The sequence below is a fragment of the Lissotriton vulgaris genome, chromosome 10, assembly GCF_964263255.1.
Source record: "Lissotriton vulgaris chromosome 10, aLisVul1.2, whole genome shotgun sequence".
NCBI lineage: Eukaryota > Metazoa > Chordata > Amphibia > Caudata > Salamandridae > Lissotriton > Lissotriton vulgaris.
This window is the reverse complement of record NC_141698.1, coordinates 317463311-317607489: the sequence shown is the minus strand read 5'-3', so window position 1 is coordinate 317607489 and position 144179 is coordinate 317463311. Positions and strand designations below refer to the sequence as shown.

General features: G+C 46.1%; 1 protein-coding gene across 1 annotated transcript; it reads left to right on the top strand.

The window, feature by feature from the left end:
• The first annotated feature begins 38944 nt into the window (after positions 1–38944).
• Positions 38945–138175, top strand: IBA57 (iron-sulfur cluster assembly factor IBA57). The gene is made up of 3 exons (XM_086941079.1): positions 38945–39269; positions 119469–119815; positions 137490–138175. The coding sequence occupies exons 1-3, from the start codon at positions 39016–39018 to the stop codon at positions 137906–137908; spliced, it is 1020 nt and encodes a 339-aa protein (XP_086797205.1). The 5' UTR covers positions 38945–39015; the 3' UTR covers positions 137909–138175.
• The last annotated feature ends 6004 nt before the right edge of the window (positions 138176–144179 follow it).

The following is a 144179-nucleotide window of genomic DNA, read 5'->3' as shown; positions in this document are numbered from 1 at the left end:
TCGGCCCACTTACACAGGATTAAATGATCATTACATACCAAAGGGATGGCCCATAAGGTAGCTTCCCCTGCCAAATATGAGCAATCTAATGCACCTCAAGATTGAGCAGTCTGGAATGCATTAGAACGAAATGTGAAATGAAGCATAATTTGAGTCAGGAACACCTGAACCTTATTTGGGTTACCTGAGAACTGTTCTGGGGCAGCCAGGGGGATTGGAGGAGTACTGTTGCCAAAATCTGAGCAGTGGCCCGGCCTGACTTGGTGTGCCTGTTAACCAGGGTTGAGCACTGTAGATATTCCAGAGGCCAAAGGGAACATCGAAGGGATTACGGTGTAACCTTTTCTACCTTTTCATTTAAAGAAAAGGCAGCGAACTCTTGTTGTACCTGTGCTAACGTTACAATCACTTCATCTAGAAATGCCATTTTGGAGACATCACACTGACCAGGAGGTCATGAATTCATGGGCACGTTCTATCATGGTTCTTGAATCCTCAGGGTCAGTGCAATACTCAAAAGGTCCACCTCCAGGCAGCACCAAGTCTGTACTCTATTATAGCGCTGATCATTAGTGTGGTCAGGTGAGGAAAGGTCATTGGTAAGGGAAGAGTGGGGAAGGAAACCTGTGAAGAAAATAATACAGTTTGAAGAGATTTTAGCTCTTTAGAAACTAAGTGGTCCATTAGGATAGCGGACAGATCGCCACCACCATGTAGCCGGTGGCGATCCGTCCGCCATCCTTGCCCGTCTGCCACCTTTCTTCCCCCCGCCATATTACAATGGCGGGGGGGACCGTGGCGGAGGGGAAGACCGTCCGCCGCTTTTCTGCCGCGATCGCCTTGCGACCGCGGCGGAAAAGGCCTAATATGGTGGCGGCATATTAGGATGGCCTGAGAGGAATGCCTTTCCGTGGTGGAAATGCCGCCACGTAAAGGCATACGGTTCCTGCTTTGGGGGCCCGTTGTGGGCCCCCAGGGTGAAGGGGGGGGTGGGGGTGCACATGGGGGGTACCCCCCTGCCTTTCAGTTCGGGCTGGACTGTTCCCATGAGGCACAGGGTCAGACTGATTTGCATATGGCCATGTCTGAATTGGGGTGGCTGAGTGAGCTAAAGAATGGTGATGGATTAAACCCAGATCAGTTGACTGGGGTGAGTGTTTGATTTGCTCAAGCGCTCCGTCCATCATCCCCTTTTGTATCGCTTTGTTCCCCCTGCGTTTCACAGCACAACATGGCAGTCACCGCGCGGTGCCTGTCATGTTGTGCTGTGAAACGCACAACAAGCATTTTTCACATTGGGGCGGCCGGTGCTTTAAGCGCCGTCCGCCGCAATGTTGAAAATGCGGGATGCACCCGCCACTGTGGAGGGTGCATCCTAATTGGGGGCACGGTTCCTCCGCCCTTGTGGCGGACGGTACCGGCCCCCGACAGGATGACGGACGGACTTTGTCCGTCCGCCATCCTAATGGACCCCTAAGTCACTCTTTCTATCCTTACCGGGCGGATATTCACCAGTAAAAAGAAGGCTCGCTGGCTCTCTTCTGAACTCCAACCACACCTGCAGTTAGGAGCATGTTGGACCACATCACAAAAGTTGTTTCAAGGATTGCCACAGTTCACAGGAGAATAAGTTAATTGTGGCCTTTGATCAGTTCAAATTCACAACAAGGTAGGGACCTAGACTTCCCATACACTAAAATGAAAATGTGTTTGGTTTTATTTTTTGTCTTTATTCAGACTCTTTGCAGAAAATAATCATCCAATGACCTTTTTAAAGTTATTGGAAACTTGCTCTGGGGTCCTTCTTTTAGAACATGTTTACTCAATGTTCCTTCTCATTTAACAAACCTTAAATGAAATCTTGAACACTTATTTTCTTTACAGAAGCTAATTAGTGTCAAATTGCAACCTTTGTTTTATCAGTTCACTGTCAGCAGTTCAAAGTCTTTCTGGAGCTTCACTCCACCATACAGCACTGAAAGAATTGCTTTTGTTTTGAAAAAAAAATGTGCCTTAATCCTTAGAATTTGTAAGAGAAAAGTAGTTTGGAGCACTCCAACCTGAAGACTAGCCCAGTCTCTGAATTGCACTGAAAACCTTCCTTTGAAGACAGGAGCTAGATTGGAGCTTGCCACCTCTCTGGATGACTATGGATAATGTGCAAGGAACCTAGGGCTGGGCAGCCTTTTATAGCATGCTTCCATCCAAGATGGCTTTGTCATAGAACTCCTAGGATATATAGCCCTAAGACATGCAGTCGCTTTTAGTCACATGTGCAGAAACATGTTTAAAGCATGTGTGGGGTGTGGTGAGCCACCCGGCCGCTACCCTACAATGTTTGCATGCACCTCCCTGGGCCAGGCTCGAACTAGGGAGTATTTAATGAAGGGTGACGTCAGCGCACGTGGCTGACGGCATGGACCGAGTATCTGTGTGGCTGTTCTCTGGAGTGCTTCGCTAAGGTGTATGTGCTACTGCCGTGCTGTATCGCGGCCTAACGCTGCAGGTGCATCTAGTGCCATCTACCTACCCCTAGCCAGTATCGGGGGTACCACATTTGGCAACGAGGTGAGATCTAACTCCGCGAGTAACCACGTGGCTGGAGCGTGGACGGAGCTCTGAAGTGTGAAGTGTGGCAACCATGTCAGATTTACCAAAAAGAACAGCGGCGGAAGGAGCGCCCGGAGGACAGCTGAGCCGTGCAGCCGGGTAGACCCTCCCAGAGTTCAGCTAGCTGGCAGACCCCGCAACGGCAGCCCCGCGCTGGAAGAAATGGCTGGGGCAGCTGGAGAATTACTTTGTCGCCACCAGGGAGACGGATGTGACGGTGAAGAGGTCGCTGATGCTACTAATGGGTGGAGATGAACTGTACGAGCTGATCCAGGACCTGCTGGACACCGGAGGTAGGAGGGACTACAATAAGGTGCTGCAGGCCCTAAACCGATACTTTGACCCCCCAAGTGAACCCTGACTTTGAACATTTCAAATTGCGTCAGGCCAAACAGCAGGGGGAAGAGCCGATTGACATGTATTATGTCCGATTAAGAAAGTTGGTCAGCACTTGCAGTGGGGTCGATCGAGCTTTCGAGACCCGAGCCCAGCTGATAGAGGGGTCAAGTCACCGGAACTGCGCAAGCAAATTCTCCGCCAACCAGGGATCACGCTGGAGGAAATCCTCATCCTGGGAAGGTCATATGAGCTAGCAGACGCACAAGTGCGTGAAATGGAAATGGGGCTCGCAAAGAAATCCGCCGGGGCTCAGGTGGTGTTTACCACCGTGATCAAGGAAGAATGGGTCGAGGCACTGAAGACGTTACATGGCCGAGGGGCAGCAGGAGGGGCCAAGCCAGAAGAAAGGTGCCGGAGGCGCGAGTGCCGAAACTGCGGCATGGGGACGCATGCCCCGAGAGTGTTCCCCACGCAGGGGAGGCAGTGCATAAAGTGCAACAAGTACGGGCATTTTGCGAAAGTATGCCAAAGTGGGAAAACACAGAGCAGTAGCAGGCCTCCGGAATCAAGGTCAACGAAGTCCGCCAAGAAAGTGCTGGAAGATGAAGAAGAGGACAGCAGGTGGCATCAGTCGTCGACAGCGGAAGACGAAGACGATAATGTCTTTGTGATATCCCACTTGCGAGGGGTAGACATCACCAAGAGACCACCTCCTACATGCCAGGTGTGGATAGGAGACACGTGTGTATGGGCACTAATTGACACTGGGGCTTCGGTCAACATACTGGACGCAGAGCAATTCAAGAGGCTCAAGCCAAGACCACGACTAATGCCGACGACAGCCCGCATATTAACTTATGGAGGAGATACTCCGATCCCGCTGCAAGGAGTGGTTGACACAGAGGTGAAGTACAAGGACAGAAGCACAGCCATCCGGTTCTACGTCACCTGTGACCGATGGGGTCGTTGATAAGCTGCCACACTGCCGAAGATCTCGGATTAGTGACGTTCGCCAAGCACATACATCAGTCATGGGTGGACTAAATATTGGAAGAATTCCCAGAACTGTTCAAAGGAATAGGATGTCTACACATAGGTACAACTACACGTCGACGAGTCAGTCCAGCCCATTGCACTTCGTCATAGGAGGGTGCCATTCCACCTCAGACCGCTGGTGGAAGCCGAGCTGGATCTTCTAGAAGAGGAGGGAGTCATCGAGAAGATATTGGTCCCTACCCCGTGGGTGTCTCCATTGGTGATAGCCCCCAAGCCATAGCAGCCAGGGGCCATCCGGCTGTGTGTGGACATGCGGCTGCCGTATAAGGCAATCCGCTGTGAGAGACACATCACGCCAACAATTGACGAAATTGTGACTGATCTGAACGAGGCGCAGTGGTTCTCAAAGGTAGATTTGAAATCGGGATACCATCAGCTGGTGTTAGCGGAAGAGAGCAGGTACATCACGACATTTTCCACCCATGTGGGACTGCGCCGATTCAAGAGGCTGAGTTTCGGGATGTCCTCGGTGGCGGAGGTGTTCCGGGAGGCTGTGAGGGAAACACTATCGGGCCTATTAGGAGTCATCAACGTGAGTGACGACATCCTGATTTTTTCAAAATCGCTGGAAGAACTCCACTGTAGCGTATTTTCGACCAGAAGCAGCCACGGAGCTGATAGTGGACGCTAGTCCTGTGGGACTAGGAGCTGTGCTCTTGCAGAGGTTGGACCAGGAGGAGTGGGTACCCATCGATTATGCTAGCCGATCCCTCATGGCTGTGGAGACCAGATATGCAGAGATTGAGAGGAAGGCGCAAGCTATTCGGTGGGCACGTCAACACTTTCATATCTACCTGTGCGGACACCGTTTCACTGTCTTAACTGACCACAAGCCGCTAGTGCCCCTCTTCGCGGGAACAGCTCGATGTGGACTACTGCAAATTGAAAGCTGGGCCGTCCAGGCCCAGGAGTATCAGTTTGAGGTTGTATACCATCCGGGAGCGAGCAACCCTGCTAACTATCTGTCAAGACATCCACTGGCTCCCAAGGGGTCACAAGGGCCTGAAGTAGATGAGGGTGCTGAGATATACGTGAAGCAACTGCTGGACAATGTTTGCCCCTAAGCGTTGCAGTTGGAAGATATCCGGAAAGCGTCAGAGGAAGATGAGTGCCTACAGGAGGTGAGCCGTACTCTGTAAGACAACCAGTGGAAGTGGTTCCTGAGCGGGAATGAGCGAAGAACAGCTGAGGAGAAGGAGTACTGGACATTGAACAAGGCCCTCCGGATTGGAGTGGCCCAAGGAGTCCACCTGGAGACATGTCTACATCAATTCCTGAGGGCGTACAGATAAACACCTCACTGCACAAAGACGTGTGCTCCCCATGATCGTCTACTAAAAAGAGCAGTGCGGGAAGGAATACCCAACAGTGATATATGGACTCCAGCGGTAATCGATGTGGAAAGATGCCAGACCCGCCACAAGAACAACAATGACCGGGCTAGCAAAAAAAGAGGCGCTCGACCCCCCCGACATCCAGGTTGGGGATTATGTTGTTGGGAAGGACCGATATCTGGGGTCGAAATTCCGCACGCCTTTTGAACTCGAGCCCTGGAAAGTGGTGCGGGTCCAAGGAACTCTAGTAGTGGCGGAGAAAGGACACCAACGAATAGCGCGTAACATCTCCTGGTTCAAGAAGGTACCCCGGCCGAGCATGACTGCCACGGAACTTGAAGGAGACCTGTGGGGGGAAGAAGAAGCCCAAGAGCCGGCGGATGGTTGCCAGACCATGAATGCCACCCCGAGCAGACCAGAGGAGAGGGATCAACGCCGGGAGACAGAACCTTGTAGCGGTAGTTCTCAGAAGGGGGCTGAAGATGGAGGAGGTTGGAGCCAACACCATCAGTATGACTTCTGTGACAAACCAGTGCCGAACACCAATCTGAGGGACTTTGTGTGGTAAGGTTCTGCAATCAAAGTGCTGTGTTCGAGCCACAGGTGTCACCAGTCGTCCTGGACTGCCTGGATTGGGGGGGATTATTGAACACTCAGTTATATCTGTTCACGTTCCAAATGATACGTTAGATGGGATGTGGTGACCCACCCGGCCACTACCCTACAAGGTTTGCATGCACCTCCCTGGGCCGGGTTCGGACCAGGGAGTATTTAATAAAGGGTGATGTCAGCGCACGTGGCTGATGGCACAGACCGAGTATCTGTGTGGCTGTTCTCTGGAGTGCCTCATTACTATGTGCTATTACCGCGCTATATCACGGCCTAACCCTGCAGGTGCATCTAGTGCCATCTACCTACCCCTAGCCAGTATCTGGGGGTACCACACGGGGGAACAAGGTAAGGTAAGCTCATTCAGTTGTCTATGTTTAGGGCATGGAGCACTTGTTCTTGTATCTCAGACATCCCATTACAAACTGACCTTGTAAACACCATGAGAATTAGAAAGCGCCACTGTGGCAACATCTGACAACAGTTTCTGAGACATTGCAGAGAGGGCTTGAGCTGTGTAATGTTGGTTATGCTTGCTATATTTAGTGCAATTGTAAGAGAAAACTGAGATTTAAGTTGGTGAGCTCATTAAATGTTGTGATCTCGAGATCCAGTAATTTTTATTGGATTTGTCTGCTAAGGTTGAGGGGCCAGATGTAGGTAAGTAACATTTACCGAATCTTAATTACCGAAAATTACCGAATTTTACCGATTCGGTAATTAAGATTCGGTAAATGTGAGGGGTTGGTATGTAGGGAATCCAGATGTTCCCTTTTACCGAATCGGTAAAATTCGGTATTTACCTATTCGGTAAATACCGAATCGGTAAAGCCTATTGATTCCTATGGGCTTCAAAGCCCATAGAAATCAATAGGCTTTACCGATTCGGTATTTACCGAATCGGTAAATACCGAATTTCACAAGGGTGGAGGGGGTGTCACTTTGACACCCCCTGGCACCCCCTAAACAGGATTGGGTGCCATGTGGCAGGCATACAAGCCCTAGGGGCAGGTCTGCCTGTCATATGGCACAGGTGTGCATGCACACATGTGCATGCACACCAGAATCGGTATTTTACCATCAAATAGTATTTGATGGTAAAATACCGATTCTGTAATGCTTGTGGGACTCAGAAGAGTCCCACCTACATATCAATTTTACCGAATCGGAAAAAATACCGATTCGGTATTTTACAGAATCGGTAAATTTACCGATCGGTAAATTTACCGATTCTGTAAAATACAGGGCCCTACATCTCAAATTGCATTTACCGGTCGGTAACGGCCGAATTCGGCCGTTACCGACCGGTAAATGCCTACCTACATCTGGCCCGAGGTGTATTGTGAAGCGCTATCAGTCACATCTATGTAGGTACATAATATCAACTATGTGTGACTGTCCAAACTGGATCGGTATTTGTTTGTTCTTTAGCGTAAAGGAGTAAATATACTAGTTCAAAGTAAGCTCCCGAAGGTCGAGAGTATGCTGTTGTATAATTGTGAGTGCCCTAAAAGTACATTCTGTGCCTTCAAACTGTGATTTTCTTTTCATTTAGGTGAAGCAGACAATAGTTGTTTATATAAGTTCATTGTTTTTCATTTATTGAAATTTTCGCTATACGCTGTATTTTGATGTCTTATGGTGTTGCGCTGGGATTGGTCCATGAGTGTTGAGAGGCGTGCTGTGGTTGGTGACCTTTGCAGTGGTCTCACTGGGATTAGTGGAAAGGTCGTAGAGGCCCCAATGCGATTGATCTGTTGCTGCAGAGGATTGCATGACGATTAGGTCATTCTTGTGTTTGCTAACGATTGAGAAAACATGAGGAATCTCTTATTGACAACCCCAGAGTCTTAACGCAACAAATAGAAAGTGAGTGCTCACATGACAAGAAGATGGCAGGAAAAAAAGAGTGATACATGTGTAAATGGCTTAAATTATGGCAACAGTAAACTGAGAGAGACGTGGATCTGCAGTTCCTGTTACACACCCCTTCAGATATAGGGAGGCTTGAGAATCTGAGAACGTGAAGGTATGAGATGAAACCTCAACCCAGACCCACACAATTTCAGGCTCTAAATATTTGGGAACAGTTGTGAACATAAAACCCCGAGAGAAATAAGTTTCAGACACAAAACAAAAGGTGCACTTGGCTGGGTGCAGATTGTGATGAGTTACAAAGCATCTAGTGTGAGGATATGAATGATGCATTTGGTACTTACCATGCATAGGTGAGAGTAACCTCAGAAAAAGAAGAATTCCCATACTAAGAAAAGACTAGAGAATTATACTGGGTCTGAGAGTGATGAGGATTTCTTAATTTGTTGAGGTCAAGACCACTCCCTTACACTTAAGTTACGCCTACAGGGTAACTTCACCATAGCTCCATGGAAGGAGTAGAAATGACAGGTCCCCTACAGAGGCAAGTGCAACTCTGATATACATGGATAATAGCACTCCTCATTCCTCAGTAGTTAAAAGTGCCCTTCCCCCCCCAATCAGTATCCCAAAACATTTTCTGGGTTTTGTCAACTTCTAGCCTTGCCCAAATACACAAGTTCCAACACCCCAGAGGTTCAAGTGATTTTGAATACTCCACAGGCCCCAGTGAATACAGGTGTTGCCTCCACACTATGAATCCCTAAAGAGAGAAAGTCAACTAATGTGCCTACCGCAAGAAGGTTTTACAAAAAAGGGGTGACCCTGTGTCCCTCAGAACCTGGGTGTGTGTGATTAACAAAGAAAGTGGTTCTGTTGGGTGGCAACAAGAATTGCTTTAAAGGAAGGCTGAACCAGCTCAAGACACAAAGCAAACGAACCTCTCTGAAGGCAAAGTTTTTATATTGAAAAACAAGGATAAATGATACACAGGAATTACTTCATTCCATTTTAGTAATGATAAATACTTAAAAATTGTGAATAGTGACTATGGTGAACAAGGTGACTAGTGCATTGCATATAGTGACACTTATATACAAATTTGTACAATAAAACCACGTTTGGGGAAGGGGAGGGGGGGTGGGTTTGATGTGGGAGCTTTGGGTAAAAAAGCCCAAGGGTGTTTTCTTTCGTTAAGACGGCCAGAATTCAAAGTTAAATGTTCCAAGGAAACCAGATGGTTAATGTCCAAGTTCCTGGAGGTATCTTGGCCAAGTAAGAGCGTCGACGTTTCGACCCTGGTAGCGCCCCAGTTGGTGGTCGCGGCGGGTCTTTATCAAGACAAGGGGGCTGAAAGGAAGGGAAAAGGTATCAGAGAGGTTCTGGTATTAAGCGTCAAAGTTGACAGGGGCAGCTCATGGTTACTTACATGGGGGTCTGTACGAATGGAAGGTGACTCCAGAGGGAAGCCCGTCGGTCAACCTAAATGGAAGGGAACTGTTTAGGCCATGCAAACTGTTATCACCTCATTAACTATACAGCAAATTGTATTCCGGAGTGACTAGGTGATTTACACAGAATTGGATAACTTTATGTGACCATAATTTGTTATATTGTGGCAGTTGTTTTCACCTGGAATCACACCTCTTGCCACCTACAAAGCAATGTAATGTACCAATTAATGGTGTCTAATGTACCAACCTATGTTGTCTCGTGATCTTGATAACTTTATGTGACCGTAATTTGTTATATTGTGGCAGTTGTTTTCACCTGGAATCACACCTCTTGCCACGTACAAAGCAATGTAATGTACCAATTAATGGTGTCTCGTGAGCTTGATAACTGCGTGTGATTTCAATCTTTTATACTGCGGCAATTGTTTTTACCCGGAACCGCACCTCATGTCACCTCATTGCTCTTGAGTCACCTGGCCACATGTAAACGCCCACGAGTATATGAGCACTACGTCTCATTCTCCTACGCCCCCTCTCTGATTGGGCGAGGATTGGCACGTCACAACTCCTCAGTATTGCTTGGTAACCGGCGCTCCATGCGTCCACGAGGAGACGAGTTCTACGTCTCCCCATCCCACGCCTCCATTCTGATTGGGCATGTCGGGCTTCGTCATAAACTCCGACCTGCGTTGCCTGGTTACAATCTTATTTAACGTCTCAGGCGCCTGCCTTTCAGTTCGAGCAAATCCCGAACAGCTCGTTTGGTGTTTTTGAGCTACGTCCCGATCGCCCACATTTATTCCTGCATTCACTGTACCGAGGGTAAGCGATCCTACCGGCAGGGCCCAACTGGTCTCACACCGCCCGAGTTAACTGCACTGTAAGACCTTTGAACCCCTTAGAATAATACCGAGTTAACCTTTAGTTTAATTGTAATTAAAATCACTGAGGCACATGTTTTTTTTTAGACCTCCGCGTGAATCACCTAGGCACCTTTAATATTGCCTCCCTCTTGATGCCAGTCCCCTAGTTTAACAAGGTCGATTAAATCTGCCGACGGTAAAACCAGGTTTCTTCAAACTTACCAGGTTCCAACTATACTGTTTACACCCAGGCACATCCAATTCTGTGTAAATCACCTAGTCACTCCGGAATACAATTTGTTGTATAGTTAATGTGGTGATAACAGTTCGACATGGCTTAAACAGTTCCCTTCCATTTAGGTTGACCGACGGGCTTCCCTCTGGAGTCACCTTCCATTCGTACAGACCCCCATGTAAGTAACCATGAGCTGCCCCTGTCAACTTTGACGCTTAATACCAGAACCTCTCTGATACCTTTTCCCTTCCTTTCAGCCCCCTTGTCTTGATAAAGACCCGCCGCGACCACCAACTGGGGCGCTACCAGGGTCGAAACGTCGACGCTCTTACTTGGCCAAGATACCTCCAGGAACTTGGACATTAACCATCTGGTTTCCTTGGAACATTTAACTTTGAATACTGGACGTCTTAACGAAAGAAAACACCCTTGGGCTTTTTACCCAAAGCCCCCACATTAAACCCACCCCCCCCCTCCCCTTCCCCAAACGTGGTTTTATTGTACAAGTTTGTATATAAGTGTCACTATATGCAATGCACTAGTCACCTTGTTCACCATAGTCACTATTCACAATTTTTAAGTATTTATCATTACTAAAATGGAATGAAGTAATTCCTGTGTATCATTTATCCTTGTTTTTCAATATAAAAACTTTGCCTTCAGAGAGGTTCGTTTGCTTTGTGTCTTGAGCTGGTTCAGCCTTCCTTTAAAGCAATTCTTGTTGCCACCCAACAGAACCACTTTCTTTGTTAATTACCGCAAGAAGGTGCCACTGCAGCTTGTCTCTAAAACTTTACCATAGCCTAACTGAATTGGTCCCAAAGGATAATTTCGCGCATTTGAAGGCTGAGCCTGAGGAGATTATGAAAGGAAACTTGGGCATAGATTTTCTGAAACACTTTAGTGAGAGTTACATAGTATATATGAGCAAGGAAACTGCTAAGGTTGCATAAGAAGCAAATGCTAAGATAAAGACATTGGCTGGCGCGTGCAGATTTGATCTGGGCAAAGAAAGAAATTATGAAAGAATTTCAGAATGGAAGTGAGTGATAAGAACCGTAAACCAATGAAGTGGTGTGGATTAAAAACGCACGGCACGGAGTTGGTGGATTGTATCAGAGAATGGGGAGAGTTGGAAAAATGCAGGGAATAATGGCTGAATAAGGAAAGGTTGCGGCAAGAAAGAAAACAGTAGTGTCAGAGGACAAAGTGGATGAGAACACTGGTAGGGCAGAAGCAAAAAGTACCCTTTAGGAGACGTACAGGGAAGAGCATACATGTTTTTTCATTTCACAAACAGACTTCCAAAGCTGAGGGAGAAGTGGGACAAACAGTATGCCCAAGTTGATAACATTGTGACTACCTCAAACATTTTTGTGGAAGGATTTTGGCATATTATTTCAAGTGGTGTTTCCAAGGGTCTTATCGAATGAGTGTAAGAGAGCCATAGACTGGTCTACGCAAGAGTCTTCGAGGGTGGGGAATACCAATGCCCCTTCTCCGTAGGTTAAGGCTAAATATAACGCAGTGATTGCACATTTGAAAAGAAGGACGAGAATTGGGCCAAAATTTTGAGGATGATATGTGACCAGATGCCTGTAAGGGTTGCTAAAGAACTATCAGGATGGTCTTAAAGGGTTTTATTACTTCTTTATTTAGTCATGCATAGTATCTTATTGTCCAATGCGCCTAGTCTTTCGTTCTGGTGTTCCAATGTCGTATTTTTCTTTTTCAAGTTCTTCTGAGTTCTTCTTCCACCAGCACCCTCAACAGAAATAAAGAAGCAGGTAAGTGTCTGCCCTTGTTTTTATATTTTTTGAAGTAGAGGATTCCTGTACTATTATGGGGGGTAGGGTGTGTCTATGCTACCCTTTCTTTTTTTTTACTCAACAAAAGAAGTTTAACTCAACAAAAAGAAAATAATAGAGGAAAGCCTCAAACAACTACTAGATTAGCTTTAGCAACCCTTTCTTCTCTTACTCAACTGAGTCAGGGGTTTGTCAGTTCAGCCCCCCCCACCCCTTTCTGGCTTTTACTCTGCTCTCTCCTCTTTTTCCTTTTCTTTTCCCCTTCTTTAGGGTTTAGTTAGCTCCTTTATTGGGGTGTCCTTTTTCTTTCTTTCTTTTCTATTCTGTGTTCTCTCCGCTCCCCCCTTTTTTATTTTCCACACTCCTCTTTATTTTTATTTTTTTTGAAAAACTTTATTGGCAAGTAGATATAGAAGTTAATTTCGTCGTCATCATTTTAGCATTTGTTACATAGTGTCGCATCACGTCTGCATAGATGGTTAACTCACAAGACATACTGGTGTTCAAGACAAAGTTTCATAACGTAGAATGAGGGAAGGATTGCATATAAGTCCTTACAGAGTTGCATAGCTCAATATTCCATACTGAGCTCCAGTTTGTATTTCGCCCACCTACCAAAACTGCAGTTAGTTCTCAGTGATTCCTACGTATGGAAGGAAAATGACTTCTATAAAAAAGAAAAAACTTAACTAATGTCATCACCACCGTACAGAGTTGTGCCCTTTCAGAGACAGGACTCCTCTATATTTTTAATTAGCCCTAATGTTTGTTTCTTTGAAAGAAACGTACACATACCTGGCGGAGACACACCCCTCCTGGGACATGGCGGGGAGCTTCTGTTGGCTGGAGGCGAGGAGACTCCTTCTCGTTTGGGTCTTACTGTATCCTTGCGGACAACACAGGCTCACTCTGCTCCGCTCCTTCCCGCGTTGCTCCTTGCGGACATTCTTGGCTGCCATTTTCCCCAATGTTCCGTTCTTCTTCCCCATCTTTTCTTTCTCCTTCCTCTCGGCGCGTCTTTCTTCTCCCTTTTGATCTGGGTCAGACGCGATGATGTGACTCATCCCCTGTGCTTGACTTCCGGGCCAGGCAAGTAGGAACAGACGTCTGCTGCTGCGCTGCCGTCGCCAGGTCAGTGACAGATCTCCATCCCTGGATTTTCCTGAACGGGAAAAAGGGGGAAACGTGATAGAAAGTCTGGCCTTATAAGGTCTTCTGCTGATTTATGGAACACTTCCAATTGAAAAGGTTGTAGTAAGAGAAACCACCTGGGAACTCTGGGCTTTATTCCCTTTGTTTTGACTTACCCAAGTGAGTGGTGCGTGGTCTGTACGTATTACAAAAGGTTTACCCTCAAAGTAATATCGTTTTTAGGTCTCGCCTGTCGATGCGCATGCGCATCGAGCTTGCGAGACTATGGGGGCTTAACCACTCTTTAACTGACTTGCAAGGAATCGTGGCGATTGCTTGCAGTGCCCGTGACTTTTAAGCTCAATGCGCATGCGCATTGAGCTTAAAAGCGCGTGCACATCAGTTCCCTCAGCCGCACTCCAGGCCCCCGCTCCGCCCCCTCCCCTGCCTGCCGTGTCGCATTTCTCTTCCCCCCTCCCCTTATCTGCCTTCCCTCCGTCTGTTCCCTCTCCCCGCTCCGCCCCCTCCCCTGCCCGCCGTGTCGCATTTCTCCTCCCCCCTCCCCTTCTCTCTCTTCCCTCCGTCTTGTTCCGTCTGTTCCCTCTCCCCGCTCCGCCCCCTCCCCTGCCCGCCGTGTCGCATTTCTCCTCCCCCCTCCCCTTCTCTCTTTTCCCTCCGTCTTGTTTGCTTTGCGTCCGAGTCGGCGTGCGCAGGGGCTATCCGTGTAATGCTTGTTCTTTCTGTTGCCGGCTTCGTCCCATGATGTAATTTCACATATCGATAAGACGTCTTCGCTCATTCCTCCACCCACCTCGTGCTGTTTGAGTGATGAAGAATATTCCAGTCACTGGCTGTTTTACTGGTTTTTTTTCCCCCGTCTTGTTTGTCTCCTTTCCCACCCCCACCTCCTACTCTTACCTCCCAAACCTTTACGGTGGAAATAAAGTGGGCTTGTTCATCAGCGTATTTTTCATGTTTTATGTTTCGTTTCAGGAAGCCTGTCCTTCTGCCACTTTGAAAATGTGTACATCCTTAGTGATACGTTTTCTGGAAACGGTTGTTGATCATGCCCCAGCGAACGGTAACTTGCGCAACTCGCCTTTCAGTTCCCCCAGCAGCATTTGTGACTAGTAATAGCGGAAGAAAGCGACCGTGTTTTATCCAAGGAATGTTGAGTATTCCTGCCACACACTTGTGCTGTTTTAGAACTGTAAAAGAAGCGAGGAAAATATTAAACAGATGACGTTTCATGGTTTCGTGTTTTTGTATTGTTATAACTAGAAAAGCGACTTGGGATACATTTAGATAAAGAAACGATTCACTATTTTGTTTTCTTTATACACGGTTTTGTGGTGTTTTGTTTAGTCTTTTTATGTAGTCCTCTTTAGTGGGATTCAAGCAACTGTGCGATTGGGCAGAGTTTTTAGTGGCATAGTTAGATCAGAATCTTGCTAAAATGGCAAAAGTGTTTCCAAATCTTGATTGTTTTGTTGGGGGGTTTTTGTGTTGCGAAGGACGGGATTGCAAAATCTTCAGAATACTTTACCTGGATTTTGACCGCGCCCTCATCAGTTGTCCGCACTTCATTCTCCATGAAATAACATGCCTCGGTTTAATGACTGAAATCCGTGCGTGCCTTATCCAGAGTGTGAGCTACAAAAACATGACATCCACCGCATCCACCACCACCACCACACCCACGAGCACTACATCCACCACCACATCCACTACTCACCCTCACTCACCCTCAACCCCTCACCCTCACCCTCACTCACCCTCACTCACCCTCACCCTCACTCACCCTCACCCTCACTCACCCTCAACCCCTCACCCTCACCCTCACTCACCCTCACCCTCACTCACCCTCACTCACCCTCAACCCCTCACCCTCACTCACCCTCACCCTCACTCACCCTCACCCTCACTCACCCTCACTCACCCTCAACCCCTCACCCTCACTCACCCTCAACCCCTCACCCTCACTCTCCCTCAACCCCTCACCCTCAACCCCTCACTCACCCTCACTCTCACTCATCCTCACTCACCCTCAACCCCTCACCCTCCCTCACCCTCAACCCCTCACCCTCACTCACCCTCAACCCCTCACCCTCACTCACCCTCAACCCCTCACCCTCACTCACTCACCCTCAACCCCTCACCCTCACTCACCCTCACCCTCACTCACCCTCACTCACCCTCAACACCTCACCCTCACTCACCCTCACTCGCCCTCACCCTCACCCTCACCCTCACTCACCCTCACCCTCACTCACCCTCACCCACCCTCACTCACCCTCACCCTCACTCACCCTCACTCACCCTCACCCTCACCCTCACTCACCCTCAACCCCTCACCCTCACTCACCCTCACCCTCACTCACCCTCACTCACCCTCACCCTCACTCACCCTCAACCCCTCACCCTCAACCCCTCACTCACCCTCACTCTCACTCATCCTCACTCACCCTCAACCCCTCACCCTCACACACCCTCAACCCCTCACCCTAACTCACCCTCACCCTCACTCACCCTCAACCCCTCACCCTCAACCTCAACCCCTCACCCTCACTCACCCTCACCCTCACTCACCCTCACTCACCCTCACTCTCACTCACCCTCAACCCCTCACCCTCACTCACCCTCAACACCTCACCCTCACTCACCCTCAACCCCTCACCCTCACCATCACTCACCCTCACTCACCCTCACTCACCCTCACTCGCCCTCACTCGCCCTCACTCACCCTCACCCTCACTCACCCTCAACCCCTCACCCTCACTCACCCTCAACACCTCACCCTCACTCACCCTCAACCCCTCACCCTCAATCCCTCACTCACCCTCACTCACCCTCACTCTCACTCACCCTCACTCACCCTCAACCCCTCAGCCTCACCCTCACCCTCACTCACCCTCAACACCTCACCCTCACTCACCCTCAACCCCTCAGCCTCACTCACCCTCACCCTCACTCACCCTCAACCCCTCACCCTCACTCACCCTCAAACCCTCACCCTCCCTCACCCTCAAACCTTACCCTCGACCCCTCCCCCTCAACCCCTCACCCTCACTCAGCCTCACTCACCCTCACTCACCCTCAACACCTCACCCTCACTCACCCTCAACACCTCACCCTCACTCACCCTCACCCTCACCCTCAACTATTGGCATTGTAAATAACAAAGCTATTAATTCGCTATTTTCAAAACAAGCACATACATAAAAAATGTGTCCTTTACAATACCAATAGCTCAAACTTTCCTAATGCAAGACCTATTGCATTGCTGTGCTTCCCTCCCCTGCTGCACTCTCCTGCTCTCTAGAGATGTGGCCTAACGACAAGAGCTGACATCTAAGTCACATAAATACAAAACGTGTTGCATTCCAAATGCTATAGGTGTCACATTCGCAAAAGTTATAACTATTGGCATTGTAAATGACAAAGCCATCAATTTAGCAATTTTAAAAACCAACAAATAAATAACATATGTCATTTACAATACCAATAACTCCAACTTTTCTAATGCGAGACCTATTGCATTTCCAATGCTTGTTCTATTGTGGAGTAGTTAACCTCATGGGGGAATAGCTTTCGGCTAATATATAAAATCGGTTTCTCTACCCCTTCATCATCCTTTTGTGCGAGCACAGCCCCTATACTTAAATTTTTTTTAAATTTGTTTATTGATTTTACCAAAACAAAGGCATATACATAACTTTCGCCATTATCAGTCAACACATTTTTCCATATAAATTGACAGCGAGTGGCAAACTAAAACCAACAACGCAAAGAAACATCCTGGTTTCTATACACATATTCGATTTGCATGCATCATAAAAGGCAATAAATACATAGTGCAGTCATTTCGTGTTCATGGGTACATACAGGGCGTTACACATTATTGTACGGTATCGCTTTTAAACAAAGAGCCAGAGTCGTCCGATGGCAGCTCAGACTTGAAGCATCTTAACTTTTCTCCTGTCTAGGGTAATTATAGACTTATATAACAGACTTGTGTACATCAGTGAGGAAGCATCGACCAACATAGATCAGGCAAGGGATCATGCATATACCTTAAGTGTTGTCCGTATGAGCCTCCTCAGCAGGGGAGCTCGCTCTATCACGTGACCACTACAAGAATGGTTCCCATATATCTTTTGGTCGTGAGGTCGGCAGCATTAGTTCCCAATAGATTCCCAATTGAGTATGACCATAAGTTACATCTGTCAGCCATGCATTAACTTTGGGTACCCTTCCCCTACCCCACCTAAGGGCTATTTGTCTCCTGGCGTATAACAACAAAAGAGCATGTAATTTATATGTTTTGGGCTCAGTGTCTTGTACCAGTCCTAGGAGGCCCGATACCGGGGAAGGGGCATCAGTTCGTCCTACTATCTGATTTACTGCCTCGTAAATGTCTCTCCAGAAATCGGCCAGTCTGGGGCAGTCCCAGGCCATGTGTAGGAATGTTGCTGGTTCAAAACCACATCTCCAGCACCTCTCATCGTCCCTTAGGCGTATTTTATGAAAATTAACAGGGGTTCTGTAGTACTGGTGTAAAAATGTAAAATGAATGAGGCGCAGTTTATAGTTAGGGAATAATTCCAGCAATTGCTTGCAACAAAAATCCCATTGCTCTTCCGACATGGGGGGGTCAAGCTCCCTGTTCCATAGCTGCAGGGACTCGGGTTGTACAATCGGGGCCTGATTCTGCATATTGGTGTACAGGCGCGTTACCAGTTTCCGCGGGGAGGATCGTGTCAAAATGTTGTCCAGAGCTTGCAGCGTTGGGGGAGCCTCAGGAAACCCCTCCCTTCGCGTATGACATGCTGTTTTCAATTTATGATAGGCAAACCTCTCTATGAACGGCACCTCCCTGTCGTCCACTTCTACGGGTGGGGGCCTGAAAGTACCATCGGGGTAAAAAAAGAAAAACGTTGTATCAGACACGCGAAGATACTCGTGGTGGATTTTGGATACGTATTTGGACAACTGATAACTTTGAATTTACGTGGCTATAAAGGAATTAGGACACTTTGGATGCAATAACTGGAAGTATTAGGAGAGCGGACAAGAAATTGTGGATTTTGGATACGTATTTGGACAATTGATAACTTTGTATTTACGTGGCCATAAAGGAATTAGCAAAAAACACAGTTGCTGGACAGAATGCAGAACAATGTCTTACATTCACCCCAGTACAAAGATCTGGGCCTAAATCCATCGTTTTTTTGCACTCCACACCACCCTAGGTCAGACACTGGCTATATGCAAATCAGCCTTGACCCTGTGCCTCATGGGAACAGTCCAGCCCGAACTACCAAGCCATGTCTTTTCTAGACCGGAATCAAGCATCCAAGGACCGGTTTCTGGCTATCAGCCTTCTTCAGCCTGGATAGCTTGACTACAGTGATGTGGAGGTGCTGGGACTCACGTCTGAGCAGTTCGGGCTGGACTTTTCCCATGAGGCACAGGGTCAGACTGATTTGCATATAGCCATGTCTGAACTGGGGTGGCAGAGTGGGCTAAAGAACGGTGATGGATTAAACCCAGATCTTTTGACTGGGTGTGAGTATTTGATTGATTCAGATGCTCCGTCCATCACCACCCCTTTTTGTACCGATAAAGGAATTAGGACATTTTGGATGCAATAAATGGAAGTATTAGGAGAGCGGACAAGAAAGAGGGGATTTGAACCTTATGACTGTAACATTGTGGAAATGATGCACTATTAATAACACAATCGATATTTGGAAAAGACAGGACTGGAACTTACTCTGAACTAATGATTTGGATACAACCATACAAGGAAGCTTAATTGGAACATGAGGATGGTGCTGAAATAGCCCTGAGGAAGTCAATCTGTGATCAAACAATCGTGACGAAACACGTGTTGGCTGCCTAACTGTGAAGAATCGTGCTGATTATTGGACTGATTTGTACATCAAGGAAATAAATATTTGGAAGATAATCCTGTATTTGATGATTTTGGACTTGAACTTGAACTTGGAGTGTGCGCTAATCAAGACTTGGAACTTTTGTGACTTTGTAATATTTGCTGAACAATTTGAGTGCTCGGGAGGGTATTTTCAGTTTTTGAGGTTTTACCTTTGTAGAACTGTTTGTGGATGTAGGTAACCACTTCCTCTTCCCAGAGCACCACTGTACTTATAACTCTACAGACCCTATATTTTCTGAGCGCCCTTTTTTCTGTGGTTACCCATCGTAATTTCTACCATCGGGGTAAAGGTCAGCAAATGTAAGTAACTGTGTACCTCCAATTTCCTCCACTCCTCCCCCGTCTTCCAAACAAGGCAGCAGTGGGTTATTCCGCTAAGGCATGGATGGTGCGTATAGAAGTCAATCAATCAATCAATCAAAACACTTGTATAGCGCACTACTCACCCGGGAGGGTCTCAAGGCGCTTGGGGGAGGGGGGCCGCTACTGCTCGAATAGCCAGGTCTTGAGTTGTCTCCTGAAGGCGAGGAGGTCCTGGGTCAGCCGATGGTGGGTGGGGAGGGAGTTCCATGTCTTGGCCTCCAGGTAGGAGAAGGATCTGCCTCCGGCGGTGGCTCTTCGGATGCGTGGTACGGCGGCGAGGGCGAGGCTAGAGGACCGTAGCTGGCAGGTGGGCGTGTGGAAGGTCAGGCGGTCGTTGAGGTACTTGGGGCCCAGGTTGTGGAGAGACTTGTGTGCGTGGGTGAGGAGTCTGAACGTGGTCCTCTTGTTGACGGGGAGCCAGTGCAGCTTCCTCAGGTGGCTGGGGATGTGGCTGAGTCGAGGGATGTCCAGGATGAGTAGGGCGGAGGCGTTCTGGATTCGTTGTAGTCTTTTCTGTAGCTTGTCTGTGGTTCCCGCGTAGAGGGTGTTTCCGTAGTCCAGCCGGCTGGTGACGAGGGCCTGGGTGACCGTCTTCCTGGTTTCGATCGGGATCCATCGGAAGATCTTGCAGAGCATGCGGAGGGTGTGAAAGCATGAAGAGGAGACGGCGTTGACTTTTCTGGTCATCGAGAGGGAGGAGTCCAGGATGAAGCCCAGGTTGCGTGCGTGTTCTGCCGGCTTGGGGGCGGTGCCCAGGGCTGGGGGCCACCAGGAGTCGTCCCAGGCGGAGTGTGATGGTCCAAGGATGAGGACTTCCGTCTTGTCTGAGTTCAGTTTCAAGCGGCTGTTCTTCATCCACTCGGCGCCGTTTTTCATCCCTTCGTGGAGGCTGGTTCTGGCGGTGTCGGGGTCTCTGGTGAGGGAGAGGATCAGCTGGGTGTCGTCGGCGTAGGAGATGATGTTGAGTTTGTGTTGGCGTGCGATGGCTGCGAGAGGTCTCATGTAGACGTTGAAGAGGGTGGGGCTGAGTGATGATCCTTGCGGGACGCCGCAGATGACTTTGATGGCTTCGGAACTAAACGGGGGGAGGCGGACTCTCTGTGTACTTCCAGCGAGGAACGAGATGATCCACTTCAATGCCTTCTCTTGGATGCCGGTGTTGCTGAGGCGTTGGACTAGGGTGCGGTGGCAGACAGTGTCAAACGCGGCGGAGAGGTCCAGGAGGATGAGTGCCGCTGTTTCCCCATTGTCGAGAAGGGCTCGGATGTCGTCGGTGGCTGCGATGAGGGCGGTCCTGGTGGTGTGGTTGGCTCTGAAACCGTACTGCGAAGGGTCGAGGGATCCATTCGTCTCGAGGAAGGCGGCAAGCTGTCTGTTGGCGATCTTCCCGATGACTTTGGCAGGAAAAGGGAGGAGCGAGATAGGGCGGAAGTTTTTGAGGTCGGTGGGGTCCACTGTAGGTTTCTTCAGTAGGGCGCTGAGCTCGTCATGCTTCCAGCTCTCCGGGAAGGTGGCGGTGTCGAAGGAGGTGTTGATGACGTCTGGGAGTTGGGGTGCGATGGTGGAGTCGGCCTTGTTGTAGACGTGGTACGGGCAGGGGTCAGTCGGGGAACCGGAGTGGATGGTGTTCATCGTGCGGGCTGTGTCTTCGGTGGTCACTGCGGTCCAGGTGCGGAGGGTCGTGGTGGGGTGCGTTGGTTCGACGGTTGGATGCGAGGATGGTGTGTCGAAGCTGTTGTGGATATCGGCAATCTTGCGGTGGAAGAACGAGGCGAGGGAGTCGCAGAGGTCTTGTGAGGGGGTGATGTCGTTGTTGCCGGTGCTGGGGTTGGAGAACTCCTTGACGATGCTGAAGAGTTCCTTGCTGTCGTGGGCGTTGTTGTCCAGTCGCTCCTTCAGTGATTTCTTCTTGGTGGTGCGGATGAGCTGGTGGTGCTTGCGGGTCGCGTGTTTGAGGGCGGTCATGTTGTCAGTGGTCCGGTCGAGTAGCCAGGCTTTCTCGATAGTGCGGCAGGTCTTTTTGGAGTCCTTGAGTTCGTCGGTGAACCAGGGGGCCTTCTTGCCTCTGGGTTTGCTGGGAGGGTTCTTCAGTGGTGCGAGGTCGTCGGCGCAGGCTGTCAGCCATTGCGTGAAGTTGCGGGCAGCTTCGTTGGGGTCCGGTGTGCTGGCAGGTGGGTTCTGGCTGAGGGAGGTGGTGAGCTGGTCGGCGGTGATCTTGCTCCAGTTTCTGTGGGGAACCTGTTGCGGGTGGTGGTGGGTAGTGGTTTTCCTGAAGCTGAAGTGGACGCAGCTGTGGTCGGTCCAGTGAAGTCTGGTGGAGTGGTTGAAGGTGATGTGCTTGCTGGATGAGAAGACGGGGTCAAGCGTGTGGCCGGCGTAGTGGGTGGGGGTGTTCACCAGTTGCTTGAGTCCGAGGTTGGCGAGGTTGTCCAGCAGGGCGACGGTGTTGCGGTCCTTGTTGTTCTCCAGGTGGAAGTTGAGGTCCCCTAGGAGGATGTAGTCGGCGGAGGGGAGGGCGTATGGGCTGATGAAGTCTGTGATGTCTTCGCTGAATTGTGTGCATGGTCCCGGGGGTCTGTAGATGAGGGTGCCTCTGAGGGTCGTCTTTGGGTCGGTGTGGATCTGGAAGTGGAGGTGTTCGGCGGCGGTGAAGGTGTCGTCGGCGTCGGTCGTGATGCGGATGGTGTTCTTGTGGACGATGGCGATTCCTCCTCCGGTCTGGTTGGCGCGGTCCCTCCGGTGGGAGGCGAGTGCATTTTTGGAGCTCGCACCATGCCCATCGTAATGTGTCTGCGTATCGACGTCTACCTTAGGACGTGGTACCTTCTTATAAAGCGCCACTTTCAACGGGGTCGGAGCAACTGCGTCGATTTCGACAGCAACATGAGGTTGGTACGGTGCCTGGTATACCCAAAAATGCAAAAATTGGGCCTGCGTACATAGCGCATAGAGGTGCATATCCGGAGCCCCAAAACCGCCCTGTCGCAGCAGCAAGGTCAGGAGATCCCACAACACTCTGGCTTGGCCACCTGCCCACACCAATGATAGCAATTGGGAGCGAAGGCATTTAAAAAAATGTTGCGTCAGCGGGACTGGCACATTCGTAAATAAATATAAGAATTTCGGCAATATGACCATCTTGGCCAGCGCCACCTTACCTGCGATAGACAGGGGTAGCCTAGACTAGATCTTCACCTTACTTTCCAGCCACATTATTGCCCGCCCAAAATTTAAGCTCCAAATTTCCTGCAAGTTCCGGCTAAGCCAGATACCTAAGTATTTGATTTCCTCTGCCTTCCACCGCAGTGGGTTTTCAGACGCCACTTCTGGAGTCCCATCCATCAGCGGAAAAATGACCGCTTTTGTCCAATTTATAGAGATGCCGGATAGACCACCGAATTTGATGAATTCCTTAAGCACTGGATCTAGATTTACAGTAGGGTTCAAAATATACAGGGTGACGTTGTCAGCATAGAGTGAGATCAAAAGACCCCTAGTGCGGAGACCAATCCCTCTGGCCGTGTGGTGTTGGCGTATGCTGGCCGCAAGGGGCTCCATTGCAATGGCGAATAAGAGAGGCGATAGAGGGCATCCTTGTCTGGTGCCCCTGGTGACATCAAAACTCTCAGAGACCATTCCGTTTACTCGAACTCGAGCTTGCGGCTTGGTATATAGCAGTTGGATGCGGCTAATGAAGGGAGGGCTGAATCCCATGCGTCCCAATATCCGAAATAGGTATGGCCATTCAAGTGAATCGAATGCCTTTGTTGCATCCAAGAAGATGGCAGCAGTTTGGACGCTGGGATGCAAAAAATGCAATACCGAGAACAACGTTCTGAGGTTGTGTGATGTTGAGCATCCCGTTATATCCGGGAGGGCAACTATGGGGAGGAGTGGCTGCAAACGATTTGCTAGTATTTTCACATAAATTTTAACGTCCACATTGATTACGGAAAGCGGACGGTAGGAGTCTAAGTCCGTTTCCTCTTTATCAGGCTTTAGCAGTGTCATGATCAAAGCCTCTCGCATGGAAGACAGGAGTAACCCTGTCTCCAATGCCTCTTCAGTTCAGTTCAGTTCAGTTCAGTTCAGTTCATGAAGCTTTATTCGGTACAAAAGAATTGACCATAAAAGCACATATTGACAATACATATACAGGAAACATTAAAAAAGCATTTGTAAAAAAGGTGTGAAACATTACAGACCAATTAGCTAAAAAATCATACTTTTGCGTACACTGATAGATTTGATTAAGAACATTGCTGTATAAAAACAAATGTCAACAGAATTCATATTAAGAATAAGACTCATTGCCGCATCCACTGTACGTACCCCATATTTGACAAATAAAGGCTTTAAATATAGAATTTGATAATTCTGGTACAGTTTACATAAGAGTAAAAAGTGCAGGGTGCTCTGTTTCGATATACCATCACACTGACACGGTCCTTTAGGGTGTTACTTGATGTTAGGCAATTCAACTAACTCATGCACAATTCCGAACCTAAGTCTGGTTAAAACAAATTTGTGCGAGGGCCTCGTTACCAGCACAAGGTAGGGTGGAAAACCTTCGGTGTAAGAATATTTGTTGTAAAAAGAAACTGTTGTCATAGACCGGCTTGAAGAAGTCCTCTTGGTTGCCATATACTCCATGAAGATTGCTTTCATTTCTAATTTCGGTATCTCCAATGCAGCCTTCGGATTAGTCAGAACATCAAGTTTAAAGATTTGTGAGTAACAATCTACAACATATCTTATCCACGGGATCTTCCTATACATGTCTAGTGAGAGACAGTCTTCAATTATAGATCTGTTTAGAGTCTTTTCATCCTGGAGCCAGATCGAACGCCATAACATTAGTGGTCTTAAGGCTAGGAGATCACTCAAATAATTAATATTTAGTTCCCAGTGGGTCAATACAGTAGCGGCTGAGGAGGGCAGACATAAGAGTTTTTTTAAAAAGGATTTCTCCTCGAGCTGCAATTTGTGGGCACTACTATGGCCCCAAATGGCCTCCCCATATAATGCAATACTGGCACGTCTTGCGTGGTATATTTGCAGCATATCTCTTGTTCGTCTATCCCCAATTTTAGCCGCAAATTAGAAAATTCCATGGGCACTTTTAGCCATTTTGTTACTAACGTTATTAAATTCATTAGACCACCTTCTATCATGGGAAAAGGTTATTCCAAGATAAAAGAAAGAGTTGACTGATTGCACCTTATTACCATCAATAAAAAAAGCAGTGTGTTTCCTATTTTTAGCCCCACATGTCATGGTATGAGTCTTATCCTTATTGATGAGTAGTTTCCTGTCCCTAATAAACAGTGAGAATCTATCCATCAATTTTTGCAGTCCCAGGGGGGTCCTAGAAAGAAGCACGGCGTCATCAGCATATAATAACACCGGCAATGACACACCTTTATGACTGGGGGCATCTGCTTGAACACCTTTTAAAATAACATCAATCTCATTGATGAATAAAATAAACAGTAACGGAGCTAAAACACAGCCTTGTCTTATGCCACGTCGTACACTGAATTTGGGGGTACATTCTCCCTTGGTTCCAAAGCGCACACAAGTTTGCAGTTTTTGATACAGCCTGGCAAGGAAGAAAATAATACCCTCGGGGGCACCCATCTGCAGCAAAGTAGGCCATAAAATTCCATGATCAACCATATCAAAGGCGCTGCTAAGGTCAGCAAAACATAAATGTAAAGAGCTACCTTTGGCTTCAACATATTTCCCAATTATGAGGTCAAGGTTTAAACATTGGTCCAGAGTACCCCTACCTTTCCTAAATCCAAACTGACTTTCGGACAAAATTACCATATCTTCGACCTACTCCTCGAGCCTAGCTAGCATAACTCTGCTCATAACCTTTACAGAGGAGTCTAGAAGGGAAATAGGGTGATAATTCTTTGCTTCTGACCGATTGCCTTTTTTAAAAATAGGAATAATGATCGATTCCCCCCATGTTGTCGGAGCTTCAGTGCAAACTGCTGCATTAAACACATTCACAAGAAGGGGGCTCCAGATCTCTGGGACTGCTTTATAAACGTCAATTGGCACCCTGTCGGGTCCTTGGGCCTTTCCCCCCTTGCTTGCACGAATTCCTGACTCAACCTCGGCTACGGTAAAGTTTAAAGGTAATATGGGCCAATTACATGGGGTGGCGGCTGAACCATTGTTTGAGCCAAATATATTGGAAAAATGCATTACCCAGGAATCACTAGGAACATTAGAGCTCAATACCGGGGAGTTATCATCTCTCAGGAAGGCAGAATTAACCGTGGCCCAGAATAAAGTATTATTGTGGATCTCTGCCACTTGATTTAATAATTCCCATGCTTCCTGCTGTAACTCTCTTTTCCTCTTTTTTAATGCTGATTGGTATTCTGCTCTTCGTTCGATTATTAAAGTAGTGTTCCTGGGTTTTATGGCCAGGACCTTCTTTAGCTCCGTTAATAGCCTGGTGCAGGTATGGTCAAACCAACCATGTCCATGGCTATTATTAACTCTAATTGGTCTAGTAAACCTTGCATCAATTAATATGTTAATATTTTTAAAAGCAGTTAAAACACATTCTGACCCAGTATGGTTTTCAAGGATTGATGAGATATCAGTTAAACAATCAGGAACAATGTAACCAATTAGTTCTTCTGCTCTATCCCCAACCCATTTCACTCTAACACCATTGGGTCGATGGGGTTCTACGTTGGCGATGGTATGGCCCACATCTACAGGACTCTTATTCCATAGGGCACATTCTAGAACAATATAGTTATGGTCACTCAAAAATGTAACTTCAATCCTGGGGGTTTCAAAAAGGGGGTAATAGTCGAAGACACGACGACATGGTCTATTACCGAACTTGTCCTCCAGTTTTTAAAAGTAGGGATGGTCCTCCCACTAGCATCTTTGGCAAAGTCCAAAATTTCAAGATCATAATTACTAATAAATGTATACAGTATTTCACCATAGCTATTATGCCTGAAGTGGAGGTCCACATCACCAGCGTTATTAACAACCCACATGCTTTCTGAAAGGTCAATTCACATAAAGAAATATTAAAATCTCCTAGCCATATAAATTCAAAAGAAACATTACATTGGTCCATTAATTCATCAAGAGCACTGGCTAGATTTTTTACAACGGATATCCTACTATCATCAAAAATATTATTATAGTAGTTAATAAAGAGGACTTGTCGACCTTGATCATTCTGGAGCCACAGTAACTGCGCGTAAGGTCCCACATTTGAGTATTTCACAGTCCTAATATTTTTGCTAATCGAGACAAAGATTACAAGACCACCTATTGCTCTCCCTGATCCAGAGCTAACTGCCCATAGGTTGAACGTTACAAACCCTTCAAAATATACATCTTCCTGGCACCAAGTTTCCTGGAAACACAAGATATCATGGGTGTTAATAAAATCCTTCCAACTCAAGGTGTCCTGTTTGGACTTTAGCCCGGCGACATTCCAGCTTACAATAGAGATGCCGGTCGGTATATTCACGCTGGGATCAATCATAGGGACAGTATTACCTTCAGATACCTCAGATACATCATTCATACAGTCCTCTAAAGCTCCAGGGCCAATACTTCTTACTTCACTCTGGTTTTCCACCGTGTTGGGTTCAGAGTCAGGTGGTAAAACACACGTGATGGGAGCCTGGGCAATGGTTGGCTGGCATGGGACACTAACCCCTGTCCAAATAAGTCACTCATTAGAGTCCAGAGAGCTTAGTGCCTGGAATCTGTTCTGGACAGGGATCCCGAACCCCGTAAAATGATTGGGTAGGGGATTTCTATTTCCTGGTTTATGAGGGGGGGTTTTAATTAGGTGGCTATAAAAAAAACAAGAGGTCGTACACTTATTCTGTCTTCCCCGGGGATTAAGGATCCAGCCCTTAATAATGCCGTGGCCGCATGTTGGGGGTGTTTAAAATTAACGATGACACAATCACCCCTACATGTTTTACTAGACGTACCTATCCAGTCAACTCTTCTGGTAGTTAGAATTTGGTCTGCATAAGTAATTGGAAACCCACAGTTATTATGTAGCCATGAGACTGTTCTGTTTTTTAACGAATCATGAGATTCAAGTTGGGGTCTAGCTGGATCAGTCTCATAGATGGGGACATTAGTCAAAACGGCCACATAGGGGGCACAGGCTGGTGGTAAATTCACAGGGCGTTTCCATCTGGTTGGTTTCAGTGGACCCTGCTCACTAGCATTAGACTTACTCTGAAGGGGGATGGAAGGTAGGTTTGTAGGTAATGGGGCCGGCAATACTGCCTCTTTAAATATTCCGCCCCCAATTAGAGGATTTACAGGTAGTATGGGAGAAGCTAGGTCAACATTGATGGTCCCCGACTTTCCGGCCAAAGCTATGTGCGCGTCAAGTAACCCACCTAATCTATTTACTTCCAATGAGAGCTGATCCAGTTTGTCCACCAAGGGTTTGATAATCTTATCAACCTTAGAATCAAAAATGCTTATTAGAAGATCAAACTGATCAGAACTCATAAAGGGTGCGGCGTTCTTAGTGGTCGATTCCTCAGCCCCAGAAGAGATTTTTAATACGGTCTCTCCTCTTTTTTTGTTACGAGTACGGTACCCCCCTCGTGTAATGGGAGCTTTCCTACAGGCTCTTAATGTTCCAGGGGTCGGTGAACTATGAGCAGGCGAAACATTGGGGGATACAGAAGGAAGAACAGAGTTATTAGGACCATTTTCGGGTTGGGCTATAGTTCCTTCAGAAGTATCGAGGGTGACAAGATCAAGATGATCATCCATAGGTGCTATAATATTAAGATCAGGGAGGGTAGGGCAATCAATAGGAGGATTCTCCTTCCCTAGCGACATCCTTCGCTCCTTAATTATTTGGCAAACCACTTTCACTAGATAGTTATCCATAGTGGCTGTTACAGAAGGGTTTTTAGGAGCTCTTTGTTTGGATATTATGTGTTAGGATGCTCAAAAGGACTGACTAAAATACGATCAAATAAAATATAAAAACAAATGACTAGGAGATAAAGCTTTCATGTGTTGCAACCAAAGTAGGTTAAAATAGATAACAGTAATGGGTTAATTAAAAGTCCTTAATATAGAAGGAAAAAACAGTCACAGTTCCAATGCAGTATTGGATTGTTCATTACACTTAGCGCAATAAAGTACCTCGGTATGGAGATCAAAAAGGGACGGCTCAGCCCAGCCTCGGACAGTCCCGGACTGTCCGCCCTTAATCCGGGCTTCGTCCAGCGCGCCCGCGTGCGTCCCGCGACGCGGAAGGAGCCTCTTCCTTTTCCGCGCGTCACCAGATGGGAGGGGGTGGGGCCAGCTGCAAGGTATGGTGGGGGCTGTAGTCCCCCCGCTCGGCGACGCGTAGTTCTCCTGTTGGGGTGGCGGCGGGGGGGACCAACAGCCTGTGGTGGTGCTCACGTTGGGCAGGGATTCCGCCCACAGCACGGACTTCGCAGCCCCTGCTTTCACTCCTGCATCCGAGTTGCCCGCTCCCCAGATGGGGCCTCTTCCTTTTCTGCATGTAACCAGACGGGAGGGGGCGGGGCCAGCCGCAAGGTATGGTGGGGGCTATCTCCAATGCCTCTTCATAAACGGTCAATAATTTGGGAGCTAATTCTTCCCCATATGTTTTGTAAAATGCAGTGGTTAGGCCATCTGGCCCCGGAGCTTTGTTCAGTGGCAAGCTTTTTATCTATTGTTATGGGGAGATCCATATATCGCCTATGCGTGTCATTGAACCAAACTAGAGCTACAGAGTCTAGGAACTCCTGTAGGCCCTCTGGATGGGTGGACTGAGTGGCAGTATATAGGGAAGAGTAGTAGGCCGTAAACTCCTGCATGACCTCCGACTGTCCCGAAATTGTGTCACCATCTGAGTTATGTATCGTGTGTATGAATGTAGTGGATCTAGATTTACAAATCATACCAGCTAGTGTGCGGCCTGGCCTATCCCCATCACCATACCTTCTCGCTTCCGCATATTTTCCCAAAAATTGTAGTTCTCTCTGCGCCTCTTCTGCAAATTCCAAGAGTTTACCCTTGAGCTCCGTCGCGAGCTCGGGGCAAGTGTCAGAGCAGAATCGTTGCTCTAGGTCCTTGATATGGTCTTCTATAGTTGCAATGGTACCCCTAATGGCTTTCAGGGCCCCTACTTGTCTTGCTATGCATTTCCCCCTTATGACTACTTTAAAGGCGTCCCATAGGGTCGCCGCAGAGGAGACGGATCCAGTGTTTAACTCAAAGTAGTCAGTGATGTCAGTTCTGATCTTTTCTTTAAATGCTTCATCTAGGAGAGCATGGGGGGGAGCCTCCAGCTGAAGGCGCGGGAAGGAGAGTCTGGGAATTATAATGTAAGGAGACATGGGGCATGATCTGACATAGACACTTCAAGTGTCCAAGAAGCTACTTCTGAGGACACCAACCAGTAGTCCAAATGCGACCAGGCTGCGTGTTGGCCAGAAATGTATGTTCCCTCCTTCAACCCGGGGTGTCTAGCTCTCCAGATGTTCACTAGGTCCCCTTCCGAGATTAGATTGTGCAGTGTCAGACTGGCTTGAGGGTGTAGAGGTCTCGGTGCCCCCTGCCTATCTAGTGTGTCATCAAGTACTGCATTGAAGTCCCCACCCCATAGTATTGTGTGGCAGTTTGTAGATGTTATTCGCGACCATACCTCCCGAAAGAAATCCGGTGAATCTACATTTGGGCCATATATAGCCACCAATACTACAGGTCTGCCCCCCAATCGGCTTGTTGAACAATATATCGCCCTTCAGGATCCGCATAAGTCGTGTCTCCCTTCCAGTCTAGCCCTCTGCGTGTAAGGATAGCAACTCCACGTGCATAATTAGAATAGACCGCAGAGTGCACCTCCCCCCATCTGCTGTGCCTCAATCGCGGTGATGGTTGCGTATTAAGGTGCGTCTCTTGCATGAAGCAAATGTCTATGTTATGCCTTACCAGGTATGCGTGAACTAGTTTAGCTTTCCTGCCATCGTTGACTCCCCTGATATTCCAAGAAAGAATATTAAATGTTACCATGTGTGCACCTATAACAGACGTGTATTAAGAGTATAAACGCTTAGTACCCAAGGATAGGTAGCCTTCCATCTTATCTCGCCTAAGTGCATTGAGCATGTGTACCAGGACGTATAAACTAACCCCAACTGTCCCACCCACCCCCCACCCACTCCAACCCCCAATTAGGTTGTGTCAAACCCCCCCTATTGCCACCTTCGAAGGTGAAATGAATCAAACATTGGGAAACTTTCTGTGAGGGCGTGGTGTCACCGGCATACACCCCCGTGGATACAGAGTGGCTGGGGGTACTGCTGATACACCTGCGGAGGCACACCATATAATATAAGGAGCAATGGCTGGCAGCTGGGTAACTAGAAGAAGAGCCAACACATCGCAACCTTGCATAGTTAAAAGAATTCTGATTTGGCACCAGAGCAGGTCGTAAGACCAAGGGCAGCTGACATGGATAACAAATAGTGCGCGCAAAAGCAAAAACTATGCAACAAATGAGCAAATCAATGTAGACATGGCACATCAGTCATTTTCACTCAGGTGGTCTCTTCCTTGGGCCCCCGCAGCAGCAGCTGCTTTCTATTTTGATTTAGACCCACATACATGCTTAGCAAATTTAAGGGCTGATTTAGCATCAGTGAAAAAGTGAGGTGAGCCATCATGAGAAACTTTGAGCTTAGCTGGGTACAAGAGGGAGTAGGGAATTTCCGCCTGTCTCAAGAGGCGTTTTGCTTGAATAAACTCCCTTCTTGCAGCCTGGACTGCCGGGGTAAAGTCTGGGTAGAAGGAGATGTTATTTCCTTTGTGAGTGATCTGAACTCTCTCTCTCGCAAGGCGGAGAATGAGGTCCCTGTCTTGATAGTTCAACAATTTGGCAAGAATGGGCCTCGGCGTGCTCCCCACCGGCGGCTTCGGGCCCAGTGCCCTGTGCGCCCCCTCAACCACGAATACTGGGGACAGATGAGGGTCAAAAATCTTGTTTAATAAATCGGAAATTAACACCTCCATTTTTGATATGGCAGTTGTCTCCAGAATTCCAGTGACCCTGAGGTTGTTCCGCCTTGAGCGTGCTTCCAAGTCATCATTCTTTGCCCTGATGACAGTCAGTAGCTTATCCATATTTAGGAGCTGTTCCTTCGTTTCAGCCCTAAATTCATAAAAACTCGGTGTGTCTATTTTCAAAGCAATCCAGCCTCGTCTCGTGCGTGGATACCTGGGTTTTAACTGAGTCCAGCTGAGAGGTTAGCGTGTCAAGTTTCGAATCAATATTTCGCAGGCTAGATCTCATTTCCAACATCAATGATGGAAGATCTTCCCCCTGTCCTCCTGAGGATTCGTCTCGGCCCACGGCGCTCAGAGCTTCCTGATCCTGGTCGGACTGTTTGGCATTGCGTTTGTACTCAAAGGTGATCTGAGGTTGTTTAGCGTCCGATTTGCCCATTATGCGCTCGGCCAACAGCAGATGAATCTCACAAGGTGCCCGCTCAGGAGGGTTATTCAGAGGATATTTTGCGGTGACCCGGCTATAGGACTTTGTTACCGTTTTAGCCTAGCGTTAACGCGTATTCCAGGTGTCCAGCTTGTAGAATGCTGTCAGCCAGTTGGGAAATCAGGGCGGTTCCAGCAGATTTTACTTCGACACCAAACACGGACTCCCTGTGCCCAATTAGTCGAACAGCCTCTGCCCGCGGCCGAGACACATTTGTTCATTTACCACAACTTAGGTGCACTCCCAGGAAACAACGCTGGCTCAACTCCTCCAGACATTTAGGAATCTCAGTCTGTGGGCAGAGCTGCGGCAAAGAGTCAACTAGACCCCCAGCCAATGCGCCAGACACGTGGTTGCAAAGGATCTCGTTGCAGCGCTATCTCATGCCAAGTGTGCTAGTGCGCCAAATTGATCTCCCCACATTAGCACAGTCTATAGGCCTCAGCTGCAACCCAGACAACTTCCAGCTTCTGGCATTCCAAGCGATACCAGGCATGCAGCCAGTATCCAGGGTTCCACACCGCTAGTACCGATCACACTCTCGACTCATCTCCGTGTGAACTAGTTTCAGGGTAATAGCGCTTGTACCTGCAGATCGGTGGTCAGGAAATATCCGCCTCACAATGTACCTGCGGGCAAAATGGCGTAGGGGGGGCCCATGCATCGCCAGCTATCTCGCGAAAATCCGGGGCCTCAGGTCATCAATTCAGTAAGTTCAGTACGCCAGCCAGCTGTAGTGCCGTTTTGCCGATGCCACACTTTCGACTTCTCTGTGCAACTGGTGCAGCTCAGTCACAAACGGAGTAGACTCACTTTCCCCCCGCCACCAGCATATCTCCCTTGTTCCTCGGTTGTAATAAAGGAGAGCGTCTCACCGTAGTTATGTGCACAGCCTCTTGGATGGCAAGGGTGGTCTCCGCCAATGAATCCGATCCCCGGGTGCCAGCTACACCTTCAGGGCGAGCGTCCCAGTTCCGTGGCCACAAAATGGCGCCGGTCATGCAGGCCGAAATCTCACCGCGAGCCAGCGCCTGGAGCTCATCGCCACCAGCAGCGATCACAGAAGGCCAGCAAGTCCCCCCTGTACCAGTTCAACTCGGCTATGCCGCAGTGTCTGGGGCTCGTGCACCCGAGTGGCGCGGACTTGGCACCTCTGACGGTCGGCCTGTCCGACCCCGGACTCAGTTTCGGGATGGAGCCGAGCCCGCTCGTGGGGCAGCCGGGAACCTGCGCCTCTCCGCCACGGCCATCTTGGTGCGCGATGTATCTTGCTTGTTTCCACCCGTTTCTCTGGCAGAAGCGGCTCCTCTGGTGCTCCGTTCTCCCAGCAACTCTGGGCTGTGTAGATGCACCTCCGACACAGTGCTTGATGTAGGATTCATTTAGGATTTTGCCCCCAGCCGGCGGAGCACGCTTAATAAGCGGCCATTTCGCAGCACGGCTAGCCACGCCCCCCCCCTATACCTATGTTGGAGGCATCTCTCTATAAAATAAGTACCTTGGTGAAATCTGGTGTAATAAGGACTGGGGAGGATGTGATGCTCTCTTTCAGGGAGTGGAAAGCTGTTAGCTCTTCGTTGGTAGGTTTTTGGACCTAGTAGCAGTTGTTCCCTTTTTTAACAAATCAGTCAAAGGTGCTGCTATGATGGAGTATCGAGGAATGAACCTACGATAATAACCCACTAATCCTAAGAAGGATCTGAGTGCCCTTTTGTTGTTTGGAAAGGGCATTTCCGTAATGGATCTGATCTTCTCGGTCTGGGGCTCAATCAGCCCATTGCCCAACAAGTAACCCAGGTATTTGACTTTGTTGAATCCTATTCTCGACTTCTTTGCGTTTATGTGAAGGTTAGCCTTTTCTAGGTCTGCCAGGATTGCATATAAATGTTTCACGTGGTCATCCCATCAACGGCTGAATATAATGATGTCATCCAAGTAGGCAGAGGAGTATTCAAGATGGGTTTTAAGGACTATGTTCATTAGTTGTTGAAAAGTTGCGGAAGCCCCATGGAGTACAAAAGGGAGCCCTGTAAACTGAAACAGACCAAAAGGGGAGGAGAAAGCTGTTTTCTCTTTGTACTCACACCTCAAGGGGACCTGCCAAAACCCTTTTGTAAGGTCGATTCTGGTGATATATTTGGCATCTCTTATCCCTTCAATCAGCTCGTCGACCCTAGGGAGAGGATAAGCATCTAGTTTGGAAATGTTGTTGACTGCCCGGAAATTTATGCAGAATCTTATACTCCCATCAGGTTTGGGAATCAAAATGATAGGGAAGGACCAGTTGCTCTGGGAGGGTTCTATCACCTTCATCTTTAACATCTGTTCTAGCCCTTCCAGTACTGCCTTTCTTCTGGCCACAGGGATTCAATAGGGCCTTTGTTTTATCACGCTTCCTTCAGGAGTGAGGATAGAGTGTTGAGCTTAGTGGGTTTTTCCGGGGCCATTGGAAAAGACTGAAGCAAGCGGTTGTAATACTCTGTTTAGTTCTTGTTTTTGTTTTTCAGATAGGTCTTCATTGATACATAGCTGATGAAAATCCAGAGTCTAGGCATGCTAGGTGTACACTTTGAGGTAAAGGACCAAGCTGCTTTTTTAAGAGGTTTATATGGAAAGGCTGTTCCATATGCTTTCTCATTTTTAACTTGTAAGAGAGGTTGCCGACCCTGGCTATAATCTTATAAGGGCCCCTCCATTCGGACTGTATTTTATGAGAAGAGTTAGGTAAAAGTACCAGAACCCAATCACCTGGTTGGTATATTCGTAGTCTCTTCCCTCTGTCGTATAGTTGTTTTTATTTGTTTTGGCTTTTCTCTAGGTTCTTTGCCACTAACTCTCAGGGGTTCCCAATAAGGGCTTTCAGTTCCTGGGTGTATTCTAATAAGTTGTCAGCTTCAGGTTTAAAATCGTTTTCCCATGCTTCTCTGATGATTTCTAGAAGGGTTCGGGGTTTTCAGTCGTAGAGCAATTCGAAGGAGGAACAGCCTAAGCTGCTCTGAATTTGGCTTCTTAGCACAAAGAGAGCTAGTGGAAGCGTTTGGTCACACTGTCTTCCTTCCCCTTTCCTTAAGAAACCCAACAAGGGAAAACAGCTCTATCAGGTGTTTCCCAATGGACTCGCTATCAGGAGTATGAAGAGGGAAGGCTTCTGGATATCGAGTGGCATAATCGACTATGACAGGAGCATATTGGCATCCCTTGCTGGTTTTAGGTAAGGGGCCTATTAAGTCATCCAGATTCTCTCAAATGGGGTACCAATTATTGGAAGAGGTTGAAGGGTTGCCTTAGGGGGTAAGTAGGGGTTTTTCTTGTGGCACACCTCACGTTCTAAGCAATATTTTTTTATATGGGTGAAAATACCAGGCCAGTAGAAATGGGTAAGGATTTCTTTGGTTGTTTTCTCCAGGCCCAGATGTCCGGCTAGCAAATGGGAAAGGGCATAAAACATTATATGGTCTTGAAAGTCTTTTGGTACTAACAATTGAGGGGGATCTGTGGGCCCCGGGATTCGATACAAAAGTCCATTCCATATTTGGAAATGGGGAAACACCTGGGTATGTTCTGTCGGTCTTTGTCCCAGATAGGTTGCAAAAGCACATTGTTCATTTGAGTGAAACAAAAGTTACGATCAATCATCCATGGTTCAGGAGCTAGAAGGGCATTCTTGGGAACGGAGTCTTGGTCTCTTTTTAATTGGGTCAGCATGGTGTGGAACAGTTCTATGAAAGGAGGGTAATCCGTCCCTATGATGAGGTCTTCAGGTAGGTTAGGTAGTACTTCTACTACTATATTAGCGGATCCATTGGACGTGGATAGCTCCAGTCTAGCAACAGGGTACTGTTTAACATCCCCATGTACACATCTGATTTGTATGTATTTCTTGGGCAAGAGCCAGCAAGATAAAACAAGGTCTGCCCTAATAACGGATTGTTTACAGCCAGAGTCTAATAAGGCAGTTGTTGACTTTATGTTGATCTGTACACTTACAAGAAAGACGGGACCCATCTCCTGTGTGTAATATACGGGGGCATAATTGATCCCCATTGGTTTGTCTGATACTCTCTCCTATTTTTACAAAAACTGGCAATATGGCCCAATTCGCCGCATTCAAAACATTGGGGACCACACGGAAGTTGGAGGTCGAGTTTGATCTGGTTGGCTCTCCTGCTCTCATTGATTGTTCTGTTTCGTTTTAGTTCGGATGGAGGGTTGGCGGCTCTGGGGTTATGTCTGTGGGGTCTCTCCACTTCATGGGAGTAAATTCGGGGCTGAACTCATGAGAACAAAGTGGCCATTTCAACAGCTTGCTTACTAGTGAGTCCTGAATTCTGGCGTAACCACTGTTGAGTCTGGTGAGGAAGAGCTTCAATAAACTGTTCAAGACAGATTTTGTCCATGATTTCTTCCATGGTGTGATCGAGGGGTTTTAGCCATTTCTCAACGGCCATTCTCAGTTTGAAATATAACATTTTTGGGGTGTCACCAGGCTTGCCTGAATCGCAGTCTATAAGCTTCTTCGTCAAGACCTGCTCTGTCTAGTAGTACCTTCTTCACTTCCTCATAGGTGGCAGTCCCTTGAGGATTGGCAGTTTGAAATGCTGCCTGGGCATCTCCAGACAACAATGTGGCTAGATAAAACGGCCATCTTTCTAGGGGCCAGGACAGCCGTATTCTCCAAGTTTGTTAAAAAGGCGTCAAGATCATCGCCGGGTAGCAGTTTCTATAAAGTCACCATTGGGGCGTTGGACAAGATTGTTTTGTAATTTGTTGCCAAATGATCTGTCTGAGTTTTTAGAGTGTCCCAAAGCAACTCCCGATCGGCTTGAGCAGAAGTCATCTGGCATTCCTAAGCCCACTCGAGTTTTCGGTACCCTTGTACGAGGTGCTCTATCAAGGCTACCACTTTTTTTCAATGGTAGGGATTATGCCGGCATTCTCCAACCTTATGTGTCCAGATGCCTGTAACGGTTGCTAAAGAACTACTCAGGATGGTTTTAAAGTGTGTTATTACTTTGTTATTTAGTCGTATACAGTATCTTATTGTCAAGTGCGCCTAGTCTTTCGCTCAGGTGTTCCAACGTTGTCTTCTTTTTCAGATTCTGCAGAGTTCTTCCCCCCCCCAGCACCCTTGGCAGAAACAAAGAAGCATGTAAGTGTCTGCCCTTGTTTTTATATTTTTTCTCTTACTCTACAGAGGTAGGGGTTTGTCTGTTCAGCCCCCCCCCCCTTTTTTTGGCTTCTACTTTGCTCTCTCCCCTTTTCCCTTTTTTTTTCCCCTTCTTTAGGGTTTAGTTAGCGCCTTTCTTGGGGTGTCCTTATTATTTCTTTTCTATTCTGTGTTCTCTCTGCCCCTCCCTTATTTTATTGTCCACACTTCTCTTTATTTTTAGTTAGTCCTAATAGTGGTTTCTTAAAAACGGAGCAACGCTCCTCCTGGAGCGCGGCGGGAAGCTTCGGTTGGCTGGAGGCGAGGAGACTCCTTCTCGTCCGGGTCTTCCTGTATCCTTGCGGACAACACAGGCTCACTCTGTTCCAGTCCTTCCCCCGTTGCTCCTCGCGGACCTTATTGGCTGCCGTTTTCCCCAACGTTCTGTCCTTCTTCCCAGTCTTCTCTTCCTCCTTCCTCTTGGCGCATCTTTCTGGTTCTTTTTTGATCCGGGTCAGACGCGATGACGTGACTCCTCCCCTATGCCTGACTTCCGGGCCAGGCAAGGAGAAACAGACTGTCTGCTGCTGCACTGCCATCGCTGTTACCAGGTTGGTGGCAATGATGCAGGACCCTGAAGAGTCAGTGCATGATTTCTTTGATAGGCTAATGCAGGTTTACAGAAAGCACAGTGGAATTGGACTTCATTGCAGAGAACTTAAGTGGGTTTGTCTTGACCTTTGTTCTTGGTTTGCACCCTGAAATAAGGTATAGCAGAGTGTGATTTGTTGATGGACAAAATCACTCGATGAGATCCTTCAGTATGCAAAATACTGTTGTGACACTCGAGATGCCAATAAGAGAAAGATGAAGGAGAGATACGTGATCCCGTCTTTTCCACTTATATTAACTCACTCCAATAATTATACCTAACTCAAATTAACGTACCAGCACTCTGTACCTCCACCTCTACCCGAACTTTCAAAACTGACCTCAAATCTCTTCTCTTCCAAAGACACTTCTATAATTAATACAATGTTGTACATATGCATTCTATGCCTGGTCTAACCTAATACTTGTTTTTTTTTTTGTTTTTTTGGGTGGTATTGAATTTTCTTCTTCAACTATTTCATTTGTATCTGTAACGTGTAAGTATGTAAATCTCGTCATGTAACCTACTTGGTTCTATTGTGAAGCGCTCTGACACCTTTGGGTAAATTCCGCGATATATAAAAATGAATTAAATAAATACAAAAAAAATAAACGTAATACGCCACCACAATAAAATGGAGGAACATCTTTTGTTTCCTGAGAGCACGAGAGTAATCCTATAAAAATACACCAAATCTACAATAAATGTAACCCATTATTGTCCCTGCCAGCTATAAAGCGCCTCAACCCGTCGGCAGGGGTAGCAAGTGCTATATAAATACAATTTCAATACAAGTTTCTCAGGATGCCTTTGGACAATAAACTAACGACTCCAAAAGCTGAGTTGTCCGATACAATGGCGCCCTCTTCTGGAATACTCTACGAATTAGTTTTTTGCTTGTTCCGAAAACTTTAGAGAAACCTCTTCGTGCTCTGGAAGTAGTTTTTGCTGCCCCGGAAGAGTACTTTTGCCGTGTGAGATGGTAGTAATTCGCTTCCATTGTATGCGGGGCGCGCATTCCATGCAGGAGGATGCTGGCGGCCTGTCTGTTGCGGGCGCTGCGCCGTGTGCCACATGTGTCCGGCGCCGGTCACTGGAGGGGTTTGTCTTGTTTCCCGTTGGAGAACCGCGGCCTCCTGCGTATTGAAGGATCAGACACAGAGTCTTTTCTGCAGGGACTCCTCACGAATGACGTAGAACGCATGCGCACAGAGGAGAGCCGTGCGATCTACGCTCATCTACTCAATGTACAGGGCAGAACGCTCTATGACGTCATACTTTATAGGTGAGTAACAATTTACTCCAGAGTAACATTATGTGCAGTTGCAGCGTAATGACTGTGTTTTGCACCTATGATGAGTTTAATATATTATTGTAAGGTGAATTTACAGGACTTTAAATGGGACGGGTCCTGCCGGTGCTCATCACTGTCGGCACGGGTTTAAGTGGGCCGGGTCTCACCGGGTCTGAGCACAGGCAGTTTTTTTAGGAGGCCTCGAAACGGGTCTCTATTGGGCTCTGTTTTGTGCCGTGTCACCGGAGGTATGTTTTTTTCGAGCGTTATAGGGGAAGGGAAATTCTTTCAAGAGAGTCACTTTCTCTCTGGATTTCTCCTCTTTTCGGAACTAAGGAGCAGCAACATTGTTGTGGTGTCACCAGGGCTTTATGTCGAAGTTTTTTCAATATTATATACAATCCACAGTTGCTGCTTATTTATCTTATACAACTAACAACCATTGACAAAGCCAATAGTTCTGACTTATTGTACGTGTGATGCTACATGTATCATATATCTGGATGCAATGACAGAAACAACAAGATACCAGTCGGGCGGCACACTATGCTAAGCACAAACTTTTAGCGTTCGTGTTTTTAAGCCACGCCCTTAATTACTTTGGCCACACTCCCTTGAGAGACCCTCCAGTTTTTTCATCCCACTTAAAGCCCTGATTGTCGGACTCTTCACTTTTGCCCTCACCCTCGAGGTGAAAAAAAATCTTAACTCTGCAGCAGTACCACCTTCCAATGCCTCTGATGTAACTTCAAAGAGACTTGTTCTTTCAGTGTCTCTTCGTTTCAGAACTGAAGCATTTTCAATATTATATACCACGAAACCATAGTTCTTGCTTATTTTTTTTATGCAACTAAGAACCATTGACAAAGCCAATAGTCTTGGCTTGTTGAGGGGTACTGTTACTTGTTGCATTGCATATCCTGATGTAATGACAGAAGCACCTAATTATCAGTCGAGCGGTTCACTATGAAAAGTATATATTTTTGGCTTACGTGTTTTTAAGCCTTGCCCTTAATTACATTGGCCACGACCCTTTGAGAGACCCCTTCAGTTTTTTCATCCCACTTAAACCCCTGTGGATTCGGACTGGTATGTCATTCTGCGTTGATGCAGGGTGTACTGTGACGTCACGAGGGTCGGTCGGGGAGGAGACGCTCAGAAGTCTGGCGGGTGGAAGTAGTGCTTGTCGAAGATCATCCACCTTCGCCCTGTTTATGCGACCTACTGAAATAGCGACAGGGAAATGTTAAATCCCTTCTTTTGCCTATTGTTTGACACTGCAAAAATTATTATGAAAGCTAACCCCCCTTCCCCGTAACAGAAACTACATGTGAACTCGACAGTACAGACAATCATTCAAGCAGAGTGTTTTTTTGTAATCTTGACTAAACGTTTAATTTTGGGCTTCGGACGGCCAAGCCAGCCCCTCGTGAGGGGTAGTACGCAGTTGAAATGTTATAGTTTAATAAACACTCAACATTAACTGCTCTACTGGGGGAGGTTGAGTGACACGGGGCTTAACAGGGTCACCCCTCCCATGAAAACCCCTGCCTGCAGCACAAAGATAAGCAGTTGTAAAACTTACATAAGAACTGCGAACCCTGTCTCCAATGATGTCACGTGAGTGAGAAACACAGGACAACTCTATGAAGTTTACACCACTCCTTTGCTTTGACTATATTTGTTGGAAGGTTAGAGATTACAATTTTAACTTTATTCTCTTTTACAACTTAACAGTATTGCCGTTATGGTTTCTAATATGTGGTACATTTGTGTGATGGTTATGGTATTCTTAGCTAGCAGTGTGGTTTATGACGACTTTTTTTTACAGGCTGCGATTACCTATTTGTTTTTTGTATTTACGTATTTACTATGCACTCTGTTTACAACGGTGGCAAGGGATCAGAATTCCAGGATGAGAACTGTATTTGTTTATAACCAGTTTTATTTATTTATTTATTTATTTATTTATTCATAGTAGTTAATGTCAAAGAAAAGACATGTCCTGCCCAAAAATCACTTTACATTGCCCCCGATCTGGGGTAACATCAATACGCATTGTCTCATCTACCACTGCAGTGGCAGTTAGTTAATTGGGCCAAAATGTCTCCCCCAGCACCCCCATAATTTAGCATATTTACGCGGACAGCCACTGGCTGAGTAGATGGGCTTTTCCATCTTAGCTTACCAGCTCATAGCAGTGTGCCACGCAGAGATGCCAGGTGGCAGATTCGCGTTCCAATGACAAGCAATGAGCCAATTTGAGAATTAGCGTAGCAATGCCCCCCAGTGTATGTTCTCTAAACAGTACCCCCAGGTCCACCACAATGCCCAACAAGGCAACTCTAGGGGACAACTCCAAAGGCTTCTCTAGTACTCTGGCCATCACCATCTCCACGGCCTTCCAGTAATGCATTATCAGTGCTATGGCCAGACTATATGGTGTAAGTGCATCTGGTGCAGTGCATCGAGAGTACTCTGGCATAGCCCTTGCTACGAGCCTTCCACCACAGTTTGAGGGGGGCAGTCGCTTGTCTCTCCAATCAGCTTCATCCATTAGCCCTACCCAGGATTCCCAATTCTGTTTGGGGGAGACAAATTTGTCTGGGGTCCTAAACACCAAGGATATGTATATTTGTGAGACACCCCTTGTTTTCCCCACTCACCTATGAGTAGTTTAGCGTTGGGAGGATTGTATTCTTGAGGTGGGGGCTACAATTTTTTCCAGGTGGCAGGAGAGTGCGCGCCTTAGCTGTAGGTGTCTATGCAATTGAGTGGTAGAGACGGTGATGTGGGATCGCAGCTCCTGAAAAGTTTTCATGGAAGTCCCTTGCCATATATCTCCCAGGTAGGTCATTTCTATCTGTTCCATTTACCAAGTCCTTCTCACCTCGTCACATAGCAGAGCCAGTGCTCCTTCCACCGGAGGGTATGCTGTGTTGTTTTCTTCTCCCATCTAGAACTCTGAGCGTTGCTCGCCATATTAGGACTACCACTTTAGTGGGGTTAGGAAGGTGTTGGGCAAGTGAGCCTCTGTGGAGGACTTCGTTCAGGCCCAAGAGGGACAGTTCTAGCCCTTATGCCAGCCAGGTTCCCCCAAGGACCCACTCAACCTGTCATTTATCAGTATTGATAGTTGAGAAGTCCAGTAATAGAGCCATGCCCATATCCCCACTGTAGATCGATTAACTGCATTTATCTAGGACAATTTGGGGCGGATGTCCGGCCCAGAGGAAGGAGTGAATCAAGTCAGTGAGTTTTCAGAACCAGGATGCGTGGATTGTCAGCAGAAAGATTTGCAGGACATAGAGGAATGGGCAGGGCCATCATTTTGAAAAATTATACCCTGCCTAGGAGTGGGAGCTGTGCCCATTTGTGGAAGTTACACTTCATACGGGTTAAAAGGGGGACAACATTAAAGCTCCAGGTCAGGCTTGGTTCCACTGAAACATGTATACCCAAGTACTGGAAACAACGTTGAATGGGGATGGAAGTATGCACATAACACACACCACACAATATAATATATTGAGGAGGGCCCAAGGGCTAGTTTAACGACCACTAAGGTACATGCCCCACACAGAAATACCTAAGTAACCAAAGGTACCTAGTAGTCAAAAAGGAGTCTGTCACCCAAAACCACACCGTAGACGCAGTGCAGACAACGCCCAAAGGAACACAGAACACCCGATAGTGAGAGAAAGCAAGGCCACGTTAGGACTCAAGGACAAGTGGAAAAAATTCCCATCAGAGGCCACACTGTACCGCCCTCGTTGTACATCATTTGGGATCTCCCAGCCCAGGAGACTCAACACAGCGGCCGGCAGACACTACCAGTGCCGAGGTTAAAATGTGGGAGGGTGGTTACACATGAAAGTACGTGGCAACTGAAAAAGCAGTGTGAGGTGAGAGACAAGTAGATAGTGAGTGTTAAAATTAGGTAAGCTGGGTAGAAAATCAGAGTTTATTAGTTACTCCCAGTCCCTAAGGCTAAAAAATAATGTGCAAAAGGCGGTGTAGGAATTAATAACCGCGCAGAGTAGTGGTCGACATGTTTCAGCATCAGTGAAAGAAGTTTTCATGCATTCTTCAGGACCAAGATTTAAAACTACTGCTTATAGTGAAGGGTAAAAGATATCACCTGCGACGATCAGGTTATGCTCAACCAAGGACTGTTATTGCATCGCATCAGACAGGGGATCCAAAGGGAGACAGACAGAGAACATGAAATTGGAGAAAGTTAGTGATTTACTTTCCCGCGTTTTTTTGAAATTTTCACAAACAGAATACTGCTTAGTAAGGTCACAGCTCTATACATTTGCAATAGGTAGCACTCACCCATAATAGATGGTTGAGAAGCTTCACCCCACCTGGCTGCGGCTCAGGTATGAGGAGCACCGCTCTATAGTAGAAGAATTGAATGAAAGAAAATGCTTATTTTGAATCCATCGTTGGTAGATGGAAGATATCACCGAACAAAAAACTGTCTTTGCTGATTAATTTATCACAGAGCACGCTGGTTAGAAAACCTGCCAATAATCTATTGTATTATATAACCTATTGGTGTGGTTTTAAGGATTGACTGGTTATGTCGAAGCCTGTTACCGGCGTGATCGGGATGTTAAGCTACGCCGTGTACAATGGTTTTCACACTGCTCACCTGTCCGTCGGTGTCTCCTGACAGTCATCCGAGCTGTCTGGGGAGGCACTGATTGTGAGACTCGCTTTGTGTTATATACTGTTATTCAGGTGAACGAGTCACATGACAGGCAGAGACCTCGTGATCACTAGTGCTGACGGGAAATGTAGTTCCCACGGTGTCCGGTATTGTAGTTTTCTACAGAACTACGGTGTGCGGTATTGTAGTTTTCTACAGAACTACGGTGTGTGATCATGAATGTGGCTGAGAGAGACTGGTTAATCTAAATATGACCATTTAGAGAGACATCCATGGAATAGGCTCATTTAGTCCAGCTTTATCACTATTGAGTCGGTACACCCATTTCTGTTCGATCTTAAACAGAAAACGGCTGACATCTGGACAAGACTCGGGAATATGTGGTTGTTCCAGGACTGTCCAGTGAAACTCATTGGGACCGTGTCCTTTCTCTAGGAAGTGTGCGGTCAGACGAGTGGCTTGTTTGCGACAACGCACCGTACTTTTGTGCTCTTGTATCCTTGTCCTCACCTTCCTGGTGGTCATACCGACGTATTGCAGTTTGCAGGGACAGGTGATCAGGTAAATTAAGTTGTTGCTATTGCAATTTGTAAACCTGGTTTGAATCCAAGGTCGATTCGTGCCAATATCTACACTCGTAGATTTGTTGGTTTGTGGGCACACTGTGCATGCTCCGCACGGATGGTGGCCTTGGACAGGTGGTAAGTCCCACAAGGTACCTACTTGCCTAGGTTCTTTACTAGGTGGACGTGTATGGACTAACTGGTCCTTCAGATTTCTTCCCCTTTTGTAGGCGAAGAGGGGTAACTGGATATCATCTCCGCCAGTCTTCAGGATCGCCCAATGTTTCTTCACGATTTTCTGAACCTGATTGGATCTGGTATTGAAGGTATTTACGAACGTTATGCGATTCGTCTTCTCTTTGGGTGGCTGTATCTCAAGCAGAGCTTCCCGATTATTGTTTGATGCCCTCTTTTTGGATTTCCGTATTATTTTCTTTGGGTAGTTCTTCGCAACCAACTGTTGTTCAAGATTGTTCGAATGGCTTTTGAATGCTTCTTTGTTCGAGCAGTTCCGTTGAACCCTCAGGAATTGGCCAAATGGCAAGTTGTCTCTCAGGGCGCGTGGATGACAGCTGTCGTATCTCAGTAGGGCATTGCGTGCCATGGGTTTTCGGTATAGTTCTGATTCCAAGCCACTTGGGGTTACATTAATCCTCAAGTCCAGGAAAGCCAATGAAGTACGACTGGATTCAATAGTGAACCTCAAAAACGTATTTCTGTTGTTGAGCCAACCGTGGAAGGACTGAAGATTTTCTTCTGTCCCTCGCCAGACCACCAAAATATCATCAATATAGCGCTTCCAAACATGTAGGCACTGTAGATATGGATTCGTTGGTGTGAAGACATCTTGTTGTTCAAAGTTATGGACATACAAATTCGCTAAGCTCGGCGCAAAGACACTACCCATGCTGGTCCCAGATGTCTGTAGGTAGGTAGTGTCTTCAAAGCGAAAATAGTTTTCTTTCATGGCAATTTCTGCCAGTGTCATGATGAATCGTACTGGTGTGATCGATTGGTGGTTGCTTTGCTCGAGAAGATTTCCTACAACCTCCAAAGTCTCGGTCTGCGGGATGGAGGTGTAGAGTGATTCCACATCAAATGACACAAGTATGTCGGTTTCACTGTTGAACAATATGGTAGGAAGAAGTCTCAAAACATCTTTGGTGTCCTGGAGGTATGTAGGCATAGCTTTAACCATGGGGTTGAGAAAATGGTCCACAAAGGTTGATAGAGGCTCGAGTACTCCTCAAACAATGGATCCCTGAACAACCCCCCGAGAGGGCGTGGAAACCGCAGAAACTGGAGAGCATCCACAAAATTTCAATGGCTTCCAACCCTGGTGGCCAGCCAACCCATGGATGTTTGGAGCACCCTATCCTCCGCAGATGGGCCCATATGGCCAACCTCAACCACAACAAGGCCCTGGAGCGTTTCCTTTTTTAGGGTTTGGCCAGAACCGAGGCAGAGGAAGGAAGAGACAGGGTGCAACACCCCAAGTACATTGGAGTCCGGCGCCGCAATCCAGAATGGATCTCCGGAGCGGGAAGAAAGTCCCACCAGAAACGGCAGGAACGAGCAACACAACAGCCTCGTAATAAACCTCAGCTCCCACAACCTGTCACCCAAAGAAGAAGCTGTCCTAAACAAAGGTTTGGGCTTCGTAACAACTCAGAAAGGAGACCCCTTCCTAGCACAGGTGGAGCTGGCTAAACTGTTCAGAAAAATAAGGTTACATTATTTCTTCTTAAAACCTGCGAACACTGATTCCATCGAGCTGGACAGGAACACCGGTCTAAGAAAACCCTCCACTTTCAACCCACCAATTGTCGGTTTACCATCTAAAGTTCAGACCTTCGAAACAGCAGTAGAGAACGACATCAAGCACCTCTATCAAAGCAACAACAGATCCTTCATGAATCTGTCAAGAGACGAACAAGCGGCTCTACGATCGCTGGCTTCAAATGAACAAATCATTATAAAACCAGCCGATAAAGGCGGAGCGATAGTGATCCAAGACACTGAAACATACAGGAATGAGTGTCTCAGACAACTTGGAGATCGGAGATCTTACCAGCCCTTGAGTGAAGATCCCACTGAAAGATTACGAGCGAAGATTGCTAATCTGGTAGAAGAAGCTACAGCTGAAAGTTGGATTACCCCACAAGAGGGACAATTCCTCATGACAACTCACCCGACTATACCATACTTCTACTGCCTACCAAAAGTCCACAAGCCACAAAGACCGCCACCAGGAAGGCCTATTATTTCAGGAATCGGGTCAGTACTCGAGCCTCTATCAACCTTTGTGGACCATTTTCTCAACCCCATGGTTAAAGCTATGCCTACATACCTCCAGGACACCAAAGATGTTTTGAGACTTCTTCCTACCATATTGTTCAACAGTGAAACCGACATACTTGTGTCATTTGATGTGGAATCACTCTACACCTCCATCCCGCAGACCGAGACTTTGGAGGTTGTAGGAAATCTTCTCGAGCAAAGCAACCACCAATCGATCACACCAGTACGATTCATCATGACACTGGCAGAAATTGCCATGAAAGAAAACTATTTTCGCTTTGAAGACACTACCTACCTACAGACATCTGGGACCAGCATGGGTAGTGTCTTTGCGCCGAGCTTAGCGAATTTGTATGTCCATAACTTTGAACAACAAGATGTCTTCACACCAACGAATCCATATCTACAGTGCCTACATGTTTGGAAGCGCTATATTGATGATATTTTGGTGGTCTGGCGAGGGACAGAAGAAAATCTTCAGTCCTTCCACGGTTGGCTCAACAACAGAAATACGTTTTTGAGGTTCACTATTGAATCCAGTCGTACTTCATTGGCTTTCCTGGACTTGAGGATTAATGTAACCCCAAGTGGCTTGGAATCAGAACTATACCGAAAACCCATGGCACGCAATGCCCTACTGAGATACGACAGCTGTCATCCACGCGCCCTGAGAGACAACTTGCCATTTGGCCAATTCCTGAGGGTTCAACGGAACTGCTCGAACAAAGAAGCATTCAAAAGCCATTCGAACAATCTTGAACAACAGTTGGTTGCGAAGAACTACCCAAAGAAAATAATACGGAAATCCAAAAAGAGGGCATCAAACAATAATCGGGAAGCTCTGCTTGAGATACAGCCACCCAAAGAGAAGACGAATCGCATAACGTTCGTAAATACCTTCAATACCAGATCCAATCAGGTTCAGAAAATCGTGAAGAAACATTGGGCGATCCTGAAGACTGGCGGAGATGATATCCAGTTACCCCTCTTCGCCTACAAAAGGGGAAGAAATCTGAAGGACCAGTTAGTCCATACACGTCCACCTAGTAAAGAACCTAGGCAAGTAGGTACCTTGTGGGACTTACCACCTGTCCAAGGCCACCATCCGTGCGGAGCATGCACAGTGTGCCCACAAACCAACAAATCTACGAGTGTAGATATTGGCACGAATCGACCTTGGATTCAAACCAGGTTTACAAATTGCAATAGCAACAACTTAATTTACCTGATCACCTGTCCCTGCAAACTGCAATACGTCGGTATGACCACCAGGAAGGTGAGGACAAGGATACAAGAGCACAAAAGTACGGTGCGTTGTCGCAAACAAGCCACTCGTCTGACCGCACACTTCCTAGAGAAAGGACACGGTCCCAATGAGTTTCACTGGACAGTCCTGGAACAACCACATATTCCCGAGTCTTGTCCAGATGTCAGCCGTTTTCTGTTTAAGATCGAACAGAAATGGGTGTACCGACTCAATAGTGATAAAGCTGGACTAAATGAGCCTATTCCATGGATGTCTCTCTAAATGGTCATATTTAGATTAACCAGTCTCTCTCAGCCACATTCATGATCACACACCGTAGTTCTGTAGAAAACTACAATACCGCACACCGTAGTTCTGTAGAAAACTACAATACCGGACACCGTGGGAACTACATTTCCCGTCAGCACTAGTGATCACGAGGTCTCTGCCTGTCATGTGACTCGTTCACCTGAATAACAGTATATAACACAAAGCGAGTCTCACAATCAGTGCCTCCCCAGACAGCTCGGATGACTGTCAGGAGACACCGACGGACAGGTGAGCAGTGTGAAAACCATTGTACACGGCGTAGCTTAACATCCCGATCACGCCGGTAACAGGCTTCGACATAACCAGTCAATCCTTAAAACCACACCAATAGGTTATATAATACAATAGATTATTGGCAGGTTTTCTAACCAGCGTGCTCTGTGATAAATTAATCAGCAAAGACAGTTTTTTGTTCGGTGATATCTTCCATCTACCAACGATGGATTCAAAATAAGCATTTTCTTTCATTCAATTCTTCTACTATAGAGCGGTGCTCCTCATACCTGAGCCGCAGCCAGGTGGGGTGAAGCTTCTCAACCATCTATTATGGGTGAGTGCTACCTATTGCAAATGTATAGAGCTGTGACCTTACTAAGCAGTATTCTGTTTGTGAAAATTTCAAAAAAACGCGGGAAAGTAAATCACTAACTTTCTCCAATTTCATGTTCTCTGTCTGTCTCCCTTTGGATCCCCTGTCTGATGCGATGCAATAACAGTCCTTGGTTGAGCATAACCTGATCGTCGCAGGTGATATCTTTTACCCTTCACTATAAGCAGTAGTTTTAAATCTTGGTCCTGAAGAATGCATGAAAACTTCTTTCACTGATGCTGAAACATGTCGACCACTACTCTGCGCGGTTATTAATTCCTACACCGCCTTTTGCACATTATTTTTTAGCCTTAGGGACTGGGAGTAACTAATAAACTCTGATTTTCTACCCAGCTTACCTAATTTTAACACTCACTATCTACTTGTCTCTCACCTCACACTGCTTTTTCAGTTGCCACGTACTTTCATGTGTAACCACCCTCCCACATTTTAACCTCGGCACTGGTAGTGTCTGCCGGCCGCTGTGTTGAGTCTCCTGGGCTGGGAGATCCCAAATGATGTACAACGAGGGCGGTACAGTGTGGCCTCTGATGGGAATTTTTTCCACTTGTCCTTGAGTCCTAACGTGGCCTTGCTTTCTCTCACTATCGGGTGTTCTGTGTTCCTTTGGGCGTTGTCTGCACTGCGTCTACGGTGTGGTTTTGGGTGACAGACTCCTTTTTGACTACTAGGTACCTTTGGTTACTTAGATGGAAGTATGCAAACAACTGGATCTGAGTCACCTTTGAGGGGGACCAGTAGAGATTTGGCCCAGTCGGTATGAAGGCCCAATGCTTCCTCATAAAGAGATGGGATCCGCATCATGTGTGGTCCCAATTAATGGGGTTTTGTTCTTCTGCATAAAGAGACATCCGTCATTCTCCTCCATCGTCAACCCTGTAACCATGTGTCCCATCTGAGGAGCAGAGCCAAAGACTCCATCGCCAGGGCAAAGAGGAGGGGCAACAAGGGGCAGTCTTGCCTGGTTCCTCTGCAGACTGGGAAGGGGTCAGAGAGTGTCTCATTAATGTGTACTTGAGCTGAGGGGGAGAAGTACAGGGGCACCACATATCAACGGAATCATGTCCCAAAGGCCATGCATCCTAATATCCCATTGAGGAAGGACCAATCGGTGGAATCAAATGCTTTCTCAAAGTTGACAAGGAGAAGGGCACATGGGTCTTGGACTTTGTGGATGTGAAATAATGCCAGTTGCAGACGTCTGGTGCAGTGCTTCATATTGCATCCAGGTATAAAGCCACATTGATCCGGGTGAACTAGACCCGGGAACACCCGAAGGAGCTTGAGTCGGATGCTTTTGCAAAGATTTAGATTTTGGTATTGATTAATGATCTAGGTGAGGACCAGTGCTCCGAGGCACACTGGTTTATGGATTACTACTATGGTAGAGAGCTCTATCCAGCAGAGAATGCCACGTTTAGATTCCTCCGGACACTTTCTCCTTTTCCAGCAGCAGCACTTTCCCGAAGTCCTCCATTGGGTTTGACGCCGGTGTCTGACGCCACTTCACACCCGGCTTCCTTGGGATAGGTAACTTGAGTACCACGGTATCTACAGAGGGTTGGCTCTCCAACCTTCTGTCTTCCACAGGGTTTCCTCATGGTCCATTGGAATGGTCCTTAATCTTTTACATTCTAACCGCGACTTGTACGGAGCACACAGTCGCTTTCACACACTGCACACGCTCTCCTTGGGGTCCCTATCTACTTACCTTGAGTGGTTCTTTGGGTCCCCAGCAACTCTACGTACTCTCAACATTGTCCTGACTCGAGTCGTGGCTCTTATACCACTTTCTTAGTATATTGTTTGGTCCCCCTGGGGTCCACTGTGTATTAGTGCTATTTACTGTGATTTATTTGCTTAAGTAATGTGTGCTTTGTGTCTGTCTCCGTGTAGGAGATACTGTAACATACTAGATAGTGTTGTATAATAAATACATATTTTTATGAATACTTTATGTGGTTCTCTTTCATTTAATCTAAACTATAAGATTGCATTCTGGTAAAACAAGCTGCTTTACACTCCAAGACTAAGCCTGAAGGCTGCTCTCCACAGCTACCCCTTGGATAGCTTTCTAAAGTTGTCTAAGACCTCTTAAATCACCACAAGTGTTGTCTGGACTGGTGCAAGGATCCAACTTACATTAGTGGACATTAAATACCAGGCCAGCCTCTCACACTGGGGCACAGCAGTAGAGGGGAGCCGCAGGGTCTCAGGATCGAGGGAAGGCAGGAACACCTCATTGTGCGTCCTCAGCAATTGCCTTTTCTTTTATGGGATCCTGTACGAGGTCTCTGATTCAGACCTGCCCAGTGGCCAGTCCACCGTTTCTCAGCTGGTAGAGTAGGAAGGGCAAAAGGAGGGGGCAGCCACACCACTCGCCAATCCAGCGTGAAACAGATTTTTCCCTAATATGCAGCTCCTGGCTCTCTCAGATGTAGGTCTCCGCGCAGCTTGTAGGGGGCTCCACATCAGCCGCCAAGAGCCTGGTCTTGTCCTTGCAGGAGAAACACTGGCACATCCACCGCTCAGTCTGTGCTGCCCAGGGGGCACAGGGTTGAACTCTGTGCCGGGAGGTTCTTCAGTGCTTCCTAAGGGGTGACGGGGCGCAAGGCCGCCCTCTCTGCTCGCAACATCAGGGCCCAGCTTCTGGGGAGTCCTCGTCAGGAAACCAACAGGTGGGAATGAGGCAGTAAAGCATTGGCTTTTGTAGTTTGGTTTGCCCTGTTCCCATCATGCACTGGGACAGGAACAGACTAATTTGCATACAGCCAGGTTCTGAAACTGGGATGGTGCAGTGAGCTAAAAAACGGTGTTGGATCTAGCCCTGATCTCTTGACTGGGTGAGAGCTTTCTGCTTAATTCAGAGACTCTGTCCCTCACCACCCCTTGTTGTAAATATTTTTGTCCACCCTAAGCGTGGAAGGGTATTCTCAGATGTGAGACCCTTGCTCATTGCACCATCAGGATTCAAGCAAACCGGGCCGAAGACGGCTGTAATGCCAGAAACCGGTCCCCGGGAGCTTGTTTCCTTCCCAGTGTAAGAATTGGCTTTTGTAGTTTGGTTTGCCCTGTTCCCATCATGCACTGGGACAGGAACAGACTAATTTGCATACAGCCAGGTTCTGAAACTGGGATGGTGCAGTGAGCTAAAAAACGGTGTTGGATCTAGCCCTGATCTCTTGACTGGGTGAGAGCTTTCTGCTTAATTCAGAGACTCTGTCCCTCACCACCCCTTGTTGTAAATATTTTTGTCCACCCTAAGCGTGGAAGGGTATTCTCAGATGTGAGACCCTTGCTCATTGCACCATCAGGATTCAAGCAAACCGGGCCGAAGACGGCTGTAATGCCAGAAACCGGTCCCCGGGAGCTTGTTTCCTTCCCAGTGTAAGAATTGGCTTTTGTAGTTTGGTTTGCCCTGTTCCCATCATGCACTGGGACAGGAACAGACTAATTTGCATACAGCCAGGTTCTGAAACTGGGATGGTGCAGTGAGCTAAAAAACGGTGTTGGATCTAGCCCTGATCTCTTGACTGGGTGAGAGCTTTCTGCTTAATTCAGAGACTCTGTCCCTCACCACCCCTTGTTGTAAATATTTTTGTCCACCCTAAGCGTGGAAGGGTATTCTCAGATGTGAGACCCTTGCTCATTGCACCATCAGGATTCAAGCAAACCGGGCCGAAGACGGCTGTAATGCCAGAAACCGGTCCCCGGGAGCTTGTTTCCTTCCCAGTGTAAGAATTGGCTTTTGTAGTTTGGTTTGCCCTGTTCCCATCATGCACTGGGACAGGAACAGACTAATTTGCATACAGCCAGGTTCTGAAACTGGGATGGTGCAGTGAGCTAAAAAACGGTGTTGGATCTAGCCCTGATCTCTTGACTGGGTGAGAGCTTTCTGCTTAATTCAGAGACTCTGTCCCTCACCACCCCTTGTTGTAAATATTTTTGTCCACCCTAAGCGTGGAAGGGTATTCTCAGATGTGAGACCCTTGCTCATTGCACCATCAGGATTCAAGCAAACCGGGCCGAAGACGGCTGTAATGCCAGAAACCGGTCCCCGGGAGCTTGTTTCCTTCCCAGTGTAAGAATTGGCTTTTGTAGTTTGGTTTGCCCTGTTCCCATCATGCACTGGGACAGGAACAGACTAATTTGCATACAGCCAGGTTCTGAAACTGGGATGGTGCAGTGAGCTAAAAAACGGTGTTGGATCTAGCCCTGATCTCTTGACTGGGTGAGAGCTTTCTGCTTAATTCAGAGACTCTGTCCCTCACCACCCCTTGTTGTAAATATTTTTGTCCACCCTAAGCGTGGAAGGGTATTCTCAGATGTGAGACCCTTGCTCATTGCACCATCAGGATTCAAGCAAACCGGGCCGAAGACGGCTGTAATGCCAGAAACCGGTCCCCGGGAGCTTGTTTCCTTCCCAGTGTAAGAATTGGCTTTTGTAGTTTGGTTTGCCCTGTTCCCATCATGCACTGGGACAGGAACAGACTAATTTGCATACAGCCAGGTTCTGAAACTGGGATGGTGCAGTGAGCTAAAAAACGGTGTTGGATCTAGCCCTGATCTCTTGACTGGGTGAGAGCTTTCTGCTTAATTCAGAGACTCTGTCCCTCACCACCCCTTGTTGTAAATATGGTAGAGTGGGAAGGGCAAAAGGAGGGGGCAGCCACACCACTCGCCAATCCAGCGTGAAACAGATTTTTCCCTAATATGCAGCTCCTGGCTCTCTCAGATGTAGGTCTCCGCGCAGCTTGTAGGGGGCTCCACATCAGCCGCCAAGAGCCTGGTCTTGTCCTTGCAGGAGAAACACTGGCACATCCACCGCTCAGTCTGTGCTGCCCAGGGGGCACAGGGTTGAACTCTGTGCCGGGAGGTTCTTCAGTGCTTCCTAAGGGGTGACGGGGCGCAAGGCCGCCCTCTCTGCTCGCAACATCAGGGCCCAGCTTCTGGGGAGTCCTCGTCAGGAAACCAACAGGTGGGAATGAGGCAGTAAAGCAGCAGAGCCCCCTGGAATGTCTGGGGGTCCAGGAGGTACGGCGCCAGTGTCTGATAAATTAGGATTTTCCTGAGGCCCTGGGAGCTCTTTTAAAAGGCATGCACCATTCCAGCTACTTCAGCCATGCTCTACCTCCAGGGTGAGAACTTTGAGAGCAGTAAAACCTTCTCTCCCAGCCCATAGACACCTCAGATAATAAAGTATATATAGGGGTGATGTGGGACATTCTCCTTTATATGATTCAGGGTGTTTTATAGTATTTAGTGATATCATTTTATTGCATTCCTCTCAGCATCAAAAGGTGTAAGTCCTTGACTGATACCAGTGGTAGAACCTATAGCAGATATAACAAACATTGGGAAAGCCAATTTGCATGGCTTTCCTTTGCCAACCTATGTAAAAAAAAGACATTCACAAATGCTGTTTAGATGTGTTGCATGCACCAATGTAGTTCAGCACATTAAAGCCTGACCTGTTCGATTTCTCAATGCTAGAAAAAAGTAACAAACGAGGATTGTTTTGTATGCACGAGCATATTGGTGATAAATAATTGATTGTGCTAAATATTGTGACAAATAATTGTAATCTTCAGATGTAAAATAGTCCCTTGTGCATTCCAATGGAAGCACTTCCTGTAAGGTTGGATGATGAGCCAAATAGCCAATAGCATGAGGTGAGAGGGTTATACTCCGCAGGGCAGAGCCAAAACCAACTATTTATAGTTTAAAGAATTGGTAACAATAGGTGTTACAGCAGGCTGTACTTTCAAGTCAGACCTAATAAGACAACACTTGAATGGTATCTTATATTCCAAGTGTCAAGTTGGAAACAAGAGAGGGTTCCATTCATACACCCTTGTTGACAATATTTAGTGGCAAAAATATCACTATGACGGTAACAGTGTCGTCCCTCCTGTCTTCTACTAATGACCCTTTTTGTGTGGCAATGTAGGGTACTGCACCACGGATCTCCGTGCCTGCTGTTATCAACAAATTTATAAGTGACCAGAAAATCTCTCAGTAAAATATAACAACATTTAATTGGTCAGGAAATTAACTTGTGAGATTGAGAAACAAAGTGAGATATTACAGTGTTGACACAGCAAAGGAAACTAGCGCTTAAGAAGACATGGTTTCACCCATTAATGTCTTTGTGTCATTAGCTGTTATATTCATAATCTAAAACATACAAAGGAGCAGACCAGGTCTGAAAACAGTGTGTAACTATAATGTTAACCGTGAGGCACTAGAGGTGAGTGTATGTAGACCAAGGGCTGTACACATAACTAATAAATTTATTGAGACTATTGGTCACAAAAGGCTAAGGTAATTCCCATCAGACCACCCATGTGGTGGAGTTTACGTCACGTGGGACTTACTTATCTTACCACCCCACGTTTGACCATATAGTGTCAATGCGTAAGGGGTTGTCAAGAACATGGTCTTGTTGTGACACCCTGAAGTGATGTAAATATAGTGCAGTGCTCCAAAAGTGATGAGTTAAAATTGACTACCAAGGCTTCGCAGAGCGTTGTCAAAGGAAGGAAACCCAGTGTCAAAAATTAAAAACACGCCAAGTAGTGAGACTACTCTCTGGCGCTATGCAGTATGGTCGACATGTTTCAGCTATAAGAGCAATTTGCCCAGCTTTCTTCAGGACCCTTAACAATAACAAATAGCTACTGCAACTCCATATGATGTGTTCAGTGTGGGATAACAGTAATGTATTACTACAACATTACATATATACCAGGAACTTGTGTGTTCAAACGTCCACTGGAGAAAAATAAAAAGTGTCTTCTTCCTATCGAGAAAAAAGAACACAAAAACAATGTGTCAGACATCAGCCAAAGCCACACATCCACCCAGTGTGCACACTCAGAAAACTTACAGACACACCTGCAGAAGTATTTACATTCTGCATCGTAACAAGCATATTAGCTTAATCACTTTGAGGCATTTCCTCTCGGTGATACTCACCCAGCTTTGTGTGGGTGACGGCCTCACCTCACCCGGCAACCGCTCGGGAGTATGAGGCCCCGCTCTATAGTGTAGAAACAAAGGACACAGTAAGCATACAACTTTACAGTGCCCAACCTAATAGTACTACACAAAACCTAACAAACGTGTGATAGTAGACTCAATGTCACACCCAACACTAACCAACCTAGAGATTAACAGGAGGTACATAGAGATCACACAACTAGTGATCCCAAATATAAATCAGTACACTGACATTGCTGTGTATTTTTATTATGTTTAAGGAGACTACTTTGGAATTGATGTATATACTCAACCCATACACAAAGTTGATAGAAAAAACAATACCTTATAAGGATATATATAAAGATGGAGGAGACTGAAGGCTTAATTAAACACTCCAGAACATTTGCATGAAGGGAGAAGACTGAACAGCCCCTCATAATAGCTACCTGGGCCCATTATATTCATGGGATCTATGTAAAGATGGTTCAAAGGCAAAATCCCTGACCCTAAAATAGATTATTCAGGCGGGATTATAGCGGGTCCAAATGGACTCGCCGTTGTGAAAGTAAATGGATAATCCCAAGCAGGACTTCCACTAAGTCTAATGCGAGCACTCAGCCACTAACCTGTCCGTCGGTGCCATCGCTTCATGTCCGAGCGGAAGTGGAGGTGGAAGAGATAGTGTTCTGCCTCTTTAAGTAGCTTTTGTTTAGTGGGTAAAAAGAGTGTGTCGTCGAATAAAACGACACTCGCGAGAGGTCGCGTTTCGGGGAGCCGCTACTCTATGCGCGCATGCGTGGAGAAGATTTTAACCATGCCTGTGTATTCGCTCGCACGCGCATGCGCGAAGGACGCCAGCTACGCATGCGTGGTGACCATGTCTTGCCAAGGATCGAAAAATAAATGATGCTGCTCATGTTGGACAAGCAAGGTCCATGAAGAATGTACATGGCGCTTGGTTGGCTAGGAGAAATCAAGATCCCATATATACCCCTCTACGGGAGACACTGCTTGCAGTATAGACGACCGGTGGGTTTCATCGGGCATGGCTCTTGTGTGTGGAATACCCATAACTAGTGGAGCAAAAAACATTGCTCAAATCGTTTAATAGAGTGTGATTGCCTACAAGTCAAAGACTTTTTGGGATAAAACATTCCATAGATGAGAAACTCACGGTGTATGCTGTGTGATGGAACCTACTGTGGGAGTAACTCCTTGATTAGCCAATTATAAAAAAGGGGGACGGACGGTGTATGAGACATGCTCAAGACTCTTCATTATATTAGAGGGCATATATGCCATCTTAGGTCACTGTATAGGAACAGAGTGACCGGATCCTGTAAGGCATAGTTGTTATGTCCCAATGATGAAACTAGATGTAATTATCCTAGGGTGTCAGTGCGAGTGAACAGGAAGGCTGCACACACAATTAAGTTAGGTGAGCTGTGTGGTGCAAACTGAACTGCGTTTGCATCCTAAAAACGACCCGCAACTCGAAAGCTGCACTCAATATAGAAAAAACAGGTGTGTGGGGGGGTCTCGGGGAATATTTAATGACCTCTCTGCTCACTCCCCTGAACATGATGCAAAACATACAAAGGAGCAGACCAGGTCTGAAAACAGTGTGTAACTATAATGTTAACCGTGAGGCACTAGAGGTGAGTGTATGTAGACCAAGGGCTGTACACATAACTAATAAATTTATTGAGACTATTGGTCACAAAAGGCTAAGGTAATTCCCATCAGACCACCCATGTGGTGGAGTTTACGTCACGTGGGACTTACTTATCTTACCACCCCACGTTTGACCATATAGTGTCAATGCGTAAGGGGTTGTCAAGAACATGGTCTTGTTGTGACACCCTGAAGTGATGTAAATATAGTGCAGTGCTCCAAAAGTGATGAGTTAAAATTGACTACCAAGGCTTCGCAGAGCGTTGTCAAAGGAAGGAAACCCAGTGTCAAAAATTAAAAACACGCCAAGTAGTGAGGCTACTCTCTGGCGCTATGCAGTATGGTCGACATGTTTCAGCTATAAGAGCAATTTGCCCAGCTTTCTTCAGGACCCTTAACAATAACAAATAGCTACTGCAACTCCATATGATGTGTTCAGTGTGGGATAACAAAAATGTATTACTACAACATTACATATATACCAGGAACTTGTGTGTTCAAACGTCCACTGGAGAAAAATAAAAAGTGTCTTCTTCCTATCGAGAAAAAAGAACACAAAAACAATGTGTCAGACATCAGCCAAAGCCACACATCCACCCAGTGTGCACACTCAGAAAACTTACAGACACACCTGCAGAACTATTTACATTCTGCATCGTAACAAGCATATTAGCTTAATCACTTTGAGGCATTTCCTCTCGGTGATACTCACCCAGCTTTGTGTGGGTGACGGCCTCACCTCACCCGGCAACCGCTCGGGAGCAGTGTCTCCCGTAGAGGGGTGTATATGGGATCTTGATTTCTCCTAGCCAACCAAGCGCCATGTACATTCTTCATGGACCTTGCTTGTCCAACATGAGCAGCATCATTTATTTTTCGATCCTTGGCAAGACATGGTCACCACGCATGCGTAGCTGGCGTCCTTCGCGCATGCGCGTGCGAGCGAATACACAGGCATGGTTAAAATCTTCTCCACGCATGCGCGCATAGAGTAGCGGCTCCCCGAAACGCGACCTCTCGCGAGTGTCGTTTTATTCGACGACACACTCTTTTTACCCACTAAACAAAAGCTACTTAAAGAGGCAGAACACTATCTCTTCCACCTCCACTTCCGCTCGGACATGAAGCGATGGCACCGACGGACAGGTTAGTGGCTGAGTGCTCGCATTAGACTTAGTGGAAGTCCTGCTTGGGATTATCCATTTACTTTCACAACGGCGAGTCCATTTGGACCCGCTATAATCCCGCCTGAATAATCTATTTTAGGGTCAGGGATTTTGCCTTTGAACCATCTTTACATAGATCCCATGAATATAATGGGCCCAGGTAGCTATTATGAGGGGCTGTTCAGTCTTCTCCCTTCATGCAAATGTTCTGGAGTGTTTAATTAAGCCTTCAGTCTCCTCCATCTTTATATATATCCTTATAAGGTATTGTTTTTTCTATCAACTTTGTGTATGGGTTGAGTATATACATCAATTCCAAAGTAGTCTCCTTAAACATAATAAAAATACACAGCAATGTCAGTGTACTGATTTATATTTGGGATCACTAGTTGTGTGATCTCTATGTACCTCCTGTTAATCTCTAGGTTGGTTAGTGTTGGGTGTGACATTGAGTCTACTATCACACGTTTGTTAGGTTTTGTGTAGTACTATTAGGTTGGGCACTGTAAAGTTGTATGCTTACTGTGTCCTTTGTTTCTACACTATAGAGCGGGGCCTCATACTCCCGAGCGGTTGCCGGGTGAGGTGAGGCCGTCACCCACACAAAGCTGGGTGAGTATCACCGAGAGGAAATGCCTCAAAGTGATTAAGCTAATATGCTTGTTACGATACAGAATGTAAATACTTCTGCAGGTGTGTCTGTAAGTTTTCTGAGTGTGCACACTGGGTGGATGTGTGGCTTTGGCTGATGTCTGACACATTGTTTTTGTGTTCTTTTTTCTCGATAGGAAGAAGACACTTTTTATTTTTCTCCAGTGGACGTTTGAACACACAAGTTCCTGGTATATATGTAATGTTGTAGTAATACATTTTTGTTATCCCACACTGAACACATCATATGGAGTTGCAGTAGCTATTTGTTATTGTTAAGGGTCCTGAAGAAAGCTGGGCAAATTGCTCTTATAGCTGAAACATGTCGACCATACTGCATAGCGCCAGAGAGTAGTCTCACTACTTGGCGTGTTTTTAATTTTTGACACTGGGTTTCCTTCCTTTGACAACGCTCTGCGAAGCCTTGGTAGTCAATTTTAACTCATCACTTTTGGAGCACTGCACTATATTTACATCACTTCAGGGTGTCACAACAAGACCATGTTCTTGACAACCCCTTACGCATTGACACTATATGGTCAAACGTGGGGTGGTAAGATAAGTAAGTCCCACGTGACGTAAACTCCACCACATGGGTGGTCTGATGGGAATTACCTTAGCCTTTTGTGACCAATAGTCTCAATAAATTTATTAGTTATGTGTACAGCCCTTGGTCTACATACACTCACCTCTAGTGCCTCACGGTTAACATTATAGTTACACACTGTTTTCAGACCTGGTCTGCTCCTTTGTATGTTTTGCATCATGTTCAGGGGAGTGAGCAGAGAGGTCATTAAATATTCCCCGAGACCCCCCCACACACCTGTTTTTTCTATATTCATAATCTAGTCACAGGACATCCTTGTAGCATCTAAATCACAAGGGCACATTGTTCTAGAATTTAAAAGCGGGTATTGACACAGGTAACAATTTAAAGAGCATATTCAAACCCCCACCCCCCTTCACCTAAGGTGGTCGCTTAATTTATTGCAAGATTTTGTTTGAGAACTCTTAGGTGGATTGATGTTCTGAAGCAGGTTTCTGGCCTTAACTTGCATTTTACGCCACCATATGCAAAGTTTACATCATTTATGTGTGATCCCAGGGGTGGGGCGCAGTCTCTAAGGTGGCCAAGGATCTCCAGTCCTGGTATCCCCAGCGGTGGTTCGTGTTCTGATATGGGTTCACTCCATCATTAGACCTCTTTCACTTAGCTGCTTCGGCTCCAGGGAGGATAGTTGCCATACCCTGTGGAGTGACCAGTGACTTTTCACTCTAGCATCTAAGTGGAGCCACGGTTTTGTGGATAACTCAGTGGTGGGTCCTCAGCTAAGGCGGAGGAGCCTTGCCCCACTGTTCAAAAGGACCACTGCCTACTCTTAAAACAAGCATTGGAAATGCAATAGGAAAGTATTAGGAAAGTTTGAGCTATTGGTCTTATAAATGATTTTTTTTATTTATGTTATTTTTTCAAATATTTAAATTAATAGCTTTGTCATTTACAATGCCAATAGTTATAACTTTCGCAAATGTGACACCTATAGCATTTGTAATGCAACATGTTTTGTATTTACGTGACTTAGATGTATTTATATTACGAATAACAATGCTTTTAATTCTTTTAAATAATTAATACTTAAATAATTTATTTAATTTGTAATGGCAATAGCTTACATTTTTGTAAATAACTTTTGTGAAGATTATTATGTTCAGTGTTTTTTATTGTGACGAAAATCCAAGAACAGAAGTGAAATATTAACATCTTTTTGTGATTCATAATAAAGCGTGAAAGCTTGAAAACAGCTTGAAACATTGAAAGAACATATTTGAACCAGTGATGCTGTGGTGGTGCTGTTGTTGCGCTGAGTGATGCTGTTGTTGCGCTGAGTGATGCTGTTGTTGCGCTGAGTGATGCTGTTGTTGCGCTGAGTGATGCTGTTGTTGCGCTGAGTGATGCTGTTGTTGCGCTGAGTGATGCTGTTGTTGCGCTGAGTGATGCTGTTGTTGCGCTGGGTGATGCTGTTGTTGCGCTGAGTGATGCTGTTGTTGCGCTGGGTGATGCTGTTGTTGCGCTGAGTGATGCTGTGGTTGCGCGCTGAGTGAAACTGTGGTTGCGCGCTGAGTGATGCTGTGGTTGTGCGCTGAGTGATGCTGTGGTTGCGCGCTGAGTGATGCTGTGGTGGTGCGCTGAGTGATGCAGTGGTGGTGCGCTGAGTGATGCAGTGGTGGTGCGCTGAGTGATGCTGTGGTGGTGCGCTGAGTGATGCTGTGGCGGTGCGCTGAGTGATGCTGTGGCGGTGAGCTGAGTGATGCTGTGGCGGTGCGCTGAGTGATGCTGTGGCGGTGCGCTGAGTGATGCTGTGGCGGTGCGCTGAGTGATGCTGTTGCGGTGCGCTGAGTGATGCTGTGGCGGTGCGCTGAGTGATGCTGTGGCGGTGCGCTGAGTGATGCTGTGGCGGTGCGCTGAGTGATGCTGTGGCGGTGCGCTGAGTGATGCTGTGGCGGTGCGCTGAGTGATGCTGTGGCGGTGCGCTGAGTGATGCTGTGGCGGTGCGCTGAGTGATGCTGTGGCGGTGCGCTGAGTGATGCTGTGGCGGTGCGCTGAGTGATGCTGTGGCGGTGCGCTGAGTGATGCTGTGGTGGCACGCTGAGTGATGCTGTGGTGGTGCGCTGAGTGATGCAGTGGTGGTGCGCTGAGTGATGCTGTGGTGGTGCGCTGAGTGATGCTGTGGCGGTGCGCTAAGTGATGCTGTGGCGGTGCGCTGAGTGATGCTGTGGCGGTGAGCTGAGTGATGCTGTGGCGGTGCGCTGAGTGATGCTGTGGCGGTGCGCTGAGTGATGCTGTGGCGGTGCGCTGAGTGATGCTGTGGCGGTGCGCTGAGTGATGCTGTGGCGGTGCGCTGAGTGATGCTGTGGCGGTGCGCTGAGTGATGCTGTGGCGGTGCGCTGAGTGATGCTGTGGCGGTGCGCTGAGTGATGCTGTGGCGTTGCGCTGAGTGATGCTGTGGCGTTGCACTGAGTGATGCTGTGGTGGTGCGCTGAGTGATGCCGTGGTGGTGCGCTGAGTGATGCTGTGGCTGTGCGCTGAGTGATGCTGTGGCTGTGCGCTGAGTGATACTGTGGTGGTGCTGAGTGATACTGGGGTGGTGCTGAGTGATATTGGGTGGTGCTGAGTGATGCTGTGGTGGTGCTGAGAGATGCTGTGGTGGTGCTGAGTGATGCTGTGATGGTGCTGAGTGATGCTGTGATGGTGCTGAGTGATGCTGGGGTGGTGCAGAGTGATGCTGTTGTGGTGCTGAGTGATGCTGTGGTGGTGCTGAGTGATGCTGTGGTGGTGCTGAGTGATGCTGTGGTGGTGCTGTGGTGGTGCTGAGTGATGCTGTGGTGGTGCTGAGTGATGCTGTGGTGGTGCTGAGTGATGCTGTGGTGGTGCTGAGTGATGCTGTGGTGGTGCTGAGTGATGGTGGGGTGGCGCTGAGTGGTGCTGTGGTGGTGCTGAGTGGTGCTGTGGTGGTGCTGAGTGATGCTGTGGTGGTGCTGAGTGGTGCTGTGGTGGTGTTGAGTGGTGCTGTGGTGGTGCTGAGTGATGCTGTGGTGGTGCTGAGTGATGCTGTGGTTGCGCGCTGAGTGATGCTGTGGTGGTGCGCTGAGTGATGCAGTGGTGGTGCGCTGAGTGATGCTGTGGTGGTGCGCTGAGTGATGCTGTGGTGGTGCGCTGAGTGATGCTGTGGCGGTGCGCTGAGTGATGCTGTGGCGGTGCGCTGAGTGATGCTGTGCCGGTGCGCTGAGTGATGCTGTGGCGGTGCGCTGAGTGATGCTGTTGCGGTGCAGTGAGTGATGCTGTGGCGGTGCGCTGAGTGATGCTGTGGCGGTGCGCTGAGTGATGCTGTGGCGGTGCGCTGAGTGATGCTGTGGCGGTGCGCTGAGTGATGCTGTGGCGGTGCGCTGAGTGATGCTGTGGCGGTGCGCTGAGTGATGCTGTGGTGGTGCTGAGTGATCCTGGGGTAGCGCTGAGTGATGCTGGGGTAGCGCTGAGTGATGCTGGGGTAGCGCTGAGTGATGCTGGGGTAGCGCTGAGTGATGCTGGGGTAGCGCTGAGTGATGCTGGGGTAGCGCTGAGTGATGTTGGGGTAGCGCTGAGTGATGCTGGGGTAGCTCTGAGTGATGCTGGGGTAGCGCTGAGTGATGCTGGGGTAGCGCTGAGTGATGCTGGGGTAGCGCTGAGTGATGCTGGGGTAGCGCTGAGTGATGCTGGGGTGGCGCTGAGTGATGCTGGGGTGGCGCTGAGTGATGCTGGGGTGGTGCTGAGTGAGGCTGTGGTGGTGCTGAGTGAGGCTGTGGTGGTGCTGAGTGAGGCTGTGGTGGTGCTGAGTGAGGCTGTGGTGGTGCTGAGTGAGGCTGTGGTGGTGCTGAGTGAGGCTGTGGTGGTGCTGAGTGAGGCTGTGGTGGTGCTGAGTGAGGCTGTGGTGGTGCTGAGTGAGGCTGTGGTGGTGCTGAGGGATGCTGTGGTGGTGATGAGTGATGTGGTGGTTCCCCTGAGTGGTGTCCCTGAGTGATGTGGTGGTTCCCCTGAGTGGTGCCCCTGAGTGATGTGGTGGTGCCCCTGAGTGATGTGGTGGTGTTCCTGAGTGATGTGGTGGTGTTCCTGAGTGATGTTCCTGAGTGATGTGGTGTTGTTCCTCAGTGATGTGGTGTTGTTCCTGAGTGATGTGGGGGTGTCCCTGAGTGATGTGGTGGTGTCCCTGAGGGATGTGGTGGTGTCCCTGAGGGATGTGGCGGTGTCCCTGAGTGATGTGGCGGTATTCCTGAGTGATGTGGTGGTGTCACATATTTCCAATATTTGCACACACGAAACAACTCTGAAGCAATGTGTAGTAAGTATACTAAAGATGTATGCTATAGCCATGATTCCAAATTAAAAAAAAAAACAACAAAGGGATTCATTTACTCTTGCTTGAGGAGGAAACGCCACAACCTGTTCTTTGCTACACAGAAAATGATCTTGTGAAGTTTTGTGTGCCTTGCAATATATGGGGGGTAAAACATAATAAAATTACAAAGATATTGCAGATTTACTCAGGCTTGTACTTAACATCCAGCACTAATCTTATTTCCTCACTTACGTTCACAGCGGGAAAGCAAAACTAAATGAATGTATTTAATAACAGGGCAGAACTATGACGTTATTGGATAGAAACTAAATAATGTAACCAGCTGCAGGGCCTGAAGGATCATTTCCCAATCTCTTACAAATAACGAAAGCAATCTTTTGAGTGAAAATGTGCTCAACCGGCCACCGAAGTCAGTTTAGCCTGGACGGCTTGGCTGCCCTGCGCAACTTCCGGGTCTGGAATTAGGTAGTGCTGACCTGGTCAGGCCAATCAATATCTGTACTGCCAAAAAGATTGCAAATGCAGCAGCACAGAAAACAAGGGTCAGTCATCTTAGGTCAAGATGCTCCTGAGATCTCAGTCAGCCAGCATCGTCGGAGAAAGTGAACTTTGGTAGGGTGAGTAATTGTAGTTGCATTTATATAGCGCTTACTACCGCTGACGAGGCGTCGAAGCGTTTTACCACAAGCAGCACCGGAACCTAGCTCCGGAACCCAATGCAGAAATCACAACATTCCGGGAAACCCTGTTTGTCTCTGAATTCGGACAATAAAATGCTGGAAAGGTGACCTTAAAATGCTTGAGCGGTGACAGCAGAGGGTGGGGTGGGGGGGGGGGGTAGGGCTCTTCTATTCTCACTAGAACTTCAAGTGAGTTGGGTCCCACAACGTTCCCTACAACAGATGTGCCTAATCAGGGTGCTGAGTTTCTCCGTGATCCGAGGGCTCAGATGTCAGAAAGCCGAGCTGACTGCGCCCTTGTTACACATCTAGCGCCTCTGAGAAGCGCTGGGCTGTGCGCCGTAAAAACGTCCTCTCAGTACACACATCACGATATACCCAAGGAGGGGTGAGGGGGGCACCTCAAGCAGGCACTGTAAAACACGAAAGGGCTGCTGGAGGTGCATGGAGCGAAGAGGAGGGTGGGAAGGGAGGCGGGGAGGCAAGAAGGAAGGTGCGAGGCAAGAATGGAAATACCGCGAAACCAGGCGCCCTAAGTGAGTGACAAAATTCTTTCAAACGGAGCGCCATAATTAGCAGAGGACTGCTAATGCACGTTTAATCTAAGACAGCAATTACATTTGGAGCTGAAGGCCAATGCAGGCTTACGTTGAAATAGTGGCGCACGGGGAGGAGCCAAGATGGCGACTAGTGAAGACGTGTAGGCTCCCGGCTCCGGCGATCACCTTTCTTCAGCGCTGATTATCCTGCATCTTATCCTTCACTTTTGGTGGCGGACTGTGCACCACGTTGTGCCGACTTGTTTCGACTTTTCCGGGCCTCCCGGCTCGCCCGGCAACCGGAGAAAATCTGAGTGACGATACTGAGCCCTGGCCCCGGGACTACGCCGCCGCACGTCCCCGAGTCTGAGGGGCTGCGCGGCGGCCGATCTGCCTGGGATCCGCTGCTGCTGGGAGGGCGACACTTTCCTCTCGGCTCGGACCCCTTGCTGTGCAGCCTACTGCGGAACGCTGTGCTCGGCGCTCTGTTGCCCCTCAGGATGCAACTTGAACGGGGCGTCTTTTCCTGAGGCTGGTGTGGAGAGAGAAGGAGCACACGGCCATTTTGGGATGCTGCTTGCTGCCTGCCCCCTCGATCTGGAGAGCGGCCGGTGACTCCGCATTCCCCCTCGCTGCCGGCTCGATTTCCCCTGATCTTCCGTGTTTGGAGCCCTGCAATACTGCTGGACCGCGTACACCCACGCCGCAATTGGCGCTGTTCCTCGACCACCCGGATGGGGTCCGCCGCCCCGGAGAATGGGGGTGGACGCCCGTCCCTGGGTGCTGGCGATGCTGCTCGCAGAAGCCTGGGGGCCGGTTTGCTTGTTCCTCTCCCGGAACGTGACGGCGTGAAGCTCCAACCACCGCTCTCATACAAATCTATCCTGACCGCCCTGACCGACTTTAGGCTGGAAATGAGGGCGAGTTTTAGAGCATTGGGTGACTGCCTGGACATCATGGCGGCTGATCTACGGGGAGAACATATTGCGGTGGACCGATCGACCCTGGGACTGCCTCCACTTGCACCTATGAGGGGTACAGTGTCGCTTTCTACAGAAGGAGAAGCAGTGACTTTCCCTGTCATTGTGGATGTCTGCCACCGGCCGACCAGAGTGTGTGACTGTGATACTTTGTTTCCTTTGTCTCCGGGGCTCGATACTCAGCCGGCTGAAACAATGTTGCTGCCTCATGCCCGGGACTCACACCAGCTGGCCCCTTCGGTGGTTTCTCTTCTGTTGCCTACAGCCTGCGCTTCGAAGACCCCATATTCTCCTGATGGACTATGGAACTTGATGGCTCAGGACGAAGGAAGTACTGGTGACGCTCGATGGCCATTTTGTGGGATTGCTTTATTCTCCTTCAGTATGCGGCCATGTTGGTCCTTTGACTGGGTGGGGGCGGGCCTTCTTTGTGTGCTTCGATCTGGGATCTGCATTAGATCGGGTCAGGGCTAGATTCTGTATATACGGTCGGTTGCTGGGCTGGTTGGACCGGGATTGGGACTGGTACATATCTGTTTAAGTCGCACACGCTATACTGACTTTCCCCTGACTGCTTTTGTATTAATGTTTGATTCTTAATGTCGCGAATTGAGTGGGGATAGTGTTCTTGACCGAGGGGCTGGGACTGTTTGGATGGGCTCCTCCTCCCGCTTCCCTGATAGTTTTTGGGAGTCGTAGATTGGAAGGTCTAGTCTCACTCTCTATATTTCAGAGTAATATTTTTATTATTTTCCTTTCTTTTTCTCTTCTTCTCTTGCTTTACTTTTACTACATTTCGGGTTCTTTATGGGGCGACAGGCACATTGTCGGGGGGGGTAGGCCGTAGCCTCCGCATTGGTGTAGGGTGGGGGGGTAGATTTTATTTCTCTTATTTAGTTTCTATGGGCCTTTTTCTCACTTTTCTGCGCTTTCTTAAACTGTTTTCCTTTCTGGGTCTGTGGTAGAGGATGGTAGGGAGTGGGTGGCGCTGGGAGTGGCTTGTGCTTGATTCCTGTCATTTGCTTTGTTGTTATATTATGCTGCTACTCTGAAGGGGTACTTCGCGCAATTGTTGACATTATTATTGCTGCCTACTCATGTGGAGGTTAATGTACGGACTCGGATCTCCTTTGCACCTATCCTTCATTGCTTTCTGTTCTTTCGTAAAATTGGAAAATTAACCTGTACTTCTCCTTCCTCCCGGCGATGTGATTCCTCGTTATGTACGTTAGTAATTGTTGCTATATCGCCTGACACCAAGGGGGGACTGTATTGTTGGCACCTGCGCTCAAACGTTTTGTGGCCGGCCGGATGGTTGTAGGCCCGTATTTGTCTTTCTGCATCATGCGCAATAAAGGTTTTCAAAAATTTAAAAAAAAAAAAAGAAATAGTGGCGCACGGTATGGTAAGGACCTTCAAGTTACTTGATGTTTGCGGAGCGCAAACCGTGATTAATGGAGTAACATGAATAGTGAGGAATGAGGCAATGCGCTCACGGATAACGTGAAGACTGGCTTGAATAATTCAAGTGCAAGCCCAAATGCAGGCTTACATAAAAATAGTGGCGCGTGGTATGCTAAGAACATCCTAGTTACTTAGTGTTTGAAGGAGCGCTAACTGCGATAAATGGAGTACCACGTATTAGCGCAGTCGAGGATTACGTGATGAAAACAGCTAATGTGAAACCTACACTTATAATAGAAAGGGGCGCAAGGTCCGATACAAAACTAACAAGAAGGGAAGAATAGAGGAGAGTAAGGGTGACGAGACGCACGGAGAGGAGAGACGCGAGACACAGAGACAAAGTGAAAGCACGGCCGGCTGGCCGTGAATAATTAGGGGAGGAGCGGATACCTTTCAAGAGCTGCTGGAGGCACCACGCTGGGGAACAGATGGCTGGCTTTCATGTGCACGCGCTTTTAAGGTGATTGCGCTTGCGCATTGACATTGGTTTTCACCTGCACAGCATCAAATCGCCCGTTTGGTAAACTCTGGTTAAGCCCCATAATGTCTCGACCTCTGAATGCGCAAGCGCATTGCATAGGTCGAGCCCTAAAAACGAAACTTAAAAGTTTTATTTTTTGGTTTTTAAACACATCCCATTTTCCTTTAAGGAAAGCAGGCCACCATTCCTACTGAGTTGCAAATTGTACCCTACCTCATTAATATTCATGAGGTAGCTTGATTTGCGACCTACTAGGAAACGCTATTTGGGAATAAAAAAAGATGCCATAGGAATATCTTTTTCCCAATTGCGATTCGGAGATAATGGCAAAAAGGAAATTGGTATTCCTAATGTTTGTACATTTGGCCCACAGCTCTTAAAACACTATTTTCTGAATAATGTTACTAATATCATCAGCAGACTTAGAAATGGAAAGGTAGAAAATGGGCACAGAAAATATTGAATGCACTACTACACATTAACTTTGCCTGTTAATACTGCATTATCTGTCACTTAATTAAAAGTAGATATAGGATGCCACTGACATGGGCTGTATCCTGATTCACTAGCAATTTAAGGTGGGTTACAGATAACTTTTTGGTTCCTTATGATTGTGCAGCTACAATATAGGTCCCAAGTCACATACATTAGAAGAATAATTTTGCTTCAGCATGGCCTTCAACATTATTGTTATATTGTTTTTACCCTCTCACCCATTTCATTTCATGATGATTGATAATAGTAGTAAACTGATATAATTTTAACAGAGTTTATTCACCCTTTGGCTATACTAAAAACATTTTCCAAGATGGATGCCAGTTTTAAACATGGATATGCTCACATTCACTTCAGCTGGTTGCCAACTCCTACTTCATTGACTACCATTTCATTTACATACATTCAATCTTTTGGTCAGTGTACGGCAAGCTCCACTGTGACCTGTGCTGATGACAAGCATGAACTGTATGGGAATGGGCCAGGTGCAGAAGGGTTAGTTTAGTAGCAGCTTGATTACTGTGAGGGTGAATGCATGCATCCAGTGTGTTTGCTCATGTTAACAGTTTGTGTACCACAAAAGAGGTCATTGATCTGCCCTTTGTAATAGGCAATGTATGTCATCCTGTGATCCCCTCCACCATGTGTACAGGGTCCCTAACCGATGTGATAGAACCCTGGCACCACTAGCAAAAGGCTCATGAGTCTTGTAATGGTTGTAATTTCTGGTATATTGTGGGCTGTCTGTGGCATAAGGGTGCCCACGTTGTATTTAATACCGGTGCCAATTCTTTGTGCTCCATTGATATCAATGGCATGATGGTATCCACTTCTGGCATAATGGTGGCCCATGCAAAAAGAACAGATAATGGACGGAATGCTGAACAAATCAAACCTTCACCCGTGGAAGAGGTGTGGCACAGCTGCCAGGGTGCTCGACTCTGGACCACAGGGTTCACGGTTTGATCGCCTGCGGCAGGTTAGCCCAGCAACATGTGACTCTGGGCAATAGCTCACTTAATCTTCCCAACGGCCCCCAATGCCGAGACACCACGCCGGAGGTAGCTGTGCGCTTTACAAATGCTGGTATTTCATATTTCACCCCCAGTCACAGATCTGGGTTAAATCCATCCAAAGCTCAGGCATTATAGTTATCTTTCTAAGCATGATGTGAGCATCTGTTACATTATAATACCTGTGCACGCAACATCCATTGGGCTAAAAGGCCTTCAAATCCCTCCACCCTCCTCCTCACCCAAAAACGTTGTGCGACATAGCCTGGGCATCGGCAGGTTCAGAAGCCAGGCACACACAATTCTCAGTAGGCTGGAGCTGAGGCCTCAACTTTAGACTCATTTTGAGTTTTTTCTAGACTTCTAAAACAATTTAAAGATTAAAGAGGCTTTATTTTTGTTTCATTTTCTATGCCCCTGCAGTCTCCACTCTCCCCTCCTAATCAGTCCATTTGTAAGGTGGTAGAGGCGATGGATCCAACAAATTATCAGGCACAGCCGAGCAAAAGGTCGCCAGTGCACAAACCGACCCCTGAAAATATTTTGCTTGTAAATCGTATACAAATATGATAAAATGTCTTCAAAATTCGAAAAGTGTATTTATTTCACATGCTGAAGCGCTTCGCCATAGTACATCAGATGTTTTTAAAGTGATAGTGATCAAACATACACTTAGAACTGTAGTGTAGTTCCTATATTCCCAATAGGCTCTGTGCATTGGAATAACATAAACAATAGTTTAGACTTAGGATTGTGGTCGACTAGATCTCTATTGAATATGTTAGACTTAATTGTGTTTGCCAGCTAGCTCAGAGGTCACTAGAAACTTTCTCGAGTAAACAAAAAGGCTTTTAGCTTTCTTGAATAGACAAGAAGGGATTAGCTTCTGACAATCATATCACATGACAAGTTTGTTCCCCCTGCAATAAGGAATATATCTCTAGAGTCACGGAAACAATAGATAGCTATTTTACTCAGTCAATTGTGTATGCTTTGTTTCACCAGAAATGCAGAGAAATAGAGAGACGGGCGTTTTCAATAAAAGGGTTATTTATTGAGCAGTCTTCTTTCTCATGCAAGAGAAATGAATTGCCACAATTGCAATACTTGTCATAAAGTAAAGTGCGTACAGTAAAAGTAGTATTATGAAATAATACTGTAAAAGCATTTATATGGTTTCTAAGCCATATGATACTTAAAATGGATAAAATACATACAATGATAAAATAATGACTAAACGTACTCAGCTGGTGTTTCTAAGATACGCCTACCCCAGTGTACCTAACCTAAGCCTAGTACGTGGGAAGGAGTAGATGAGTTACAGTTTTTTGCTAAGAATCTGAATCAAGAATTCTCTATGGGTCCAATCAGCTCCATACCTTAGGTATAGAATGAAGGAGGTCTTGTATCTCTCTCTCAGGACTCGATTTCCCAGAAACCCGCAAGGGTGACCGGAAAACACTGGAGCTGGATTTCTCGGCAGGAGAAAAGACAGCGTCTTTCTCAGTGCGTCAGCAGGGAGGGTCGGCTTCCTTCGGCACTCGCATCAGCAGGGCGTCGGGCAAGTAGATAGCCGATCTGCTCCAAACCACTGTGTGTTGCTTAAGGCAGATGCTGGTATATTTATACCTGGAAGGTGCAGAGTTTGACGTAAGGTTGGACATAAGACGTCACCAAGAACTGGCAGTTCTTTCAGGACTCTCAGGAGTTCTAGGACAAATCAAAACAGAAGCAGGGGAAATTCCCGGGCCGCTGGAGGCTTGGTTTGTTTAAGAACGCGTTGTACTTTCTAGGAGTCTCTGGGAGTAGGCTTGCCGTATTTGGACTGCATTGGCTATGACTTAATACGGATATGATTCTTATGCCTTTATAAGGATATGATTTATTATAATTACACAAGGGCATAAATCGGGAATATCTAATTAGGGTCCTAGATACATTCACAACAGAACCATTCATGCCCTTCTCCCTCCCCATAAAAATGCTACTAGTAAACTAAGTGACAAGTCATTTGTCATGTGTACCCTATATTCCCCAATAAGTAGTCTACATCAGTGGTTCCCAAACTTTTGACTCCTGAGGACCCCCATTGAGTCACCACTGGAACCCGGGGACCCCCAAGCAATTTGTATAAGTTAAATTTCAAACATTAAAACAGTAATTCGAAAAAAATACATACACACGTTTGCACACAAAACAAATACTCAAAGTACTAAGGATTTTGGGGCCAGATGTACGACCATTTCATTTAGCGCCTCGCAATTGGCGACACATTGCGAGTGGTAAATTGCGAGTCGCTAAATGAAATGTACAAAAGTGTGTTTAACACGGTTTGGGATTCCCAATGGGGTTGTAAATTGCGAGGTTCATTAATATTAATGAGCCTCTCACAATTTGCGAGCCCATTGGGAATGCCAGCCCGCCCAGCGATGGTGGCCTACTGGGCTCTGCAGGCCACCATGTCTCGGACTGCTTTTAAATAAAGCAGTTAAAAAAAAAATGCAGCCTGTTTACCATGCATTTAAAAAAAAAAGAAAATGAAACGTTTTCGTTTCATTTTCTAAGGGCAGGCAGGGGTCCCTGGGACCACTGCCTGACCCTAAAAAATAATTTTGCATGCATTTGTGACCCCTTCCCATTTGCGAATGCATAACCATCTACTTGAAGTAGGTGGTAATTGTGTCTGTTTTGCAACCGCAAAACATTTGTACATGGTTTTGAGACTCGCTATTTGGAAGGGAAGGCCCCTTCCAAATAGCAAGTTGCAAAACCTATTTAGAGAGTCGCAAACAAATTGCGACTCACGAAATAGGCTATGTACATGGCCCAATAGGTTTTTGCATGCGCAAACGGGTTCGCGAAAAACATATCATACATCTGGCCCTTAGTATTTTATATTGAAGTAATAGCTCCTCTGTCACATGTATTTCATTTGTTTTGTAGCATCTCTCATACCATTGTAGGATGTCAGCACTTTACATCACACACATATAGAGACATTGAATCATACATATAAATCAGTGTGTATATAAAATGTTTAAAGAGTGCTTGGTCTGGAAAAGCACAAACTCAGGATTCAGAGCATAACACAGTGGCTAGCATTGACTTGAACATTAAAAATGTATTTCCACCCAAATATATCTTTTTAGCAGCATCAGGATAATGAATAACTGGGACAAAATATAAGTTACTAACTGGTACCATGCAGTTTGCAAGCAGCTCTTTGATGACAGTTTATAGGTCCCTCTGTTAGATTACGATTGTCACTTATGAAGTGCACAGTAACAAAAGAATCTCTGTGACAAAATCAGTAACAATGAACCTAGGCACATAAAATGCTGCTTTTTAAGATGCATGTTGCACGTTCTTTGCAGTAGGCACATTAACCCTCTGTGCTACATTAGTTAAATCAAAGCGGCCACTGAACAAAACTCTCCTCGCTCTCTAGCAGGTACATTAATCACTGGCATTCTCTTGACACTTTTATTGTTGCTGGAAAGCTGCTAATTATACAAGAAATGTTTCTGTGCCTATGGACCCCCTGGAAATGTGTCACGGACCCCTGGGGGTCCGCGGACCACAGTTTGGGAAACACTGGTCTACATGGAACAACCTTATAGTCTAGTAAACAAACATTAGATGCCCCAATAGGTAGTCTACATGGAACAACCTTATAGTCTAGTAAACAAACATTAGAGGGTTTTGTACAGTGCACCCCCTGAACTCGTATGTTTGAAGGTGCTATTAAGTGATAATGAAAAAAGGAGGCTTTGTGAAATGAAATACTTGCCTAGGATCACACAATTTGGTGAGGTGGGGAAGCCAGGATTCATCCTGCGTTCCTGGTTTCATTCAGCCACTAATGAGCTTCTTTTTCTATCTCGTCTTTTACATCAAAGGTCACTGCTATGTCTTTAATTATTTGCGCATGAGGTTAGAGCAAGGGTGTAGACCGAAACTACATGAAATCTCGGCTCTTTTGGGCACAAGGGTCCAAAAGGATCTTCAGTTGAGTAGGAGACACGCATTTCGCTCGAGTCTGGCTCAAGGGTTCAGTGACTTGCCTCCCTCTTCAAATGAGCAATGCAACTAATAGAAAGTGTCAGGGGAAATAGCAGGGATGAAAGTCCCTCTTATCACTTTACATCTCATCCACAAGTACCCAATAGGGTATCCTATCATGCTTTACAATAGATAAAGAATGCATTATTCTATCTAATCGAGAGAAAGCAATATAACAGAAACAACATGAAAGTAATTTCATCTTCCAAAGAAAATGTGAAAAAATGTGAATTTACAAACTAAATGTTAATATTGGTTTGATTTTCTTTGTGAAGACAGTCATAACAGAAGACACTTTTTAAACTGAAACTGTATGTAAAAAAATATTGCATTGACATCATTTTCTATTGATGAGCCCTCCCAACCTGTTCTCTCCATTCATCACCGGAAATTGTTGGCTCAAGCAAAGTGTTTTGAGAGTGTTGTAGGCCTTAAACTGTGTACTGCATGTATCAGTTTTTTCCTGTCATGGATGTTCTTTTTCGAGTGATTGGATGAACTGTTGGGCCTTGTAGGCGTCTGCTTTACAAAGTTTTAGTTGATGGTGCCTCTTCCCATTTCTACCTAAATCTGTTGTAGCATTTATATAGCGCTTCATACCCCAATGTGGGGTGCCGAAGCACACTTTCAGTTAGGCAGCACGCTGCACTGCCAGTTGGTGGTGTGGGGGCGGGGGTGGCATGTGGTTGGCAGTGTATTGTAATTGTTGTGATCCTCTGACCGACCAGAGAGTTGCCTTTATTTTGTCTCGGGGACATAGAGCCTAGGAATATGATGGAGGAGGAGATGTGGAAGATTGGCAGGCAGTGTTAGGGTTATGAGTACAGGGTTAAGTTTATGAGGATAATAATATAGATAGAGGATGCACGGATAAGGGTAAATGTTATGGGTAAAGGTTAGGGGTATAGGACTATAGCTACATGGTCTGGGTACAGGGCTAAATATGGGCTATGGATGGGGAGTGCATAGGTGCAGTATACAAGGCTAGGGCTACAGAGCTAAAGGTGCATGGTTATGGATACATGTTTAAAAGTATGGGGTTATGCTGAGTTTGTGGAGATAAGGTTACTGGATTAATGGTACACTGCTAACAGTACAAGAATAGACCTTATGTGTACAGGCATAATACAGGCTAGTGATAAAGGTATGGGTGCAGTATTATTTGTAGAGGAATATGAAACAGGGTTAAGGATACATTTTTAAGGCTGTATCTTGAATGTTTTTGGCTACAGGGCTAAGGATATGGGTAGTTGGCTAGACCATGCAGTGGGTCATCCCACTTCAGCCATTTGCTCTCTTGCACTGTGATTGATGGCATTTTGCCTTAATCCTTTTGTGTTTTAAACTGTCTTCATGTTATAATAATTCAAAGCCAATACTACGTTTCATTTTGCCAACTAGAATTATATTTACCTGTGATTTTTTTTAAACCAAGAAGTATTTATATACCCCCTCCTGGCTACATCTTCCTTTTAGGAATCATGTCTACTGTTCAATTAAAAACAAATGTGATGATTTTTTTTCTTGCAATCTTTTAATTGAGCTTTATTTCACACAGATTTGTCATGTTGTAGTGTAGTTCCTATATTCCCAATAGGCTCTGCGCATTGGAATAACATAAACAATAGTTTAGACGTAGTACTGAGGTCGACTAGGTCTCTATTGAATATGTTAGACTTAATTATGAATGCCAGTTAGCTCAGAGGTCACTAGAAACTTTCTCGAGTGAACAGGAATGAGTTAACTTCCCTGAATAGACAAGAAGGGACAACCGCATAAACATGACAACTTGCTCCCTCCAGAATAAGGAGTATACCTCCAGAGTCGTGTGAAAACAATAGATAGCTATTTCACTCAGTCAATCGTGCATGCTTAGTTTCACCAGAGTGCAGAGAAATAGAGAGACGGAGTTTTCAATAAAAGTTGTTATTTATTGAGCAGTCTTCTTTCTCATGCAAGAGAAGTGAATTGCCACAATTGCAATACTTGTCATAGAGTAAAGTGCGTACAGTAAAAGGAGTATTATGAAATAATACTGTAAAAGCATTTATATGGTTTCTGAGCCATATGATACTTAAAACGGATAAAATATATACAATACATACAATGATAAAAGTTGACTAAACGTACTCAACTGGTGCTTCTAAAATACGCCTACCCCGGTGTACCTAACCTAAGCCTAGTACGTGGGAAGGAGTAAATGAGCTGTAGTTTAAGTTAAGTTAGTTTTGCCAAGAATCTGAATCAAGAATTCTCTACGGATCTAATCAGCTCCGTACCTTGGTTTTAGAATGAAGGAGGTCTTGTATCTCTTTCTCAGGACTCCATCTCCCAGCAACCCGCAAGGGTGACTAGAAACACTGAAGCTGGATTTCTCGGCAGGAGAAAAGACAGCGTCTCTCTCAGTGCATCAAATGGGAGGGTCGGCTTCCTTCGGCACTCGCATCAGCTGGGCTTTGGGTAAGTAGATAGCCGCTCTGCTCCAAACCACCGTGTGTTGCTTAAGGCAGATGATGGTATATTTATACCTGAAAGGTGCCGAGTTTTACATAAGGTTGGACATAAGACGTCACTAAGAACTGGCAGTTCTTTCAGGACTCTCAGGAGTTCTAGGACAAATCAAAACAGAAACAGGGGGAATTCCCGGGCTGCTGGAGGCTTGGTTTGTTTAAAGAACGCGTTGTACTTTCTAGGAGTCTAGGGAAGTAGCCTTGCCGTATTTGGACTGCATTGGCTATGACTAAATATGGATATGATTCTCATGCCTTTATAAGGATATGATTTGTTATAACCACATAAGGGCATGAATCGGGAATATTTAATTAGGGTCCTAGATACGTTCACAACACCCACTCCAAGTATAATGTCCATCATTACTAAATACTAAGCAATATATAAACATATAAGTATGCATGTGTTTTCCAGCCCACCCCAAAATGCAAAAAATGCATTCGAACTGGTATAGATACATGAAAAAATGAGTATTATACTGTACGTTTTTCAAGCAGTGGTATCATTCAGATAATATTTTTTGTAGTGCAGTATAATCTTCACTGAATGAATCACGAAAGTTACATTTATGAAATGGCTCTTAATACAGAAGAGAAGGTCGAGACCATTTCATCACATAATTATACAAGCTCGTACATGTGCTAGAGGCTGATTCAAAATATTGTCTCTAGAGTCTCTAAAAATAGAAGTTCTGTTCTAGTTCTACTTTAAGCAGAGTACCATGTGCCAAAATAAGATAAATATTTTGGAAATTGGAAAAAATCATTTCGCTTTCATGGGAAGAAAAATAGTTCTAAATGTTTTCAGTAGTGTTGTTTATAGAAAACTGAAGGCCGAATTCAGAGTTCAGGGAACACTGTGTGCTCACTATTTCAAATAGTATTCCCGTTGTTAGGAGAGAACATTACCTCAGATAGGCCGGTAAAAAATTTGTCTACAACAGAAGGTGAAAGTTGGGCCAACTCCGAAAAAGTGGAAATAGTGCATACATGCGATGCATTGCCATCATCGGTGTTTAGATCAGCAATGGTCACAGAAGGTTGTACCTGTGTGGTGCCGCTTTCATCTCGTACTTCACCGCCACCTAATCGTAATGGTGAAGTCTCAACGAATGCCGTCATCAGAATAGGTAGCCGCTGGGGACAACACGTTGCATGAGCCGTTACCGAACCAAGCAAAGCATCGATATCCATTGGTACTGCAGATGGTAGTGAACAACACGTATTCTTCTCCGCATAGCAGACATCGAAGCACAAGTAAAATGCAATCTTGCCAGATTTGTCTGAACGAAAGAAACCAGGTAGTATTCAGATCAATCCGAGGACTTTAGTGATCCGTTCTCGGTATCGTATTGCTAGGATCGTTTCTTCTATCGTAGCCTGAGTTTTGTCTGTGACTTGGCTTGCCATATCGGAGCAGGAGGAACAAAAATAAAATACCTGCTACGAGTCCCAAAATAAGAGGCAGGCCACCGAATAAAGAATGCACAAAATTCGGGAAGAAGCCCAGAACTGTTTCAAAGGGTCTAACAGTCCCGAAAAAATTGTCTTAAATACATGTGCGATGCCATTGGTATCTGGCATGTTTAAGATTTGGCTTAACATTTCTACGAAATGCACGGGGCAATTTGTCGATAATAGGGTATGTATCTCTGCCGCTGTCCTTGCAACTTGCATATCATACGTCTCTTTGGACGAGGTTAAAGGCACAGTTGTCTGTAAAAGAATAGACTTCATTCTGCTTAAAGTATCAATTTGAATAGAAGAGATATTCACAGAAGGCCATATTGCTGCCTCCATGTCTGGATTACTGTTTGGATACAATACTTGCATACAACAAATAACCCTGGAAGTAACGCTCACGAGATAGGCTTTTCCTGGCATCATGCCACAACAGCTGTGGTCACTTATTATAACGTAGCTACCGTTGGAAAGTTGTCTGAAAAAGGGCTCTATCTGTGTAGCTGGGGTGCCGTGCAGATGACATGAAAGGTTGTTTGATGAACCTTCGCAGGCTCCATGCAAGTTAATTCCTTGACACAGAAGTGTACCGCTTAGTAATTTTTTACAATTGTTACCACTAAGAAATACCTATTTTTTCCCCTCACTATAACATCTATGTGTATAAGGCAAATTCCAGGTTGACTTGATGTATCCTTTACCCAACCTTTCATACAGGCCTGCTGGTATATACTTTTGGCAGTATTGAAACTGAAACGTTGTTATCGGGATTGTAATGGTGCCATGTATTATCCATTCAATGACCGGTTGTTCTGACATTGTCAATGGTAATTTTTCTACTTTTTCAATGCTCAGCACCGTATAGTCTGCTCCTTTTTGTGTCAACGAGATTTGTCTATCAGTAAGGTTAAAGATAGAAAATAATGACATTGTGTTTATCAGACGCCATGGCACGTAGCCTGAACGGAGGTTTTGTAACGTCCAGCCTAGCTGTACAATAGAACACAATTGGGATTGACCATGTTGTAACATTAGCATATCCTGTTCTATTATATCAATAGCAGATGATACAATGCTGTCCAGTGAATAAATTCTGGAGGACAGAGTCGTTAACCCATTGTCCACCACAGAAAGGGATTTTTCCAAATTAATATGATCAATTTCTCGTATTTTTTCTGCAGTTTCAATTTATGATATTTTCCAAGCTTCATTGTAAGCTCTGTATATACCGGCGTATATGAAACGTTTTTGACGCTGTTTGCGAGGTCCCATTATGAAACCTCGCAAGTCAGCGCCTTCTTAAAGTAAAGTTAAGTGTTGCTTAATTTCGGGTAGTGTGGATTTCTGTAGCCATTCGAGGCATAGTTTTCCTACACTATATGTTGTAATTATCCCTGGATGTTGTCTCTGGGAATATCTTGGGTCTGGCCTGTTCTGTTTGAACCCCCTGTGTTCTGTTCAGGAATCTTATCTTGACAGTTATTAGTGTCTGTGGGCCAGATCAACCATTTGTTCCAATCAGGAATAGTTCTGTTTTGTTGTAAAATATTGGACACGTCTAACCCCTCATCTGTAGTTTTATTTTTATCAGGCATAGGCTTTGTTATAGACGGGTTGTTTAAATCTTTTACTTGGCTAGGCCAAGACAGGTTGTCTGTTGAATGGTGTCATTCAGGAACATTATTTGTTCTGGGATCATGCAGGCTCTAAATAATGATTCTAAACCTTGTACCTGCCACTCTTTTGTACCCCAGATGGTTTTTGTCTCAATGTTATTTTTCCAAAATTCAAAACCAAATGTAGACCTTTTTCCATAAAATGTTTCAGAATAAATCAGTGTAGTATTTGTCAACATGTTTTTCATTCCTGTCTTATTTAACATTTTGAAATAAAACGTTTCTGGATTAGTGATATTAAACCCTGAGAAGTATGGGAATTTTTCATAAAATGTTTTTGAACTGCCTTTTGGCGGAGTTGGACAATGTTCCCACTGATTATAACTGAAAACATTTCTAGGATTAGCAGATTTATGCAGATAATGATGCCCAAAGTGATTGAAGCAATACATTTCTTCATAATTCGAAGAACCCTGTAAATAATCATGTTCTGTAAATTTTGCTGACATTTCTAAATCTGACATCATATTATTAATATTTTCAAAGTCCCAATCATCAGAGAAAGTACTAGGTGATACAAAGTCACTTAAAGAGATCTTGAATTGATGTGGATATTTCAAGAGCTCAACCTGGCCATAGATTTCGTAATCAGTTTTGTCCCATGCTATACCACCAGGTATAGGATTTGCTGTGATGTTCACTCGTAAAATAGTACTCTTTTTTCGATGTGAGAAGAACTGTGTGGTTTCAGGACCAAGTTGATGTTCTGACTTGCTGTGTCCATTGTACTATATTTTCCATCAATAAATCTACCCAAACTTAAAACCAAGATGAGCCATAGAAGGAGGAAAAGTACGCCTAACACAATCATAATTCAATCCATGGGGAAATCAGATATGTTTCTCTGAGTTGATGAAAGAGCTCTGTAATTTTCTTTTTGAAAGTTTTGTTTGCTGGCTTGTCTCCATGTTCACTTGGATCATCAGAAAAGTCATCGAAGTTGATAAAGTAACCAGATACAGTTCTGTCAATTGGTGGAATTGCTTCCGGATTTACATTTGTCTTTGGATATGTATGTTCAGATGCTACATCATTGTAGACAGGTGTTTCTTGACAAACTGTTGCAATTTGGGTTTCAAGAGGCACAAGTTCCATGGCTTTGTTGCATAGTCCTTTTTTATTCACTGCATGTTTATCAAATGTGATTAGTCTCTCAGTTTGAACCTCTTGGATTGTAGCAAGAATTGGTCTTCTGCTATTTCTTGGGAGTCCACTGGGCCTACTACTTATGATTGGCCACATGATTGTGGTTTGACCAGGTCAATTGATACAACTCGGTTCTCCTTTTTACCAGCAAGGGACGGTAGTACTACTGATCTTGTTCCGCTGACAGCTAAGACAGGTACTGCTTTTCTGTAAGAAGGCCCAAATTCCTTCTTCACCGCGATCTTTTCTCTGACCAGATCCCCAATCTTTGGAATCCAGACAGGTCTTGCTGGGACAGGTGGTTTTTCTTCAGTGGTCTTTGGCTTTAGCTTTGTGTTACTTAGACTCCTTCTTGTTTCATTCAAGTCCTGTAAGACAGCCAAACGATCAAAGGTTTTTTGTTTCACCACTGAAGTGTGAAAATCGAGATCATGGATGATCATTCTTGTACCAAACAAAAGTTCGTACGGAGTGATACCTCCTAGAGAATTTCTTGGCAGATTATTAAGACTACGTTGGACACTTATTAGATGTTTGACCCACCCGTCACCCGAACCTAATACCCTTGCCGTTATAGATTGCTTTATGTCACGGTTTTTTCTCTCCACTACCGCATTTCCCTCGGGATGGAATGGACTAGAATACCGCAATGCAATGCCCATGCTGGCCATGGCCTCCTTGTAAGCCCGAGAGCTAAACGCAGGACCCTGGTCAGAATGTAGCATGCCAATTGCGTATGTGCCGATAAAGACTCACAAATCTTTTATAACAGTTCTGGCGTCAGCCGAGCGCTGGGGCCACATCCAAATGAATCTCGTGCAGGAATCCACTGCGACCATGATATATTTATAGGTGCCATCCCTTTTTAAGGGACCACAGTGGTCCAAGTAAACACATGCTAATGGTTTGTCTGAGATTAGAAGGTGCGTCTGCGCTGGTCTTTTCACTGTTGATACTTTCATTATTTGGCATATTTCACATTCTAGAACATAGTTCCTAGTCTGTTTTCTCATGCGTGGCCACCAATATCTATGTTTTAATAATGATACTGTGGCAGAAATACCAGCATGTGCAGAAGCAAGCCCTTTGTGTGCCGCTAAAATTAGTCCTAACCTGTGTTCCATGTTTGGAATTGCTCTATCCCCACTCCAGGGATTACAGCAAAAGGAACATTGTTTGCATCAGTTTTGTATGAGTACTTTACTGGAAAGCCTTTCGGGAGTGTCTTACCACTGTCTTTTACTGAAACACTGACAGCTTGCATTATCTCGCTGTCTATTTTTGTTTGTGACCGGGTGATGGCAGCTACGGAAGCCGTTTGCACAGCTGCTTTCGCGGCCTCATCAGCCAATGAATTCCTTGCAACGTGAACGCCATCACGTTGATGACTCAGTGTATGTATCACGTGAGTCTTTTGTAGTTCTTTTTGTAAAATAACTACTTGTTCCCAAAGCAATTTATGCTTGATTGTGCCACCTTTTGCATCTTTGAAGCCGTTTTGAACCCATCTCTGCAAGTATTCATTGTAAGACTGACCTCAGTAATATGAATCGCACACTATTAGTGTGGGGAATTTGCGATCGGTATTTTCAAGTGCCATCTTAAAAGCCTGTAGTTCAGTTCGCTGAGCTGTACAGTCTCCGAGTGATTGTGTTTTTGTGACCAGTGGTCTAAATTTTCCTTCGTGCCAACGACCTTTAACAATCACGCACGCAGCACTATATGCTTGTTTACCCCCAACTGCGGTCTGTGCTGAACCGTCTGTATATATTATACAGCCCTAATGTTCCAGAGGCAGAATCTCAGTCGGCAGAGGACATTCGTATTCGTATTGGAGAAATTCTTGTGTTTTTAAGTTGGGATCAAATTTGTATACTACGTCTGATGCAGCAAGACAATTAACCCATTGTATCCATCTCGGATGTAAAGCTTTAGCATTGGGAATGCTTGCTCGTGTTACTGCTTGTAGGGCAGGTACCGGTGTAACGATTATTATTCGTTTACCTTGTGCTAGGGCTCTTTCTTTTGCTACAGCAGTTTGAACCACATTTTTAGGTCTCGCCGTTACCATTCCGCAGGAATGGGAAATGGGGAGAATTCAAGTCGGCAAAATCCTCTTCAAACCAAGGGCTTTCAGCCCCGCGGTTTTCTTGCAGTTTGCGTGAATCACGTGAGCAAACATGCACGCGCATTCACGGCCAGGGCTTCTCCTCCCCTAGCAGCACTCCTCCCACACCAGCAACTCCCCCCTCCCACACCAGCACCTCCCCTCTCTCTCCCCGCAAACACAGCCTTGCCCTAGCAGCACTCCTCCCACACCAGCACCTCCCCCCTCCCACACCAGCACCTCCCCTCTCTCTCTCCCCGCAAACACAGCCTTGCCCTAGCAGCACTCCTCCCACACCAGCACCTCCCCCCTCCCACACCAGCACCTCCCCTCTCTCTCCCCGCAAACACAGCCTTGCCCTAGCAGCACTCCTCCCACACCAGCACCTCCCCCACCAGCACATCCCCTCTCTCTCCCCGCAAACACAGCCTTGCCCTGAGAGCGGCTTCCTGGGGTTCAGAATATGTCACCCGTCAGCCTCTGCCAGCACAGTTCTCAGACTTACAACCGTCAGGGGGAATGGGTAGCTATCACCACCCTACCATGCAAGACGGGCATGGAAAACTAAAGAAATATGGATTCATTTCTACTCTTTATTACCATCAGAGACTTGGGCGGGGGCAGGACTGTGGCATTGTTCCTGCACGCACAGCTGCGTGTGTGTAGTGCAGACTCAATAACTAGATCATTGCTGCTTCCAGCGTTTTCCGTAGCTCGCATTGATTGACTGTTCTTGGCGCTCCTCAGACGTGAGTGCGCGGGATGCACCACGTCGAGCCGCGAGACCGCTCTACAGGGTGAATGAAGCGGTGCCAGACGTCAGCACACGCAGCGTCACTGATAATCGATAGGTCCATTCACAAGCCTGTGACAGTGCCCTCCTCCTATCCATTCATACCGGGCCTTCCCGAGACCAGGGCCAGAGCGCGCAACGGGGACAAAACACAGCCTGCCCGAGGGCAGGAAGCGCTTCGAGGCGGAGGCACGCGTGCTGCGCAGAACTTTCAACTTCCCCTCGCCCACCACTGAGTGCCCCCGCAGCAGACCTCGATTCTCTACTGCTATCCACTCTCTCAGCCTCCCGCCACTGGCAGTATCCTCCTCGTGCAGCCCTGGGCAGTGAAGGGTTAATGCTTATCTCCGGGACGCTGGCACAGCTCATCCACAGCAGTGACTCATCTGCCCATCACTGGCAAACCCCTCCAGGCCCACACTCCCCACCCTCGGCCATTCCGATTTCCAGAGTAGGTAGGCAGGGACACGGCCACATACGATTTCATGACACCTGCACCTGCCCGCACACCTACCAACCAGATAGAGGCCGGTATCTATGCATCAACCACACCAACCACCTCCTCACGCAGGCTGCACCCCCACCCAGAACTCCACATGAAAGCCACACACACTTCAAAGGCTCCACACCCCGCCCCCCCGTCTGCACTTCGCACTTTCCGACTTCCCCTCCCACTTCCCACGGCTCTTCCCATTCACTCGCTCGTTACCATTTGCTCCCGAGCCGCATTTCTCCTCCCCCCCCCAATCTTAGCAATGCCAAGAGCTTGTTTTCCCCAAGGTCTCTGACTCGATTTCAACTTGTTCTCGTGCTCGCCAAGGATGTTTCACCGTGATCAGTTTGTGCCTTTGATTTCTCCAAAGAGAGATCCGAGTCCAAGGGCTCCCTGGTAGTATTCTGAAGCAGGCAGTGATGTCTTTTTGTTACTTGTGAGACGGTTTTGCAGCAGTGCTACAATATCCGCCCTCCCTGTAACAAAAGCAGCAGCACTGCGGGAGTGTTTCCAGCAGCCCCCCGCCCCCGCCCCACCCCACCCTGCCGATCCGAGTTAATTGCCAGGGCTGGTTTGCATTCCAAGTGACTGTGTGTGACAATTACTTCAAGGGTACAACACAATAGGCCAACCCAATAAATCCACAGGAGACTGGGTATCAACATATAATGCACAGGGACTCCTGAAGGAGAAACATTCAAATTGAGTTGCTTGTTTGAGAGGAAACGGTAAGACTCTCCGCAATACAGAACGCCTTACATGACAAAATAATAATCAATGTTTTTCATGAAAGTATATTTTTACATACAAGAATTAATTGTTAAGGGTGTGCTGCATTGTATAGCAACCTCCATTATTTATAATTTAATAAATATTCAAAACATGTGTAATCAACGCACTACCCAGCTATCCACTGAAGGTCACCAGCAGATAGTTATGGTCCCTAAAGGGATTCTGTGGTGGGCTGGGAACTACACAACTTTTCAGTCCTTCTTGTCGCATTGGTATCCTTGAGGGGACGTTAATAAGTCCTTAAAGCTCATTGTTGTGGTGCTCAATCTGTCGACGTTTCGATCCCAAGTGTCTAATGAGAACATTAAACCATCATCAAGATAAAGAGACGAATATTACATAGAAATAGAAGACCCAATGAATACAACAATACAATGCGAAACTCTCTCGCGGTAAAGCCGAACAGGACCTTCAATGTATCCAACTTCAACCAAAGAAAACAAAATCTTTCTGAGTAAGGAGACCAAAACACCGGTGACAGTACCACAATAACAGCTATAGAACGATTGTGGTACAATTTACAGCACACCATGTCGTTCCCATAAAAAAGGTGCTCCACTCCCAGGGCTAATTGCTGCGGCGGTGTGTCCGTGAGGGTGGTGGGGCGTTGCCCCGCTCATTATTTTGGCCCCCCAATAAATGTAATAAATATACAGAAAATTCAGAAATATAAGTGCTTCTAATCTGCAGGCATGTAACTGATCGAGGAATGGCAGAGCACTACTGCTGAAGGCGGGTGCTGGAGAAGTCAAGCCAGAGGAGGTGGGGCATGAAACTGCATCAATGTTGCAGTCAAGATACCTGAAGCAGTAGCCAGCGCACCTAGGTGTGTATGTCGCGTTGGCCGTCTGCTTTTCGCCGGCGAGCCCGACATGAACAGTAAGTCTCTCTCAGTCTCAGCAACGGCGCACATTAGTGAGCGGGGGTTGACTCAAAGCCGCAGCCCCTGTCTCAGTAATAAGCGGCGCTGGTACCTGCCCCAGCCAATTCTGACACCGCAGCAACAGCGGGAGGAGCGTCAGGATTGGCTTAGACTGAGAAGTGACTGGGCAAGCGGCGGTGTTAGTTACCAGAGGCCCCTGACGTGAGACAGTGCAGGGGTCAAAAGGCTGCTCAGACACCCTGGGGCAGATTTACAAGCTCCCTGCGCCACCAGTAGGTCACTTTTTGTGACGTACTGGTCGCGTATTGTACTGCTCCATATTTACAAGGACAGGAAAAGCCACCCTGCGTGGCTTTACACGCAGCACTTTGGGTGTTCCCACGCAACACCCATGGAACAAGACACATTTCCAGATTCATGGGGAATCGTAAATATGGAAATGTGTGTGAATGCTACGGGGAGGCGTAGGGAGGTGCAACGAGGAGAAATGTTTTCATTTGTTCTTGTTTTTTCCTCTTTCAATGCGTGCTGCACTCTACAGCATGCATTGAAAGAGGAAAATGCCTGTAGTGATTGTTTTTGAGCAGGAAGGTGCCCCTTCCTCCACAAAAACAATCTCCCCATGACGCAGGGATCCTTGCACCATGGTGAAAGGGTGCCTGCATCGGCGCATGGCAGCTGTTTGTGCACCAGCGCAGGGGAGAGCGCAGGAATGCAACATATTATTCTAAATCTGTTGCATTCCTGTGCTTTAGAAGTGCTGCAGCATGGCGCAGCCAAAGGGCTTGCGTTGCCGCGCTGCAGCACTTCCTTCGTAAATCTGCCCCTCAGTTTCTTGTGCACTTTGTGTCTGCTTGTGCACCCCAGTTCAGTTTGTGATGCAGCTCATGTCCGACACCTTGCAGCCTGAGGAGTGGCATTGCATGTCAAGAAATCCTAGGGGAAACCCACCACCAGACCAGAACTGGCAGCAAAGCTCCTGCACAAGAAAAACCTAAGGTGCCCAGATCAACCCTTTAGGTGGTGATAAGTGAGACCAGCACCCATCGACCACTGGGCAGGAGCAACTTAAAGGCACTGAGGAAAAATGTAACTGCAAAAGGTTTAGATGTGATGCAGAAGTTAAACTGTATGGTAAATCTGTCCTAAGTAGAATATATAGTCAAACAAAAAGAAGCCTTGAATGACCATATTCCCCAGTATAAAGCCCCCCCTCGGTCTTCTGAGATAGACTGTGCATAAATAAGATGTGTTCATGTGGGGGGAGGGGGGGAGGGGGTCTCTATCCTGTGATCTTGTGACGTGTACATGTGTGCCCGGGTGTGACGTATCGTTGGCACGAAGCGCAAATGGGCATGGGCTCCATTATAAAGGATTATGTGCACAGACAGAGTTTACTGTTGGTACACAGGTGGGCTGTTTATCCTGTTGGGGTAATGTGCTTGGGGGTCATTCATGCTGGTGAATGTGGGGTAGGGGCTCTAGAAGCAGTCAGAGGTTATTTCAAGTCGAGGACCACTGAAGTGAATATAGGCTCTTCCTCTTCTACCTCTGAGGTATGCAGCACTGAGGAATCTGATCTGAAGCCCTGTGAAATACTGGTTTTATTGTTCTGAAGATATACATTTTGAGCTGAAATGGTTTTTCTCTGTGAGTGTTCACTGCTGCCTGCTGGAGTGTTGAGAGCGGCGATAGTGAACATAAATAATGCCACACATGCTTGAAGGAGGGAAAGCTGGTCAGAATTGTAGACAGTGACATTCACATTTGAAGCAATTGAATTCGCCTTCTGTGGTTTTTTAGGTCGTGCCTGGCGTTAGCAGCGCGCATGCGCCGCCCTCGCCATGGTGAGTGACTTTTGGAATCGATACGGATTCCAGGCATGCACGCTGTGGGACAGAAGATGTGCACATGGGGACTGAATGCTTTACTGGCGGCGTGATACTCTGGGGACTTTTTTTTTCGCTGACAGTCCCCACATGCACATCTTCTGTCTGCCCTGTAAAGAGCCGTTCACGTCCCATGACGGGCCACGCTTGTTTTTGATTGTACAGAGTGGCTTGGCTACAGCTTGAGAAGTACTGCTTTTCCATTTATTTGCCAATTAATGTTTAGTGTATTAATATACTAAGCATCCTGCCTTTAGTTTTGCCTTTTGCGACACCGCTGGTTTACAGTTTTAGCAGGCATACACAGCACACTTCCTCCACTTGCAATAACCTTCGGTTCACCTTAAGCCAAAGTTTTACACAAATGTAATGAAGCCCTCAGGTGCTCCCCTTAACATCAATTAACAAGTTGTTGTGACAAATCTTTACAGGAACCAGACCAGCGATTCCACATCAACAGCAGGCAGACACAGCACACCTCCTACTACACTTTCTCTACCATCCTCCTCTCCCGTCCGTGGTTTGTTCCTCACCCGCTTCCTTCCAATATGGTTATGTTTCCACACACAACGTAAAGTACTTTCTGTAACATCCTCTACTTTCCTTTACCTTTTCTCTCTTAAAACCCCTATTTACCCTTAAACTGCTTTTTTTTTAAAAAAAAGAAACAAAAAAATCAAGTTCGCCTTTATTCCACGTCTCACCTCAACTACAACGGGTATACACATATGTGTATAAGACACTAAAAAATTAAATAACATCTACAATGCAAAAAAGCATTGCACACTTTACCCCAAAAACATATTTGCAAATATTTTCTATATGTTTCAGGGCGGACTACGCAAAACTCTTCTGTATAAATCAAACCATGCGCATGTGTTGTGCTCTGAATAATTTGAACATGCGTCTCTCCTCAGCATCAACGCTATATCTTTGGCGAGGATAGGGCTGCATAAGTTCTCTACCTCACTTTAAGTACCTCAGACTGCTAAAACAGCCTAAACTCTCTAGCTAGCTCAGACTGGCCGTCATCGATATCAAAGTGCTTTCCATACATTGAGGCGTATTTGCAAGGAATCACATTTCAAACATTGCTGTTTCCACGAATTTTAGCAAATACAAAAAAAAATCAAGTCCGAAGGCATGGGGATGGCATATGGGGTTTCTTAGCATCAACTTCTTCAAACTTACTGAGGGCAGGAAGGGTGTTTCAATGTAATTGTTGCTGCCCATTTTGTTGCCACAGGTCACCTCGAATGTGCAAGACTGTGATCCTCGGCAACTTTCAGGGTCTGTTGCTTAATACCGCACTGTTAACTTTTTTGTTTGTTTCAGTAAGTAGGTTCCCACACATCCAGGATCTTGCAAATCACGGAGGACGGCCAAAGTAGTTGAAATCTTACTCTCTGGGGCAATTAGTTAAACTGCTTCCTTATCAGCTCGGTAAATCAGGGAAGTTCTGCCTCACTCGAAGAACAGTTGAGGCCGAGCCACTGACATGCGGTACTTGAGTCGTGCTAAAGTCATTTCGTTGCTGATTCTTACGACACAGATGGCGAGCCGTTGTATCATGTCAAAGTGTTGATCGCATCACTGGTTAGTTAACAGTAACAAGGTAGAAAAGAGCGGTGTTATCTTATTCTTAAACGCACGCATTGGTACACAACAGACTGGAACCAACCTGCAGGTTTCAATCTCACATAAACTGACTCAGGATTTTATCATTCCAATGTTGATAAAACGAATGAGTGTTTTTAACTTTTTTTTGTAAAAGCACACAGATACTCAGAGGGAGTATTATACCACCTCTTTACATGTATTATTCTTGTCAGATAGGGAAGCTTGTAATAACTCTTGCCTTTAATTTTCCTATCACATTGCAATTGTTACATCACTACTCTTCTGTAATAAAAAAACAATGCTAGTCTATTGTATGTTGAGTTGTTAACACAGCATTACAAGAAGTCAGGCATCCTACCCTCTCCCTACCTTATCTTTCAAGACCCTCAGGAGATCCGTAACCTTTAACCCACTCCCTGCCTGTGTTTCTACGAATTCCTACACATGTTATGCTGTATACGTCACAAGGGTGTGCACAGAGTTACAGGAATCCCACCTGCAGCCCTGTTCATCTAAATGGTCCTCAACTCTTTGGTGACTTTCAATATCCCTGTGACATGGGGTAATTGTATCCATTTGTTATTAATGCTCTTGTTATTACACTTGTTTGATGTTGAAGGCTCTCGTGATAACAATATCATATGGAAGGGGCACTAATGGCTGTTAAAGGCCCTCTGACCTATCATTCCAGTGTTTGTATTTCTGTTTCTTCAAGCTTAATTGACAACCTTGCGCGCTTTCAGTTTCCAAGCAGACCCGGACATTGGCGCTCGTTTCTTTGAAATAAAATAGGTCTTGCATTTGGTAGAGTTTGAGCTATTGGCATTGTAAATGACAGTGCATTTTATTTATGTGTTCATTATCAAAACAGATAAATACCAGCATTGAAAATGCAATAGGTCTCGCCTTTGATTAAGGTAAATCCATTTGTTTGCTAATGGTATTAAATAGCAAAATAAATGACTTTAACTTAATAAAAGGCGAGACCTATTGCATTTTTAATGCTTGTTTTAGTAGAACTGAATTTCATTTCAGCTTGTGTGTGTAGGAAGGTGGATGTCTGACTATGGTTACCCCCAAACTTTTTGCCTAGTGCTTAGCTGGTTTTTGACTTAGTTGGCCTGGGATCCTGCTATTCAGGGCCCCAGTCTAATTGCTCTCTCCTTAAAATGGACTCCATGTACCTTAGGTACATACACAATTGGAACTGGTTCACCTTATAGGCTCCTGTAACAGTGTACCATAGGTACCCAGGGCATAGGTGTAGCCAAGGCCTACCAGGGGCTGCAGCATGTATTGCGCCACCCCTGGCCTGGCCTCCATATTTGACACAACTGGCTGATCACTCAGCTGGGGTAAGTTGGTGTAATCACCTCTTACTTAGATATAGTATACCTATATCTAACCCTAACTGGACACATAGTAACCTATACGTCACTCCTATGGCAGGCCCTAACAATCCTGGAGGCAGAGTGCTTGGTTTTATGTGAGATGGTGCTCTAGCATGAGCTGAGCCTGTCTGCAGCTGTTGGGAACAACTCCCTTAGCTGTTCTGGGATATTGCCATACCATATACTCTTAAGTGCATTATAATCATGCGGTTATATGCTAACTTTGGTTTGGCTTTATCAAAACATGTCGAGTAAGGTGTCATACGATTTGGAATACTATCCCTTCGACAGTTCTGTCGACGGGGAAAGCATTCCACCCTTCTAGAGGGACACGACCTGTACATAACCTGAACCTCGGTTAAAGTTAACCAGAGCCTCAGCATCACAAAATGGATGCTGCCACCACAGACACAAGTCTGACCTCCTGCTGCTGGGAGTCCTTCCAGCGAGGGAGGCTTGGACAAAGGGTTTCCTGCTTGGGAGGTGCGAGCACCACCCCAGACAGGATTTTGTGTATTGGGTAGGACAGGGCTGAATAGAATCAGACATGCCCGGGGCACACAAGGTGTCCTCGTGCATAAGCCAGTCCAAACCGGTCCTGGGGCTTTCCAGCCCCAGTCCTGACGGGGAGCTGGACAAAGGAAAGGGGGTGTAACTGCCCCCCTTCCTGGTCCCACCCAGAGGAAGGACCTAGCAGGTGATCCACCCCTCAGATTGGGAATAAGAGTGGGAGCAGTGCAGTAGCACCTCAGATCATCCTGAATCAACTTGAAGCTAAGAAGACGACTGGACTTCGACATTCTGCTGCACAGAAGACTGAAGAGCATCTACCTTGTGACCTAGGAGTGGCCACCCTGTGAACACAGGCCCCATCCAGCAACTCAACGTCTGCTTTGCCACCGCCTCCTGCCGGAGCCCGAGCCCAGATCCTGATGAGACCCAGACTTCCAGACTTCTCACAGCCCGATCCACAGTCCCTGCAAAGAAGGGACCCATAGAGGCACCGAGAGACGTGGGACCGGACATCTCGAAAGACCCCCGAGAAGCTGACTGCGCAGCACCCGAGGCACCCTCGACGCTGTGCTTTGTGGATTGAGAAGCCCCACAACCGAGCAGCCTTTGCACTGAAGATCAGCCCCCCCAGCATCTCCACGATCTGCGTGGGGCCCTTTTGCATCGTGCCACTCGACGCGCCATCGCAGCCACTTGCCACGTGGTCAGCGGCCATCTTGGCGATGAAACCTACAATCTACACTGCGGGTCTAGTTGCTCCAGACTTGCCCTCGCTCCTGTAAAAAGGAGCACCCGCTCTGACCTTGCTGGTCCGAGTGATAAGCTTTTTCCACTTCCTGCGTGGCTTGCATTAGCCAAGGCCTGTTTGCTCCGATCAAGTTGCCGACACCGCCATCAGCTAGAGTCTTCATGGGACAGCTCGTGATCGACTCCTGGACGTCCTCGACCTCTTCGTGTCCACGTGGCTGCAGAGAGAAGCTACACCTCATCGCCTGTTTGCACCCGACATCGCCTGGTTCCATCCTGGTTCCACGGTAGTCACTGGCTAGTGACTTTGAACATTGTCCCCTCTGCTTTCAGGTCTTCACCACTTCAGATCCACCCTTGTGTCCACCGGAACTCTTCACATCGAGCCGCCTGCAGCATCTTCAGCTCCAAGCACCATCGACCTGCGTGACGAAACCCAACACTACTTCGCACCTGTGCACCCGCTTCCTGTGGGTGAGGTAACTCAGCAACGCCGGTGTTCCCACACTGGTACACACCTCTAGTGTCTGTGTCTAAAGTTTCATTCTTTTAGGTCACTCGGAAGGTTCCTTAACAACTAACTTTGTAACTTTTATGCAACATTGTCTTTACATTGGTATATGTGTGCACTTTCCGCACTGCACCCGAGTCCCGCGGGCCTTTCCCGACTTCTTCACTGTTAGTCCCGAACAGCTCCAGCAATTCCCCAGGCCTACTTCCTTTCAGCTAGGTGGTTCTTATACCACTATTTTAGAATATGGTTTAGGTGGCCCCTAGGGCTCATCCATATTGTGCAACTTTTGTATATTTAAACTGTGTTTTGTTTTAACGCATTTGCTTCTGTGCTCATAAAGAGTATAGGGGATTTTGTAGTAAATAAATATATATATAATTTCAATATATATCTGTGTGGTGTCCTTTCATTTGGTATTCAAGGGGATTGTGTATGGTAAAACAGCTTGCTTCACATGCCTTTACAGAGTTTAGCCTAAGACTGCTTTGTCCATGCTACTAGTATAGCTGGTCTATAAGGTTGACTTACTACCAATCATCATAAGGGTTGCTTGGCATGGTACAAGGTGATCACTAGTGTGATTTATAAGCTATTGGCTATGTTCCCTCTAGGGCGCACGCGCACCAGCCCTGACGTCACCGCGCACCGTCCCGTGTGGAGCGCGCACACTGGACGTACCGCTAGAGAGTCGCGCTGCCGGCCGCTTTGAAGAGGCGAGCGGCGCGATCATCACTCATCAGGCACTTTTGACTCTGGTGCTGGCGTAAGGAGTGCAGGCAAGGAGGCGGGGGTGGCTGGTGGGCTGTGGAGCGTGTGGGGCAGACTGTGGCTTTTGTTGCTGTTAATCGGAGTCCCTTTACGGGCTCCGATTAACAGCAATACTTAAACAAAAGGCCCGAGTCTGCCCCGCTTTTACTAACAAAAGCGTAGACAGTTTCCAAACACAGCGCGTACTTTAGCACACGCTGTGTTTGGAAAGTGTCTACGCTTTTGTTAGTAAATGCGGGGCAGACTCTCAGCCATGAGGATTGTTTTAACTTGGTGGCGTATCTGCTGGTCTATGTGCAGGGCTCAGAGGGATATGAAAACAGATGTGCAGAGGTTTTGCTCTAGAAAAACTGGTTGTTTTGTGTGCCTCAAAGACCAATTAACATATATCTTTGCTTGTTGCAAAACGGCATTGTGCTCTAAATTGGTTTATCAGCAAATAGGTGCATGGTTTAAATTAAATATACATATGGCATTTGCAAGTGGGGTTCTAATACAGATCTTGCTACACTTCTATAGTAAATATTTATACCTGCCATTTCGGAAATTCCTTTAATCTTTCCTTATTCAGATACCATCGTATCTCAAGCCCCTCATGAAGCATGAGATATGCTACTCTGAGGCTCAATGACTTCTTGAAAAAATGTTGGTGAGCATGAATCAGAAACGTGAACATCAAAGGTTGATAGTAGCAGTGTCACACCTTAACCAGTGTTCTGAACCTTAGCAGATCAGGTACAAGAGCACCAGCTGGATGGTATTTTTTCAAGAAAGTGAATTATTTTGTGATTGGATTTTGAGCTCCATATCTCACGTTCTAAAATCTTGTTGGCGCCATGAGGCTGAGATGGCAAATACAGTGCATAAACGTGGTATTCATTTCATACAGGAGGCTCCTCTTGTTTATCAATCGATCTAGTGGCAACAATGCAGTATACATTAATGATAACATGGGGTGGGAAAAATACTTTGCATGATATAACTTTTATTTAATTACAATTAGCACAAAATCACCATATTCTAAAGCAAAAATTATTATGAAATGAAATGATGAAAGTGTTTTGGTTCACAATCTTGTGGATTAAAATATTACAAGCAAGGGACCTGTACTGTGTCCACCAACAAACTTTTGTTCTTAGTAGTGTATATACAGACAGGCTACGTATGTAAAATGTAAGGCAATGAACAGTGTTCTCTATGATTTAAAGCGGTCATGTTTTTTTAAGCTGACCTAGCTCTTCTAAATAGGTCAAGGTTCAGATGAAGGGCTGAACAATCCAATGAGTTGTGAGTCTCCCAGACAGAGATAAGTTCGCCTTCTGATATCACATTCTGATATCTGTGATGCGGGAGACAATCAGTCCAGCTGGCACCTTTTTATTAAGGCTTGTCCCTTGCCTAAAGAACCCCAATCTATCAACAACTGATCCAAATAGTGGGACAGAGGGCAGAACGGCACCAAAAATAAGGGTAAAACGAGTGGGACAAAGGGCAGAAAGGCACAAAAACGAGGGGAAAACAAAGTGGAACACAGGACAGAAAGGCACAAAAAATGAGTGGAACAGAGGGCAGAAAGGCACAAAAAACGAATGGAAGAGAGCAGAAGGGCACAAAAAAAAGAGGGGAGAACAAAGTGGGTCAGAGGGCAGAAAGGCACAAAAAATGAGTGAAACAGAGGGCGGAAAGGCTAAAAAAACAAGGGAAAACGAGTGGAACAGAAGGCAAAAGGGGCAGAAAAACGAGTGGCACAGAGGACAGATGGGCACACAAAACGAGTGGAACAGAAGGCAAAAGGGGCAGAAAAACGAGTGGCACAGAGGGCAGATGGGCACAAAAAAGTAATGGCACAGAGGCAAAATACAGAAATATAGGGGCAGGTAAGAACAGAAGGCAGAACGGGCATAGAGGCACTGGGGCAGCGAGGGGAACAGAAAGGAAAACTGGGCAGAGACACGGGCAGCGAGGGGTACAGAAGGAAAGACCGGGCAGAGAGAGCATGGGGACAGCGAGGGGAACAGAGGGAAGAAAAAGGGGCACAGATTTTCGTGCTGCTGTCTGATTGCTCATTTTCCACAAGCCCTTGCGTACCACTAATTAATACACTGCTGTATTCATACATGTCCATGCCAATAGACCCAATTCAGGCTGTCTCCCTCTTGAAATTGCCTCTGCTTCAAAAGGCGTTTTTAAAAAGTAATTTAAGTTGTACAAATCACTAGGGTATCCATTTCTGGAATTGTGAGTCTGCCATTTTTTTACAAGACGTTTGTTGCATGAATTACATGCCAATATTATGCGCCTCATGCTGGACCAAGGTTTCAGATTGCTTATGTCTTGTGCTTTTCTAAACTTTAAGTGTACTTGCCAGTGTAACCAATTCATGTCATGGCGTGCTTATCCAATTTGCAAACTGCCCTTAAGACCCTTATTGTGGACCTGTATGTGTGAAAATGCACCATCTTTTCACTTTTTAAAGTAAACATTTTAAGTGCTATTTGGCGCCGCAGACACGCACGGTTTGGTTCCTGGCGCACATAGCCATGGTTGCAGCGCACAGAGACTCTCAACTGCCGCACACAGAGGAAAAAAATTAGAGGGAACATTGGCTATTGGTACCGTTTCTCCCTCATTAGAGGTCAGGTATGTGAATCCGCATCTTCCTGGGATGATTCGGATTACAAGGTTGCGTTAGTTTGCGCGTGCTTGCAGTTTTGTTTTAGTTAACATGTCTGTTTGTAATGATCGTAAAATTTCTGTGTGTTTCTGAGTCCAATTAATTGGTTTAAAATCAGGTTTTATTAGTTCTTAGAAAGGTTTAACCCTCTGAATAATTTAGAATGTATGTTCTTCCGAAATTCAGGAAACCTAGAATTGATTGTAAGTTTTTCAGCGTTTTTGGAGCTTGCAGTACTGCACACTTCTCTAAGAAGTTGTCTGCTAGGCTTTTGCCCTCACTTGATAATTCATATCCTAAAAATAGGACAGTGTGGTGGGCAATTCGTGACTTTTTACAGTTACATTTGTACCCTTCAGATGCGAACCCAAGTATGATGGTGTTCACTCTTTTCAGTTGTGTCTTCAGGTCATCGTCTGTAAGATAGATGTCGTCGACATAAGATAATGCCTCATCGTCATACATTTGTAGTAACTCTGTTACCCTGGCTGAAAATAATCCTGGGCTATTCTTGAATCCCTGTGGGAGACGACAAAATTGTTTTTGGGTTCCCATGCTGGAGAAAGCGGTCAAATATCTGCTTTCAGGTGCTATGTTTTGACAGAAGAAACCATTTGAAATATCTAATGCCGTTTTATATTTTTTGCAAACGATATTATTCATTAGTCTGCACTGTGTGAGTTTTGTACTGCAACTGTTTTGCAACAAGAGTTTAGGTGTCTGTAGTCCAAAACTAGACGATATGAATTGTCTGGTTTGGAGACAGGAAACAAAGGATTGTTCATTTGTGAGGTGCATGTTTTAATCACCCCCTGATATTCAAGTTGATCTAAGATTTCTCTGACTTGTTTTTTAGCTTCTTGCTTAACAGGATACTGCCTCTGTGCAGTAGGTTGATTTTTTTAACTGGATTTTATGGTGAGGAGAATCCTCATCCCATCCTACATGATTTTTATATAATGCAGGGGCTTGGGCCACGGCCCATTTCCTAGCAAATGTGTATTTTTTATGAATTGGAATGTGATTTGAGAAGGGAGGCATAATCATTTCTTCGCCATATGGGCACTCCCTGACAAACTCTGGTGGCCAGTCTTTCTCTGCTAGAAGGATATCATAGCCTTTGGATAGATTCTCCCAAAAGAGACCTCTTATTTTCCTAGTTTTGTCCCCCTCTATACGCAATGTAATTTCATATAGTTTATGGGGCACGCTAACTCTGGTGTCTGCAGTTTCCACTTGAATATATTAATTAGTGTCCACGGTCTCCAGAAGATTCATCAGGATCTTGCGAGCTATGGTCACTTCTGCTGCGCTGTCTAGCATTGTCTGGGCCCACTCTCCGTTTTTCAGTTGTGTCCTCAGAATTCTCGGCATGTTTTACTTTAATACTGGCTACCTTCTTTCTGGGAGATTGTAATTTTTTACTTTGATGAGCAGGTTCCTTGTCTTTGGACTTAACGTGCTCTTCTTTATGTTCTGACCGTCCTCTTCTTTCCAATTTCTGTGAGGAAGTCTGAAAAGATCGAGAGGGACGTGTATCAATATCTTGATATCTGTCAGGTTTTCTCAAATTGTCCCTATTTCTAAGGTTGTATCTTTTTTCAGAGGGCTCCCTTTGGGGAGACTTGCCTCCTCCTTCTGGAGTTCTATCCCTTCGATGAGGAGACCTTCCTCTGGACTGAAACTGTTTTTCTCTGGGAGGGGTTTGTTTATTACCCTCCCACTTCTTCTTTTGAGTAATTAAATTATTTTTAATGAAAGTCTTTTCAGGATTTTCAGTTAGTGTATTCAGTCGGTAGGTTGTACCGTCAACTGTTAATTGAACTAAATCTCTATATGCTTTTGTTAATTCTTTTATTTTAACTAAGAGTTCTTCGCTTGACATTTTTTCAATGTCGGGATGTGGTGTATAGCTGGCTAAAACCGGACATGTGGCTCCTGGTCTACCTAGTGGACAGAGCCTGGTAATGTGATTTTGATGTTTTAGGGTGCCATTAAACCAGAGCTGGTGCTCTTGGTATGTTAGTGGAATTTCAACGTCCTCGAAAGGGGCGTATTCCTCTGGAGATTCCTCTATTTTGTAGTAGTGGAACTCGCGTGTCACAGCAAGTGCTGCTGGAAAATGTATCCACGAATAGAATACCTCTGTCTGCCGATATTCATGGGCCTCTACCACAAATATGACCGTACCACCTCTTGATGATACTCCATTTTTAGGTCGAAGCCTGCATTGTAGGGCATGGCCCTGCTGCAGGCAAAGAGATATTGTGAGCAGGGGATTTCAGTATGGCATGAAGCCACGCCCCTTTTTTCCATTGGCAGGCCTCTTGAAACGGAGGCCTGCCATTGGAAAAAGCTCCTGTTTAGCAGATTTGTCTGCTCTGGATCCGACCTCTCGGACTCCATGACCTGCCTTACGGTAGCACGGCAATATTTTCAGAAGTATTGCCTTGGCAACCATGAGGCAGGTCAGGGAGTCCTGGAGGGGCGGGATTCAGTATCCTGTTCCCGCCCCGTTTTTTGTTTTTTTTTGGTTTCGTTTGTGCCGTCATTCCTGTGAGTTCCTGGGAGGTGGAGGAGGTAGGAGAGTGGGGGTGCTGGTTATGTTTGTTGCAGAATGCCTTTTTCTTAATATGCAGATGATCCTTTCACGGCCGTGCAGCTTTACTGCTGCGCTGCCAATGCTTGTTTATAAGTTTCATAGTTATTGTTTTTCTTATATTGTCCGGGATGATTATAGCATTCTGGTCATCATTTTGGAGACTTGTGTCTTCCGCTAAGAGTTGAGCTGCTAATTTAGCTCTCTCCCTTTCTTCCTCCCTATCTGACATTTTTACTGACAGAAAGTTTGCAGAGCAATTTTCAAGGAAACAAAGATTAGGTGCACAATATTTTGGAACACTGTATCCTTCAACGTTGACTAAACCAAAAATTAATACATATGAATCTCTTCCTACTAAGTTTTGGCGGAGATTAACCTTTTACCCACTCCAGACGTCTTTTTGGAGTTTTTACGGGAAAAGGGGTCTGTGTGAAAAGCACAACTGAGTTACTCTAGTATCTTGCGCTAGATTATTGCCTTACCAAACGTTGGGCGCCATGTAGTGGAGTTCCTATATTCCCAATAGGCTCTGCGCATTGGAATAACATAAACGATAGTTTAGACGTAGGACTGAGGTCGACTAGGTCTTTATTGAATATGTTAGACTTAATTATGAATGCCAGCTTGCTCAGAGGTCATTAGAAACTTTCTCGAGTGAACAGGAAGGAGTTAACTTCCCTGAATAGACCAGAAGGGATTAGTTTCTGACAACCGCATAAACATGACAACTTTGCTCCCTCCAGAATAAGGAGTATATCTCCAGAGTTGTGTGAAAACAATAGATAGCTATTTCACTCAGTCAATCGTGCATGCTTAGTTTTACCAGAGTGCAGAGAAATAGAGAGACGGGGTTTTCAATAAAAGTTGTTATTTATTGAGCAGTCTTCTTTCTCATGCAAGAGAAGTGAATTGCCACAATTGCAATACTTGTCATAAAGTAAAGTGCGTACAGTAAAAGCAGTATTATGAAATAATACTGTAAAAGCATTTATATGGTTTCTGAGCCATATGATACTTAAAACGGATAAAATATATACAATACATACAATGATAAAAGTCGACTAAATGTACTCAACTGGTGCTTCTAAAATACGCCAAACCCGGTGAACCTAACCTAAGCCTAGTACGTGGGAAGGAGTAAATGAGCTGTAGTTTAAGTTAAGTTAGTTTTGCCAGGAATCCGAATCAAGAATTCTCTAAGGATCTAATCCGCTCCGTACCTTGGTTTTAGAATGAAGGAGGTCTTGTATCTCTACCTCAGGACTCTATCTCCCAGCAACCCGCAAGGGTGACTGGAAACACTGGAGCTGGATTTCTCGGCAGGAGAAAAGACAGCGTCTCTCTCAATGCGTCAAATGGGAGGGTCGGCTTCCTTCGGCACTCGCATCAGCTGGGCTTTGGGTAAGTAGATAGTCGCTCTGCTCCAAACCACTGTGTGTTGCTTAAGGCAGATGTTGATATATTTATACCTGGAAGGTGCCTAGTTTGACGTAAGGTTGGACATAAGACGTCACTGTTATGTTATGTTATTAAATCATTTATTGAGCGCACTAACACTGATTAGTTTCTTGGCGCTAATTTGAGACAGTAACACAACGAAGGTAAAAAGAAGGTAGATTAAAAAGCTTGTCTGAAGAGCCAGGTCTTCAGTGCTTTCCGAAAAGATAGAAGATCTTGGCAGAACCGGATTTCCAGAGTAAAAGTGTTCCATAAGCAGGGTGCAAGTGTTGCAAACCTACGTCCACCAGAGCGTTTAAGTTTGAAAGGGGGGGTCTGAAGAAGGCCTAGGTGGAGTGAGCAAAGGTTGCGGGAGGGAACATATCTGGTGATTAATTGATTAATTAATTTAGGGCTTCTGCCATGTAATGATTTGAAAATCATACAGCCTGCTTTGAAGGCACAGCGCTGAGTGATCGGAAGCCAGTGTAGTTTAATGAGAAGGGGGGTCGCTGGCTGCCACCTTGGTTGCTTCAGGATCATCCTAGTAGCATAGTTCTGTACCATCTGGAGACGCTTGAGTAGATAGCTTGGGAGACCCAAGGAGATGGCATTCGCGTAGTCCAGGTGGGACAGAACAGTGGCGATCACAACCTGTGTGATAGCCTCTAGCGTTAGTAGTCGCCGGACCTTCCTGATTTTTTTTAGCTGGTAGAAACACTTGGAAACCACCTGGCCCACTTGTGCCTTTAGTGAAAAGTCGCTGTCCACGATGACTCCAAGCGTTTTAGCCGATGGTGATGGTTGCGGAGCTTGACCAAGATCTGAGGGTCAGTATTGAGGACCCCAGTACTTAGCACTATCCCCAGTCAGTACCAATTCGGTTTTACCTGGATTTAGTTTTAGTTGGTTTTGATCCATCCAGGATTTAATAAACCTCATGGTTGACTGGAAGTGACTGATGGATTTCTCAGAGTTGTCAACGGTGAAGAGTAACTGCAGATCATCTGCATAATTAAATACTCTCCCCTGTTTGTCCCTCAAGGTTTGAATAAGGGAGAGTATGTATATATTAAAGAGATGAGGTGACTAAGAACTGGCAGTTCTTTCAGGACTCTCAGGAGTTCTAGAACGCATCAAAACAGAAGCAGGGGGAATTCCCGGGCTGCTGGAGGCTTGGTTTTTTTAAAGAACGCATTGTACTTTCTAGGAGTCTAGGGAAGTAGCCTTGCCGTATTTGGACTGCATTGGCTATGACTAAATATGGATATGATTCTTATGCCTTTATAAGGATATGATTTGTTATAACCCCATAAGGGCATGAATCGGGAATATATAATTAGGGTCCTAGATACGTTCACAACAATGTTATTCGAATGACAATGGTCAAATATGTGTCCATCTGCGCATCACATTTCAGTTGTCGCCACATGCATTATATAAGCATATACTCAGTACAACAAGAACAAAAACCAAATCTAACGTCATCCCCACCTTGGGTACAGTGCAGTCACACCCCTCCAACTGGCTTTCCCCCAGTTCTCTCTGGAGCTGTACATTCTTCAAATTGACCCCCTCATCTGGCCTGTTGTCATGTAATTCCTACCCCACCTTTGTTCTGTGCCCGGCTTATAAGTAATGCACCGGCCATAACTTACCCTTGCTAGTTCTTACTAGACTGTGTCTCCTGGGTGCCCCCTGCCCGTTGGCCGTCTTACCCCTCTGTTTCTGTGTCATTCTCTTCAGTATCCCGGGACATACTGCTCATAAGAGCTGCCCACTCTCTTATGTGTTCCTCCAACTTATCATCTCCACTGGTCTTTTTATATACATTTCCTCCGCCCGGGTCCATTCTATCATATTTTTGTGCCAAAGTTCTATGGAGGGCGTCATATGAAAATTAAAGTTGTGCTGTTCCTGAATGATCTGGAAAAACTGGGTGTGCGAGGGCATTACATTGCAAAGAAATGGATTCCCATCTCTTTGACTCTAGCTTACTGTCCTTTTTATGGTGCTAAATTCTAGATCATTCAGGAACAGCACAACTTTAATGTTCATATTGCATTTGGGCAACTGTGCTGGACCTCCTGTATAAAAACCCTTTATCACTCTTATTTGTGAATACTATGGAGGGCGTCCTCAGGCTCATCCATCTAATGGCCACCGTCTGCTTTGCCAGTACCAGACCTGCGGAGTAGCTGCCTGGATCAACCCTGTCACTTCCCTCATTCGTTCTGCCACATCCTGCCAGTATTGCAGGATTGTCCGACATTCTCATGCCATATGGAAAAACGAGGCACCATCCTCCCCGCACCTGGGACAGGTTGCTCCCCTCCCCACGTATATTCTGCTAAGTTTGATAGGTGTTAGGTACGTTCGATGCAAATATATAAAGTGCTTCAGTCTAAAGCGTGCATTGCAGGACACCCTTCGGACTAGTTCACTTGCTGCTCTCCAATCTGTGTCTTCTAAGGGGTCTCCTAAGTCTCCTTCCCATGCCTTTCTGGCAGGTATTTCCCTCATTCCTCTATCGTCTCGCAGTGTTCTGTATAGAAAGTGACCATGTGCCTCGTAGTTCCTGACATTAACAAGAGATGTAAGGCGCCAGTCTCCCTTGGGGCATTCGAAAAGTCTGTTCATATTTCTCACACTGTATGTGTTATTTTAGCATATTGCAGGAACTGACCCCTGTGTCACACCGAATGTCTCCTGTGCCTCTTCAAATGTCAGACATGTCTCTCCTGGGTGTAAGCCTCCCAGGGTGATGCAGCCACCCTCCCTCCATCGGGCCATCGTCATGTCTTAGTCTATATGACGCAATGGCAGCAGCAGCAAATATCTAGGTCTCTGGTGAAGGGTGGTTTCTTAAACACCCTTTTAATTACTCATTCCCATATCCCTATCATTTGACGTAAGATGTATGGGGTTCCCTCGAGGACCCTATTTCCCAGCATGAGTAATTCCATCAAGGAGAGCATTCCATTTGTTTCCCTCAGCAGTCTTTTTTTTACCATTGTCGTCTTCTGGCGCCCATTGTGCCATATATTGCAGTTTGGAGGCATAATAATACAGTTCGAAGTCTGGGAGATCCGGCCCTCCCTCTCATGTAACACTGGTACTGGTAGGGCAGATGCACAGCTTGTTTTAACTATCTATTCAGTTTCTCAATTTTATAGGTGCTCCATGAGTGACGTTGAGTGTCCTACGGCGTCTTAACAATATGATTCATCTGTGGAACCAGTGGGTCACTAGTTCCATCCTTATGGGCACACAATCATTCCTCCCAAGAACTGAGGATTCATGAACTCTGAGTGTATTGGATGTATGTTTAGTTGTTTTTAATTCCAAAAATAATTTGCAAAAGTGTTCCAAAAGTAAACATTAGATACTCATTTTTTCATATTTTTCAACATATGACAAAGTCTTTCAAATGATTCCAATGCATTTCGGGCCAGTAGTTGTACCCTTCATCAGGGAAAAAGACACTGTGAAAATGAAACCTAAATAAACAAACTCTCAGTATGTATCCTATACAATATACAGTAAATGGGGTATGTGATGACGTATGGAGGGGTTGTGATAAATGCTGTGTGCCTGATTAGGGTATCACCTTAAAAAACCTCGATTGCCAAGTGTGTAAAAACGTTGAAGTTAATATGGGGTCTCTTACAAGCCACTTTGTGGCTGGATTACCGTGGTTATTTCTGTGGATCGAAAATCAAAAGAACAAATAATGTAATCGAACGTATTTTGGGTACGGTAACAAAGCCCGTAGTTGCCGAGTTGGGGTTGGATAACTAACCTGAAAGGGTCGCGATGATGTCAGCGCGATCATTCTCCTCTCATAGACGCCGGTCGGGACGTGTCCGCCATTGACCGCGTTTCATAAACGTTAATGGTTCCGATCACGTGACAGTTAGCACGGAAGATAGACATATATTTGGGTACCAGTTCGTCGGATACCATTAAAATAGTTAGTAACATGCTGGGGTGTAGCAGGTAATATCCAACGTGTATACAGCTAGATAAGAGTAAAAAAATAATAAAAATAATACGCAATTAACAGGGTAAAAAGAATCGTGCAGTGGGGATCGAACCCATCATGGTCCGCGTTACTCGCCAGGGTCTTAGTGGTATGCGCTATTGAATAATATCAAATGATGGAAGAGGATTGTGTTGGGGATATCATGGTGGTTCACAGAGTTCGAGGGATACATACATGTAGAAAGATTATTCGAAACATAACATATAAACGTGAAATTTCATAGGGATTACAGAATCGACCATGGAGTAATTTCATAGGTAACAAGATAGTTCAATTCTCTCATTTAAGCCGAATGTGTGGAAAGTTTTTATATCCAAGCATTTTCTCTCTGGAGTAGAAATTTGGTATTGTCTCTGCCTTCGACTTTGGAAATGATTTCCAGAATGGTGAACTTCATTTGGGAAATATTATGTTTTTCTTCAATGAAATGAGTTGCCACTGCGTATTTCATGTTTTTCAGACGAATATTTGATTTATGTTCAGTGAGTCTAATTTTAATTTTGCGCTCCGTTTTTCCAATATATAATTTGCCGCATGGGCATTTGAGAGCGTATATGACATTGCTGGAGTCGCACGACGCGTTGACTCTGAGTTTTATCTCGTGTCCTTTCATGGGATGAGTAATTTTGTTGCCCTTTATGATATTATTGCAATTTCCACAGTTTAAGCCTGCTTTGGTGCCTGTAAATATGGTTGTGATTGTTGGTTTGTGTTGTAGCAGTTCACCTAAGTTGCGTGCTCTGGTAAAAGCGAACAAAGGGGGTTCCAAAAAAATCTGGTTAAAGTCAGGTTCAAGATTTAGCAATGACCAGTGTTGGAATATGATCTTCTTGAATTTGGCACTGGATGTGGAATATTTTGAGACTACCACTATGCGGGTTTGCTGTTTCTTTTGGGTTGGTTGTAACAATTTGTTTCTATCAATGTTAGAAATCTTTTGTTTGGATTCCTCAATAATGTCTTTAGGGTACCCTCTTTTGTGGAATTTAGTTGCTATTTCATCAATTCTTTGTTCAACTTTATTGGGATCCGACGTTATTCTCTTGACGCGTGCCATCTGTGAGAAAGGAAGATGTTATTTTAGATTTGGTTCATGAAAACTTGTATAGTGAAGCATGTTATTTCTGTCTGTGGGTTTTGTAAACAGGTCTGTTTCAAAGCCTTGTTGATTAATAGAAACTGTAACATCTAAGAAATTTACTGATTTGTCAGATATTTCCCAGGTCAACTGGATCCGTTCGTCGATTTGATTGAATTCATTAAGAGTCATTTGTAGTTCTTCCTTAGTATTCTTCCAAATGATGAATATGTCATCAATGTAACATATTAGGAGTACCAGGTTGTCTGTCCATTTCTTGTTGCTGAAGATGTGAGTCCCCTCGTAGTTCTGCATAAATATATTGGCGTATACCGGCACCGCCGAATTGCCCATTGCCATTCCGACAAGTTGTTGATACCATGTGTCTTGGTATGTGAAATAACTTTGATAGAGTGTGAAAAGCACGCAAATTCTGCCACTTGCCCCCTCTTCCGGACATCTCACAACAGATCTATGCCTATCAGGCTCCATTGGCGTAGGTCGCGGAGTTGTACGACTTCCCTCAGGCAGTCGCCTTTCCATAAGGGCGTCTGAGCCGTGAGCCTCCTTTCCCAACCAAGTAGTTTCGTTGCCCGCTTCCATATCTGGACCACCACCGCGGTCTGGGGGGGCAAAGGCTGCCACGCCGAGTCCTGGAGTAGAGGGCTGTCAAATAAGTATCCGCGCCCAGGGCCATGCGGTCCACCCGTTACGCCGGTTCCTCCTGCGGGGCAAATACCCACCCGTTAACGTTAGCCAGCTGTGCTGCCCAATATTATAGGCGGATATCAGGTACTGCCAGTCCACCCTCATATGGACCGTGCTGTAGTTTACGAAGGGCAATACGCGGACACCCCCGCTCCACAGAAGGGACCGCTGCTCTGCCTCCACCGTTTTGAAGATATGATCCGGGATCAGAAAGGGGGAGCTCTGGAGCACGTATAGCAGTCGTGGCAAGGCCATCATTTTAAATAGCACAGCTCTGCCCATGAGGGAGACCGGGAGGGTCCGCCAGTGTTGCACGTCACTGTTCAAGCGGTCAAGTTGTATCTGCACATTGAGGCGGAGTAACTCCGAGTCAGATGGCGTAATCCAAATCCCTAAGTAGCGAAACGACTCCCGCCAAACCAGGCCCTCGCAGCCGTCCACTGCGGGCGGTTGGGGCCCTGTTAACACATAGTCTAGGGATTTTCCCCAATTGACACGGTACCCGGAGTATTCCCCAAAAGTGCCTAACATAGCCATTAGTCGTTGTATCGATTCTGCCGGTCTGCGAGTGTGCAGCAGTATATCGTCGGCATAGAGCGATATACGTTCTTCCCAACCGCCTTTTATTTTTATCCCCCACACCCCAGGGTCCGTCCTCACAGAGTTCGCCAGCGGCTCTAGTGCCAAGGCAAAGAGGGTCGCGGACAGGGGACAGCCCTGTCTCGTACCGCGCCCTAATCGGAACTCACGGGACATGGCCCCATTAACTCGGACTCTCGCCAGTGGTCCTGCGTACAGCAGTTTCACCCAGGAGCAGTAATTGTCCCCAAAACCAAGTTTCTCCAGTACGGCGTAGAGATAGCGCCATTCGATACTGTCAAAGGCCATATGGGCATCTAGGGAGAGCAAGGACGCCGGGACCCCACTGGGCATGGCGGCCGTCTGTAGAACCCCCAAACAGACGGAGCAAATTGAGTCTCGTGCTTCGGTGGGGCATGAAGCCCGACTGGTCCGGGTGGACCAGTGATTGGATCACTGCTCCCAGGCGTATAGCAAGGATCTTCCCCAGGACCTTCGTCTCATAGTTAAGGAGGGAGATAGGCCTGCATGAGCTGCATTCACTCTGTGGTTTCCCCACTTTATGGATCACCACGATCGTGGCCAGTCGCAGATCTCTCGGAAGTTGCCCCGTTTCCGGCGCCTCATGGAACATATTACACATATGCGGTGCAACGTGGCTAGCCACACAACCGAATGCTTCCTCCAGAAACCCGTTGGGCCCGGGAGCCTTCCCTGTCTGCAGGTCCCCCATGGCATCTTCCACTTCCTTGACCGTAATGTCCGCCTCCAGCACATCCCTATCCGTCGACTCAAGCACCGGAAGCTGCAGGGGGGCCAGGAAGTCATAACATTCCTGGTCATCACGAGACGTATGCGATCGGTAGACCTCCTCATAATAGCGCGCAAAGTCCTCCGCTATGTCCCTGCTCGTGGTACTCACCGACCCACCCGGGTGCTCTATGCTCGGTACCCAGCTGCGGTCCCGATCTCTCCTCTCTAACTAGGCGATCATTTTGTTCGCCTTGTCACCCAGGTCGTATACTCTACGCTGAATAGCCAATGCATACAACAAGATCGCGGACATACGCAACAGCTTTAGCACTCAACCGACGCACGCCACGACTGACCCACTGCCCCCCACCACCACCCTCCGCGCCTGGACCCCGATCAGCACCGAAGACACCATCCGCACGATGAACTCCATCCACTCCGGATCTCCGACCGACCCCTGCCCTCACCACGTCTTCAACAAGGCTGACGCTGTCATCGCACCCCACCTGCGGGACATCATCAACACCTCCTTCGACACCGCTACCTTCCCGGAGAGCTGGAAGCAGGCCGAACTCAGCGCTCTACTAAAGAAGCCATCAGCCGACCCCACCGACCTCAAGAACTACCGCCCCATCTCGCTGCTCCCGTTTCCTGCAAAAGTCATTGAGAAGACCGTCAACAAGCAGCTGGCCGCCTTCCTCGAGACGAACGGATCCCTCGACCTCTCGCAGTCTGGCTTCCCAGTATAAGAATTGGCTTGGTAGTTTGGTCTGCCCTGTTCCCATGATGCACTGGGCCAGGGTCAGACTAATTTGCATGTAGCCAGGTTCTGAGCTGGGATGGTGCAGTGAGCTAAAAAACAGTGATGGATCAAGCCCTGATCTTTGGACTGGGTAAGAGTGGTCTGCTTAATTCAGACACTCTGTTCATCACCACCCCCTTTTCTGAATCGTTTTTGTCCACCATAAGAGTGGAAGGGTATACTCAGATGTGAGTCCCTTGCTCATTGCACCATCAGGATTCAAGCAAGCCGGACCGAACACGGCTGAAATGCCAGAAACCGGTACCCGGAAGCTTGTTTCCTTCCCAGTATAAGAATTGGCTTGGTAGTTTGGTCTGCCCTGTTCCCATGATGCACTGGGCCAGGGTCAGACTAATTTGCATGTAGCCAGGTTCTGAGCTGGGATGGTGCAGTGAGCTAAAAAACGGTGATGGATCAAGCCCTGATCATTGGACTGGGTAAGAGTGGTCTGCTTAATTCAGACACTCTGTTCATCACCACCCCCTTTTCTGAATCGTTTCCGGGCCAACCACAGCACCGAGACCGCCCTGATCGCAGCCACCGATGACATCCGAGCCCTGCTCGACAACGGAGAAACAGCGGCCCTCATCCTCCTAGACCTCTCCGCGGCCTTCGACACTGTCTGCCACCGTACCCTAGTGCGGCGCCTCAGCAACGTCGGAATCCAGGAGAAGGCACTGGAATGGATCATATCGTTCCTCGCCGGAAGGACACAGAGAGTCCGCCTCCCCCCGTTCAGATCAGAAGCCACCGAAGTCATCTGCGGCATTCCTCAAGGCTCCTCGCTCAGCCCAACCCTCTTCAACGTCTACATAAACCCCCCTCGCAGCCATCGCACGCCAACACAACCTCAACATCATCTCCTACGCCGACGACACCCAGCTGATCCTCTCCCTCATCAACGACCCCGCCACCGCCAGAGCCAACCTACACGAAGGGATGACAGACGTAGCCAAGTGGATGATGAACAGCCGCCTGAAACTGAACTCGGACAAGACGGAAGTCCTCATCCTGGGATCTTCACCCTCCACCTGGGACGACTCCTGGTGGCCCCCCGCCCTCACACTCAAACCAACAGACCACGCACGCAACCTGGGCTTCATCCTGGACTCCTCCCTCTCCATAACCAGACAAGTCAACGCCGTCTTCTCGTCGTGCTTCAACATCCTGTGCATGCTACGAAAGATCTTCCGGTGGATCCCCACCGAGACCAGGAAGACGGTCACCCAGGCCCTCGTCACCAGCCGTCTGGACTACGGCAACTCCCTCTACGCCGGAACCACCGCCAAACTCCAGAAGAGACTCCAGCGGATTCAGAACGCCTCAGCACGACTCATTCTGGACATCCCACGTCACAGCCACATCTCCGGACACCTGAGAGATCTGCACAGGCTCCCGGTCAACAAGAGAATCACCTTCCGTCTCCTCACCCACGCACACAAAGCCCTACACAAGCAAGGCCCTGGATACCTCAACAGCCGCCTCAACTTTTACGCTCCCACACGCCAGCTTCGATCGACCGGCCACGCCCTCGCCGCCGTCCCCCGCATCCGAAGAGCCACCACAGGAGGAAGGTCCTTCTCCTACCTGGCCGCCAAGACTTGGAACTCCCTCCCGACCCACCTCCGCCTGACCCAGGACCACCTTGCCTTTAGGAAGCAGCTCAAGACCTGGCTGTTCGAGCAGTAGCGGTCCCCCCTCCCCTAGCGCCTTGAGACCCTCCGGGTGAGTAGTGCGCTATATAAATGCTTTGATTGATTGATTGATTGATGCATGCGCCTGTGCTTGTTCCGTTTGGAGATCCCTTATTTCTTTGCTGAGAAGGTGCGCCTTATGCATTCTAACCCGGTCCAGAACCAATGGTAGTGAATTTTTAATAAGTATACCCACCCCCTTGAGCCTGTCGTAAAGCCAGAGTGCGCGTGCAGTGTGTAACCAAATCTATCCAGGGCCTTACAGTGATTCCAAAGCAGATGCGTCTCCTGTAGGAGGACGACGTCTGGAGCATGTCTACGAAGGTATTGTAGAACGACCGTCCGTTTGATTTTATTTTGTAGGCCATTCACATTCCAGGATAAAATGTCTATATGTTGCGTCTTAGGTGAGTGTGTGTCTACCATATTGTCCGCCATAGCTTCATGAGGAAGAGCGGTCCCTTCCCTCCATCCCCCTCCCACCCGCCCCGTGAGTGTGTCGATGGACTCAGAACTGTGATAGAATACAAAAACCAAAAATAGGTAACATAACCGTTCCCCCCCTTAACAGCCCCCCACCCTGCTACCCTGCCACTCCGGCCAACCGCGCCGGACATCCCCAATACTGTAGAACAGTGAAGGTTTTGGATCCTACGTCTGCCCAGCCCGGATCTCAACAATGGGGAAAAACAGAACAGGGTGGCTGGACAGGATTATTATCAACAACACCTTTTAGCCACGTAGTCAAAGAAATACCACGCGACCTCTGGGAAAGAATCCCAAAACAAATTTATTTTCTACTGAGACTCAAATTTTTAAGGAATCTAGGACATGAACGCAAACAAAACAACTGTTATGACAGTGAATAAGTGATGGCAATATCTACAAATTTACAGAATTTACAAATATACAATACATACAAAAGTGAATGAGGCCACATTGGTGAACGAGACACACAAAAAACAATGCAAAATTCAGTGAACAAATTAATTGCGATTATATACAGTGCAAAACTTTGGAGTGTAAAGTAAATGTGAACCAGTCCTACAGACTGTGAAACCATGGGACAGGCGGGGAGGTGGAATGGAATGCCTGCCTGTCAGCCAAGCCTGTGGTTAGTTTATTTAAAGCGGGACACCTCCACCCTGTGGTAAACCTCCAAGGGTGCCACTAGGACACAATTACATCGATTCCGTTGGACCCTAGTTGTGCAACCCGCTTTAAATAAAGTAACCACAGGCTTTGCTGACAGGCAGGCATTCCATTCCACCTCCCCGCCTGTCCCATGGTTTCACAGTCTGTAGGACTGGTTCACATTTACTTTACACTCCAAAGTTTTGCACCGGACATCCCCAATAAGCAGAGCGCCTGTAGCCCTAGAAACAATAACCCTAGGGGTGAGTGGTGCAGCCAAATCCACCCTCCGGGGCTCTCCCCTCCGACCCCGCCCTTACCATATAATAAACGTTGCAACGAACGTCATTGCCAGAGTCAATGGTCCAGAATGGGTGAGCAGCCCCACCTCAACATGGGCAATGCCCCCCGCCAAGGCGAGAGCTATCAGCCGTCTCAGGTGCACCAGGCCAGTCGATATCTATCTGTACAGGACCCCTTCTCAGATCAATTCCTCCCCTCCCCAAATCAATATATCAGTAAGAGGAGCACCCACAGTCTCGACAAACATTACAGTGGTTTCATGCATTACATGTCCTTAAGATCCTGCCAGTCCGAGTTGACATAGTCTGTCCCCTCACTCCAGATCTGGTGATGCCAAGAGGCTGCGGGACCTTCTCTGAGTCCGTGGAAGCGGACTCTCCCGATGCTGCCGTGCTCCCCCGACAATCCCACAGATGAGGCCGGACACCGGGGGGCCGCGCTCCTCCAACTACCCTCACCATCCGGGCCCCTCCGCCGCTGTCCGCGCTCCTCCAGCCAGGTATGCGCCTCCTCTGGGGTGGTGAAGAAGAAGGATTTTCCCTCCGCCAAGACCTTGAGTCGTGCCAGGAAGAACATCATGTAGTGGAGGTCACACTCCCGTAGTTTCCTCTTGACTGCGTCAAACGATTTACGCTCCTGCTGGACCTTGAGCGTAAAGTCAGGGGAAAAAACGTATTGTGGCATCCTCCACTCGCAAGTCTCCATGTCATCGTGCTGCCTGCAGGATTGCATCCCGGTCGCGGTAATTGAGTACTTGTGCGATAATGGTACGCGGCGGGAGCCCCGGGCGCGGCGGGGGGACCGGTGCCCTGTGTGCTCGTTCTATGACGAAAAACTTAGTCTCTTGGGTTTCAGAGTGTTCAAGATGAGGTCCTCCAGGAACAGCTCCACGCTGGCCCCTTCCATTTTTTCTGGCACGCCTACCACCCGGAGGTTGTTCCTTCGGGCCCTCACTTCCTGATCCTCCAGCCGCGCCACCATCTGCTTTTGCTGTTGCGTGAGCTGTTGGACCTGATGTTGTAGCAACTTGGTGGCCCCTTGCAAGTCTGTAATAGCAGCAGCGTTCTGTGTGGCCTTCAACTCGATGGACATTTTGTCTATTTTAGACTCCAATGTCGTGCCCAGGGATTGAATGGCCTGCATAATGGAGGAAGGAGATGGCTCACGGGGCTCTTCAGACGGTCCGGGAAGAGGCAAACCATCACCTGCTGGGCCCGCCGTGTAGTTATCCATCGTGCTGGATTGAGTCGCCGTGGTCTTCTTGTTCCGCATCCTCGCAGAAGATGTCGGGCGGCCACTCCCAGGCCCTCTACAAAGTCGTCACCCAAAGGGAACCTAAGCAGTTCTCGTGCTCCAATCGCCAATTTCCAGTCTCTTAGGATTGTAGGGGCCTTCCCACCCGTGGAACAGGCCCTGCCGCCGGCCAGTCAGAGTATCAAAACGTGAGGACTGTGTGAGGCAGTGAGCCTCAGTTAAGGAGTCTAGCTGCGGAACAGGCGGTCAAGCAGAATCACAGGCCCCCCTAGCGGTCAACCTCCGTGCGGCCAGCCTCGCGTTTAGGGATTCTGCCCCTAGATGTCCAGCGTCGTCGAGGCGAGTCCTGTCCGCCAGGTCACACAGTGCCGATCAAGGCCAGTGTCCTTCTAGGCCTCTGTCCCACTCTCCGCTGGGGTCCAACCACCAGGCCCACCGTGTGTGCAGTTACTCCCCACCTCTGGCCCACGTGCAGAGTTCCCTGTCTCCCGGGGCGAGCTGATCATAGGGCCTCATTGTTGGTGCTGCCGCGGGAGGCCCCAGGTCTCCACACTCCTCCGGCGGGGGGGGCTCCACCCTGAGTCACAGGCAGACCCCCGGCGCACTCAGGTCCCCAGGCAACGCTCCCGGACCCTGCATCGCTTTCACCGTTCCTACCGTGATGAGCCATTGGAGCGGCTGCAGAAGGAGTATGTTTCGGGTCCTCCAGGGGCTCCGCCGGGAGGTGGGGGCCGCAAGGTCCGCCACCCGGCCGCTGCAGGCGTTCGCGATGGCGCAGGCAGTCCAGACCGGCCGCCGGGGACCCAGGCAGGGCGTTCCCCGGCACACCACCCGTTGCTGTCCGGTCACCGCCCCAATGCAGGGTCGAGAGGCGAGGGACACTCCGAGCCAAGTTCCATGTTTTCACGACACCAGGCGCCGCCTCCAGCCGCCATTCTACGCGCCTGCCCCGCGAACCTCCTCACGCGAGACTGATGCTTCAGCGCCGGGGCCTCTGCAGTGAAGGCCGCGGCCGGCCCCCTGACGTCGACTCCCGTAGCTCCGCCGCCCGAGATCGGATCTGCACCAGGGAGGCAGCAGCAGGCACCGGAGGAAGGGGGCTTCACAATTCTGGCGTCAGACGTCGTCTATCGGGCGGATCAGTGGCGGATTTCGGGGGTCAACAGGATCGCCACCGGAGCGCTGCAAAACTATGCGGCCATCTTGGTCGCCGCCAAGCCAGGCCCCCCTCATGTGTCACATTTAAGCTGTAATAATGCAACCCTGATTCTTTTTTCCGCCCACACCAGTAGTGTCAAGAGGCTGTCCAGTTTTATAAATAAACTGCAGGGACGAGTGTCCAAAGCATTCTGGATAATATACAGACACCTCAGGAGGAACTCCATCTTGACGACTGCCACCCTCCCCATAGTGGAGAGCAGTAGTGTGTTCCAGAATTAGATGGACCTAGTCAGACCAGACATCATTGGGCTCACTGCAAGGCACTCCTGATCCTCAAAGCTATGACCTATTATAATTCCCAGATATCTGAAGGACGACACCTCCCAGCGCAAGCCCATCTGCAGCAGCAGCATTACCAAGTTCCCTTTCAGACCTCCCAAAGGTAACAGCAACGTTATCTGTTTAGTCACCCGCATAGTCCAGTAATTCTTCCAAAACCGCTCCAGATGTGTAGGAGCTGTGGGACTGTTTCCGCTGGTCTCCTCAGGTAGAACATCACGTTGTCCGCGTTTAGAGAGATCAGGTGTGTTATCACTCCCATCATCTCGGCCTTTTTTTGGAAGCGAAGCCGGCAGGGGTTCAATTGTAAATGTAAATAACTATGGCTAGAGTGGACAGCCCTGTCTCGTACCCCTCGTCACTTCCTAGGCCTCTGAAAAGATTCCCGACCTGTACTCTAGGGGAGTTTACAATACCCTGACCCAATGGCAAGATTTTGGGCCGAAGCCCATTTGCAGCAGAACCTGCTGTAGATAGGTAATTAGACTGTGTCAAAGGCTTTTGTAATATCCACCGACAGGAGATCCAGTTCCTCTTGACTGTCTTTCACTGCATAATGTGTGCCAACCTGCGCATGTTAAGGGCCGTACTCCATCACGGAATAAATCCACACTGTTCCTCATGTATTAATGCCCTCACCACTTCCGTCAATCTTCCTGACAGTATTTTGCATAAATACCTTAACGTTTGTGTTTAGCATGGTGAGAGGTCGGTACGCCGCTGGGTCTGTCGCGTCGCCCCCAGGTTTGGGCACCATGCAAATCACTCTGTCCCTAAATCTCTGAGGCATTATACCTTTCTGCCCAGCTTCGTTATACACCCCTAGCAGCGGTCCTGTCAATTGCTCCATATATGTTTGTTAGAACTCTGCGGGGAATCCGTTGCTCCCCGGTGTCTTACCCCTGTTACGTCCTTTAATCGCTTATTTTACTTCCTCTAGGGTAAGTCAGCTTCAATATCTTCCCTGACCTGCAGAGCCAATCGGGGAGTCCCGCCCCTCCAAATATTCTGTGAATTCCACCCCGTCAGCTCCGTGCCCCCCATGTATACCTCTTGGAGATAGTCTCTAAGCATTTCGTTAATCAGTCTCTACGTAGTAGCTATTGTTCCATTCCGCCTTTGTAGCATTACTATGGGGTCTCTGGCTGTCTCTCGTTTGAGCAGCCATGCAAGCATTCTGCTGGGCTTATCACCTTCGCTATGTATGTGCTGTCAGTATAAATGAAATGTGATGATTAATTCAAATTTTTAATTGCAGGCATATGGCAGCCACTTTTATGTGGCACCATGCGTTTTGCTTATTGTAGCATGTGCTTGTAATTAGAAAAATAATAATAACAATTGCATCAGGTAGGGTCAGTTGTGCAGGCTTTCCCAATGCTTGTTTAATGATTGGAATTATGCTGGTATTCTGCCATGAATCTGAGATCAAACTATTCCTGAGGCAGAAGTTGATAACAACATAAAGTTGTCCTAAAAACAAATCCAGCCTGCTAATTGAATATAATTACAGCATAGAATTATACATCAAGGCGTGCAAAAATGTTGCATATTAGCCCACGAACACAGAAATGGCAACAAGTATTTTCATGTAATCTTTCTCACAAGATTGAGAACTCCAATTTTATTTTTATTTTTGTCTAATTTTTAGTAAATTATAATATTATATGAATCTGTGAAATTAGTTATTAAATTTAACAGACTATAAACCACACAAAATAAACAAACAATAAAGATAATATAGAGCACAAACCCCGGATACCCAAAAGCAACAACATCCCCCAGGATGTCTCAATCAGACTCACATATACTCAAACAGGCATACCAAACTATACCCATACTTCAATCTTTCAAATAAAAATGACATCCTTGAATAAAAACAGCACAATATCATTTTCAGTAGGCCAGGAAGTAAGGAATAACCCAGTGGTGTATTGTTATATGGAATATATACATCTGTATATTTTAGATTAATTATAGGATGGTCCAAGGTTCCTCCGTCCAATAGGACTCAATTTCTATGAGTGTCCTGGTCTGGCTGATGTCAACGCGGGTGCCGACACGCGTTGCAGTATAGACCTTACTCCGATGTCAACCTACTTCAGGGTGAAAAAACTGCCAAGATGAGTATGAATCCAAGGAGGGAAGCAACCCGAACCAGAGGTCCCCGGGGAAATAAAAGGTGAGAAAATTGCCAAAGATCTTACTCAAGCTACACTGGTAATGGTGGCAATGGTGACGTTGGATTTTTAAACAGAACTGTTGAGCTTTGGAAATAGGGAGCACAGGGCCTTAGAATGATGAAGGTCAATAATAGTTGGTCAAAAATGGACTTCAAATCTATAATTCAGAGGAAGCGTCTCCATGCCTCTCTGGGTGTCAGGGATAACAAAATATAACTCCGAAGAGGATCCTAAATCTCGCGTCTGGGGGCATCAATCCGTCTACTTGCCGGTACACGTGCTGATGGTCTCATTATGACTCAGTCCCTCTATTTCACCCGCTGGCGCACTCAGATGATCCTCAGTTGTGCTACAGCACATTGACGACAAAACTGGACTTGAGGTTATATGCCTTGTATGATGGCTCCATGTATAAGGCTTGTGTTTCTTTACTAAAAGGTGTGACTGTTTGGAGATCCTGACCCATTTTAATGGCCACCAAAGATCAGAAGAGCCTTTACATTTTCTTTACCCAAATAGTACCAAATAGTAAAAACCCCACCAGTATTCGTCATCCCTACTGCATCCTTGACTCAATTGTAGACAATCTTGCCTGTCCGTCATGGAAGTGATTTTCTCCTAAATCATTCTAGGAAATGTTTGCCCTGCAAAAAAGGTATGTGAATAACTAAACGATCAAGAATACAAGATTCTATATTTTGTACTTCAGGTCCTAAAAGGCTATTTGGAGGCAGTCATACTTTGAATATGCCTCCATTCAGTATGTAATACTTCTCAGCAAAACATGTGTCAGTAGTGCTGTGCGAATTTGACTCTGGTTTGCAATATACTATATGCTATAAGACCTATCTCATACTTGTGGTTTGAAATCTTATATAATCTAATCTGACAGTCTTTCGTATCTTTTTGTCATTGCCCTGGAAGTTGTCTCAAGCTGCAAACGAATATAAAGGATAATGAAGTCTTGCTTTTGCTTTTTTTTTTTAAAGATTTTTTTTAATGTAAAGTCAATAAATTACTACACTATTCTACAAGTTCTGAGGAGTACTTTTGGTGGTGGTTTCACCATGAATGCTATAAGACTGATACCCAGCTCCAACCGCAGTGGATATTCTCTGTATACGGTAATGTGATCTAGAAGCTGTAAAGAGCTCAAGTGATGTTAACTATTGAGATTTCAGACAGGAAATTGACTGCCAATAGATTGCCACAGATGTAAAAATAAAAGGTTTGAGAAAAGATGCACTATTGGGATGCTTTTTCTGTCCTTCCCATTGCTCTCTTCCCTAATTCATATTTCCTGAAGATCCGCTCCACAGACTATCCACACATTTGTAGCCCAGATCCAAAATAATAGCCAACTAATTTCCATTTATTACATAACCCAATTAATCATCAACCAGTTTCCGAAGAGTGCCTGCATATAAAAATTACAATCAAACTGATTTAATTTGAATGTCTCAAATGTAGTTATGTGGATCCTATTATTTCTTTTTGAAAAATGTGTATAGTAGCACTCTGTTACCTAATTGCCATGTCCGAGACCTTAGTAAAATGGGTTATCATGGTATTGAGTGTGTGTCATAAGTTGACACATTTTCAAAGTCCAGTTCAGACCTTGGAGCATAGTAGAGTGGTCATGTCCCTCTTCTGTGCTCATCACAAATATTAACTTAAATAGTTTTTTTTTCCACATCTAAAGAAGGAACACACTTTTGAGTACTAGAACCTTTTCAAAGTTGAATGGCAGGGGAGTTTTCATTTTTTTTTAATTTGTAGTATTGTGGTTTGGTCGTGATTGTTCCCAAGTTGATTACCTTCAAATTTTCTGTCATCTCATCTTGCCCATGCATAAAAAGTTAATGTTTTTCATTCTTCGGTTCTAGTAGGGTATGAAGCATAATTCCAGATTTAAGCTAGTGGGTGATCATGTTGGAGACAGCCTTATGTGTTAAGCACAGTACGCTTAATTGCATTTGTTGTCTGTTAAGAGGATCTAAGCCAGGACCGTTGTGGTTGATTTTTAGCTTTGGAAACATCCTGGCTGTCTTTTGAATCCTCAGTTGTCATTGGATTTGAGCCCTTGTAGATAAGCTGAGGTTTCATAATATTAATCAAATCTAAAAATGGTTTGGGAGTATGCCATTTTCTCTCATATCCTTTTATGGAGGTGCAGGAGTGCTTTTGTTTTGTTATGTTGGCAGTCTGAAACTTTACTTATTTGTTTTCATTGTATTTGCTTTAGTAATTTTGTATGGCACGTACAAGGCCTAACTAAGCGCATCAGAGTGCTTTATGTAGATCGACGGAATTCACAGGTCATTAGTGAGAATCCTATGAAAAACGATCATTGGTAGAGATCTACAAGGACTTGTGGAAATACAAGCAGCAACAAGGATCTAAATGCATCTGGGCAAGGACACCTTGGCCCCAACACATAAACTAAAACACATGAAAGGAATCCCCTAGAACTGGTGTGACGTGTAGGTATAATACTAGCCGGTGGGATATAAATGACACTAGTAAAAATATAATTACGCTTCAGATGTGTTGGAGGACCTCTTCAGACTGTTTGCAAGAGTGTCTTGAGAGAGGAGTGAGGATCGTGATGTTGATGAGCAGAAGTTACAGCTTTTTACTCTGAAGGTGGAAAAGAAGAATTGTAATACATAGAAGGGAGTTCCAGGCTGTGGTGTATGTGCATCCCCAGAAAACGATTAGTTTAATGTTTGTTTTTGTTGAAAACGGGGACCTTGAAAAGAATTGTCAGGATCCTCTTTAAGATTTAGTTCCCCAGCCATGCAGTGCAAGAGAGTTGAGTAAAGGGATTAACGAACTAAAGTCCTGCTTTAGAATTTGTGTACAGGATACTCCATCAATACATGACGGATATCCCATCCACTGTATTACAAGTGTTGTAGTCTATAATGTACTTGTAAAACGGTGGATGGAGTGTCCACCACATTTATAATGGGGTATCCCACTCACCAAACTCTAATTAAGGCCCTATGCATTTTAGTTTTTATATAGATCTGGCCTGGTGGTAGGTCAACTTGGTGAGCACCGTGTTTACCTGGTAACTGAAAACCATAGATCTGTATCCTCATAATCGTTGTTCTTGAGCGTGCAAGTAATTCAGTTATGCACAACTTGAATCAGCATTCAAAAACGACTCTTCTATTGGAATTTATTTGGGGGTGGAAGATGTTGATCTAATCTTTTTTTGGGGTATCTTTTTAGGTGGTAGCGTGCAATTGATTACCTTTCTAATGTGGTATGTTCATTTCTTTCTAGTCTTGCTTTCTGTTTTATGTGCGCTTTTTGTTTTTCAGACTCAGTGAAAGACAGGATGAGGAGCTGAACGTCTTACTGGAGTGTGACAGTTCAGTACTGGACTCGATACAGAAGCACCTGAAAGTGTACAAGATCAGGAGAAAAGTCAACTTTCTCCCCTGCCCTGAGCTCTCCTTGTGGGCTGTTCTCCCAAGTGAGGGCAATGAAAATGTGCCTGTTGTCTTAGAAAACTCCCAAGATTCATCTATGTTTCTAACACCGGACCCCAGAGTAGAAGCAATGGGTTGGAGATTGGTCACCAGTAAAGACCACAATGTACTTAGTGCTTTACCTGGAACGCAGATTGGAAATATTAAAGAGTATCACAAGTACAGGTACAAAAAAGGTAAGAATGATGTAGTTTAAATTGGAAATTACGGATGCGGTAAATCCACGATCTGAACACTTTGATGCTATGTATCAATATCTCTTAGAAACCAGTTTTAACAGTGAAATTATCTCACTAACCTTTTTTTGTATCGGATATTCTCTCAGGAAAAAATAGGGTTAAATCTGACTGGATGGAAGGTGTTTTTGGTGTGTTCTGGTTTGGCTATATACTCAACTGGCATTGGGAGCATTACCAATAGCCCAAAATTAAATGAGCAGTTCTCAGTTTTATTCGTTTTTGTAATGCAAAACTTGGGGAGCAGTGAGCTATGGGGACAATCAAACTTTGGTTACTGCCCCCACTGTACAAAGGACCGAGTAATGGATCGCTGTTACCCCTTGATGCAACTCCACCTACTTTCCAGTGCTCCTATTTTAAAGTCTTGTTAAAATAGCTAAACGTTAATTGTGGCATCAGGAAAGGCATAGTTTCTCTCAAACGTTAAAAGTAGCTCTTTATAATTTGTCAATTTTACCCACCCAACATATGGGGATGACAATTAATATAGGACTTAGAGCATGTCATGCCTGATTCCCTTCTTCTGACTTTGGCCTGGCTGAAGGTATGAACACCAGCAATCAGACCAGCAGAATTGATTATATAATGTTGAAGCTCGAACTGTGGCCATATGCGAAGGACATGGTAATACCAAGGAGAGAAGATGGTGACGACAAAACCAGTCACCTTACAATGCAAAGGTATCTACTATCAGGTCTAGTGGGTCATCATCTGTACAATACAGGGAATTATGCCTCTTGAAAAATGAGCGTGCGTTAAAATGGTCCCATGTCGAGAGAAATCCGTAACTAATGTACAAAATCTATATCAAAGTTGCAGAGGTGTGTACCCTTCTGCAACGCTATGCAGCATCTGCACTGAGATTCACGCAGCACCCCTTCAGGATTTCCCTGTACGCTGACGACATGGTCATATATGTGTGCGACCCAGCTGCCCACCTAGCACTCATAATTTGTGAATATATAAGATTGGTCGCTACTCTGGATCAACTGATCCAAATTCATTGTGTTCCCCCGCCCCCTAACACTCAGCCACACGCGCTAGACTTACCCATACAAAGGAGCACAGACCTGATGAAGCATCTGGTGATCTGGATCCATGCTGATTCCGACTTGGTGATCCAATATAACTAACTATGGTAGAGCAATGTCTTGATTAGAAGACCAGGTCATTTGATGGTCTCGGCTGCCACTCTCCATGGTGGATAGGATTGCAGTGATGAAAATGTTGCTATTATTCAAACTCCCCTAATTATTCATCAATATACAACTTAAAAAATTACTATTTTCAGTCTTCTGTTCTTGGAGGGTATGTAGCATGATTCCAGATTTATCTTATCTTATATCGCACACTACACCCGGGACCCCGGGCTGGCCAAGGCTCACGCCAAAGTCAGTCAGAGACCACCATGTCTAAGGTCAGGGCAAGGGAGTTACACACCAAGATAACCCCTGCTCACCCTCTAGGTAACGTGACGCGAGCAGCAAGGCTAATCTCGGAGGCGATGTGTAAAGCGTTTGCGCGCGCACCCAGCAACAAAACCCAAGGCCCACCACAAAGGAAACTCCACACAAGGTTATATAAAAAATAGGCTTTGTATTATAGCAAAAACACATTAGATAACACACAAACTTTACAATGTGCCAACAGGCACGGGCAGAATTTACAAGGGATTTTGTACAGGACAGGGCCACATGGACCACTGTCAGGGGTAGGCACTTGTTAGAAATAATACTTGTAGGTATAACACTTAGCACATAAACATATAATGACTGTAGCACTAAAATAGTAAATGTAGCACACAAACAATAATCACTGGTAAAGGTAAATACCTCCTACGCAACCCTAAACACTGTAGGAAAATCACGCAGGAAACTAGGACCTTATCATCAGGACCTATAGAAGGAAAACCATCACCTAAGCAGGTCACTTTTAGCAAAGGGAAGGAAACCTAAACAATCACCTAAGCAGGTCACATTTAGCAAAGGTAATAAAACATAAAATACCTAAGCAGGTCACTTTTAGCAAAGGTAATGGGACATCAACAATCCTCTAAGCAGGTCACTTTTAGCAAAGGGGATAAAACATAAAATACCTAAGCAGGTCACTTTTAGAAAAGGTAATGGGACATCAACAATCCTCTAAGCAGGTCACTTTTAGCAAAGGGGATAAAACATAAACACATTGCACATGAGACATTAAAACACATTCAGAGGTGCAGGTAGAACATTTGCGCAGGAATAGCATAAACAAATAAATTACAATGCGCAGGGTGCATGTAGCACAACACTAGAACTGTCCCTCAGGCCAACTGGCCTCGCAAGGGCTGAAATGCCCTGAGTCCAAATTGTCAGGGAAGGCTGCGCAGGCAGCACAGAACACAAAGCCTAAACGTAGCAACTGTCCACTAAGTGCTGGATAGTGGTAAATACAGATGATGCCAACGTTGGAGCCTCGTGGGCTCAAGAACAAGGGTGGGGGCAAGTACTGCGTGGGAGCCTCGCAGGGCTCTATAACAAATATGGCACTCAGGAGCCTCTCTGGGCTCTCAATACAGACATACCCTCCTCGAGCCTCGCAGGCTCATAAATTAACTCTGGGCGTGGAGCCTCTCTCAGGGCTCAAAGAACAAGGATCTGGCCCCTCGAGTCTCTCGGGACTCGTAAAACAAATGTGGCCGGGAGCCTCTCGGGGCTCGAAAGAACAATGGGGCCCAGGAGCCTTTCAGGGCTCAAAATACCCAACTTGCCCCCCAGGAGCTTCGGAGCTCCTAATCAGGAATGCGGGCGTCGTGAGCTTCTTAGGCTCGAAAGGAGAATGCCTTCGGAGCCCTCGTGGCTCCAACAAGAAATGCCTCATTGCTCGTTGGAGCGGCCCAACGCCACTGGGGCCGCTCGAGGCGAAAGGAAACAGCCCTGGGACGTGGGCAGACTGGAGCAACGCTCACCGGCTGACTGCGGCTGCTGGTAGAGGTCCGGGACTCCTCTTTTCCCGGGGCTCTCCCTTCGCTCGGGAGCCTCGGGACGGCAAGGCAGGCTACTTCCTGCTTCTTCCTCCTCCCCCGATGACGCGGCGGGAGGCTCGGCCGGCTGGGCCAATCCCAGCGCGGCCTGGCGATGACGCTGGCGGCTCCTTCTGGCTTCTCCTCGGCGGTACGAACACGGGGCAATGCCGGGTGGGCACCGGCTCGTTTAAAATAATCAATCACTCGAGGTGGGCACTCGAAGGAATAACAAACGCCTGCAAATGCCGGGTGGGCACCGGCTGGGCAGCAAAAGCGCTCTCGAAGTGCTAACAAAGAAATGCACGTTTTCGCTGGCAATGCCGGGTGGGCACCGGCTTTAAAGAACAATAAAGCGCTCCCAGCGCTGTAAGGAGAATAAAGCGCTATCAAGCGCCAAGGGCCCAAATAAAGCACTGCCCAATGCTAAGGAAAATAAGCAGCGCTCCCCAGCGCTAAAGGACAAGGGAACAGCGCTCTCAGCGCTATGAGCAACAGCAAAGCTCCAGCAAGGTCTGGAGACAGGCAGGGGGCAAGGCTGGGCCCAGAGCCAGCTCACTGGGTCTCCAGGCAGGGAGACAATCCAAGTGGTGGTCCTCCTGGCCCCAGCAACAGCAGCAGCCCCCTCAGCTAGGATCCAACAGCAGAACAAATTGTATGGGGACACAGCCCCTTCTTATACTGTAAATTCCTTTGTCTGTAAGTGCAGGGTGGGGGAAACCAGTCGCAGCTGGTTTTGAAGCACCCTTGATAGCTCAACCACCCATTTCATTCACTGGCACAGGGGGCGGAGCCAGCATTGTGTGGGGAAAGTCCTGCCCCATCAGGGACCAGGTGCACTCCTCCCCAGCCATCAACATGCTAATCTCACACTCACCACCGGGCAGACCCGTCCAGCCTTCCTGGAGCCAGGCTCACCAGCCAGCTCCAGTCAATCACACGGCAGGCATATTTTACATTAATATGCCAAGTCCTAGAAGTGGCATTTCTACACAAGACACACTCATGCCACATACATCATTGCGAAGCATTCATTCTCACGAGCTCGCACATACCAAATTCGAGTCTGCACTCCCCACGCATCAGGAACTACCAGGGACACAGACATTCCCCATGTATCCCTATGGGAGAGCAGGCCAGCCTAACTACATGTACGCACTTTACTCTAGGACACAGGGAAAAAGTGCGCAGAGACCAGAAAATCATCAACACGGATCACAGATTAAAAGCAAAAAGATTAGGGGTGAACCTGCCAGAAGGGCCATGTCCAACAGCCATCATGACTTTGTCCGCTGTGTAGCAAATGAATACGATGACGCCCACCCCACCACACTCGTTGATATTTTACCCCATACATGCACTTGTGCTAATAGTTTTAAATTTAACACTAATCACTGCACCACAAAAGCATGGCGCCTGCTTGGGGCGCAAGCCGACAAACTCCCCTTGTACGCGCAGGTGCTCCCATTGCGCTTCCACCCGGCTCTCTCTGTTACCCAAGAGTCATGTGCACTCGATCTCGTTGACAGAGCAGGCCCGAAGATAATGGGCGACACATATGCTGAGCAAACATTCATTACCCTAGAAGATATAGTCATTACGCAACACCACACCCCTTTACTTACTTTCATCTACCTTTCGTCTCAGAGCGGCAATACGTACACTCTTCACCAACCACCCTGCTGAACCACTGCCCTGCAAGCTGTCACGGTTCTATTATCCAGCCCCTCACGTTGAGGCCTTATCACCAAACTATGTGCTGCTGCTCAGGGAGACAGACCTGAGGCCCCAAACCCAGCATTGACACATTGGCATGTGGTGCTAGCCCAGCCACTAGAATGGCCAAGTGGGATTTTTGTTCACAGATGTGCATGCTCATGCCTATCTGTAACTTACATATAATACTCTTCAAGTACCTCCATCAAATGTATTATACCTCCCTCTACTCTATATAATAAAGTACGGTCTGCTCACCAATGCAAATTGTGTGAGTCTGTGGGCGTCCAATGCTGATTTCCTACATTTTTCATGGTTGTGCCTCCCAGTGCACCGGTTTTCGGTACCGGTTACAGATGTTCTCAAGGGAATGGGTCTAGAGCCTGTGGCGTGTCGGCCACGTGTGCGTCCTTGGCCTGGTAAAGGACCCACAGCCCCCAGCACGCAGTCTCGTGGCAGTTGCCTTGTAATTGGCCAAGAGGCAAGTAGCAATAAACTGAGGGAAACTCTAAACCAGTGGCTCTCTGATATGACTTACTTCAAAAAGCTACTAGAACTTTACGCTGAGGAACTACCAATATCGCCCCGACCCAAGGACATTTGGGCCCACTTGTTAACTCGCCCAGATCTTAAGAGCGTGTATGTGTCACCATTCTTTTGTTAGTTGCAGCGCTCTCTGGCACCGTCAGATAAATAGTAAGCAATTGTGGCTAGTATGTTTGAACTCTCATGTGGCACAGTTTGTTTGTTGTTGTTGTTGTATTTGGGTACCTATTGCATAAAAGCAAATACAAATAGTTTTCAAAAAAATTTGCAGAGGCGTTCGATATTTTGATAATAGTATTAAAGCAGCTAGTAAGCCTATTAGCACTTAAACAGTCCATGAGGAACTTTACGATTTTATGAGAAACGTTCAGGAGGGAAGCTAAGACAACTAACCAGGAAGTTCATCCTAGTTTAATAAACAGTGCAAAGAGGCTAAGTCTGTGTCCGTATAACATCTACCAAAGCCAACATCGTAAAAAAATTCAACTAGCTATGAAAAAATACAAATGTACACAGGTGGTAGTATGGCCAGAATTGGAGAATGCACAGTGGCAAGATTTAAATACAGCAGCAAGATTGGAAGATAATAAACTATTCTGGCATGTGGTCGCCATTGGCAGTCGCTAAATTAAATCTAAGGTTGACTACCAAATTCAACCACAAGTATGGGTAAATCACTTTGAAGGACTGTATTCGAAAACAAGTCTGGAGTAAAGTGAAATACTAGAAAATGAATCATATGAGATTCCAGAAATATCAAGTCCACTAGTTCTAATACTAGAAGAAACCTATGACACTATTTATAGGATTAGCTGTGATAAGGCCCCGGGCCTGGCAAAATACCTGATGACCTGTATGTATCAGGACACCATGTATGGGTGCTTTTTTATTCATTAACTTACCAACAACATTTTGGAGGGCATCAAAATACCAAAATCTTGCAGCGTGCCTGAGATCGTACCGATCTATAAAAAAGGGACCGGTGATGAACCCCCCCCCCCTGCCCTGACCCCTCCCCTGACAATTATAGGCCCATAAGTTTAATTGATAGTCTGACGAATCTTTTCTGCCGTCAGATATTAGGAAACTTCTAGAGTGGGTCGAAGGCAGCAGAATACTATTGGACCTAGAAGCAGGTAGTTTCGAAACCAGTAAGATTGATCAGATATTTCGATTGTGCTCAATTTAATGGAAAAATGTTAGACTAGGCAAGTGCCACCTTCATGCGGCGTGGCAAAGAAATGATTGAGCATGTCACAAACTTTGAATACATTGGTGCAAGGCTGGCTAATAACATGTCTTGGTTTCCTCAAATCAGTAAAAGTGCACAAAAGCTACAACACCATGCTATGGAAATCTATTTATCTATATATATAAAAAGAAAAGTATTTCTGTTTGTCCTTTATGCATTACTACACCATTCATCCTTTCGTCATGAAACTTTGGGAAGTTGTTGAGTACACTCCCGCAAAGGTTTCTGGCAAAAAAAAAAAAAAAGAAATTGTTAAATATCGGCCCCCCCAGGGCCCTCATAATCTTTCCAATACTGAACATTTACAGTTTACGGTGTGACTCGCTTTTGCAATGACCATCAACAAAGCACAAGGACAATCGCTGCAAGTGTGTGGACTAGATTTGGAGAATCCATGCTTCTCACATGGACAACTGTATGTGGCCAGCTCACGCGTCGGAAAACCTTCTGATTTTAGATTTTTTCTTTCAATCCAACTCCTTAAAAACCATAAGTAAAATTAATAAACTCCCAAAAATTCTCTCCGATCACAACCCATTAATGTGTATAGTGAATATATGCCCAATCAAAAAGGGAGCAAGAACATGGATTTTTGAAAAAACTCTGTTACATGATCCATCTTATTGCTCACACATGCGAGATTGGATCCCTAACTTTATACATGATAATATGGGAAGCACAGGAATAGATGTGGTCTGGGATGCTCTAAAGGCAGGGATACGGGGGGGAAACATTACAATACTCCATAAGACCAAACCGTATAATTCAAATTAAGTCTCAGACTCAACACGAAGAACTCAGACGGGCGGAAGAGGGCTTAATTCAGCCTATCAAAGCGCATGCAGGGATAGAAATAATTGAAAGAAACCAAATTCAAGTAGCAATAGCCAGGGCAGCTATTATTGATGTTATTACCGCTAAAGCTGTAAAGAGAGCTACAGCTAATCGGGAGATGGTGTACGAGGTAAACTAACTATTTGGGCATCAACTTGCAGTTCGTATGCGTCCACTAGAGACTACCAGTTCAATTCAGGATATATCAGATCCAATAAAAGGTGTAGTTACTTACCCCGAAGACATAAAGGAAGCCTTATTTCAATTTTATAGCTCATTATATACTGAGGGCGGTGAAGATAATATAGAAAAAATGACAAAGGAGTATCTAGATTTTCTAAATCCTACTATTTTTTGTGAATCAGATTAAACGCAATTAATGAAAGATCCTAATTTGGAAGAAATTCAACAAATAATTAAGAATTTACCTACGGGTAAGGTGACAGGCTTAGACAGTCTACCGTCTGAATTTTTTTTACTTTCTTGACCGAACTTCAACATATAATGGTGACATTTGGTTATATTTTCAGTGGGGGAACTCCACCTAAATCCTGATCTAGTGCAAAAATTATAATATTCCCTAAGAAAAACAAACCCCCGGAACAATTAGGCTCATATAGACCAATTCCCTTGATTAATGCGGACTCCAAAATTTACTCCAAATTATTAGCAAATCGTTTGGCCCAAATGATTCATAAAGTTATAGCTAATTACCAACATGGTTTTATCCCAGGAAGATCTACTACTGATCACGTACATAGAGTAATTACACTTTTTGATCAATCATGAATTTCAGGAGACCCTATGGCCCTCGTACTTTTAGATGCTGAGAAGGCATTTGATAGGGTCTCCTGGAAGTTCCTTTGGGCAGCTTTGAAGAGGGTTGGGATTCCTCCAAGTTTCAATAAGGCTATACCCGGCCGCCATGGTTTCGGTTAATGGCAGTCTTACTAAGCCGTTTAAGATATCTAGGGGAACAAGACAAGGTTGTCCTTGTTCTCCTCTGTTATTTGCCTTGTATCTAGATCCCTTTATACAAAAACTGGAAAAGAATAGGGAGATAGAACCAATTCTATCACGAGATATCTCTACTAAAATTTTAGCCTACGCAGATGACATCGCAATCGTCACCAGGAACCCAGCATTAACTATGCTTGCTATTGTTGATGAGGGTACCAAATTTGGAGCTATTGCCGGATACGCCCTTAATCAAGGTAAAACCCAAATTGTGATTAATGAAAATGTGGTTTTTGCTGACTCTATAGAGTTACATCGAACGCTACTTACTTGGGGATATCTATTACTGCAAAACTAGAAGATTTGGTCGATATCAATGTAAAACCTGTTCTAAGGACTATGCAAAAAGATCTCCACAGACTTGATAACCTACATCTTTCCTTGATTGGTAGAGTGAATTCCATAAAGATGGTCTTCTTCCCTAAATTGTTGTATTTATTTAGAGCAATTTGCCTAGAATTATCGGATTCCTGTTTGAAATCTATGGAACTTACTTTTTCAAGTTTTATATGGTCATATTCCCAACCAAGACGCGCATTAAAATTCCTCACTTTACCTAAGGAACGGGGGGTCTAGCCTTACCAAATTTGCGACTTTATTATTGGGCTGTAACCCTTATCAATAGTCAAGAGCTCCTTCAAACTGAATCGAGTGAATTATCTTGGGGTGAACAAGCAACTATTTATAAATTAATGATAGGTGAAAAAAGTTTAGGATATTTATGGCGTCATCTACATCACAGCTATATCAAAAAAGTAAAATGTAAGCTGCTTCTACACTCATTTAAAATTGTGCAAAAAATAAGGAAAATAATGGATATTGGGCGAGTTTCATACTATACACTTTTTAAAGATAATTTAGATCGGCCTGAAATATTTAGGGATAACTGTATGAAGAAATGGGAAACAGCTGGAATTACACATTTCGGCAATCTCTGCTCTTCTACGGGGCTTCTCACATTCAAGGAACTTAGATTGAAATATCAAATTAATAACCGAGATTTCTTCAAATATTAACAAATCCGGGATTATATCACTAGAAGAAATCTTAGTGGAATTATTTGCAATAAATGTGAGCTATTTGAGGCACTGGCATCCATAAAAGCAAACACTATTAGTGAAATATATACTTTATTAATTAATTCGGCACATGATGATATAGGAAAGATAGTCTCGAAATGGGAAAACAAAATTGGTATATCCCCCGAAGAATTTGATAGAACAATGGTTATGTCACAAACTTATCTTTTATCCACCAAATTACAGATGCAATTTTATAAAACTTGCTTTATGCTGTATTATACTCCGGATAATATTGCAAAATGGGGCCCCGGTAAAGGAACATATTGTCCCCGTTGCCATACTCCAAATGCAGTTTGTGGACATATATTCGCCACATGCGTCGGCCTATCAAAACTGAAACTTTATATTGAGAGGTTTATCTCTGCGGTGGTGAAAAATCCCATCAACCTAACTATTGCAATGATGCTTCTAGGAGCAACGGACCCTAACTGGAAAGGACAAGGGGTGGAATTTATATTTATCTCAATGGCTGTTTTTAGGATGTGTATCGCATCTGCCTGGTTAGACTAATTTGCTCCTTCATTCCAGCAATAGTTCGCTAGATTACTTGCCGCATTTAAACTGGAAATTGCAATTTATAAAGGGAAAGGCTTGAAAATTTGGGCTCCGTTACAGGAATGGTGTGATATACAAAGTAATAATAATTTGTGACTCCTGTAAACCCAATTTCGTTTCATTTGTGTCACTGTTATTGAAGAATATTTGGGGTATAACTCTTAAACAAGGCAGAAATTTGACTGACGATTTCGCGAGTGCCTTTGCATCTGTATTTAAATTGTTTTTTTTTTTTGTGTTTCTTTAGATTTAGCGTAGAATAATATGACATAGGGCTGTTATGTGATTGATTAACCCGACGTGGTACTAAGTTTGTGTTTTTTTTTTACAAATGTGCCAGACTATGGGGTGGGGGGGGGGGTAGGGGGTTAAAGTGCATAGTATCAATGTAATTTTATGTATCCTATGATTATACAAAAAAACAATTAAAAAAAGATTTCTTTTTAAAAAGGAAAAACTTTTGATTTATTTGCGGACGCACCAGACGGAAAAACAAAAAATACTGTGTATCCACAAGCACTCAAATAAATAAACAGAATTAAAACAACACTTTAAAATGTTTTCCATATTAAAATGAATAAGTTTCAATAAAAATGACACTATGTAAATTGAATGTTATCATAACAAGTTTCCTTAAATTTCCTTTCTTCTGAGATCGCAGCAACGCGCAACGGGTAAGCTAGACTTGTATAAAAAAGCAACAACAGTAGGAACTATTTCACCGGCCTTGGAAATGTAGTAGCAAAACATCTTTGGGGACAGCCCTACAGAAGTCAGAGCAATGGGAATATGTAAAGTACAAAAGCCTACTGTAGTGGAAAAAATTCTTTAAATCATAAATTTACCATAGAGCGCACCTCTTCTTCTATTGTACATTGACTTTGTGCAGCACCAAATTGCTCACACCATAAAATTAAGACCTTTGCTTTATTGGCTTAGACTGTAGCATACACATGAGCGTGGCCCATTAGGATCTCTCTTGAAGAATTATTACAACTAAATAACTATTTAAACATCCCATTGTTGTCATTTGTAAAAACTCTGCTGTACGAATTAGGCTTTGAAGCTCTGTGGGATTCTCCAACAGGTGCATGCTGGGTCAAAAAGACAGTCTTAGAAAAAACATTTTGACTATTTCGTGGAAAAAGATGGTGGGGCCAGATTACCGATGGCTGAGCCCGGCACGGCACAATGGCCCTTCCCCTGCCCCCACCTCCCCAAATGACAATTATACAACTTCCTGGTCTCCTAATGGACCTCAGTGGAAGCTTTTTGCTATGTTGTTTGAGGTTATTGTTTGGCTTTGCTTTCTCCTCCCCCTTACATGTCTATTCCTGTTTTAGGTCGAGGACCGTAGGCTGCGCTTGCGCAGTTCGGTCCGAAGATTTAATGATTTTTAGTTAGGGGGTTTGAACCCGCCCCTCTTCTCCATTGGATGGTAAATGCTGGCCAGCCATTGGAGGAGAGGGGCGTCACTACCTTTAAGCCCCGTCTTTTTTGGATTCGGGGGCGTGTTTTTTGCGTTCTTTCTCACCGTGACGTCATCCGTCACTCAACAAAAAACACGCCCCAATTCCGAAAATGTCGGAGCTTTGCGGCAGCCATTTATGCCCGACCGTGTCGCCCCTTGCATCTATCCGCTTGCTTCCACGAGCCTCGTTACTCATAAAAGCCAAAGTGCACTAGCACAGAAAATGCCACAGTGATTCCACAGGCCACAAACCACTTGTCTCTAGCCTCCCTGCTAGAAGCGCACTCACACCTCAGCTGGTGAGTTTAACTGAGAAGGCAGGAATGGCCTTCTTGTGTGTGTTTTGACAGAGAGGCCAGGCGGAAAGCGCAAGCTATGTGATTCCAAGCTACGTGTGACGCTGTAGCTCTTTCAGCTAGCCCAGGACAGATGCTGTGCTTGACGCGGGACCACATGGCACTTCTGAAGCTGCTCTGGGCTCCTGCCTTGGAGTGAACTGGATTCCTCAGACAGAGAGAGGGAAGGGTGAGCCTGAAAACCAGGACTGACATTCTGCCTCGCTTGGAGAGGTTTTATCAGCTACGGCTTCCCCTCCCGCCCCTCTCCAGTGTCCGTCCCTGTCCCCCTAGCCTGCTCCTCTGCCCACCTCTGGAGTCACCCTTTCTTCCCAGCCACAGAGCGCACTTGGTCCTCTCCTCCTTCAGCACCACGTGAGCAGCGGCGGGCGTAGCCTCGCACACTCCGAAGAGGATCCAGAAACGCAGCAGCTGCCCGGGGTGAGTCTCTCCAGCGCCCTTTGTCCTTAGAGAGGCTTCCAGGCGCCTCTGGGCTCGCCAGCGGCACTGGGTGGCAGCACACAACCAGCGGGGGCTGCTTGGGTGTGCGCGTGAGAGCCGGGCATGAGGGGCACGTGCAACAGGGCAGAGGGTGGGCAGTGCGCGTGACAGGGCAGAGGGTGGGCAGTGCGCGTGACAGGGCAGAGGGTGGGCAGTGGGCATGACAGGGCAGAGGGTGGGCAGCGCCAGAGCCAGGAGGGATAATGCACGCGAGCGGCGCTTTGAAGCAAACTCTTTTGTGAATGAGCCCAAGACGGTGCTGGTGGGGAAGATGGGCTGTCTCCAAAGACCTGTGTGTGAGTGCCTGCTGCACACGTATGACACCCCCTGAAGAGCGGAGTACAGAGCCCACTCTCAGTGGCAGTATCATCGGAGCCACGTTGAGGGGAGGAGGTCGAATTTCGTCCAAGTAACCGTGAGTTAGACGCTTAAAAAAACCACTGGAAGGTGGGGAGCAATAGAGTTTTCTTGGTACAGTATGGATTGTAATGAGTCCTTCTCATTATTTCAGATCGTACTATTGTGCCTGATGGAACCCTTCAAAACGTAAAAGGCTCATGAGGCACTTTATCCTTGTATATTGAGTAAGATCATTTTCTTTATCTCTCCTGCACCAGCAGTAGGAATGAACTTGTTACCAATTCGTGTGCACTATATGTTTTATTGTCTAGTTTTTGTCACTTTTTACAGGTTGCATGGGTAATTAACACATGATCTAAATGTGGTACATAGCAACACCTCACTTTTCCCTAAGGTCACTGACCTGGAGGATGACAGTAATGAATAGCGAGAAAAGGAATTAATATGCTTTTTCTCCCTCTAGGTCTTCACTACACGCCGATTTGGCGAAGAAAGACTACGTTAATGTGCTAGTGACTAGGTACATTACACCTATAGTTCACTTTTTTCTTTAATTTTTGTATAGTACGCTTTGATACATATACACATGTGAGTAAGGTGGATCTGTGTGCAATTCCCGTCCTGAAGAAGGAGGCTTTGAACTCCGAAACATGTCCATGTAGACGCACAAACAAGGTTGGTGTACTTAACGATACACTCACAACCTTTCACTGCACCCCTTTTAACAATACCAGCCGGGGGCTTAATAAAAATGTCTTTTTCTACCCCACGAGCCAGGTATTTTTTAACTTTCACTCACTTTAAACTCACCACTCACATACGTCCTTCTACCCCACACGCATTCACACATAGTCCAAAAGAAAGTGCTCCCACGTAGTCGTCGGTTGCAGCACGCCACATCCCGTAGAGGGGTGCGAAGACCCCTATGATGAAGCATGACACCAAGGGGCCTGTTGGTGTGTGAGGGGTATTTAAACAACACTGAATGTTCCCCACCACGGTAGGGACCATCTCAAACTTCCCTAGTGGATTCCACTATGTTTTTGTACTTTACCCGGGGAGACTGAATCCACTTTCCTCTCCCTCCCTCTTCTGTTAGAAATAATAGCCGCAGAGCATGGGTCACACTTGCAGTGCAGTCGCAGAGCATGGTTCACTCTGCTCTCATCTGAAGTCCAGCCACAGAGCATGGGTCACTCTGCTCACAACTGCAGTGCAGCCACACAGTATGGGTCACTGCACTCACAAATGCAGTGCAGCCGCAGAGCATAGGTCACTCCGCTCACAAATGCAGTGCAGCCGCAAAGCATGTGTCACTCCGTTCACAACTGCAGTGCAGCCACAGAGCATGGGAGACTCCGCGTGCAGGAACGAGTAGAGACAGATGCACAGCCTGTGTGTATTGTGGATAGTTTAGTTGAATATGTTCAATGGATAATACTGTTTTAGAGGTGCTCCAAGGTTGGCGTCTTCCGTCTCAGACATCACATAGTTTTTTTTATCTCAGCTCCAATGCATTTCGGGCAAAGAGAAAACTTCTGTATTCATAGACTCAATTCCACCAAACCAAATGGTCTTAATGACCGTATTGAATTTGCCTTTTATCTATGATTTTTGTATGTTGTAGTTTTGAAAAACAAGAGCCACTGGCTTATACTCTTGGTCCACTAAGGTGCTGACTGTGTTTTTTGACCGCATCACCTATTGCATACAGATATGACTGATTTTATTGCTTATTGACAGCACTGTTTTTGTTTTTGTTATGTAGCACACTTTCGAGGCACTCCCCTCATACACACCGTTTTTTTCGTTTTTCAACCCGCAGTAGACCCTATTTTTATTTTCATTTTTATTATTTTTCGAGCAACCCACCTATACAGGGGGATCCCGAATTATTAGTATATTTACTATTCTTGTCTACCACGTGATGCGGAAGACGTTCCTCTGCAATTCAGCCTTCGGTTATATCTACGAGACGCATTTGGGCGTCCCGGTGAACCTGCACGAAACATACTCCAGATCCAACGGACTCACATGGTGAGTGAAATGGTACTGGGCCACCGACCGACCGACAGCCTTCATATCTTGAACAGCTGCAATACATTGCATTTTATCTTGTTTTTCGTTTTTAGGAACTCGAGGCAGTTATTCATTTAATACACATAAGTCTGCTTCCTTTTAGACACAGCGTTGCTCTGGTCACGTTTTTCACTCACTGAAGGTTTTTTAGTCACGAACACGGCGCGATCACGTATATTGTGACACACAGATTCGATGACTTATCAGTTTATGTTCATTTCACTGCATTGTTGTTTTTTGATTCGTGTCCATACTCTGTATTCACAGTGATGCTCCCTGACAAATGCCCGAAATGCATTGGAGCTGTGATAAAAAACTATGTGATGTCTTAAAAGAATGAATTAATTCACAAGGATGGATTGACTGAAGAATTTCATTCATAAATAATGATGAACTATTGAGAATAAAAAGACAAGATTTATAAAACACAATACAACTTGTGGAGTCCTCATTGAAAGGAACCTTAAATAGTGTGCCCAAAGGGGATGCAACTAATGAGTCATTAGAAGCACACTTTGTTTACACTCAGCGTGCAGCCACAGAGCATGGGTCACTCTTGGCATTGTAAATGACAATGCCATTTATTTAACGATTAAGCTATTGGCACTGTAAATGACAATGCCATTTACTTATGATTAAAAAAAAAAAAAAATGTCATGAGCAATGCCAATAGCTCTTCTATCTTTAATAATGCCGAGACCATTGCTTTGTAAATGCTTGTTTTTCTTTCTCAAAGCACAGTGCTTACACATCCTTACCATTCCCTATGTGTCCACTGGAATTGACTCTTTAATGTCAGACTGTTTTTTTTCTTTTGGTCACAATTTCTTTGTATACCAATCTTTATCAATGTATACTCTAGATTTGTTTTATCGATCATGGTGTTACTTTTTTGTAGGCGCAGCATAGCTCCTTGCGTTTCAACGTACTTTATGGCGTAAAACCTCAAAATATGTTTTTAAAATAGTGCAAGTCTGGAAATATTTCAGACTGTTTTCTGGGCCACAAATGGACACCACTCTTTGAGCCCTTCCTTTACAACCTAGTGTTTCTAATAGCTAAATAATTATATGACATATTTATATATGAGATCTTGCCTAACCCTGGGCGGAGCAGGCATAGTGCCCCTATGCGAAGTTCACTTCGCTCCGCGCCTTTTAAAAGTAATGAAAAAGGCAATTAGCTGCCCCGTGGCTGTCTCCTCCTTGACATGGCCGCTCTACTGCCTCCTTCTCTGCCACGGAGGCGTAGTTTTGCCTGAACTCTGTGTTCGCAACGGAACACGGAGGAGGCAAAACTACATAAGCTCAGCTGGCGGAGCGTAGTTACCCGCCCAGGCTTAATCTTACCTACTTATAGTTTTTGCATAAAATGGGGCAAGAACTTCTGTGACAATGACAGATGTCCCATAGCACACACAGCAAGATGTTTTGACGACTCATCCCCAGTCAAGATATCTGGGTTGAATCGATTGTTATTTTGCTCACTATGCCACTCCAGTTCAAACCCAGCCATATGCAAATCAGTCTTGACCCTGCTCCTCATGGGAACAGTCCAGCCCGAACTGCAGGGCCAGGTCCTCCCTGGACCGGAATCCAGCATCCAGGGCCTGGATTTGGGGTTTCACCCCTCATCAGCCAGGCTAGCTTGAATCCAGTGGCACAGCGAACAAGGAACCCACATCTGGGTATACCCATTGCCACTTAGAGCAAACATAGCAAACACAACCAGATGATCGACGGAGTGCTGAAAACCTTTCACCCACTCATCCTCAGTGAAGAGATCTGGGTTGAATCCATTGCTTCTTTGCTCACTATGCCACCCCAGTTCAAACCCAGCCATATGCAAATCAGTCTTGACACTGCTTCTCATGAGAACAGTCCAGCCGGAACTGCCAGGCCAGTTCCTCCCTGCGGTGGCATCAAGTATCCTGGGACCGGTTTTGGGGTGTCACCCCTCATCGGCCAGGCGAACTTGATGCTTGTGTCTGGTCCAGGGAGGACCTGGCCTGGCATTTTGGGCTGAACTGTTCCCATGGGAACCAGGTTCAAGACTGATTTGCATATCGCTGGGTTTAAACTGGAATGGCATGGGGATCTAAAAAAGATTAAGTTAGGTCTAGACCTCTGTACTGCGGTGAATGTTTGACATTGTTCAACATTCTGTGCATCAATTGTTATTTTTGCAGATGTCCAACATGAAAAATAAAGATCGATCAGTACCACATTTGCTTTTCTTTTACAGTGCCTATATTGCTTCTCATAGGAAATGGATCCTACTCATTTGTTGTATATTAGGGACCAGCCCGCAAACAGGTCTAAGAATTTCAAGAACGAGTACAGATGGAATTTGTCCATAGTTTGGCTAAATGTTTGACCCCCCCCCCCCCCCCCCACCCCCATGTGGATAATGAGAAGGAAATTCTGTGCTGCAAAACCTTAAAAACTTGAAGTGGAATAGATAAATTGATTTTAGTAATTCTAATAATGCATCATAGCCGGCCTTAGATTTTTATTAGTTGCCAATAAATTGTGATTTGCCTTTTTATATTATGTTTTTAATCTATTTGTATTTTATTATCTTATGTTTTAAAAGGTATTTTTTCATCAAATATAAAGAATATTGATTTACTGCAGAAATAGCTCTTCCAATTTCCTAGTCTGCCTTAAAGTCAGTTCTCTTGGCTGGTAGAACTGCTGCAATACTTTTAGGAAAATTGGGGAATGTATGGTTTCTACTCCACTCTAAAAATGTCAGCATTCAGTCTATGGTTATATCCATAGATGTTTCCAAAAGATGTCACTTCTTTTTTTTTGTTATAAAATAATTAAATTAGTTTTCATTTTTTTCCTTTTCCTAAAGGTGTCCCCGAAGGTGTGAGAGACCTCCCTCCCGGAGTTGCTCTGCCACTGGAATCCAACTTGGCCTACATGAACGGCATCAGTTTCAGCAAAGGATGTTACATTGGGCAGGAATTAACAGCCAGAACACACTACACGGGTGTCATTCGCAAACGTCTAATGCCAGTTCAGCTTGTGCTGCCACTACCTCCCGGATTAAATGCTATTCCAAGTGGTGCTGAAATTTCAACTGTGTCTGGCAAATCAGCTGGAAAGTACCGAGCTGGTGAGGACGCCACTGGCTTGGCTTTACTCCGACTAGCTCATATAAATGAGCAGCTTCGTCTCAACGTCTCGGACAGTTTTATTGATCTGACAACGTCTTTGCCAGAGTGGTGGCCTCAATATGGCAATAGTGAATTGAGCAGACCACAGTTGTAGAGTGCCTTTATTAATTCAAAACATGTACAGAGATTTTTTCTGCCTCATAACATTGCCGTTTTGCTCAGGTTTATTTAGTAAGAAGTATAACATTGGAATATTGTTTGTTAGTTTTAAACTATTTGGGTTGTATTTTTTTTTTAACTGCATAGGTCTCAAATCCACTGTCCAGTTACAGAGTTTGTTAATGAAATACAATGGATATTGAAACGCACAGAAGGCAAAAAATCCTTCAAATTGGCTAGGGTAATAAACAACAATTTTGGATGTTGTGGCCGTGTCTTTTCATATTTAAACTGTTGCCTATTGCTAGATGGTTATACGGCACTTGATGTGTAAATGCTCAGAAGGCCCCTAAAAGCTGAGTATTGTGCTTTTAGCACACATTGTGAGTGCAACATATTTAACGTGAATACATCTACAAATGATTGCATGCAAGTATGTGAAGGAGTACTACCAGAAATATATCTAGTGCGAAAACCTGTTGCCATTTCACAAGGACCATAAGACTTTACCTGGAAAATCCATCATGTTATAGGATGTCAAATAATCACGGTATGTGGTAAATAGGCGCAAGTCTATTTACATGGGGGGTATACTTCTAACCAGAAGCAAAATACCAAGGCATAGGTAAATATACTTTTTAAAGCAAAAACCAAAGGGGATGATGGACGGAGTGTTGAACATTGCAAACACTCACCCCCAGTCAACTGATCTGGGTTTAATCCATCATCATTCTTTAGCTAACTCTGCTACACCAGTTCAGACATGGCCATATGCAAATCATTCTGACCCTGTGCCTCATGGGAACAGTCCAGCCCGAACTGCCAAGCCATGTCTTCCCTGGACTGGAAACAAGCATCCTGGGACCGGTTTCTGGCTAATCAGCCATCCTCAGCCAGGCTAGCTTGAATCCAGTGGCAAAGTGAGCAAGGGACCCACGTCTGGGCATACCCTTCAACTTAGGGCGAACAAAGAAAAACCACAGGGGAGATACTTTTTAATCAAATTGGCCTTTTGGCTTATTTTAGGTACGTGGGCACTTCGTTTACTATGCTTAGAGTTTTATGCCCTGTTAGCAGTGATGTCTTCTGGCAAGATGTTTGTGCCTTAATTGAACTGTAATGTTTTTCTCACTTGATTTTATTTCCTTAAGAAAGAAAATCAGACAAAACTAAAAGTCCATCCTTACTCCGATTGGAAGTTCGCCTATTATGAGTAGATATGAAGTCTTTCTCTTAATTCATTTATCTTTTTGAGCACCATGCATTCCGGTGTAACACCAGCCATGAATCCTGGCATAATGCCATTACAAGGATATGTGGTGTTTAGTGGGACAGCTGTAAGGGGTAGGAGGTTAGCAACAATGGCATCACAGATGGAATCCATTGTAATTCCAAACCGTCTTGAATTAGGGGCCTTTTATTTGGGGCTGAAACATGCTGACAAACTTGAGAGGATAATAGGATCATTATATCTCTTAGTTTACCTCTAACTATTGGTGATATTAATCATACCTGAGCAACCACTAATAAAAAGGTGGCTGTGCTAGGTATTTATAATCAGAGAATACTCCCAGTTCCAGTTTTTCAAAAGTACTCCCTGGAATATGTTTGAGCCCTTCCTGTTTCTAGGGACCAGGATAAGACCCAATGATTAAGCATGCCATTACTAGAGTGGGGGAGCATCTAACAAAAAAGCAATTCTGGTTTGTTTCCATTACATACGGTGGCACTCACTGGTTTTCAAAACAAACGTGTTTTCCCCAAAAATCCAATCAGTAGAAGACAAGATACTATTTTTTTTAATTAAATGCGAAAACACTGCTTTGAGTCACGAGCGTTAGAAGGTTACCTGAGGTCGCGAGGGACCTTTGTAAATCCAAAGTTCAGGCTGATTGCGATGGAGGGCAGGCCGGCTACGGGACGCACGCAGGGCCAGCTGAAAAAGTACCTTGGATGGAACAAAGCGTCGATTCTGAGGGCTCGATGCATCGATCTTTTCCACGCAGTTGGGTCACTGCGTCATCATCGAGCTTCGCTGAAGTGAAGGCAATGTGTTGTTGAACCGTGCTAAGCATCATTGTCGGGCCGTGCTGGCTGTAGAACTGCTGTTGTTGAACATCCTTTGCATCAGCGTCGAAGGGCAATGCATCAGTTCTGATCGGTGTAGTGGTGACTATGTGCCAGTTTTTAGGTTTCGTCTGGCGATCCGCTGCGCAGCAGCGTTCGTGCAGGCGAAATCTTTTGAGAATATTATGTGGTGGCTGTCCCGCCTCTGTCTTCCATTGCCTAGCTCCATAAATGGAGGCTAGCCATTGGAAGAGAGAGGCGTCCGTCATTGTGCGAGGTGGTTCGTGGGCGTTCCGTGAATTTTTCTCATCCCGCCCCTTTGTGACGTCATTCCGGCGGTGGGTGGATGTTATTTATTTTTTTTTTTTGGGACGCCATGTGTTGATCATTTGCCGCCGGAAGATGTCCAGGTGAGTGCTGTTTTATTTTTCTTGCCTTCTTGTGCCCGTTCCCGCCCCCCCCTCCCACTGTCCGTTTGCCGCCCTCGCTATTCTGCAACCTCCCACGCCACAGCCCCCCGGCCACCGTCCCTGCGAACCACGGAGACATGTTTCCGACGGTATGATTTAAGCTGCTGGAAACCCAATCGCAAAGTGTCGGTAGGAGCATACGTTTCTAAAGACAACACTGGATTCCGCTTGTTTATAAGTGTGCTCACCTTGTTCTAGGCAGTTGCAGCATGTGGCTATCACACACAGCGCTGGGGAGGCAGGGCTATCATGACACGCCCCGCCCCGCCCCCTAGGGGGCCTGATTAAAACCAACGAGGGAGCTAGAGCGAGGGAGGAACCAGGCGGCCAAGAGGGGAAAGAAAGGAAACGGGATCAAAAACAACCCAGGCAGGCAAGGTCAAGGCTGGGAGACTCCGCAGCCCCCAGCTCCGCCGCCGCCTGCCCCCGGCAATACACAGCGCTCCTGGCTGAGGCAACAGGTCCGGGCAAGCAAGGGGGTGTTCGTGCTACATATGCCCAGCCAGGGGGTGCCGTTTGACAGCCCCCACCCTTAAGAATTGTCAGAGAACATACACATCGCTGGCTGCACCCCGCTCCCGAGCCCGACTTGCATACCGCACCGAGGTGGGAGACTGAGCGCTGCTCTCAGTCACTGAGTGCAAACCCGCGCTCGACGGCAAGCATCACCCGGAGTTTCAAAGGAACGCGTGAGCTGCGCTGCTGGCTAAGTCAGAGAGGAAACGACGTTTCTTTAAAGCATATTTAACGCCCATTAAAATAGCAGCACCATTAATTATTAAAAAACCTGACGTGGTGAGCGTTCTAAGCGCTACCTTCCGAGATATAAGTGTTGACGTGCAGAGAGCGCGTGTGTAGAGCACTGGGCTCTCCAGCGCCGAGGGGCAGTGCATGCTTAGAAGACCCTTCCTGTCTCCAGGCGCTATGTGTGCTGCTGAGGGCACTGGACCCACCAGCGCTGATACTGAGTGATAGTATGAGAGAAGGGGTTAACCCAAAGGAGTCACTGGGACCTGGGTATTTAACGTTGAAAGGAAGGGGTCCCAGTAAGAAGGACGTATGAATAGAGAGAATTTAAGACAGAGTAAAAAGAAATAAATGCATCTATAATGTTTTATTCACATTATAGGAAAAAAGTTGACAAAATCAAATATACAATACAAAATCGTATTAGTGCCCCTGGGGGTAAGAGGGACGTGCAGTCGTGAGGGTAGTGTGAGGGGGGAATTAGTGACAATAAAAGCACGTATTATTCAGACATTATCATAGGTTCAGTGTCAATTGGACAGCATATAGATATTGAATCAGCTTGAAAGTTCAGAGTACACATGCCCCTAAGTCCGTATTATACAAAATTGGGGTAGGAGGAGGCTGTGTAGGAGCTGAGAAAGTCGACGTTTCGACCCAAGGGAAGCAGGAAACATTAAAATCCTTGCAGGTGGGTCTTCATCAGGACGGGAAGAGGGTAGCGGGGCAGGCAACCTAAATTCAAGTGAATATTTAGGATTTAGTAAATTATTTAAAGAACTGGGTACTCGTTGAGTTACATAAGGGTATACACATTCGGCCAGACTAACCTGTATGAATCAGTGTTGCTGAGTTAAATTAATGTGTTGGGGTCGATATAAGCATTTCATCCTAAGTAGAGAAATTAAAAAATGCCCATTAGTATTAGAAAAAGGGCGTGCTCATGTCAAGAGCTGGAGAAGAGAGAATATCTCGGAACTTACTTGGAAGAGTAAAATACATATCCCACAAGGGTAATGAGGAACTAAACGATCCGGGTGCTGGGCTGGGGACCACTCCAAATCTCTGAATAAAGGAGGACATATTTCAGATTGGAAATGGGACCGTTATAAGAATCACTGAAAGTCAAAAATACACAATGGCGGTGATCGGTAATGCTTACCGATTTGAGGGAAGTCCGTCTCGTGTCCCCGTGGAAAGGATGGATTAATCAGAATCCGTAACCTAATACACAGAAAACGGGGAGCGCGTTAATTCTACTACTGTTGGCGAGGCAGGCAAACATAGATCAGGAAAAATGTCCGGAGCTATGTGGGAGGAAAGGCTTACCGGTCTAACGCAGTTTAATCGGAGCGCAACCTCTGCCTCGGCTGTCTCGAGGAGAACGCCGAACTTCCTGGTGTCTCCGTTGTCATGGCACCGAGGGGGTCACGTGACAATCGATAGCATGGAAAGACTAAGGAGTCGGTGGTCGTCTTAGTAACCCGTTGGGGGGTGAAATTAAATCGGTTTAATAAAACCGTGGTCGATTAAACATGAGCGGTAAAGTATTATAGTTAGTAAAGTGGGCCTCTAAGGTATGGATAATCAAGGACATTTTCTTAAAAAGTTAGTCCGAGAAATCTCACCGTGTAAGAATAGTCACGTCCCTGAGGATAAATTCATTTGTCAATTGGACCAGGTATACATTGCGTGTGGTAACATTACTGACATACAAGTTATTCAGAGCAGTGCTGGAATAATCAGGGCAATTTACAGTAAGACATATTTTAGAAATCAAAGTATGGTAGCACATGGGTAATGGTGCGCTAAGCTGTAGTCAGCATAAAGTACTGCAAACCTATCACATGATGGTTAAGGCAGTTTAGACAGTGCAAAAAATGGTCAGAATGTGGAGGTGAATTACCAAGCAGCGATTATGGTTCATTTATATTCACAATACAGTTTAGCCAACCAGAAGGGCAATGTAAGGTCTCCATAACGGTGTATAGAACAATTTTACATAAACCATATTCATCATGATGCAGAGCCATCTATATTTGCAAAGATGCATACCTATCACATGGTGGTAGATCAGTCTAAGTACGCAAACGATTGTGCATTACCAGAAGAACCCTAGACAGGTCGAGTTAGAGGTTTAAAGATTAGGGTAAGGTAGCAAGCTGGGAGAAAGAGCGATCATGTTCATTTAAACCACATTGGATAGAGTTGAAAAAGAACATCCATTTAAGTTCTCTGATGTTCAGTATAGTTGTGATGTCCCCTCCCCTGGGGCCCAAGGAGGCTTTTTCAATCACAATCCATCTCAGGCTCTCCGGAGGGTGTGAGGCTGATCTGAAGTGGTCAACAAGGGGAGCCCCTACCACTTCACACCTTATTCTGCTCATGTGTTGTAAGATGCACTGTTTTATTTTCTGTTGGGTTTGACCGATGTAAATGAGGTCACACGGACAAGTAATGGCATATATCACTGTTGATGTATTGCAATTGGTTAGAGATTTCAGTTGGATCTTGTTCTGGTTATGATGGAATTCTTTGGTTTGTAGTGTACTGCTGCAGGCCTTGCACTGCCCGCACTTGAAGTGGCCTACTGTAGGTTGAAGGTTCCAAAGTGTTCTTATAGTAGGTTCCTCCTTGGTAGGAAGGAGTGAACGTACAACGTAGTCTCTGATACTTCTCGATTTCTTGAAAGCATGGAGAAGTTTTTCAGGATGTTCAATGTCATCTGCAATCAGTTGCCAATGGTTGTTGACAATTTTCTTGATTTGATTACTCTTCGTGGAGAAGGTGGTAACGCATACAATGCGGTCCACTGAGCTGGTGGTAGAATCCTTTGCTCTCAGGAGTTCTTCGCGAGGGTAGAACCAGGCTCTCTTACGGGCCTTGGTGATCAGTCTTTTGGGATAGCCTCGTGATCTCAGGCGGTCTGTTAGATCTTCTGATTGTTCAAAATAATGCTCCTTCGTGGAGCAATTTCTGCGA

What these genes read in the sequence shown, in the direction of transcription:
- IBA57 (XM_086941079.1), top strand. Translation starts at nt 39,016, where the DNA reads ATGCTGGCGGCCTGTCTGTTGCGGGCGCTGCGCCGTGTGCCACATGTG. An exon ending in TATGACGTCATACTTTATAG is followed by an intron (nt 39,270 to 119,468) that starts GTGAGTAACAAT and finishes TTTGTTTTTCAG; the next exon opens with ACTCAGTGAAAGACAGGATG. An exon ending in CAAGTACAGGTACAAAAAAG is followed by an intron (nt 119,816 to 137,489) that starts GTAAGAATGATG and finishes CTTTTCCTAAAG; the next exon opens with GTGTCCCCGAAGGTGTGAGA.